Source organism: Melanotaenia boesemani, chromosome 4 (assembly GCF_017639745.1).
Source record: "Melanotaenia boesemani isolate fMelBoe1 chromosome 4, fMelBoe1.pri, whole genome shotgun sequence".
Lineage (NCBI taxonomy): Eukaryota > Metazoa > Chordata > Actinopteri > Atheriniformes > Melanotaeniidae > Melanotaenia > Melanotaenia boesemani.
The window spans coordinates 15,986,762-16,130,940 of NC_055685.1; the positions used below are offsets into that span (position 1 = coordinate 15,986,762).

At 38.5% G+C, this 144,179-nt stretch overlaps 6 protein-coding genes across 7 annotated transcripts; 4 read left to right on the forward strand and 2 right to left on the reverse strand.

The window, feature by feature from the left end:
- Positions 1-575: 575 nt before the first annotated feature.
- mxd4 (MAX dimerization protein 4) lies at positions 576-25,838 on the forward strand. The gene is made up of 6 exons (XM_041983416.1): positions 576-809; positions 1,417-1,516; positions 5,990-6,019; positions 17,568-17,682; positions 19,146-19,308; positions 20,331-25,838. The coding sequence occupies exons 1-6, from the start codon at positions 746-748 to the stop codon at positions 20,489-20,491; spliced, it is 633 nt and encodes a 210-aa protein (XP_041839350.1). The 5' UTR covers positions 576-745; the 3' UTR covers positions 20,492-25,838.
- LOC121638571 (PRELI domain-containing protein 1, mitochondrial-like) lies at positions 25,252-35,199 on the reverse strand. The gene is made up of 6 exons (XM_041983417.1): positions 35,050-35,199; positions 33,875-34,081; positions 32,997-33,222; positions 31,903-32,016; positions 30,884-30,962; positions 25,252-26,260 (listed from the first exon to the last, which is right to left on the reverse strand). Exons 2-6 carry the CDS (start codon positions 33,964-33,966, stop codon positions 26,139-26,141), a joined length of 633 nt encoding a protein of 210 aa, XP_041839351.1. The 5' UTR covers positions 33,967-34,081; positions 35,050-35,199; the 3' UTR covers positions 25,252-26,138.
- Positions 35,200-35,464: 265 nt separating this feature from the next.
- Positions 35,465-37,948, forward strand: ndufb6 (NADH:ubiquinone oxidoreductase subunit B). Its single transcript, XM_041983418.1, has 4 exons — positions 35,465-35,734; positions 36,502-36,594; positions 37,610-37,654; positions 37,807-37,948. Exons 1-4 carry the CDS (start codon positions 35,555-35,557, stop codon positions 37,870-37,872), a joined length of 384 nt encoding a protein of 127 aa, XP_041839352.1. The 5' UTR covers positions 35,465-35,554; the 3' UTR covers positions 37,873-37,948.
- Positions 37,949-38,041: 93 nt separating this feature from the next.
- On the forward strand, positions 38,042-42,931 carry toporsa (topoisomerase I binding, arginine/serine-rich a). The gene is made up of 2 exons (XM_041983414.1): positions 38,042-38,491; positions 40,213-42,931. The coding sequence occupies exon 2, from the start codon at positions 40,216-40,218 to the stop codon at positions 42,586-42,588; it is 2,373 nt and encodes a 790-aa protein (XP_041839348.1). The 5' UTR covers positions 38,042-38,491; positions 40,213-40,215; the 3' UTR covers positions 42,589-42,931.
- A 321-nt stretch (positions 42,932-43,252) lies between these two features.
- Positions 43,253-59,279, forward strand: LOC121638569 (methylthioadenosine phosphorylase). The gene is made up of 8 exons (XM_041983415.1): positions 43,253-43,380; positions 45,253-45,339; positions 45,424-45,482; positions 45,615-45,782; positions 51,112-51,214; positions 52,839-53,078; positions 57,477-57,599; positions 58,311-59,279. The coding sequence occupies exons 1-8, from the start codon at positions 43,357-43,359 to the stop codon at positions 58,347-58,349; spliced, it is 843 nt and encodes a 280-aa protein (XP_041839349.1). The 5' UTR covers positions 43,253-43,356; the 3' UTR covers positions 58,350-59,279.
- An 806-nt stretch (positions 59,280-60,085) lies between these two features.
- Positions 60,086-62,428, reverse strand: cdkn2a/b (cyclin-dependent kinase inhibitor 2A/B (p15, inhibits CDK4)). Of its 2 annotated transcripts, none has more exons than XM_041983420.1 (3): positions 62,285-62,428; positions 62,038-62,176; positions 60,086-60,945 (listed from the first exon to the last, which is right to left on the reverse strand). In XM_041983420.1, the coding sequence occupies exons 2-3, from the start codon at positions 62,158-62,160 to the stop codon at positions 60,691-60,693; spliced, it is 378 nt and encodes a 125-aa protein (XP_041839354.1). In that variant the 5' UTR covers positions 62,161-62,176; positions 62,285-62,428; the 3' UTR covers positions 60,086-60,690. The 2 variants fall into 2 exon arrangements, with proteins under 2 accessions (XP_041839354.1, XP_041839355.1); XM_041983421.1 differs by having other exon boundaries at positions 62,038-62,201; positions 62,285-62,423.
- Positions 62,429-144,179: the final 81,751 nt, after the last annotated feature.

The following is a 144,179-nucleotide window of genomic DNA, read 5'->3' on the forward strand; positions in this document are numbered from 1 at the left end:
TTACTGAGTTATAGCCAAAGCCACGTGTGCAGGTTTACCGTGATCTTCATCCATAATCAGTTTAAGAGTGTTCAACACAAAGATTTTGTGTCAAAAATTACAAAGGAAATCTACCAAAACAGTTACTATAGCTCTGCAGGATTTCTAGAGCCCAAACACAAGACTTTCATAATGACTTGGACAGGAAATGAACATTAAACATGAACATTGTGAGTAATTCTATCATGTCACATACTCATATTAAAATAAATGGCATATATAAAAGAGCCTTGTCGACTGAATGGAAATAATTTACTTCACGGTCCAAATGCAAAAGCATACTTTGGGAAGTTGTCTCATTTGGCAAGTAAAACACCCAAGTTCAACTAACAAAACACGCCCAGAGTCCTTCCCAGCCAATCAAATACTCGCTTTCTGAGTTGCAATCCAATCAGCTACGGGGAAGGTGGGCCGCTCTTGCTGTTGCTAGGGTATGCCCCTGATGACTTTTACAAGGTTCAGCCAATGAGATCATCCAAGAGCCAGAATATATGCTTTTCTTATTGGACTAAAGCATGATCACTCACTTCCCTGAGTTAGGTGTTGTTACTGTAGTTTGGAATCATCAAGATTGAGAAGTGAACGTAGCAACGGCATACATCGAAAACAGTTTTTGTTTTGTTTTTTATTTTCATTCAATTATTTTATTAATTGTACATTTGTGTAAATAGGTTATTTCTATTTTTTATAACCAGACATCGAAACGATGGAACTTAATTCTCTTTTAATTCTGCTGGAGGCTGCAGAATACTTGGAAAGAAGAGACAGAGGTATTTAAAGCTGAACTAAGAAGTCGACGTTATTATAGTTATATTGTGAATGGGTCATTTGGATGACAGTTAACTTGATGTTTTATTTAATGTTGTGTTTGAACGTGCTCTGCCATAGTGCAGGTATGATGTCACTCTCCATGGGATACAGAGCAGGCGATGGGTGCCAACTAGAACCAGTAGTTTATATGCTACGAAATGATAGCTGTCATCTAACGTCTTTATTCATTTATTTATTTTTAACGTATGTCATTGAACTGTGTTTGCATAGCACCTAACAGCAGTCATGTGCTGATAGTAAACAGGGCGATTGTTTTCATTTCATTTAATAAATTAATTCAATGTTTTTCATTCGATTTACGAAAATGAGTAAACAAGTGTTGCTTTGAAAAGCGATACCAAAAAAAAAAAAAAAAAAAAAAAAAAAGAAGCTGTTTAACATTATTTAGCATGTTTACAACATGTAACTAACCGACAGCAGATGCTGCTTTACGGTTATTATCCCGCTTTCTACATCTGGATTGACATGTCAGCCCACAAGTCTGCTTCAAAATTTCTCTTAATGGGTTTTAAATGAAAATGTTTGTTTTTCTTTGTGTGTAAACAGAGGCAGAACACGGCTATGCGTCTGTTTTACCATACAGCAGCGACTTTTCCCGAAAGAAAACGAAAGGCTCGCCAATATCCAGAAAAACTCAGAACAATAGGTAAATATATGTTTTGCTATTTTTACATGTTTGAGTCCAGCTCATGCAAACACACACACACACACGCGCACTCCCACACTTAAGAGTTGAGGATAGCCGTTTTCATGGCATTTCTCTGCTGCTTGCCTTGAGCTGGGTTGGGCTCTGTGTTTTGGTCTCTCCAATAAACAGTGCCACGCGTACACTGTCAACTCTGCTGCCTCTGCTCCGTTTCTTTCACTCTTACCAACAACCCTCCCCTATGCCGAGAAGACAAAATTATATGAGAAAAAAAACAACCTGACAAGCCTTTAACCTTTGGTTTCTGCAGCCTGTCTCGCACAGGCTCTTATGGTTTTGTCTGTTTCAAAACTTAAAAAAAGAAGCTATTTTCATGTGGTGAAAGTGTTCTTTTTGGTGTGTGAGGGTGTTAAATGAAAGTCCTGTAAAGGGGTCTCATGTGAGGAACCACAGTCCTACAAGCCATTCCACACAAACAGAGCACATGAAATTCCCATTGTTGCCTTCTGATTTATTCAACACGTCGGCTCCTGATCTAAGGATTTTCCTCTTTTCTTGGTGAAACCATCGCTCAGCAGCGCTCCTACTGAGTTTGACCCAGTTGCTCTCCTTCTAGACACTACTGTAAGAAAATCCATGGGTTACATTACATAAAGGCAGGTTTCAGTTTCGGTTCAGGCTTGCTTCGTGTTTGTGCTGGTTAAAGGTCATTTAAACATCAGCAGGTTAACATTTAATTTGCTCTTTAAAATTGAAAGACAGTAGAATAGCAGGCTGCTGCAGACAAGGAATGGCTTGTATTACTTATTGATCTGTTCACAGTTTTTCACATAAAGTTCTCCTTTTTTCTGTCGGATATTAAACTTGTTAGAATTGATTAAATTCTCAGTGTGTGTTTGAAAAATGATTTGATCTATTGACAGGCACACCCTTAACAGAAATATAATTTGAACAAATGCATATTTGTTGTGGGTTGATTGCATCCAGGTGCACAACAGCAGACCCTTTCATTTATTTTGATTCCAAAAAATGACTCGTTTGAGTCTCTGAGAACATGCATGATATATTTCTGTTCAGCACATTTAGTTCTGATCAAGAACTCGTAAATTAGTTGTTGCCTAGTGATGTGTCAAGGAAGCGCTGGTAGGGAAATCAATCCAGTAGTGAGTCTGAGTGTTATGTCACCGCAGGTAGTATTATTATATCTGTATAGTTTTGTGAAAACGAAAGACTTATTTTTAGTTTCAAATAGGATTGCAGGTTTATCCACATTCTTTTGATTCAGTTCCTGATGTTGAAACATATTTATTATATGTGTGTGGTGCGTGTGTGTGTGGGTGGGTGGGTGAGGAGTTTGTGGATTTGCCAGGTGGGTGTGGTGGCTGAAACACATACGTTTACCCTGCAACAAACACTGGCCCAACGGGCTTCAGGCCTGCTTTTCCCCTCTATGTTCTTGTGACTACCCTGTGGGCAAATTCCCCATCTCCCTTTATGGTCTCCTGCAGCCTCTTTAAGCATCAATAGGATGCTGGGGGCTAGGATGGGGAAAGAGAGGGGCCGGTAAAATATTTTTCATGTTTAAACTGTAGCTGAAGCCAAGTGTTACTTATTAGGCACAAAGCATGCTTTGTACGAACTATCAGCTGGTCTTATAGCATTTCATATTATGGTCAAATATGCTAATTAAAACAGATAATGTGTTTTGTAACAGTAATCATGGCCTATGAAAAATAAATAAACAATCCAATAGTGTATCTTTACCCAACTTTATTTATAAAGCACTTTAAAACAACCAGTGCTGCAAACAAGTAAAATCAAAGTACAAATGAAAACAAGTATAAAATAAAAACAAATGACAACATTAAACATCTTTGAAGAGTCAGTTCTGATGGGATTTCCTTTGTTGCTCATAGGTTGTCGTTAAATCAAAGTGCTTCTATAAAAAGACCTGGAATTTCATTGGCGAGAGTTTCCCTGCTCAGTGTCGCTCACATTAGATCTGATATTAAAATATAAATAGCTCAGATTACAAGAACTGTAATTAGCTTCTTTTGCCGCCTTGAATTCCTTTCTGTGAACAGGGGAATTGTCAGAGGATCAGCTCTAGTTACATCTTGTTTACATCCCATAAGGAAAAGATCGAAAGACATCTTATGAAGATTTGACCATCAAAGCTCTTTTGCATATTACACACATTGTTCTTTAACATAACCTGTAAAGGTGTGGTAATCTGCTGTCGTTACAGGTTTGTGAACATTCCCTTCCTCTGAATGGTTTCCTGGTCATGCCCTGTGCTTTGACTAGGACGTATCCCCAATTTGTGCATGTTTGAATAGCATTACTTCCTCTGCAAAGCAGTGAAGCTCTTTGTCTGCTTTTTAGATCAGCAGCGGTGTGACATCCTGTGCTGCTGGGATGATTTTGTGCAGATGCCACATTATCACAGGGTTAGCTGTAACCCTTTCGTTGCTGCAAACAGTGTTGTTGTCCAGATGCCTGGGCCTCCTCGGCACAGCTGTGGGAACCACTGCTCTGTGAGCACAAGGGCTCTCAAACAGTGGAAAGTCTGAAAAGGCTTGTTGTCAGTCTGGCTCTTTGTTGTAGCTGTTTTTGTTTTTATTGCCGTGGTATCCATGACGGTCTCATGAACGGAGGGCCTGTTTCAGACGGACCCCAGTGCCCTCCCGGCTGCGTGTCATAATAGGGGCTCTCCTCGGAATAGCCCACACGCTGAGGAATTCTGCAGCGTCTAGGCCGACAGACGTCTGAGAGTGTTTTTATTCCATGTCCACACTACTGTTCAGCCAGCGTGCATCAGCAACAGCAGTGTGTGCATGCTGTTTGTGTGGTTGTCAGGCAGACAGGGAGCTGGGTGTTGTGCAGTGTCACAGATACTGCTTTCTCTCAGGGCCATTTATGCCCTCCACTCTCTGCTCTCTCACTGATGTCACCCAGAAATGGGAAAATGTTAAAAGCCAAGCTTCATTTGCAGTGGTGCTTGACCAGATTTCTTTGAGATGTCCACACAATGCATGAAGGTCAATAAACAAAGAACGCTGTAAAACAAATGAGACGCTTCTTAGAGTAGCAGAAGTACGAAACTCTGCTTTCAGAATCTGGTACGATGTCTTTGTGCAGCAGTAATTGCAGCTGAACATTTCCAGTAACTGTTGCTCAGGTCTGCACATGAGCATGGAGCTATATCTCTCTTATTTTGTTTCCTCCCATTAACCTTTTGTTTCTTAGCTTTTAAGGTCAAGACTTTGACTCAGCTATTAAAAAAAAAAAAATCCCCATATTTTTCTCAAACTTTCTTTGGTAGAATGAATTTTGTGCTTAGGTTTATTAGTTAACTGCATGAACACATTTCTCTAAAGATTCAGTTCACACACAGAAGAATTTGCAGGTATAATTAAGATTTCATTGCTCCATCCAAGATGGCAAGCCGTCCTGGTCCAGATGCAGCAAATCAGGTCCAATCCATGACACTATCACCACCATGTTTCACAGATGGGGTGAAGATTTAATTTTTTTTTTCAAACATAATGCTTCTGATTTAAACCTAAAAGTTCTACGTGTAGTGTTATGTTCCCCTGGTGATGGACTTGTGAACATTAGCATTACCCAAATTAGCGGAGGCCTTTAGGCCCTAGAGGGTTACTTTGTGACCTCTGAAGACCACATCATTGGCCAGTCCTGCAAAGAATAACAGCGGTGTTGAATTTCCACATTATGTGCAGAATTTGTCTGACTGTGTTCAAACTTTTTTGTAACTTTTAGCCTTCTCCAGCCCGATCAGTATCAGAAATTCTTTCTGAGGTTCTTTAGAAATGTTCTTTGTTCCATGACACACGTCCACAAACATGTGTTGTGAATCTCAGACTTTGACAGATGCCTGTTCAGATAAATCCCACCCAGACTGTCATCCTGTCTAGCAGTTCACATACTTTCCCCACTCAGAGACACCCTTTCTAAAAAAAAAAAAAAAAAAAAAATCAGCAAATACAATATTGCTATTTTTTTTTACTTGGTTGAGAATCGGATTTAACATGAGGTCGTATTTATGCAGAAATGTAGCCTCTGCATATTTATGCCCATTACCCATCAAATCAGTGTCAGTGTGCATCACATTAGACCTTTTTTAGACTACTTTATTACTACATTTTATATGAGAATTCACTGTACAATAGCTTCAGCATTCAAAAACCTTACAGCCACATGAAGGCAGGTAGGAAAGACAAAAGAATCAAGGCTTTTCTCTTATCTCTTGACACATCTCTTTGGCACTTTATTTGATCTTTTTCTTGTTTTTATGTTTTCCTTTTACCAAACTTGCTTCCATCTGTTTTACAGTTCAATCAAAACATTTCCGTCTCATCATTACACAGACATTCTACTCGTATGTCATGTGATTTAACGTTTTTTAGTGTAAAGACTTTCTACCCTGACACTCGTCTTCTCTCGTTTCAGATCATCACACAACGAGCTGGAGAAACACAGGTATGCTGATATCTTTCCCATCTTTTATGTCAGACTGATTGCTGTGTGTTTGCGTGTGTGTTTGAACCGGTAACATACCAGCTGAAGCGGTCTCGACTGCAGGCAAATATCAAATATATTCCTCTTAAACAACCCGCATTGCGGATCAGATCAGAGGTCATCTTCAAAGAGCCAGAGTCAATTAATTCCTCATGTCTGAAAACGGATAATAAGGTGATTTCAAAGAGCTTTACATCGATTAGATCTTTCTCTATTTCTTGGATGAATCCGTTTTCCTCGTGTGAAAAGGGAATCCTGTCAGTAATGCGATAATCCTGCAGAGAATGACGCTGTGGTGAATGGAGGCTGAGTGAATCTGGACCTTGTCTGTCATTTCTCCAGACTCAGAAGCTCACAGATTGACTGTGTTCTACACCTCCCAGCATCATTCCAGCTCTTTTCTTTTTCTTTTAGTTTTTAGAAAGTACAGCTCTCACTTTCTGTGTTGATTCTTATAGGGAGGGACATGAATTTAGAGGGCTTCCTTGTCTTGAAACAAATTCCTTTGTGATAGAAAAAAAGAACAAAAACAGCATAAAATAATATCTTAATCGTTTCATTGCTTCTTGTTTTTTTCATCAGACACTGCCTTATACTGTGAGTTTAGGAAACAGCTGATGTGACTATCAGCATGTGAGCAGAGGCCGAAATGGGTGGGTTTTAGTCTGCTTGTGTGTGACACGCTGTCACTCACGTTGAGGGCTCAGGGTTTGCCAGTCACATGTTTGAGAATGAGTAAGACAGCCTGAGTGTGTGCAGCGTAGAGAGGAACAAGTAAGGACATATTCCTCCTTGACCTCACTAAGAGGCAGACGGAGGCCCTCGGCTGATTACACCGCAGGTTTTGAAACACAGCGTTTACCTCACGTCCAATAACGGGCGTGGTTGGTTACCAGCACAGTGATGTCCAGTTTAACTGACAAATGCAAGTGCCGGTAAAGTGTTACCAAAAAGAGTTTACTCACTTCCGTTGTCATAATTAATGACCACTTTTCTGTAAAAATACAGAGCAGTGTCATTACTGTAACAGTTGAACACGCTAGTTCTACTATTATTTCATGATGTAAGGCCTTTAATACATACAATTAAGCTCAAATGCTGTCTCATTGCACTGTTCTCTATTTAGGCAGGACTGTTTTTATGGAAACATTTACACCCACTTATTTATGAAGAAGTGTCCTTGTAATTATTTGTGTCACAATGCTTTTATGTCAATACTTTTTTCTTTCTTTTTTTAAATTTTCTTAAAAATCAGTCATCTAGAGCAGAAAACTGCGCGGCGTATTTTACCCACGATGGCTGTGAAACTAAAAAGTGATATCAGTAAGATTTTAATATTGAAACCTGGCATTATATGAATTTTGTTTACACTAACGTTAAGAAATGGGTTTTAACATTTATGATGGAATTAAAACAGTGGGTTTATAAAGGAGGCTGTGTCTTCTTTCGTTGTAGAAGCCTCCACCGAAACCAAGCGGGCGTCTCAAACTACTTATCATGACGTTAAAATGCAAACCAGTTCTTTAAGGTTCATGTGGCATGAGCATTAGCATCAGCCCAGCACTGGAAACCAGTTCATATTGGTAAAATAGGAGTATTTGTGTTCTCAGAAATTGCAGTGGGTCTTTTATAACTACTAAACATTTCATTGTTCTAAAGTCCTTGATGCCTGTAAACAGCCAGACACTAAAGAATAGAGAAATGTATGCCTCCTACTTATTAACATCATAAGAAAACCAAAAGTCAAGTTGTCCTGTTCAACCAGTTTGATAAATGTGTGACCAGTTTAAAGCATCCTTTTCAAGTCTCGCCCCTGTTTAATCTCCAACAATCCCAGAGTATCGCCTCTGAAATCTCTGCCTCCTTCACGCCCTCAGACGCCACTCCAGGGAGGTGCTGCTGTTTGAGTCCTGACTCACCGTCTTTGTTTGGTCATGTGTTGTGTTTTCTGTTTTGCCCTCATGCAGCACAGAGCCATCCTTGTACTGTAGTACGTTCACGAGGCAGACAAGGTGACTGATGAATGTCTGGCTTAGATGCTGGAAGGCATTGAATGCTATCGTGTAAAAAGGGCTGGGTGTAAGTGGAATTTAATTTTCTTTGTGAACGTGGAGTTGTCCTTTAGTTTGGTGCTTTTTTTCTTCTTTTGTTTGAACTGTTGTTTTGACACCACATGCCTCCTTTATTCTTTAAGAATTTCATATGAATGACAAACCTAGATCAGATAATTGATTCATCAGTTGTCTGCTATGGTTGCTTAAATATATTAAACTCATTTTCAAAAGAATTGACTATTTTCAACCTTTTTTTTTACCTGTGGACATCAGGTGTACTGGCTGCTGCTCTGCGATCTTACTCATGCTAGGTGTCTGTGACTGCTGGCTTGGCAGACATTCAGGAGGCATCCTGCATATATTTGTGTCCTGTTATCAGAGTGAGTCGTCTGCTGGGTGGGTGCAGAGACCCACAGGGTCATCTGTCCCAACACAGCCCTGTTATCTGCTGCTGCCTGAGTGTAGTTGAGACAGCTGTTTAGAACACTTCTAAGATAATCCTGCTTTTTCTCTCTTTTTTTTTTTTGCTTGTCATTGCAGTGGCATCGACCAGATCATCAAGCAGAGCGTCAGCTCAGTTTTTTTGTGAAACCAATTGCCCCAGTGTGGTTGGTCTCCATTGGCATTGCTTCCTTCCCATTTCTTAGTTCAACCCGCTCTCGGTCGCACCTATGACGGCTCATCTTGCCACAAGTTTCCTTTTCGAGGAATTGCAAAACATCATGCTTCCTGCTTTCCAACTCGCCACCTGTTTACAGGAAATCTGAATCAAGTCCAGTAAGGCCGAGCGTGTGGTTTGTCTGCGCTGCTTTACTCAATTGAAAGAGGGATTTACATTTCTATTTTTATCTCCTCTACCCGCTTCCGTCAGGTGCTCTGAGTTTTACTTTTCAGACCAGTTTATTTAGATGGATCCTCAAACTTTGCAGATTAAAAAAAATAAATTCCCTTACAAGATGGGATTCCTCTGCAGATAATGTTCAGCATCAACTATCGAAGTCTGCTTTAGATTTAAACACGCTTCATGGACGCAGGAGCAAGCGGACCATTTGTCATGGTCTAATCTTCTCGTTAATTAAATTTACTCTCCCAGTGTCCTCTACTCCCAGCTGTGATGAATGACTTATTTGTCTTTTGAGGGGCTCTTTTCCTTCGAGAGAAGCTCGTCTGTGTGTCTGCAGGCTGGGCAGCAACCCACCAAGCTGTTTTGAGTTATTCCTGTGCTTCGAAACCTGGGAAACCTGTCCACGGCACTGTTACTTTACCTCTTAGCCCTCTCCCTCGTCCTCAAGAGGCCACATCTGTTTTTTTTTGTTTTGTTTTTTTTCTTGCCCTGCTCTCTCTCCTCGTCCTAGCTCTCCTTTTTCGGCCACTAAAAGTGTCTGAGTCAGCAGAACCCTGGGGCAGTAATAAGGCAGAGGAAAGCTTGCTCTCACAGTGGACCTTTATCACTCTTTACTGCAGGATAAAGCTCCTATGTGCCATTTTCTCTGATTATGAGTCTTTTTACTATTTTTTTCAGGGTTTTACTGTGAGTTTATACACAAGTCAGTCCTTACATTGTGACCTGCAGAGCTTTTGTGAATCCAGCTCCAGTTAAGTTGAATCCAGATCAAGCTGTTTTGAGCTCTTTGTTTTTATTAGTTGGTTTTAATGTCACACATATATTTATCCACAGGCTGCTGGATAAATATTCTTTCCAGGTTTGGTTTTAGTGTGCCGTTCACATGCTTACATGACTGCGCACTTAACTTCCTCAACGGTCACACCATCAGTTTGATTCCCTGTTTGCCTGTCGACCTGGAGTCATAAGGCTTGGTTATGCAACTTATATAATGAGTGATGATGCTCATTGTCATGATCAGAGCTCAAGAATAAAGAGTAAGCCATGACCTTTCATGACAGAGGACAGGATGGTTATCATATAAATTAAATTATGACATTATGTTAAAGATGATAAGACAGTTACTTAGGTTATGTTACAGATTTTCTGTAATTTTCTGTTTATGCATGTGAATGAGGCATTTCATAATAGGATATACATCAATTTGAATAAAACTAAAAGCAAATTGAGTATTAGATTAAATGAAAACACAATTCACAAGACAGTTATGAGCCAAAATCTCATTACTGAAAAGACATGATGTTTACGTCTCACTAAAAATGGACATACTCATTGTTTTGATGCAACAACTTGCTTTTGTTGAACATGTGGCTTGAAGTGGGCCTGATTATGAGTTTGCATTAGCTTGATATAACCAGAAACATTTAAATTAGGCCAAACCAAGCAGTTCCTGCTATAGGAGATCATCAGCAGAGGTCACATGCCGTGTTGAGACAAGGTTATTCAGGTCAAATCTGGCTGCACTTGTTCCACATCTGCTTTCTGTGGACAACACTGTGTTTGTGCAATGCCTGTGGATGATCTGTCATAGCTTCTTTATGTATTCGCCCGCTCACCCAGACACTTATGCATGTGAATGTGGTTGCTGCAGACCTACATTTAGGTTAGAATGTTCCCTCTTTCCTCTGAGGTGCTACTGCTGCAGGGTATCCTTTAGTCGAAACAGCTGATCCTCATAAAATTACCAGTGTAGGATGCAAACAGGCCGTGTGGGTCTGTTATCTTTTCATTTTTCCTCCCGTATGCATGCAAGTCGCTTTTAGTAATCTCTATATGTTTAGATCCTGTATAAATAAAGTAGCTCTGGGAAAAGTTTCAAAAGTATTTTAAGAAAACATAAAGACCAGGAGAGTAGCGAGAAAAGCTTGCCGCCTGAACCATTCATGGTTTTCTCTGGGCCTTGTGCACTCGACAAGGAGGGGCTGAAGACATTCTTGAGAACTGCTACAGGGAGGAACGAGAGGCCGTGCAGGACGTGGCTGCAACATTATGTGTGTCAACCAGGGAGCCTGAAATTCAGGTCAGCGGAGCATGCACACATATGCTGGAATGCAGAGTTAGGTAACAGAGGCTTTTTAGGGGGAGATTGAGTGGATAGCTGGGGGTCAACAAAACCTCTCTGACCGAGTTTTACTAGAATGCTTTTGCAGGCACACATTTGCTTCTACTTTCTGGTAAGAGGGCATTCACAAGTTGTTGATTTTTGATTATGCATTGAGACAATGGAATAGAGCTGCATCCATTGTTTTATTCAACATTCTTACTCCACTTATTCTGGTGTAGTTGTTTCATTTTCTATCACAGCAGTCTAGGAATTTTAAAGCTCCAGTGTAAAACATTTAAGGCGATCCACTGGCAGAAATGCAATATATTCATATATCTTTTTTTATTAGTGTAGATTTGTCTCAAAAGTAGAATATTGTGTTTTAATTTCCTTAAAACAAGCAATTTATGTAAAAAATTATGTGGATCATCACATCTGTTTCTAGCTACTAAAGTTAGGTGGTTGATATAAGGCAGGGGTCCCTAACTGGTCCTCGAGGTTCTGCAGGTTTTAGATGTTTTTCTGCTGAAACACACCTGATTCAAATGAAATTGGCGAACCATTTCTGCACAAGCATCTTACAAACATCTAGAACCTTCAAGGGCTAGAGTGGGCAAGCCCTGAAATAAGGTATTCATTTGCTTGATATTAGAAGATTATGCCACCGGACATTAGTGAGCCTATGCATTAGGCATTTGGAATAGAAATTATTTTTCAAATTTTTTTTATCTGACTAAGTGTCCTTATATGACTGTAGATCAAAATGCTGAATATTCATAGAAATCTGAAAATAATTTAGAGCAGTAGAAATGTCTTCATTTTCTCCAACAGATCTTCACCGTTTTAAGGCTGTCCTACTGGAGTTAACAGCCTGACTTTTACAGTCAACAAAGAGCCTGAAATCCGCTCTCATTCCCCTAGATTTCTGTGTGTTAATCATTCACAAAGGTCGTTATTAAACCTGAGCTCTCAGTGGGGAGTTATGTGTTTATTGAGCTTGCTGTACTTGTTTCTGCTCATCCAACTAACTTTTACAGATGTGCTTGTCAGTGGACATGGCAGGGGGCAATTAATGTCCAGGTCTGTCATTTGACATTGGGTTGTAAAAACTCAGAAATGCACAGGGAAGCCATTATTTATTCTCGCTTCTCTGTTTGCTCACACGCTCACTGAGGAAGGGATTTTGTGATGATCCGGGCTCACACAGGGGATTGTTTCAGTATACGAAAACAATCAAATGAATCCAATTACTCGGCATTCCCAAGCACGGCCAATGGAAAATCCAGTTTGTTTTGTGGAAATGCAAGTGAGCAGCAAAGTAAAACTACTACTTCTTGTTTAATTACCAGTAAAAAATGCACAGACTTTTCTGTAGGGTTGTTCTGCTACAAGTGAGGCTGCACTGTTGTGGCCTGTTGAGGTTTCTGTTTTCCTACATGTGAGAGCAGAGTCATGTGGGAGCAAGAGGACTCCGTGTTTCTGCAGTCAGGAGAATGTGTTTACAGGGGATTTGTATCCGTCTGCCTCGCCTTTTAGTTGTCGCTGCACACAGTGGGTGTGGGTGTGGTGTCCTCGATGACAGAAAGCAAACACAACTCGTCCCAAATGACTGACATTTCATATCAGGGTGATAAAAAAGCCTCTTGTGTCTGTGTGTGTGTGTCTTTCGTGTCACTGGCACGGGCAACGTGGTGAACGATTCAGCCGGTTTAACATGAGCTGCTTCAGTAATGTCTTTTTATACCATCTTGTTACTCTTAGATGGCACATTAGCTCTGTGTTAAATGTAAACATGTTCAGGGCAGGCCTGGAGTGTGACAGGGAGACTAATGAAGGACTGCTGAAAGGTTACTTGTGTGTGTGTGTGTGTGTGTGTGTGTGTGTGTGTGTGTGTGTGTGTGTGTGTGTGTGTGTGGTGTATCTTGGCAGGCCTCTGGTCAGGGTCCCTCACCACCTCAAACCGCTCTCCCATCTGCCTAGTTTTCCCCAGGAACCTGCCAGCCAGATGTAGAGTCCCTCCACTGACAACCTCAAATTCCAGGGCCTCACTATGGTTATCCACACTCACGCAACGTGGCCCCCACTTTCACCTCCTTTGGAAGAGACGCTGTAAACAGGGTGCAGATGCAAAGAGTTCCTATGCAGAAGTCTCTTTTTATCCCTACAACTATAGTGTTGTAGTCCAGTTACGCAACAACATTTGAGAGAAAAATGTGTTCAAAAGTGCAACGTTATTGACCAAAACTACAAAAGCGAGTTAAACTGTAACGACCTGGAGATCAGTTTAGATCAGCTTTATTTTAGGAACAATTAAAGCAATTTTGATATTGGATTATTGTGCTTTTTATAGCTGAGCAGATAAGGCAGTGTGTCCTGTGTGCCTCTGTCTTGTGGACTCAAGTTGCAACAACGCCAGAGGTGAATGGTGTCGCATTTTCTTTTCTTTAAACAAAGCAAGGAAAAATACCAAGGCAGCTCTGGCAGTGAGAAGTGTTTCTGACCAACTCTGACCTTCGTTTAGCAGGTTTGGCTCTGTGCCAGATGTGCCACTCTGTTCTGTGTGCATGGGAAGAGGAATCCACTGCATTAAGTTCATTAAACAGCGCAGTGAGTGAGGGGTGAAGACCTGTTGTTTGTACAGGCTTGCCTGCAGCTCTTTGCAAGCAGATAGAGGAATCCTGAGGCAGACTGTGGCCACCAGGACAGAGTGTACGTATTTGGACACTACCACGTTTCCTGTATATGTCTCAGAAATACAGAGGTTGCTACAGATACAACTTAAGCAGCAAAACAAGATGTTTCACCGTGTTCTCTTTCTAAGGCACAAAGTGTGACCAGGTCATAGAGAAAATCCTGATCTGTACTCAGCTATGTTGGAGCGCAAGTCAGCAGTTTGAAAAGCTTGTTTCAGCTGCAGCAGCTTGTAGCTTTTTGAGAAAAAGTTCTCTTTTTTTTCTTTTTCTCTCTTGAGTCTTTGTTTTGGCACCGATCCCCTGATGGAGAGAGAGGAGGGGGAGGGACGGCCACAGGTCACACACAAATCATCCCGTGGTACTCAGCACGTGAGAACAGTCAGGTGGTGATTTCTCTGCAAGAGCCACAGCTTCTCTTTGTCCTGATGATGCCATTAATACTGAGAATTAATACACCTAACAATGAAAACAACATGAAGTCTGTGTATTGTGTCTATTGAACAATAAAACACAGACTTTTTCAGTCTTTGAACTCATAATCAGCCCTAACTATAAATCCCGTGACCCCACAACAAAAGTCTCACGCTGTGACACTGTGCATGGTTGAAATATCAAAGGCCAACCTGGTTTCAACACAGACAAGTTGGAAAATTTGTTGTGATTCAGGCGCATGCGGGCCAGGCGGTGCAAACTGTCTGCTCTCTTTCAGGGACACAACGCTCACGTTCATCTGGTGCCACTCTTTGCATGGCTGTTCTAGGCGATCTGATAAACATTGCGTGACCAGGGCTTGGCTTAGGAATAACAAACATGAGTGAGGGAGGGTCCTAACCCCCCCGCTCTAAATCGGCTGTGCACTCTTGAGGAAAAATGGCAAGAGTGTCCTGTGGCAGGAGAGAGAGCTGTCATGGACACTCGTTTGAGTTAAACTAGGTACTTTCTTATTGATTTGCATCAGAAACACACAGTTTCTCTTAAAACAAATACATTGACGTTCTATAGGACGGGGTGTTGGGCCAAAAGTTTTTATTTGCTATATGCAGATCTGTTGTCACTGTGAGGTTGCAAGCCGTGGGGACAGTGAGCACATTAAGTGTCGGTTTTCCTTACAGTTTTTAATGTTTGTGCTGAACTAAGCTAACCATCTGCTGATTTTTGCTTAATATTTACTGTACAGACAACAGAGGGGTATTGGTATTCTCATCTAACTTGGCCAAATGTCAAACTAATCCAGTTGGATTCTTGATTTGCAGATCAACCCATGCAAAACAGTGGTTTCCTTTACAGTATCAAGCCATTTTGCTCACTTTAGAGATAGGTCATGTTATGGTTATTTTGATTTCCTTCTCTCCTTCCATTTTTATGTATCTTTAACTGCATGCAAAAAGCCAGTTTACAAAGCACAATATCAAAGTTCTTTCTCATCTGAAATGCTTAGCAGCTGCCTCACTTTGTAGCATTTTTGACATATCAGCTGACCAAACTGGGCTTTTGTGGAGAACAGATTTTAAGCCAAAGGCAGCAAGAGTTACTGCAGCACTCCTATCCTCTGCCTGCCAGGTGAAATAGGTGGTGAACGTGCATGTGGGGGTAGAGATGAATAAGTCAGAGAACACTGTGAGTTTTTCTAAATGGGGTGGGGGGTGGAGTGAGGCAGAGAATTTGGGGGAACGCCTTGTTTTTGTTTTTTATTACAAGAGAGTGATGGGGGTGGGGGTGGTGGTGGGGGTGTTGGTGGTGGGGGAATGCAAGATGGTTGGCTCAAGTTACCCTTTGGATGATGTGTGCTGAGCGCTGCCTAGTGCAGCTGAGCACACTGCACTCAAAGAACCCTTTTTTCAACCCAAGAGAAAGTCAACCGTTCGGACCCCACTCCCATTCCAAAAAAAACACCCCTGTCCTCCCCCTCCTTCTGCTGCCGACCCCTTGCTCCTTCCTGCCTGCTTCCCCTGGCTGCAGACCAAGTGCTTCATGTGGCTGGACTGGGGCAGGTTGGGGGTGGCCCCCACCCTGGTCCTCAGAAGACACTTGTTTTCCACTGGGGATGAGGGAGTGTTGGTGTTGGCAGGGTGGAGCAGAGGGTTGAAGGGGTTCAGTCGGAGCTGTCCCCTGTGAGAGGAGGTTATAAAAGAGCGAGAGCACTTTCACACGCCCTTTTTCATGCAGCACCTCTGTGCACCTGTAGAGAAGCTGTTTTAAGACATTTTTCTTTAAAATTTTTCATTTAAGATTCTTGTTTATCTTTATAGCTACAATAAAATCCACCAGCATTAAAGACGTTATTTTTATTTAGAAGGTTAATTATATTTAGACGTTCTTGTTGCCCTCAGGCTATCCCTGACCGACCCTTACTTGAGGCAGACAGAGTTGGCGAGAGGGTCTTACTCTGTGTAGAAAATCTAGGTGACGCCCTTCCTGAAAAAGAAACAGGGACAACACTTTGTGCATGTGTGAGACTTGTGCACTAGCTGTTGTCTCTTGTGTGCTCATATCTGCAGCCAGCCCCAGAGAGCTTCATCTCACTGATTAGGTTTATTGTGGTTGTAGCGATGGCCAGAGGAGATCTTGCATTGTTGGAGTTTGTTTACCGTTCAGCTGGAGTTAGCCAAAGGAACGGGAGAAAAGGGTGAAGGCTAGCTCAGAACAAAGAAATGGTTCATGGACCAGCTTGACTAATGGAGGATTGAAAGGCCTTTATGAACAAATCTGAATGGACTTGGGACATAGAGGGGATATGCTGATTGAAAAAAAAATATATTGTCAACAAGAGCAGCCCTTTTAGATAATATACTGTATCCATAGAAAGTCTCCTCACATGCATCCAAAGATTAACTCTGCCTTATCCTTGCTATCACTTAAATAAACATCCTAATGGTGCATCTAGCGAGCTGTTTACTTGACGATCCAGGGTTGTTGGCCTGCAGGGCTTTTGCAAGGATTTTGCAGGGTTTTCTGGGGTCAAAATCTGTGTCTTGCATTTCAGTCAGCAGAGCCACTAGAACAGATGAGGAGCTTATCATGGCTGCTATTTTGGTCAAAAACGATTTTTGTACATTGCCACTGTGAGTTTGAGAACCCTCTCAGTAGCATCTAACATCTTTGACAGTTTGAGAAGCAATGCCTCACAGTACCGTCAGTAAAACGTGAAGGATATGATTAATATGACGATAAGTGTTTTGTTGGTTTCTACAAAAAACAAAAGAAAAATGCTAGTTTTCCATAATATGTTGTTTCAAATGTTTTCTGTCCACTGAAGCCACACAAACCTTTTCGTAAAGTGCAGTACCTTAGAAAAAGGTGAACTTGAGCAAATCAGCAGAGGGGTTTGTATTAAATATTATTTTAAAAAGATAGAACTGGAAATAATGGCTGCAGTTATTTGGGTAATTTTAGCAGAAACATAGCAGAAACTGTTTGTTTATTGTGTGTGTGGGTGTGTGTGTATGTGTGTGTGCACAAGGATCACTTTGCAAGCTTTTGACAACTGTAACCACTGAGGCTCCCTCTGAAAATGTCTCACGGTCAAACTCAAAGTCACAAGTGAAACCAAACCTGCAGAGCATCAGGCCTAATCATGCAGAACTCAGTCACTAGTCTCTCTCCTCATGTTTTCGAGCACAAGACCAGGACATAAAAATCAGAGTATACTAGAAACACCATTTGCCTCTGCTGTTTAACAAAGGAGCTCACATGGATGAGCTCCCCTCGACCGGTGCATGTGTGCACATGTGCACGTGTGTGTGTGCGTGGGTGCTCTCAAGGCTTTTTTGCTGATGGACAGGTGCTGACTCATTGTGTTCTTGTGTGGTTGCAGACGTGCCAAATTACGGCTTTACTTGGAGCAGTTGAAGAAGTTGGTGCCTTTGGGTCCAGACAGCACGAGACACACCACTCTGAGCTTGCTGAAAAGGGCCAAGATGCACATCAAGGTACAAAAAAAAAAACAAAACAAAACAAAACAGAAAATTGGCTGATTTTACATTTAAGGAGTTTTAACCCTTGAAAAGGGGAAAAATGTTAGTGTGGGCTCTGGTAAGTGACACAAAATATGTTGCACCATTTTTTTCATAATTTCCGACTAAAAATCAAAAGAAATACATTTTTTTCAGTCTGAGAACTAAACTATTCATTTCTTTTGTTTGTTGTCTTTTTAAGTGTTGTATTGTTTTCTAATCTTTCTATAAGAATGGTTGAGTTCCTGTCAGGAAAAAAAGCCAAAAAGGAAGAAAAACAACTCTTAACAAACAAGGATTATACAAATGATTTGATGGTTGACCTGACGAAAAGATAACATAAGTTTGTTTTCTCCACAATCTACCAAGTTTTCACAGACCCAAACACAAGTTAAAAGAAAACAGGTTTGCAGTAGGACTAGTGACACAGGAAAGCTTGAGAAATTTTAAGCCCATACATAAAATATCTGAATGTAAAGTTGCTGTAGGAGACAAGCTGCATGTGCAGTTTAGGTCATGCTGTACCGATATGGCTGTTTACATGCAGCAACAGTGTGGTTGGTGGAAAATCCAGATGTAGCGAGTTTTAACCCTTCATTTCCTGTTTATCATGCATGTCCTCTCTGCTCAGACAATATGCGTCGATTCTCGACAGGGTGTTGTGTCTTCTCGTATCAGAAGAGGCCTCGTGCTCTGCACAGCTTTGATTCACCACTGAAAACTTTCAGATGCAAATAAGTGCAAAATATAACCCCATACTGATTCAAATTTTGACAAGAGTTGGGTATTTTAATCTTTTGAACATTAAACCTCATGCAGTCATTTGAATTCTTCACTCACTAAATGTTGAAATTGTTGTTGTTAAACTTTGTTTTGCAACTTTGACAGACCTTTCCTTTCAAGCAGAAAAAAATGGTTTCAGAAGCTTTTTTTTTTAACTTGATAAGATCAGGAACAGCATCCGTGTGATGCAAACCGAATCTTAATTTCTTTAAAGATAACATTGTAATTTACAGCTTCAAGGCTTTCAAGAAAAATATGGTAGCAAAACCTTAAAATATGTTTATTTCACCAATGCATGCATAGAGTACTTATTCCTAGTCCTACTGCTACTTTCTTTGGTTTCCACCCATCCAGAGTCTGTGATGAGTGGCATATGTTTTTTGAATGTAAATGCCACATGCAGACAATATTCATATGCAGTAGAAACGTCTTTTCTGTGCAGCTAGCGGAAGGTTAAAGAGGATATTTGAGTTCCTCTACAATAACATCTGCTTTAATATTGAAATATATAATATACAAGGGAACAACAAAAGAGGAGAAAGCAACTGAAAGTATACCTGATTTCTGTTTTGTACAGGTGTGCATGTTAAAGATAATATGAACTCATTCTAAAGATAATATCAGCTCATTCTTGTCATTTGTCTGTGTGCGTGCAGAAGCTGGAAGAGCAGGACAGGAAGGCTTTAAACATGAAGGAGCAGCTTCAGAGAGAGCACCGCTACCTCAAACGCCGCCTGGAGCAGCTCTCTGTGTCGGGATCTGTGGAGCGCATCCGCACCGACAGCATGGGCTCCACCATTTCTACTGACTCAGAGCAAGGTATGGTGGCTTCCAAAAGTAAATCAGAGGTACTAACACTTTGCACGTGTGTAAAGCGCATGTGGACTTAAAAGTTGCACTTAAATCAACTAGAGATTGCTGCATTTGTTGAAACTTGTAGTGGATTTGCAATAAACAGCTCCTTTACATTATGTGGACAATTCTGGGCAGCTTTTCTCCATATATAATACAAATAAAACAAAAACCTAAGTTTGGTTTGGGTAGTCACTGTATGCTGTGACACTAGAAGACCCTGCTAGATCTGTATGGCTGTTTAGGGATCACCTTCCTTGTTTGCAAACTACACTCCCGGGTTAAAGGTTAACCCCTCAGATTACAGATAAAGAAGTCTGGCTCTCCTTTTTTATTAAGATTTCATGTCATGTGGTTCACTGTGTACTGGTGCAGGTTGTGACAGATCTACAACTTTGTCACATTTCAGCTGCAGAAATAACAGAAACAGTAATCTGAGGTCAAACCCCAGCAAATCTCACGAGACGTTTGTATATTTCATCAGAACTGCTCGTTGAGTTGCTGAACAGGTGCACAGAGATAAGACAGTTTTGTTTTTTGTTGTGGTTGCAGTGCATAATGTAGAAACTGAACCTCCAACTCATATGTTTTCAGAGTCGCTTGCTTGTCTGTCTGCAGGAGTACTTAGAGGAGAATTGGAGCACAAATTTAGTTGTTTGTATCTGGCTCACTTCAATTGAAAATTACATGTTAAAGGGCCAAGCTTAAAAAGAGTCTGTCAATCACCAGTGTCGTAGATTTCCCTGAAATCCTTAGCTTTGGGTGGTTGAAGTCTGTTTACAAATCCTGGAAGAGGTAAACACGTAAGCAGGTGTTTATCAATGGATGGGGATTACATGTGGGAGCACAAAGATCTGTCTGCCCTGAATTAAAGGCTGCCTAAATCCAGGTTTAATCTAATAAAAGTGCCATATGCCACAGTTGGAAATAAACATTGTCTTTCTATCTTCCTCCGTTTTCAACCTTGCTTATTTTCTTTGCCTCTGCAGAGGTGGACATTGAGGGGATGGAGTTCACCCCTGGCGAAGCAGACAGTGTGGACAGCATCAGCGATGGAGAGGAGGAGGACCACTACAGCCTCCAGAGCAGCTCCAGCGACACCAGCTACACAGCCACACATTCCCACAGACTGCAGCCGCACCATTGCTAGGCACTGCACAGCCCTCAATCTCTCAACCAGCTCACTCACCTTTGCTTTCCTTTCCTCACCCTGCCTTCCCCAATTTGCAGTTGCCAACACCGCCCACCACCTACATCAGACCAGCCCACAATGGTGGTACGCCCTGAACCTGTTCCTCCTTTTCCTGGCTATGACTGTCCAGGAAGCGCATATGGCCATCAAGCCGCTTGAGCCCTTCCTAACCTTCCCTCTCGCCTCTCACATCCAACCACTGACCCTACCTCACCCTACTGTATCCTGCCTGAACTCGCCCACCTCCCTCCCCTCCCACTGCCCTCACAACCTCCAACTAGTGTTGATGCGGGCTCAGAGAGCGCAGGGTAGAGTTAGTGGTTTTTATCTGATACATCTGTGGTGAGGTGAACAGCTTTGACTTGTTAATCGGTCTGTGTTTATACATGTGAAGGAGGAGTCTGAGAGGTCAAAAAACAAACTTCAGCCTTTTTCAAGTGGCAATAATACACAGAAAGTTTTGCACTAAGTTTAGGATGTAAAAGAAAAAAAGCACTTCTGTTTGTTTAGCAATATCTACAATATTAAGACCTCATCAGTCGTTTTTATCCTACAGTATCTGTTGGAAATAGCTTGTGAATGTCTTGAGACATTCGACTGCTGACAAATGCTTTTCTCATCTTAATGCCAAAAAGCTCTTTGCTGTAGCTTCACGCTACCTTTCCACACCCAAGAGTGCTGTCAATCATCTCAGCAGACTCTGAATAAGCTGACCAAAAAGTGTTGAACCACCCTTTTGATTTCTTCCTGTTTAGCATGCTAAGAATGCACAGCGGTGCTCCCACGAGTATGTGAAATGTACAGCGGTAAGACTCCTCATCAGTAGTCACTTCATCTTCACATGAGGGTAAAGACAACCTGGAAAGTGTCAGAGCTGTGAGAGCAGGCAGTTTGTAAATAAATGCACAGTTACTGTCTAAACTCCTATGTCTCCCTCTGGTTGGGTTGCCTAACCACTACTCCACACTACTGACCACTACATTATACCACCCTACGGTGCGGATGGACTACTATGTCAAAAAAAAAGAAAGAAAAAAAAGGAGTTGTTTCACAACTATAAAACTTGTGTATTTCTTCTCAGTAGCTAATTGATGTAGCAATAAGTACTAGAGGCTTCTTTTGAGTGTCAATTTGACTTGGTGGACCACGAGATGTTCATGGGAAACTTTTTTCTTTGTCCTTTTTCAGCCTGTAGATGGCAAACTGTTGCTCTCAGGAAGTGGACCTGCAGACCTTTTCACCGTATTCACTAATGGGTCCTCCTCTGTCTGTGCAGTGTCATCTACCAAACATTTACATTTATCTGCAGCTCTGTCAATTTTCATGTTGCGCTCATGTGTGAGTGGAGTTTTATTATGTAACATTCAGATTAACAAGTCAAAGCTGTAAATTTTGATGAAACAAAAAGGGAGGGCAAGCTGTGATGATTTGCTGTCTGTAGTGGCGATCGGTGTAGCTAACTTAGCAAACTAATCCCATTCAGTTCACTTTTCATTTCTCTAACAGGAGTAATAACCTTATTTCCTCTGTTATCTGTTACTTCTATCCATTTCAGCTTTGGGCCCTGCTGAAGACCAATGTAGATTAAAATTTCTTCTCCTGTAAGCCTGATATTGACGGACGAGGTGCTTCTGTTGCTCTCTGATCATTTAATAATCAGCTGCCCCAGTCTCTTGCAGTCTTGTAGAATATGGCACTTTAAAAACAAAAAGAGCCCGGCCCAATGTGGCAGGTCTGACCAAAAAAATGTAAAACTACAAAAAAAAAAAAAAAAACAAAAAAAAAAAAAAAAAAAAAAAAAAAAAAAAACTGCATACAAAAGAAGCTACTCGTCACTAAAAGTGATATTAGCTAGTGTAGTCTATATTTCTTGTATTAAATTTTGTATTATATTTTCCTAAATGTTCTCTCATAAAGAAAAGGCAAAAAAGAGTGAGTATATCAATTTATATCTAGATATATAAAGATACATATATATATATCTGTTATATATATGTATATGTATATATATATATATATATATATATATATATATATATATATATATATGTGCGAGTGTAAATATATATATGAGTACATGAAAGACAGACAGACAGACAGGAGGCCAGGCTTGTTGAAGGGAGAGTGGGGGTAGGGGAGCTGATACACTGGCCCCTCTCCCTGGGTGACTCTCCTGCTGTCATTCTGTGCCTTGGTGAGCCTTTGACCTCCTTCCTCCTCCTCCTTGTCCCTTGTCCTCACCCTCTGCCCCAACTCAGGTCACACTCCCCTCATCCCATCTTCTTAATCACATCTTCCCTTTCTTCTTCTTCTTCTTCTTCTCCTCCTCTTCTGGTGGTGATTTAAACCTTGTGAAACCCTCCCAGGAGAAAGGAGGCAAATGGAGAGAAGACATCATTACAAAAAAAAAAAAAAAAAAGAGGTCCACTTGGTTTCTACTGAAGGCGCTGTTCTACCACACCCTGTCCAGGCACTCCCCCCACCCTTGTGACACTTACCCATCTGCCAGTGCCACTTCTGTCATGGAAAAACAAAAACATACACACTGGTAAACTCCCATGGCAGCTTCCAGTCGCCCTTAACGGTCACCAACGGGGCTCTAAACGTCTGGGCTTGAAGCATTTTTAACCTTTTCTTTTTTTGTTTGTCATTTTGCTATTATTGTATGTTGACTATGTGTTTGATCAGTGGGAGGCACTGGGAGAGGAGCGATAAAAGAATAATCCAATCAATGGCAGCTTAAGGTGTTGTCCTCCAAGCTCCCAGTAGTCCATCCCCCCTCCACAAAAAAAAAAAAAAAACAAAACAAAAAAACAAAAGCAAAAAGAAGAAAAAAAAAAAAAGACAAATAGTGTTACCCATTGATCAAGGGACCTCTTAACAGCAATATGACCATCTTGTGCTTTCTGAGGGAGAGTGGGCAGCCATTTTTTTTTTTTTTTTTTTTTTTTTTTTTTAGACAAGCAAGTGATTTTGCGTTTTACTCTGTAATGCATTTTTAGTGACCAACGCTTTGTTTCATTTGGATGAATTTACCTCCTAAATGACCCTCTCCACACACTGCAGGAGGACAAATAAAATGAACCAGAAGTGTTTGTTTTTTTTTGTTATCAAGTTTACATTCATGTCAAAGAACTTGTACATGATTGTTTGTAGCAAAAACGTCATTCAAAATTTGTTGGTCAAAATGAACAACTGAGTAAATCATATTAATGGCATAAAATAATTCTCTTGCACAGAACCTCCCAGTGAGAAAGAAAAGTGGGCCAGATATGAGATTATAATTTTTCAATGCCGTCATTGGAAAATGTACATAGCACACATACACTCGGAATGAGTGGCCTATGAGCAGCTGACTGGACGTGTTAACATTTTGGTTTAATGTTTGGGGGGAACGTGTGTATGGAAATTCTTTTAATGATGTGCCTTGGAAAAAGTTATTTTCTTTAAAAAGCAGAGATTGTACCAGTTAATGACAACTGTTAATGCAGTCACAGTTACGCTTACTTTTAACCCCCAGAGAGGCAAAAGATGTCTTCTCAAGACCATTAACGCAGAGAAGTTAACAGGGTTCCTCGGTGAAGCCCTGCTGACATCAGAAGTCATTAGACTGAAACATCAGAACCAAGTACAGACGAGATTTGATGTTTGCTTTCATGTTGCTGTTGCACAGAGATTTGCTTCGGTGTGGTGGGCATTTTACAAGCATGGAAGTTTTAAATGTCGGCAGGCTGAGATGCAAGACAGAAAGCGATGAGCCTTGGACAAAGAGGCACTAAGAGATGAAACACGTCAGGCCTGCTGATTCATGGTGCTTCTAAAATCCACACAACTTCCATGAAATATTATTCCTGCCAAACAAATAGTCACTTTTAAATGAATAGCTTTAACTACCTGTAGGCTTTGGATCAGCTTCTCACTTTACAAACTTTAGCCTTCGCATCTTTTTTCTTTTTATTTTGCATCTTTGCGCGTTTGGGTGACACTCTAGAGTCAGCTGAGTAGACTCCACGATGGTGTCACATCCACAGTGGGCTGTAGAGGGGGACCTGGCTTGGATTTAGTCAAGAGGAGCACGATACAGATTTGGTCAGGGCTTGAGATGCTGTGCAGAGTAGGGAGAGTTCTGTGCCAGAGACCTGTGAATATGTCCTTTTTGGTGGATGTGTGTGTGAGTGTGTGTACACGACTACCTGGTGCTGGCTACATTTTAGCAAACACTTGAAGGTATTGTGTATTCTCTCATTGTAATATAATTAAAATGTTTTATACATAAAGCTGTTGCGACCTTGTGAGTTCTTTCTGCATGCAAAGAGAAAACTGTGACAATCTTCAGCTGAACAAAGCAGCAGGAAAATGCAGGAGATGTTCAAATGTTATGGGGCTTCCTGTTTGGTTTATGCAGGTGTGAGTGAAGCTGTAATTTGCTGTCTGGATTTTTCATTTTTAAAGGTCTGGGGTTCATCTTTTGTTACTGTAACAGTAGAGACCTTAGATAATGGCATCAATGAGACAAAATAAGCCGTCATTTATTTAGTTACAATGATTTATTAAAGCTTGTTTTGTCAAGGATTAAACCAAGTTAAAAAATGAAGAGCCTTTTTTAAGCATCTACAGCTCGTATATGGATTTTACTTTTTAAAATAGACCTGCATTAACTTAATGCAAATGTCTAATTCTATATGATCATGAAAAACACATTACGCTCAAATATGTTCCTGCTATAATTCAAGTGTCACAGAAAAAAAATCCAGTCAATTCCATGTTAAACGGAATGCAGTGGATAAAATGTTAGGACAATAGCATCTTCATCAACACATACGTTTCAACAAGCAGATTGAAATGATCAACTTTCACTATTGCACCTCACTTACAGTAATACAGTTAACGGCTAATCACGTTACATAGTCTGAGCAGACAAAAGTGAAATGTTTGCTCGTTCTGATATAAGTCACTTTGCTGTGATTGTCAGCGTGTCGGTACAGGCTTGCAGGCAGCAGTTTTTATGCTTTCTAATCATGTGTGAAACATTACAGGACGGTGTGTTTGCTGGGGGAGCTACAGCATTTCAGAAATGGAAGCTTATCAGTTTCAAAGCCAACAAATATGAAACTAAGGGGAAATCACAAGGAAACATTACAATTTTGCAGCTTAAAATTTCCCCTGTGAGAAATTTACACCACAAAATTTCAAATTAAAACTTAACATGATTTGATCTAATGTTCATTTCTGGCTGCGTACATGCCTGAAGCATGACAGCTGTCGTTGCAAAGCAGTGTAGCATCTGTATAAATCCCAAAATATGTAAGGAAAAAAAAAAAGCTTAGTCTTATTCATTTAATTTAAAATAATAAATAAATAGCCCAGATAGGGAATTTAGAGCTAATACATTTAAAGCAGAATGAGATGCTGCTGATATGAAAGGCAGAAGGTTTCATACAAAGGCTCGGGTACTGAGATTTAAATATAAGCTGATAGACAAACAGATGACGTCTGACAGGAAGAGGTAAAAGTCTCAACAGCAGAGATAATCCGACAGACCCCAGTAACCTTTTTTAAGATGATCAAAAGGCACTGTCACCGGGGCAGCGCATGTGCTTCTCTATCAGACGTACTGTTGGGATTTCTGTGGGGTGGCGGCAGCGGAGGCCAGGGTCTTTGCTGCCTCTTTGGCCTTTTCTGATGCATCCTTCATTGTGTCCCTGAGCAGCCGTTGGGGTGTCTCTCCTGATAGACCAAAAGGTGCAGCAAGAGAGAGAGAGGACAGAATAAGGATCACAACAAACTTTTTCCAGCTAACTTTTCAGACATAAATAAACACTGTCAGTGTCATCAAACTGTCAAAATGATGCCTCGTTGTGCATTCAGTAAATCTCCTGCTACAATTCTCACCAGTTTATTAGATATGTTTTAGGGTCAGACAACAAGAGCGCGAGCATGAAGGATTTATACAATAATGCTGCAGGGATGAATCCAAGATGAAAATCTGAGGGAGACAAAAACAAACTGTCTAAACCACTCTGAACTGATTGCACTGCTAGAAAACTGACTTGAACATCAGAGGCACATGTTGAATCATGTTGAATCCATGTGGATGAATGCCGAGTTCTGTTCTATGAATCTAATATCGTTCAGCTGCTTAGTACAGACTGCTGTCATGGAATATCTTCATGGCATGCCAAATGGAAAGGTGACATAAGTTAAAGTAGTGAGGAACTTGGAAAAATTAAAGTAGTTCAGTAAGTGAGCACGCCCTCATTTGTATGTTGCTACAAACTGCCTCACGCTGGATTCAGCGCCATGGGCTTCTGAGTCTGTTTGTGTCTGCCCTGACTGTGAACCCTCAACCTTAAGTGAGAACAACATGTGGAGTCGAGACAGAGCAGTGAGCAGGGCATTTTCCTGGGAGGGAGCAACCTATTCACATGTTTAAATGCTGACAATACCAGTGGGGAGTGAGTTTGGGGAATTTGTAAAATGTCCAAAACAAAAAGTGGATTTCTGAGTCATTAAGTTTTCTCAACAAGACAGGTGTTGTTTTTGGACAAATCCAAAGGTAAGCCCAACAGATCAGATGTGGTAAGGATTCTGTGGAGACCGGCTTGCGATCAAGGTCCAGTAAAGATGAGAACATTAAAGCATATGGTTGCCTGTCTTTGTGTAGTAAAAACCAAAGATATAAAGAAGAGTCTAAATTGTCTTTAAGTACACTCATCCTACCAGTTAAACTGCATCTCTTGTTCTCATTGTCTGTGTTCAGATGGGTTACCTGCATCACCTGTAGCCGAAGAATATATTGCAGTAAAACAAAAGTGAAGGGGAAACTAAGTTAGCCACTGAGACATTACTCAGTAAGTTGTGGACTGCCATCTTAAAGCCTGAATCTTTTGATCTTTGTTTTTTTTTTATATATTGCATAATCCACTGCTGCTAATCTGAATGCTTGTGTGCTCTTTTCTGAGTGAGCACTTTATACCCATGTCTGGAAGGGTGCTATATAGATAATGTGTTTATTGAAAGGAATGCTGCCCAATACTTTTTTATGTTTCATAATTTCATTTCCTCTTGTTGTTTCAATTCTCTGCAAATATGTTAAGTACTTTGTAACATAGTTGAGAAAGCTCTGTTTAATTAAAGCTTATTTTATTATCATATTTTGTGCGACATCCCTCAATCACTGACAACAATGTAAAAAAGCATCATGCCATAAATGATGAATAAATTCTATTTGGATAAGTTTTTATAACAAATTGTTTTAAATGTTTCCCAGTTTACCCACTTCCATTATTCAAATGTCACAGTAGCTTCGTGTATGAGCAGTGTTGGGCTAGTTACTGAAATAAGTACCTAGTTACAGTTACTAGTTACTTCATTTGAAAAGTACCTTACACCAAAAAGTAATGCATTACTGTTAAGTCACTTTTTAGTTACTTAAATAAAAGAACATTCTTTAAAATTCTCCCATTAATATCTTTATCATTTAATTACAGTTTTGTACGAAACATGATACAAACTCAAACACAAAGTAATTTTTAACACTAGTTTATTTAAGTCAGGCCAGCAGATTATAAGATATCTAAAAATAGAAATAAAATGTAGGCTAATATAACAGCTGCTAAAAAATTAAATCTGTGCTGCATTTTGAGCCCTCCAATGCACAATGCATATTTATCCTATTCTTTATTATATATTTATATTTATATATTTCCTTAGTTTGTGGGCATTGTCTCTGTCTCTCTGTCAAGTGGAGTTGTGCATGCATGTGTGGGTAAGAGTGTGCTGGTTCGAACGCCCACGGTAACCAAGGTAACGGGGTTGTAGACACTAGTTCCTGAAAAAAGGACTGTTGCGTTCAAGTTTCCCGTTCTGCATCTAGGAGTTATTGCTTTATAGACAGATGTGAGAAAAACAGGAGGGCTTCACAAAAGGGAGCAGAGGAAGCCCAAGTAAGCAACTACACTTAATAAAACAGGACCAAAAACCCTCAACCCACGACTGATGATATTTACAAGCGACTGCAGAGAAAAAAAACCTAACAAGCAGAATTTGCAACACTGCTCATGTGGAGCTGCATCCCCGCTGTAAACAGGAAGAAGCTCACAGCTGCTGGCCAAAATTTATTCATTTAGTAGTTACGGACGAACACACCATATGGTAATAGTAACTCAGTAATTTTATTTAAAGAGTAATGCATTAGAGTATTAGTAACTGACAAAAGTAACGTGGTTACAGTAACACGTTACTAATAATGCATTACTACCCAACACTGTGTAAGAGCATGATTATTGTCAAAACAGATGAACAAATAGGTAACAACAAACAAAAGCACAATAACAATCCCAGACTTTTTAAATTGAAGTAAATAGCAGTAAAGTTAAGTGACCCTTTGTGAAGTGTTAAAAAATGCACAACTTAAGAAAATATTCATGTTGACTATTGATAAAAGAAAAATTAACACGTTACAAGGACAGATTTAATCTATTCTCAAATATGCATTATGTTTGGGTCAGCTAAGCAATCAGTCATCTACTCCCAACAACACTACTGCTACTTATATGAAGCAAAAAAGGGGGAATTTCACAACCCCAGCTACAGCCTACTGTGTGAGGCTCATGAATGGTATCATGTGACACCCCTGGGCTAAGGCCAGGGGTGTCAGATAAATGCCCCCCTCCTAACATACTTACCACAACGCTCAGCCTGATGCCAATTCCTGCAGTGCCATCAACAAAGGGGCAATTGGACAGAACCACAAGAATAGGAGAACGCCCTTTTAGACAACAGTATGCTGCATCAGCACAACGTACAGTTTCTAATACAACACTACCAAACAGGGCTTCCCGTGATTCAAATTAACTTTTGAACAAAAAAGAAAACTTAAACAAAAACAAAGAAAAACATTCAGTTACGTAAAAAATAAAGTACACTGTCTTTGCAATTACACTTTGATCATATAAAGTTAATGACAATACAATCTGAAAACTACTGGATAGCATGTTTGCAAGAGTTGTTAGGAAGGAGAAAGTCACTTGATTTTTATTAGGCCAAAGTGAAGATCTTTGGCCATAATGAACAATGCTTATTAATAGTCATTTAGTCAACTATGAACTCCTCTGTATACCATACTATTCTAGAGTCAAATGTGAGACAATCTGTTCAAATATCCAACAAAATGGCTGAAAAGAGAAAGAATCCAGGTGTTGCAATGGTCCAGTCACAGTACAGGCTTCAAAGCTATTTTAAAGCTGTTGTAGGACCTCAAGAGAACTTTGAATAATTCAAACTCACAAACTTCAATGAACTGAACCAACATAATGAAGAGTACCGTAGGTCAAATTTTTGTCACAACAATGCGAGAGACTGATAACATCATCCAGAAAAGAGTAGCTTCAGGTTTCTGTTCTTAGATGTGGTTCTATGAGCTGTTAAAGACGCACTATGTGACTTTCCAACCTTAAAACTCTGCGTTCCTGACTCGTTTGATGGTACAGTGACATCTATAATTTGCATTTCTGAAGCCACCACTGCCCAGCAGCATCCCGAGGCTGAGAAACCATACTCTACAGCTTTTGTTTCAGGGATGCCAAATTTCACTTTGGCACCACGTCATAGGATATAAACACACCGGCTGTTTTGAACGTGCACCGCGGCTGATTCAGCAAAGAAACGCAAGAAGACATCATCGAAGGAAGAAAGGAAAAGAAAGAGAGAAAAGGGACAGAGCAAGAGATAAAGTCAAGATAAGACACTCTGTTACTGGCTGCAGGGAACTCACAGTACAGGTAGGATGCAAGATTGATGCCATATTAACCCTTGTCGCTGAGAAAAATCTGTAAAAGTTCTGTGGTGCATCTTTAATTCATTGAGTACGCTTAGTTTTTTAGACACAGACTCTGCATTCAGGTTTAGTGTTTGTTAAATAAATGCCAACCCTGTGTAATATATGGCATGTGTTGTTGTCCATCTAAAGCTGTATTTATTACATTATAAGACCTGGTAAAAACCAGAGGATTTTTTTTTTTATATTCTAATATCTAACACCTCAGAAATGAAAAAGGCTATACTTTCTTCATTACATGATTATATAACAAAAGCAACCTTCTTAGATTTGTGAAAGGTAAATAATTCATTATGGCTGGATTATAGTCATATTTCTACTCACTCCTCCCAGCTTCTGATGATTAGGTGAAACACTAAGTCTCAATATGTCCATTTTGATTTGTTTCTTTGTATTTCTTATTTTCTGACACTAAATGGCTGCTAGTAAACTTTTGTGTTCCCTCCTTGCACTACTGTCCTGTTTCTCTCGTCTCTAGAACACACTTGTAGTGACAGGTGACGTAAACATACCCTGTAGGTTGGACAGCGCATATTCCAGCCCCTTCATGGTCTTTGTCTGGTTGCTCTTAAAGCGGGCCAGTCCAAACTCCTGGGGAAAAAAACACCTTTCATGTAAAGGATATCTGGAAAACAACACAAGCTAACAATCATGCCTCCCCCTGTATGTGGAGATATAACATCAAGCCTGGCATATCCCATATCTAAAAATGGAAGTTTTAGGCTGACATATTTTTGGCACTAATTTCACTTCTCCACTCAAATTTCACACTTCCATATTCTCTGCATTTGCATACATCTCCAACCAACCGTCATAGAGGTCGACGATGACTGGGACACTCAAAAGTGCTCTCAGAGTGTCCCTCTTCGTACCAAAGACTGCATTTTCCTTTGGATAATAATCCCATAATTAAACAGAAATGGTCCACAAAGGGATGTTTGTCTGTTCAGTGTTGTATGTATCACCTTCTTGTCTATATATGGTAATGTTTGGCTCCAAAAATACCAAGATGACAATGGCAAGCACTGGAGCTTTAAAACAACACTTTTCAAACCAATATTAGGGGTATCGATGGTTGTAACTACTTCTCATTCTCTAACTGGACTGTACCAGATAAAATCTACAAACTACAACAACATCAATATGAAAACTTATCCAAGAAGGAATATTTTACTTGCAATACATTTTACAGTCAGGTAGCAGTTTGCTAGAGTCCAGTTTTTATACACTGATATTCTGCAGTATATTATGGCAATCAAACTGTCTTCACAGAGCTCACAAGTGAGCCCTGCTGGTCATTTTTAGAAGAGCATGTGGTTTTCTGACACAGAAGCAACTTTGACTGAATTGTGACTTTACTGTCTGAAAACAGCAACAACCGTTGGCTGATTCACTTACATTTCACTGTCAAGACTTAATATAAAAAAGAATATAATAATAAAAGTGTCAATCAAGCTGCCTTAATGTATATCCCACTCTTGACAGCTGATTAAAGTACATTTTCTTACTGCAATCAAGAGGACAAACGTACCTGAATAGGTTTGGAAAACCCGTATATGCTTGAGGATATCCAAGCCTCACGTTTCAGTTGTGTAGCTCCTGGCTGCCCCGCTGAATCTTGGAAAACACAACGCTCTTCTACAGACTGATTGCAGAGAGAAAAGAGACAGCAGGTTGCAATAGAGCACTTTAAAGTGAAACTGATTTATTATAGCATGAAAGCACAGGATTTAATTAGGATTTTGTCTCTCTTGATGGTTTTAGGACACAAAGCGAGACAATCCTTACCCAAGAAGGTATCCAAACTCACATATGGACAAAAAAGGGTTGTTAAAGTTTGGTGTCTATAACCAACCCTTGCACCAACTCCACTATTTAACTACTAGATTTAAAGGGTCATAATTCTATTAAAAGCAGAGCCTTTACTCTACGCAGAAATAAGAAATGTTTGATCTCAGGATTTAATTTCTAACCACTGCTCCATATAGCCACTCTTATGATTCTACCTTTTCCTTCACTCTCATTGGCTAGACTTGTTGGTTCGTCTGCATTGTACTTCAAACTACAGATTAAAAACACAGAATTATAATCTTTCCTAAAGTAATATGTAGCCTTCAGAAGCCAGAGTATGAATTTCACAACACCTAAAAGCTGCATAACGCATATGTTATGTCAAGGTCCTCCTTCCTTGGAGGATTATTACATTTGAACAGCCCTGAAGCACTCGCTGTCTTTGAAGATCAGGCCGACTTAATACTTCTATGAATTAATGCTTCAATGCTCCACCTGACAGCACTACGCAGGGAGCAAAGCTCGGTCTGTGAGCGCAGCATGGAATATCAAGCACAAATATAAATCATGACAAAAGCAGAAGCAAATATATTCTTTTCTTTCCTATACAACTACGGTGACATAAGAATTTCAATAGATGGCCTGAGGGAACTGTAAAAAATCACTTTCACTCTTAAAGAAACTAATGGAGAAGGATATTTCGGTTAAAATATTCCAAAAAGTCAAATAAATTAAACCTCCAAAGACAATTGATCATGCACAGACTTCATGTTAATTGTGATGCAGCTTAGACTAGATGAAAAGCAGCAAGGCAGAGAGAATAAAAGCCCTCACCATGAGAGTTGTGTGGTTCAGGTTCCAGGTATAGGTGATCAAGCTCCTGTTGACGGGATCCACGATGGAGTCTTCGATGATGTAAACAGAGCGCGACATGCCAGCAGGAAAGAACCGCTCTGCCCAGCGAGGTAACCGATTGGTCTTCATCAGGAGGCGTCTGGAGAGGAGCCGGTGGTCCGTAGTCACCTCTCGGTACACGACGTCCTCGGTGAGAACATGGGTGCTGGTTGACACACAAATGCATACATTAGCTAGATGGTTTGCTTTCAGATCTTTTTGACATAATATAATGTTTGTGTTTCAACAGTAATTCATAATGAAATTGTAAATTTAAATAAGAAAAAACGTAATAACTTAAATCACTTTACAGATCAGCTCAATGTTTGTGAAGCACTAACATTCTCAACTTCCTCATTTAGCTATAAAGAACGAAACAAATAATCACTTGACTATTTGGACAAGATTAACTTAGTTTTACTTCTCTGATGTTCTTTCTCAGTTCTGTCTTTACAACACACTATGAGTGCAGAAAGGTTGAGAGGGTCTGTAATCATGCCAGTACAAAAAACTACATTTAATAAATAGTGAAAGTAAATAAAATAAATGCATAAGCAAAGGGTCAGCAAGGCCTTACATCTTCAACCAATACATGTCACCTAAATCAGAATAAATTATCATAGGACTCAATATTTCAATTATTATTTAAAAAAAAGTTATTGTGAATATCAGTACAATACTACACCTTTACTGTAAACCACAACTGTCAGCCTCAATTGACAATTGAGCCAATGTGCTAATCTGCCTAAAAATGTTTAATATTACTTTCAGACTGTGCAGACTTTTGACAGCCACTAAAAGTATTAAAATAAGCGTACCTGAATGGGTTAGGGTATCTCTGCCAGAAAGCAGACAGAACATGGTCCCACGTACTCTTGATTTCTGTGTTACTACAAAAATACTTGACCATTTTTCTTGCACCAATGTGCACAATGACCTGAATCTCGAAACCTGAGGTTTCTTGGTGTGATTGTATAAAATGATGAAATCTTGGATGCTGACTCCATCCAAAATCTGGGAGAGTCCTGCAAAAGTGAGTGGAGGCATCATCAGCACAAGCAACAAATGCACAAAACAAAACATAATTGAATAATAAATTTACTTGCTTCTTATCCATATTTAAAGATATAAATCTGCTAAAAACTGTGCTGCAGCTGTGGGTAGTGTTGCATATCAGTTTGTAGGTCTGCCATATGGCAAGGTATTTTTTTCATAATTTGTGAGCCAGTTAATTTGATTGATTTCTAATTTACTGGGAATGTCACACAAACCGCTGATAATTTGGATCTTACACAAGACATGTGACCTTGAGATCTGATTTAGTGTTATTTGATCAGTGGTCTCTGTTTTATGGGGGGGGGGGGGGGGGTATGTCCGTTTTTAAATCCGTTGTGCTATACAAATATATAAATATATAAATTTTGATGTTTATAAAGATTATCATCAATACACGTGCTTAACAGTGAAGTTGGTTTTAATTTATGTTTGTGAAAGCTTTCAAAATAATACATTTACTGAAATATGTTGTGCTCTTGATGTGATCTGTGTGGATACTTTAGGACTTTTCAGAAATACCCCATTTTAAAAACGGCATCATTAAGTAAATTATGAAAATCTTTAGGATAATATCACGTCGTGTTTTTAAATTCTTCGCTAAATCTACAGTAGCTACCATTTCTTAATATAAGCTAGTTTCTTACATAGTAACTACACAAGTCAAACGATAACTTGTTCTGAACTCGGAATGCTATTAAAATGCGCTCCTTGTATAGCTAATATTGCTAGCTACTCTTGGTTGATTTGGCCAGATAATCAACAGGTTTGTATCTAACGTCGATAACGATAGTAAAAAGCCAGTTTAATACTCAGGTACAGTCCAGTCAGAACTGTGCTACCACAAACGTACTGTGAGCAAGGTTAATTAAATTTAGCTTAGCTAGCCTTAGCGGTAAGATGACTAACAAAAGATTGACACGGTCTTGAAAAGTCTTACCTGTAAATACGCTTAATAAAATGCTATGCTGCCAAATATCAGTTTGCTGACCACTGGTTGAGCATCAGGCCCACAAATTAACTAATGTTAGCTAACTGGAGACATAATGTTAACTGACAGAACACACAACAGCTGGTTCATCCGAGTGCTCGTCAGAACATACTACTTCCGGTTAGCATTTCAAAGCAAAGACCGTATTTACAATTGTCCATGTTGCACCACATCCTACTACCTTTAAATTAATAGACACACGAATGAATGAATGAATAAATAAATAAATAAATAAATAAATAAATAAATAAATAAATAAATAAATAAATAAATAAATAAATAAATAAAGTGTAAATTATTTTCCAGTAGATGGCGCGCTACAAATCGTCTAACCGTTTAAACGGATCACGTTTTCTCCTTTTCCTCTTCTTCGTTGGTGCACTTTTCTGCATAGGAAAGTGTCCTCCATGGTGTCATTGTAGGTCTGCTGAGGTTGAGTGTTCAGATATTAGCAATGTCTGGCTACACACCAGACGAGAAGCTCCGTTTCGAGCAAATAGTAAAACTCCGGAGGCAGTGGCTGAAGGACCAGGAGCTTAGTCCGAGGGAGCCCGTGATACAAGCTAAACCTCCAGGGCCCGTTGCTAAGTTTTGGGCTAGCTTTTTGGAGCCGAAGAGCCTGTGGAGGCTTTACGTGAGTCTCCATTCTTAGTTAGCCTTAGCTAGGCTAGGTAGCAAAACAAGTGGGTATGATAGAGCGAACTTTTGGTTTTCACATTGCAAGTTGTACAATTGCCCACTTGATGCGTCGATGTATTAACAGAAAACATGTTAAATGGGTTACTTACCCCTTCAGTGTCACAGATAAACTATCTTCGCGTCATTATCAAGTGTCAATATATTATGGCTGACTTCATACATATCAGAGAGGATTTATACCACGATACATCAGTATGAAAAACTTCAGACAAAAGGGATTGTAATGACCCCTTATAACTATAATGCAACCTGGATGAGATGCATCATTTTAATCCTCATATTTTCCTTAGATAAGAATTTCTTAATATTATGGATTAATCTCCTTGTGAAATTATTTTTTGGAAATTATCTGTTGTTTCACACTTTTTTTCATAGTAAGCGACACGATTTGAAGAGATTGAGGTATATTAATGGTTATATGACAATCATCATCATAAGGACCTTGATTTAAGTTATTTATTATCCAGCAATTTCAAATGTTACATATTGAAAAGAATTTTTTTTCATATCACTATAATCAAAAATTGTTTTGAACAATATTTGCATTAATGATTATCCTCTAGAAAGCAAGCTGAAAGTTGTATTATTATTATTATTATTATTTTTATTGTTATTATTAATGTTGCTATCTTTTTGAAGCTATCATTAAGAATACTTTGGTTCATTAATGGTTTCTCTTTTTTATTATCTATTTCCTGGCAGACCTACAAAGCATACAGAGGTGGAGTGTTCACATTAACTCGACTGCTGATACCTGCCTGGATTGTTCACTACTGTGTGAAATATCACGTTGCTGTAAGTTTCCAGACATGCTTAGCAGTATTTGTGACATGTTATTCAATTTAGAACTTGCTAACGTGCACCCACACAATCACATACAATTGTTTTCTTACTTCTCCTGCCATAGATCAGTTAATACCCTAGAAAGTATTCACCTAAATACTGTAGCTTAGGAGGAAGAGCAGTTGTCTGCCAGCCTGATAGTTGGTGGATCGATTGCAGGCTTCCCCTGATGACATACGGAACTGTCCTTGGACAAGACACTGAACCCCACTTAGCCTCCGGATGTGCCTATCAGGGTGTGAATGACTGTGAGAGAGCAAGCATTTAGCATATAACAATAGAAGTGCTGTATGAGTATGTGCGTGAATAGGAATAGGTGAAGTATAAAGCGCTTTGAGTGGTCACCATGACTAGATAAGCATTATATAAGTTCAGTCCATTAACCATTTAAATTCTGTTCAAACAACCTTAAGACTTTGATGTGACTGTTTTGTCAATGAGTGAATAATGTGTGGCAAATATCAAATGAATATTGTTTCTTATCATTCCAACTCACAAATATATGGTTTATAATGCATGAGGTAGCATTCAGATCAATGTCTGAATCCATTGTTTTGAGACTGTCACAACAGAACCTTAGTGGGGAATACTGTTCCAAGTGAAAATCCTCAACCATGACATTGACTACTCACTCCTAGCATATATAAACACCATATGTTAATGGTAAGAAAGTTGAATTTTTGTTGGATGGAGTCTTTTGCTGTGTAGTTTTGTTTGTTTTGGTTTGATTTTTCGGAAGTGTACAGTGAACAGCTAAGTAGGATAACCTGCAAAGATTCAGGGAGATGGAAAAGGATATACAGCATGGATTTTATTCAATGTTTTCTGATTATTCTCATGTATTTGACGGAAATGTACCATTTGTTTGTTAATTTATGCAGCTTCAGCTTAGAAATGGAAAGTCCATCATCTGAAAGTGTATTGGCCAGTAAAAAATACTAAATAACAATCTAATTTTGCCCCACAGCAAAGACCATATGGTGTTGTAGAACTGAAACCCAAGTTGTTCCCAGTAAGTATGATTAATTTATTAATGACAAATGTAACATTATACCATATTCCACATAATCACTATAGCAAGTGGTTTGGTTTAACAGTTGGATGCTCCTACACCAATCTTATAGAATTAATCTGAGATGTTCTCCCCCCTTTCATTGCGCTTAGGGTGACACCATTCTGGAGACGGGGGAGGTTGTTCCAGATCTCCCTGAGACCCATGGCCATCACTGAAGTTGAAATATTTCAGTCTTTTCTTTGAGTTTCTCTTGTAAAAACTATGTATATTCCATTAAAATATTACAAAGTCTGTTATGATTAAGAGGCTTTATATTGGTCAAGTTTTTTTTCCCCATGAAGTGCTGCCAACAAGTATTTTAGATTCAATACACAATCTTTTTTTTAGGTTTCCAAACAGATTGAACTACATAATAACAATAATAATATCTATATGCATACTAATTTATATGTTAACAAAGCCTTTGATTTTTTTTTTTTTTTTTTTGGTTAGAGGTACTTCAGAGGTACTCCAGTATGTAATACTAGAACTGTCATTTTGCATTAATGTAAACAGAAAACTTACGTGTTTTTAACCCCTACTTTAAATTTTACGGAATCCGTCGAAAAACTGTCAGGGCGGAAATGGTTTTTTTTTCCTCGCTCCATTAAGATCTGTCATGGCGAAGGGCGGAAGTTGTTCCTCAAAAGCTCCAACGTACGTTATGAAATGTAACGGAAGGTATTCAGGTTAACAGTTGTACGGAAATGACAATTCTATAAAAACGACTGACATTCTTAAAGAGGGCAAAATGAGATTATTTGTCAGCTACATTCGTGTTTGAGGAACTCACAGGTAAACACTTAACAACTTTTCTCTTGTGTCCAGACTAGCCACAAGCTTTCTGGCTAAACTTTAGCTACTACATGCTAGCCAACTCGGCTATCTTGCTAACTAACGCTAACCAAGTTCACCTGCTTTTAAACTACAATTTACGGTCATAAGTTAGCTAGCATCAATGTTCATAAGGCAAGATAGTAAAAATATTTAAGTTTTTAATACATATCTGACAAGCATTGAATTCCTGGTATTTTACACTATTAATGACTCATTGCTGTGAGAAGCTAGTGTATTAGCTTACACTATAAAGGCAACTAAACTGTCACAAAACGTGCGGGAACAACATCCATTGGTATCTGTTTAGAAACTAATTTCACTTCGATGTATTTTCTTTATTTTGACGTATCTGTTGAAATTAGAAAGATGGAAAAACACGTATTCAGTGTAATATTTAAAACTGGCGCTGATCGTCCCACTGGTTATATATGGTTGACAGCCATATTTGCACATACGGTATTAAACTGCCCTTCGTGATGACTAATTTCTATGCTATATCTGTTTTCTGCATCTTTATCATAACATTTTTATGCTGTTATTACAAAAAAGATTGCCATGTACACAGAGTATGGACACCTGTATTTTTCCACATTTGAGGAAATACGTGTAACAGTATTTTATCTTGTCTTTTAGATCTCTCTCTCAAACTTTGTTCTTAAACCGTTTCAGTTAAAGAGACAGGAACTAGAAGGAATAGTTTTAATTCTATGAAAAGAAGAGTGGCATCATCTGTTTGTGTTGTGTGATGCGCGCTTGGGTGTGTGTGTGTGTGTGTGTGTGTGTGTGAATGTGTGTGATTTCAAATGTAAAGTAGATAGCATTTGCATTATTCTACTCTTAGATTTTTAATATATGTTTTTACACTGTAAAGCACTTTGTATTGCATGACAATGTATGAAAAGGGCTATACAAATAAAGTTTGAATTGAATTGAATTGAAGACTAGCTTGAATGGCAAGCATAACCTCTTATAGTACCAACGTGTCCTCTGTGGGTGGGTTCAACAAGAAACTACATTCTTGAGTGGTCCAAGAACAAAGCTGAGTGTCCACATTCAAACTACATTATATTACATATTTCTATTTACCTACAGGCTGTGCCAAATATAACAAAATATCTTATTATAGTTCAGACTTGTGCAAATCTGCATCTGTGCAACTATTCATGTGTTATATTATGTGGCATATTTGCTGTATTTGGTTGCATTAGATTGTACTGGTTAGTGATAGCTCTGTTAAATGATAGTATTTTACATTTTGAGTTAATAGCTCCATCTGTTATTTGGTAGAATTGGAAAAACTTAATACAAAAACATCTGCAGTGCAAGCACCGATGTTAATGTGGCAAAGATGGAACACCTTTTATTAGTAGTAATATTACCTTTGGATATTTATGCCATTGAATTTTTTTAATTTTTTTTATGAGTCTACAGAAAACATAATGTGGCTGCGATGTTAAATGAATACAGGCAACATAGACATAAAAGTGGTAAACTGTTCAAAAAAAAAAAAAAAAAAAAGGAGAAAAATAAACAAAGAAATCTCTTTAAGAAGACCAGATGTTGATGATATTTCCCTTTTCTCCTTTTATCTCTTCCAGAAAATGTTTTGAGAATTTTTGGGGTAAGAGGGAAAAGTTGGTAAATGGCTCAATTTTACTTATTTCTTTTCTCCATGTCAGATCATGTCAGCAATCAAGATTGCCCTGCAGCAGAGCCAGACGAGTGGCAAAAGAAAAAACTGTGGAGCAATGTCTGCAGAGGTGTCCCCAGACTCCAAGTGTCCCATCTGTCTGGACATATTCCACGATATTTCTTATGTGAACCGCTGCCTGCACAAGTTCTGTTTCCGCTGTATTCTTGAGTGGTCCAAGAACAAAGCTGAGTGTCCACTATGCAAACAGCCATTTAATTCAATCTATCACAGTATAAAATCAGATGAAGACTTTCAGAAGTATGAACTGAAACAGCATGTGGACAATTCTTCTTTTGGGTATTTTGAGGGAGTGCGATTTAGATATCGCACAACTCTAACTGGAGTACATCGACAGGTGCGTGGAAGGACCTCTCCACCTCCAGACAATGGGGTAATGTTTGAAGCCTCAACAAATCCTACCCAGCAGCGGCAAGATCGCTATATTCGACGCATGATGATGAGGTTGGCTGCCAAGAGAAGAGCTGCAAGTGAAGGCAGAGCGGTGGCTAATGTTAGAGAGCAAGAGATGATCAACTTCAGGAGAGAGCTGTACCGTCGGGGAGTGCGAATTAGGAATGTTCAGGATGGTGGCCGTTCCCGTGACACCTCTGCTGAGTTCTATCGAAGGAATCCTGCTTGCCTGCATAGACTTGTCCCATGGCTGAAAAGAGAACTTGTTGTGCTATATGGGGCCCATGGCTCTTTGGTCAACATAGTTCAACACATCATCATGTCACGCATTACGTGCTATGATATGGAAGATGGAGCTATTCAGGAAGAGCTCAGGCCGTTCCTCCAAGGTCGAACAGAACACTTTCTGCATGAATTCATCAGTTTTGCAAAATCTCCCTTTAATATGGAGGCTTATGACCAGCATGCTGTTTATGACTGCCCAGCCCCTTCCTCAAATGAAGGCAGCAGTTCAAACTCGTCTGTAATTGCTATTTCAGAAGATGAGAACTCAGTTGAGATGGACCATCCCATAGAATCCTCTTCTGCTCTGAGCTACTCTGTTTGGGATGACGAGACGCCTGGGCCGTCATATTCTACTACAGCGGAGCAGGGCAGGACTGAGCATCTGTCAGTCCTGGACACAGACTCAGATAGCAGTTCAGAGGAAGAAAGGCGAGAGCTGGATTCTTCTCCACAGCAAATGAGTTCACATAACCAAACAGACATGACTCAGGTTGACAGTAAAAATGTAGATTGCACATCTTCTGACAATGACTGTGTTATTGTAGGATTTATTAAGCCGACAGTAGAGAGGACTCCCGAGCTGGTTCAGCTCTCCTCTGACTCTGATGAATCTTCCAGTGAAGACACTAAAGAATTTCCTCGTCAACCTCAACACATCCGTTTCACCAGTTGTAGCCCTGCAGCTTCACGGAGTAGCAATTCCAGTAGGGCTGGACAATCAGAAAATGTAGAAACAGATAACCATCATCAGTTAAATTTAAGAGAACAAAATAACTCTTCATTATCTAGCAGGCACAAGACATCCAACAAGACAGAAAACATAGATGGATTTCGGGAGAGGCACAAATCAAAGGACAGAGACCACCGGAGGAAGAAAAAGAAGTCAAAAAGTAGAGACCGCAGAAGCCCAGTGATCTCCCACAGCAGTGTGAGCTCTCGTTCCACTGAGAGAGGTTATTCTTTCTCCAGAGGCAGAGCATTCTCAAAACATGACAGGAATTATGAAAGAAGGGATAGTGATCATAGCTATCAGTCATATAGCCATTATAGGCGAGAGAGAAATGGCAGTGTTACACATTACACACAAAGGCAGTCCTACTATTACAGCAGCCACAAGTACTCTGATTTGCGCTTGCGCTCTCGCTCCAGGAGCCGCAGCAGGGACTCGCAAAGAAGAGACAGAAGGCGTTCTCGATCGAGAACTTATTCCAGCAGTTGCTCTCCATCAGCAAAAAGGGAATGTCATCAAGACAAGCCTGGAGGGAAAAGAAAATACAAAACAAGACATTTGGAGGAGCCATCCACAAAAATACACTCAAGCCCGTATAGAGAAGGTGACTCCATGTCATTAACAAAACATAAGAAAAGAAAGAAAGAAAAGCGCCATAAAAAATCCCGAGAGAGGTCAAAAAAGACCAGCATGGAACTTGTCGATGAGGAAAGAGCACATGAGCGAAGCAAACATCACCATAAAAAAAAGAAACACAAGAAGAAAAGCAAACGGCGCAGAAGTGTTGAACACAAGGAGAAAGGCTCACCCGCTGTCATTACCATTGATAGTGACAGTGATTGTTTAGCTAATGACAGCCAGTGCAATGGCACAAAAAGAGAAGACGTCATCAAGAATGCCACTGATGACCAAGTTGACCACCTCCATCCAGACTAATCGTCCTAACCATTTTGATGGATTAATCTTTTTCTGCAGTAAACCGGCCAAGAGTATTTTAGATGATGCCCAGACCTTGAAGGACATTGTCAATACACATTTGCGTTTAAATTTCACTTTTTTTTTTTTTGTTTGTTTTGTTTTTGTTTTAAAGAAATATTACATGGGTCACCAGTGTATGTTACAAGCATAGATGCCAATAATGATCTAGATGGAGGGTCACTAATTGTTAACGACCATGTAATGTAATGTTGATCATACAACATTTTGTCCTCAGGGATAATATTAATTGCATTCTTTTTTTTTTCCAATGCTTTTGTATTAAAATTTATTCAAGAAATAATGCAATGGGTGTGTGTGTCTAATTTTGCTCATGCCCTTTTTGAATTTTTTTTTTATCAAGTCAGAAAATTATTGATCATATGAAATCTGATTATAAGATGCCTTGCATAAGCAGATGTATTCATAAGGTTAATGTTGAGGGGGATGGGACATAATGTGTGCCAAACTGATCACTGAGCTTATGCAGTATATATGAAAATATTAATAATGGATTGTGAATTGTTAATTTAGTGTTTAATAGACAATCTTAAAAAACTGGTATATAGTGTTGTGTTAGCTTGTATCGTGCTGAATTACTTTTGTTTTGAAAATGACCGAACAGGAAGTAAAATATCTTGCGGTCGTTTTGCTGACGGACGTTGAGGGTACAGCATCTTCCTGTAACTTCGTCAAACCTACAGTTTTACTAGTAAAAACATAGACACCATGTCGTCCATTGTGCCCATTAAGGTAATAACGTATTGTCACGTTATGTGTTTTAATACACTGACAAATAGACACGAATCGTAATGCTAATTACATGAAATTATGCTGCCGTGGCAAACGGAAATGCAGGAAAAGGCTTCGCGGAGTTAGCATTGAATTAGCTTAGCTTTACTAGTCTTCACTGTTCAGCTTTAACGGTCAAGTTTAGAAACGTAATGTAACGTTTGATTGTTAACGTCGCGGGTATTTTTGCATAAACATGCCACCATTGTAATAATTACTTGAAGGCGAACCATCTGAAAACTACACGTGGCTTGGCCGTGCACGCTGCGCCTTAATGGCTACCAGCAAGCTGTCAAATTAAACTGAAAGAAGTGTCTTGAGTATCAATAAAAAGTAGCAAATGTACCCCAAAGATCGACATTGAAAGATAATTTAGAACATATATTTAAACAACTTAAGGTCACACAGACGTAATGTCTTTACATTGTAAGGCAAGTTTATTTATACATTGCATTTCGTACATCAACGCAATTCAATGTACTTTGCTTTAATTATCCCCAACCCTGGTTGTCAAGGCCCAGTGTCCTGCAACACATTAGAAAAAGTTTTTAATAATATATTACATTTTATTTTACATTAACGTTTAATTTTGTTACATGCTGCACCTTTAAAGCTGGGCAATTTTGTGTGTTAAAATACTGTAAATATAACTTTATTCAGATTTCAGATATATAATGATATAAAAGTATGTAATGCAAAAAGAAATGAGCAAATACAATAAGGTTTAAGAAAATGTACAAACAATTGTGTGCAAAGTGAGAGCATAAGTTGAAAATGTCTCCACCTCACCTAACTTTAGCAATAAAGTTCTACTCTGGCATCACCACATGGGGAAAAAATTGAAATAATGATAGAACACGTTTAAGTGGGAGAGTCAGGTCACTCATCTTGCTTAAGTAGTATGTTTACAGTCACTCATGCAAAAGGTATACCTTCATTTCAGTCTCAATTTTCTCATAGGTTGAAACAGATTTCCATCAATAATTTGCTTGTATTTAGTTTGAGCCATTATTTATTCAACACTTAATTATTTTTCTGGGCCCTCCCAACCAAAACCAGTCCCATAGAAGTATAGGAGCTTAGCTTAAAGAGATCCTGTGGACAGACTCTTCAGTCTATATTATGGAACTTTGAAGCTTCTTCACTGGCTCCTCATGAAAAGACAACAAACCTTTGAAGTCCTTTTCTCTATTCCCACAAATAAGAGCGTCGAAGTGATAAACTGGCCAACCTTCAGGTGGTAGAAGAGTCAAAACCACATCGTAATTCCTCCATCAATTATTGGCTGGAATAACATCTGGCTTCACTGTTAATCCATTTCTCTCTAAGAACTTTTGTTTACATGAGCAATATTTTACAAGTTTCACAGGTTGTTTTTGTGATTGTTGGTATTTGTGTTGCATTATTTTCAGTAATCTTACATTTGTGTTGTTTAGACCAGATTATCATGCAGCTACATCAAAAATGGATCTCATTTTGTTGGAGAAACCACTCCTACTCTGAAGTTGGAACTTTAAAATAATAAAGGGAGTTTTATGAATTAAGAATAGTCAAAATCGGCACAAAATGAGGGGAACTATCACTGATGTTAATAAGACTTATGAAAAGGTTCCTAGTGTCCAAATTTGCCTTTATAAAGTTTATCCCATAGCTATGTCATGGTGTTGTTTATGCTACCTAGCATTACAAAGTTAGATTCTTGTGTTTTTTCTTCTGTTGGTGAAGTGTGTTTTAATTGTTTTAATGTAGCTTGGTGAACCTTGCAGATATGCCTGTGACAGCCAGTCTGGTCAGATGTATTTGTCTAAACTTCTTTTTAAATCTTTCTTATAGATTGGAATAATTGGAGGTTCAGGTCTGGATGACCCAGATATCTTGGAGGGAAGAACAGAGCGTTATGTGGACACACCTTATGGAAAGGTGAGTTCCTATTTTGCCAATAGATTATTGCCTATCAAGAGTATTTTGATTATTCTAATGGATTATTTTTCTCTTGTTGAACAGCCATCTGATGCCCTGATACTGGGAAAGATAAAAAATGTGGAATGTGTTCTCCTTGCAAGGTAAGCGTTTGTAGTTAGACAAATATTACCCACTGGCACCATCTAGTGGAAAAACCATGGACCTGCCAAATACAATGGCGATGTGCATTGTTTAAATTGATTACATTTTAATCCGAGTTTTGTCCTTCATAGGCATGGGAGACAACACACAATAATGCCATCCAATGTAAACTACCAGGCCAACATCTGGGCTCTCAGAGAAGAAGGCTGTACACATGTGCTGGCCACCACAGCCTGTGGCTCTCTCAGAGAAGAGATTCAGCCAGGAGATATTGTCGTCATAGATCAGTTTATTGACAGGTTAGTTGGATACGACTCCATCTTAACTCTACAGTTTACAGTCAAAAGAATCTGCCATAGAAGCACTGAAGATTTATTGTCTCTATCCCCTGATGTCTATTAATATAATATATTTAACTTGTGTAGCTAGGAGGTTTCCAGAATAGCACAGGCACTGAGAGTTTCTCTGGTATGACAAGCTTTCATGTTTTCCTAAAACTAAGCTGGTAGCTTTTAATTCCTGACCCTGACCATATGGCTCAGGTGCTTAAACCAAATCAACGAGTGTGTGAATGCAGAAGTAAACAACTTTAAATATACAGTGAGTGAAGTTCATTGTGGAAAGTGTATCTGGATTAGAGAGAAACTCAGCTAACTTGGCTGATGGTCATGTATTTAACTTCACCATATAATCCCTCCAGCCTCCTAATGCAGACATCTCAGCCTTTTAAAGAGAACTTAACAATAACTAATTCGGCATCCATCCTGCATCCTACCTGTATGCTGAGCTCTTACTAGCCAGTAAAAGTCAGTCTTGTCTCATCTCTTGCTTATCCCTTCCCCTCTTTCTTTTCATCACTTCCACTGGTTATGTCCTCCTATGTTTCTTTGATGAATCAGCCACAGTGCGCATTCAAAATGGCCAGTGTGTTGATATCAAGTTGCTAGCTCTTTACGTGGTGCATAAAGCGAAGCTCAGCCAAAATGTGATACAGGGTTTGGGAAGCAACAGTATGCGTAGTTCAGTTTCTTACGCTCGGAATGCTGCCGGACAACAACAACTCCAGCAATGTACATAAAAAATTTAACTGTGCCATCAAAACAAGTCACAAAGTTACATAAGGCTACTTTAAAACCAGTAATTACTTATTTTTGTGGCTGTTTCACAAAATGCCGCGAGCCTGTATTTTGTGATACAAACAAAACAAACAGTTGTCACCCAGGATGTGAATCAACAGATTGCATTTTGTGAGTTTCATGAACTTCTGTATGAATGTTTCAGTTAATTATACCCCTGACTCACTACATCCTCTTAATTTCTTTGGACTGTGTGACATTATAAAAACTTAGAGCAATAATGTGATATGTGACAGTGCAGCACACAAAAAAAGTGTTATTTTTTAACGACTCGGGCGTTTGAGATTCAGTCTCAGAAAGTAAGCAGCCTTTGTACATAAAATAGATCAGAGCTTTCTTATGTTTTTAAAAGGAGACCTCAGGAATTAATGTGGAAAGTGTTCTTGTGGTCTCTTTCAAATGTCTACTTTATGTTAAAGTTTTGTGTTTGTCATTATTTTTTGTTTGGTGTACAGCAGATAATATATCTTCCATCTTATCTCACAAGTGGGATACATGTTACCTTCTGAGAAAAAGGAAGGACTTTGTTCACCGTGTTTGATCCGATCTGTAAGAAAAGCAGCGTTTTTCCATCACTTTCCTGTAGTTAAAACAGCTGTTATCCTCTGCTCGATATTTTCTGTGGCTCTGAGTTGGCACAGTTTTCCAAGGGTTTCAGCAAACGTTGCATATTTCATTAGTAGAAGCACCAGCTTGATGATGAATAATGTGGCGCATTAACCCTGCTACAGAGATATTTATATAGACAGTTGTGGCTCTTCCTGTTTGTCTAATGTTTCATTTAGTGAGACACGTTTTCCTAAATTGTGAGAATCTCTGACCTCAGCTGTCATTCATTTGATTTTCTGGTTTAACAACTACTACAGTGCTAAACTATTAAGTTGAGCATTTTGTGCATATCATGTATACTCAGTTGCAAAGTTACTGAATAGTCCTAGTTAAAGTCTTGTTAGTCTATCGCAGCCTTTCTTTTATAAGATGTACATAATAGTAACTAAAAGACTGTCGTGCTGGTTATAATGTTATTATACCCACACCATTTCTATTAATATAGGTAGGTCAAACAGCAGAATAATTCTTTGAATATTGGTGTGAACCTTAATGAGACTGGCCTGGAGCTAAGGATGAGAAAAGTCATAAAGCAGTTTAGTATCTTGTCTGCATATAAACATGACTGACAGGAATGGAAAGATTCAGCATTTAAGGTTGTAACAGAATAGTTTTGAAGGTATAAAATGCACTCTTGAGAACAGATAGTGTTACAGTGATAGTTTGTAATATATCACCATAGCACAACTGAGTGGGTTGACTGAAATATGAGATGTGTTGAAGCAGGAAGTAGTGGGCTGTTAGGGACAATCAGTGCTGTCATATGCAGATCAGAAGCAAACAACTTTAAGACTAGAAATAAGCAGCAGACACAGATCTGCAGGCCAAACAAACACATACAAAAAAAAGGGACCATGGTGTGTTTTTTGGATTATTGACAGTGGAACTCTCACTCACAGGACCTATCTTCTGCAGACCGGCTACTATCTTGTCATAGTTCCCAGATTTGCTTATACAGCGACGTTCTCTTAGCTAGAGTGTGTTTGTTAACCACTGTTATCAAAAGTGGACATTCCTGCACTGCAAAGAATTCCTTTGATTGCTGGGTAGAACTATACAGCTATTGGCATGGGCTGAGAGAAATTGATGAAAGGAAAAGTTAGAACAAACCAAGAGTGTCATGACACGATGGTCAGTGACCATAAAGAAGGACCCAAATGCAGGACCAGGATGCAAGTGGACATAAGAACTAAGATTTTTCAATAAAACTAAAACCACTTTAATGGCAGACCAACTAAGAACAAGAGTCAAAACTAAACAAGAAAAAAATTAACAAATGTAAAACGAAGAAGGCACAAGAACAACGTGAAGATTATGATGAGGATCTGCTATTGGCAAAAGAAACCAGTAAGAATTTATACCAAGGAAATTACAAGCTAAAAGCAGGCGAGACAATTAGTAAAAGAAGACCAGGGTAAGCAGAAAATGAAAGCTAACTAGAACATGGAAGAGACTGACGTAGAAAATAAGACAACAAATAAAACAAGAAGTAAACTAAAAACAGAACTAAAACCTGCAGATCATGATAAAGAGAAGACGCCAGATGGCGCGCAGCAGCGGCTTGCGGCCCCTTCCCAGGCCATAGAAGCAGATTGCTAGCAGCTAGCCGCTAGGGCAGGGTCCTGAGTCCTGTCACCAAGCAGGTGACTGCAGCAGGTCAGTTCCGTTCCAGCCTGTTCCCAGCAACTATTAACTACTCACACACTCAGCCTTGTCCCGGCAGATGATGGCTGCTCTCAGGGCTGAATGAGCAGCAGGTGCTAGCAGTTAGGTGACAGGAACAACACTAGCCCACAATTTATGCATTTTGTACAAGCCATTTGTGACTATGATAATATAGAGTTTGTAAGCATTATTAGGTTTCTAGTTCATGACTGCAGATGTTCTCAGCCTCAGCTGGCATTTTGACACACTTCAGTTATTTGAAACTTCCTACTAATCACAACTCTTAAACACACCAGGTATTTGGTCTCAACATCTCACATTGCTATGAGGGATTCTTCCATCAGTACACTCACTGGTAAACATAATGATATCTTTGTTTCATGGGAAAGAGTACTTTCTCAGCAGTTTTTGACCGCAAGGCAAATGTAAGATACTTCTTGTGTAGCATACATAGAGCGTGACCCTGTGGGAGTGTTGTGGTCTATGTAAGCTGAGCACACAAATAGCATTAAGTAGCAATATACTTATTGAGAGGTGCTGTTAGAATATGATAGCTTATTACCCATGTGTTGGCATACAGCTAGTTGAACTGGAATAATTAGTACCCTGTCTTTCCACATTTCATTTGCTTTGTTGCCTGTGCTGGTGAAGCAGATGAACTACTAGTATCATGACTTATTTATACAAAAGGAGGAAGTTGCTTGCTGGGACTTGCTCAGACTTGTCCCATGGCATGTGACAGCATGCTTGAGACAATATCATTTTTTTCTCCTTCACTTGTGTACAAACCAGTTAGCCTCAATGTTCATGTTTTTATTTTCACTTTTGTTTTTATTTCTGCTTGATAAAACTGCGGAATTTCCATTCAGTGCATAAATCTAATCAAGATATAAACTATAACTTTATTAAACAATTCAAGTATGTCATTATTTTTTTAAGAGCTTAATTTGCAAGTCAGAGTATCACTGAATTATTGTCACATATAACAAAATTGCTTATTTTTTCTAAAGAATTGTTCACATTTCTGTTTTTTTGCACTTATAAAATGAAGTTCTTGTTAGTTTTGGAAGTCTTTTGCAGTATAAACAATGCACAGCTGTCCGCAGCACATCCTTACGAGAGTTTAGGAATAATTAAAATGTCTGACAATTACTGGGTGACAGCAGTGATTTAGAAATGGCATTGCTAAAGAAATGCTAGGCCAAGATAATTCAATTTATATAGTATAATCAAGCATTGTACTCAGCTCAGAGTTTATCCCTCGAGTGGTATTGACTTTAAGCAGGGCAGAGATTGCTGAAAGTCAGCTTTAATGCCGGCTTTAATCTTCCAGTGCCAAGGTTATGAGTAAGAGATAGGGTTGGGCATCAAGGTATTCATATTTTGGATGTCTAAGATAATTATGTTGTGACTCAAAGACTGGTAAAACAAAATATAAAGTAAAGCAGTGCCATCAGTCAGGTCCACTAAAAGCCTTGATTTTGGACATACTGTTTACACTAGGGATATCACAGTTGAACATTTCCCATAAGCACATATCTTAAATCTGAAACTCATTTAATGCTCTTCATAGTTTAAAACAAAGGGAGAAAAAAAATCAGCTGTATCCAAACATTTTATTCATACTGTATCCATCTTCATGGAATCAAACTGTCGTAATAGAAAAGTGGCTGAGAGGTCACAGGAAACAGAAACTTTCATGTCTTCATTGAACAAGTAAGACAGTCTTTTGTGTAAGGCTGACTTGTCTGCATGATGAGTTAGGTGGAGACAAGCTGGCGCTCTGCCTGTTGCTATGGCGCCGTGCGTGTTGCTTTACCACTGACTCAGCATAGCTGAACACCAGAGGCCAGTTGTCAGGGTGAAACCGAAAAGGCTGCTGATATTCTCATCATGTTTTTATTGTCCTAGAGAGATGTGAAAGAATTGTGTTAATAAATTTGATACTGAAATTTATGTACGATCACTTAGATTTCTATCCGACATTTCTAACAGTTATCTAACAAATGATTACTATGATCATCATTTTGTTAACGTCATTACTGTTTGTGTTGACAGTGTTTTCTACTTTTTCCCTCCAATTTGCCATTTTCAGAATTTTCTTTTTGATCTTTGGCTGTTGTTAAATTTATAAAAATTCCTTACAGACTTAGTTTTTTATTCAAAGCTGGGTAGCTTTGGTGATAACATTTAGCTAACTCTTTCTGCTTCTCGTTAGGACTACAAAGAGAGCTCAAACACTGTTTGATGGTCAGTCCACCAGTCCCTCAGGTGTGTGTCACATCCCCATGGCCGAGCCTTTCTGCAACAGAACTAGAGAGGTCAGTTTCAAAATATTTATAATACATGTATGTAATGTGATTTTTTATTATTTTTTTTTTTACCAAAGCTATAAAGCTATACCACTTTTACATGTTAGACGTTTTCTGCCAAGAATGTATTGAGATTTCTAAATCACCCAAAACTCCTGCATAGAAAAACAATGAAAAAGTACTTAAATGTAAAATTACATTGGACCTCATTCACAAATATTGTCTTATCAATCTTTTTAAAAGTTTATTTTTATGAAAACCCTTCATCAGATTCACAGACATGTTTTTAGATTCATAATTGTTCTTATCTTTCCTCTTAGATTAGTGAATACCAATTTTTCTCTAAGTTATGTGCCAGCCAGTCCTACTTTGCATAGGTAGACGGCCAAAAATGCCCATAAAAGACCAGGACTGAAAGTCCGTGTGCACAGAGACCCAGACGACTGTGAGACAGAGACAAGGAAAAATAATCATAAATAATGTTGGTTTAACCTCTGGTTCTCACTGATGCTACTATGTTACTACTTATTCACAGGACAGTTGTCTTCAGATTTTAGTGTTTCTGAGCTAAAACTACTGTAATCATTCACCCACGGTGCAACACAGACCAGGACCGCCCCTGAGTTGTGGTGTGCCAACTGCTTGTATTAGAAACGTGGTCAGTGGTGTTATTAAACAGGCAGCCACGGCATAACCTCAAGCGTCTTTTAAATATAATTGTTATAATAAAATTCTCCCATTGTAGCAAATTTTAGTAATTAAAGACCACATTCAGCAGGTGGATTTAGGAGTCTCAGGTGACTTGGACTTGCAATAGAATTAAATCCCATCTGGGACATGTTCTTGAATGAATGAAATTAATTAAAAATCATTAAATTTTCCCCTAAGGGGAATGAACTATGATGTTAGGACACAGTCTGCAGTATGATGCTATATAAAAGGTTTTGTAAATTAAGTTATTTTTTAAATCCTGACAAATAAAATCCTGTTATTTTATTATTGTATTTTAATGAATTGAACAGCAGAAAACAGCACAGACTGATTTTGTTCAGACATTTCAGCACTGAAATGTTTGTAAGAGAACTCTTAAGATTAGTTCTTGGCTCAGAACAAAAGAAATATTTGTTCCTATGTCAGAACAAATCCAAGACAAAAAGACTTTCATGAATGCAACAATCTTTGTAATAAGTTTGCAAGTAGGACTTAAGACCAAACTTGTTGGCAAGATTGGTTGGTGAATGAGGCCCATTGTTTCTATGTTTTTCAGCAAGTGTTATGCCCCAATTTATATTTAGATGTATATTTTTTCCATGTATTTCCCTGTAGACCTGAATTTGCTTGACTCAGACATTGAAGGATTGTATAGAGATATATGCAACAATTTTCATGGAAATGGCAAATATGCCAGGCTAACATAAACATGAAATGTTTTCCACTCGGTTTAAATTAAAAACAATATCTACAATTGCCCATATTGTGAAAACATCTTTTTTTTTTTTTAACCCATTATGATTTGATAAAACATAACTCTAATTTGTTTCAGGCTGAATAGCCATTTAAAACACATAAAAATCTCTTAGTTCCTCTATTTTTATCTTAATAAAAAACTGTTTCTAACACTATTCTTTGACAGGTGTTGGTGGAGGTAGCACGAACTCTGGGTGTCAAGTGCCATACGCGAGGGACAATGTTGACTATCGAGGGACCTCGCTTTTCCTCGCGGGCGGAGAGCCTGATGTTCCGCCAGTGGGGTGCTGACGTCATCAATATGACCACCGTGCCTGAGGTGGTCCTTGCCAAAGAGGCGGGTTTGTGCTATGCCAGCATCGCCATGGCAACAGACTATGACTGTTGGAAGGAGCATGAAGAAGTGGTGAGTGGAAAGCTCGAGGTCTTAACAGTTGTTTTCATTAATTTGATGTCCCTGCATTCCTTTTGTATGTTGTGAGTCAGCATGAAAGGATGGTACCGATAAATCCAGCTGATCTTTGCCCCACTGCACAGCAGACACTAAAAAGGCTTAATATCACTGGAGAATCCTCTGGGTACACGTCAGGTTTTCTTAGGAAGTTGATGATTCACACTTATGGTTGTTTACTTTCTTCGTACCACTAAGGCTGGAAGTCACCAAACAAAGGCTGACATTTCAGCGCAGATTACCACCTTAAACCTAACGATTGAGGTGACGGGAGCACGCTGCGACTCCAGTAAGACTGCTAAGATTTCCTAAAGACTTCCGTTTTTAGTCTGCAACCGTGAAAATCATTTGGTGTAAGCCGATCATAACTGGATGGATTACTGTAGCTTGATAAAAGACCACTGTGTCTGGGGCAGAGTTGAACTAAAACAAGTTGTAAATAGTTTACTTTTTGCAGAATGTTCTCTTATTATTCAGTCTAACTTATTACCACCTGATAGACAATCAAGAAACTAAACTATTGATAATAAAATAATAGAAATAAAATTAAGGACACTAATACCCAAAACCAGATAATCAAGACAGAAAATATTTTGGGTTCTGTGCTAGAAAGAGTTAAATCAAAAACAGTATTAGATGCCTTGATGACAGCAACTGCCTTACTCCACATAAACAGATTAATTAATAATTAATTAATTAATAAATTTGTCAGCCCAGGTGCTATCTAAATCTTGGTCTTGATTATGTCACTTAACACAGTGATAACAAGGATGTTGCAAGGACCTGTCAGGGTCTGACACATCTGTTTGCTGTGCAGAATGATTCATTCCGATAACGTTGTGCAACGTTTTTCCAATGCAAAGGTTAAAGCCTCTGATGCCAGGCTGTGCAGTAAAACATTTATATGGCCATTTTATCCGGTCCTCGTGTAATGGCTCTAAGACAGTAAAAATGCTGATATGATTTTGCACTTAATAGGATTAAAAACTGATTTGACTGTTGCATGTACAGATTTGTACACGTCAGCTTTGGTGACAATAGAAAGTTTACATAGTTTGTGGTCAAACTTAGAAATTTCTGTCTTGGTAAAGTGTAACACATCATCATTAAGAAAAATATGTTCAAGGAAGATTTCCTCTTTTTATTAAAATGTCTTCTGAGGTTTTAATCCACAGAGCTTTATGATTAGACAAAGAGTATCTGTTGCGTCTTCATGGCTTCTGAGTGACCCATCCTCTGTCAGGTTCTCTGGATGATTCAGTGACACTGTGTGTGTGTGTGTGTGTGTGTGTGTGTGTGTGTGTGTGTGTGTGTGTGTGTGTGTGTGTGTGCGTGTGTGTATGTGTGTGGGCGATTTGTTTTTGGGTTTTTGTCACTGATCCAGTCCAACTCACAACTCCACTTCCGAGTTCCTGCAGCTGACCTCTTCCCCCTCCTGTTGCAGAATGCTTGCCACATCCGTCCGCCCCCTCTCTCCTTATTCACTCCCTCCCAGCCTCACATTACCTCCCAGCCTTACACTACCTCCCGGCCTCTCCCTGCTCATTCCTCCCCACCACCACCACACACCCCCAGTCAGCTTGCCTGCCAGCCTCCGGTGGAAGCCCTCTCAGAGGAGGTTGAGTCACACTGAGTCATCAGCACTGCTGTCTTCATCCTGAAAATATCACACAAACATTAAGCCTGACATGAAAACAAAGGACTCACTGGTAGAGTTAATGAAGGTTACAGGAGGTAAACACGAAGACAGGATTGGATATGTAATTGTCGGAAGTGACCACACGATTTATAGATGAAGATATATGAAAATATTTTATTTATTTTCTCAGGCTGACTGAGGCAAAATGCAAAACATGGGCCAAAACAAAACGAGAAAACCATTAGGGAATTGGCCTATTATTATAGCCAATTTATGAACAGAACATACTGGAAGTGTGTTGTGCAATATTTTAGCTCATCAATGAGAGTATTTGGGTATTCAGAAACCTGTATTTGTCAAATATTACACAGGTTAAATTGGCTGTGACTGTTCTGTGCTAACAGAGTGTTAATTTAGTCAAAAACATTTCTATGAAGCTATAGAAACATTTTTATGCTTTTTGAAAAATCTATTCTATAAAAAAAAAAATCAATGTGGCAATTTGGTTCTTTCTTTAGAATATTAACATTATGACAGAAGTCAACCAGATGAAGAGGCCTCTTTGACCTGATTTAAAGGCAGTTAGAAAATATGTTGGTAAAACTTATGCTAGTTAATTTAAGCCCGTTTACACGACAATGTTTCTTCACAAAGCGTTTCTGAAAAAAGGAATGCATTTACACAACAGCAGAATAAAAACTATGTCCATGAAGGAGAAACTGCAACGGGGATCAGAAACGATGTAATGGGCATGCCAGGCCTTTAGTGGGCAGTGAAACTTTGCAGTGACACACGCATGTCTGCACCGTCCTCATGAGACCGCAAACACAAAAGCATTGTGTGCCAACCGCTAGTTATCTGGTGCATGTAACCTCTGTGTCTTTCCTGACGGCATGAATACCCTACCACAAACAAATTTTGCTTCAACAGACCAAATAAATTAAAAAGATGTAGTGGCACAAACATGACACGGAGGTCCGCCATTGTTGTTGTGCTTCGTGGGTTACGCAGTCTGAGTGCGCTAGTGCAAGATGATGTGAAAGACCACTTCCAGTTTTCACAAATGGGACTCGCCTTACGTTGTCAGAAAATTTCACCCTGGATGTCGTCGTCAAATCGGTTTTATCCACCCAAAACTCTGATACTGCGCAAACATAAGGCTAGAACACAAAACTTTTGCGTTTTACTGTCGCAGCATAAACAAGGCCTCGTAAACAAGGCCTAAATTATGAAGAAAACGTTTTAGTAAACCTACACTGAAGCTGTCAGCCCTGATTAATATGTTTCATAACATTAATTTGCCTGGAAGACACATCAGTTCTTCCCTGTTGCCTTAAAATATTAAATTTCTGAAAATTATTCATGAATGTTGGCTTTTTTAGTTAAAATGTTAGCGTTTTGGGTCAGAGCCTGTTTGGGTTTAAAAGACTATCTCAGTCAAGCATTTTATACAATTTCTCTCCACCAGCATGTAAACTTAATCATTATTGAACTGGTATATACCCCAAATACGTTTAGCTGAATTCTATTCGAACCTACACATCTACTTTTTTTTTTTTTTTTAATCAGCTCTTGATAAGTAAAAACAATGTTGTTCTCCTGTAGCTGACCCAGGGATTTTTTTATTAATTTCTTTTCCACGGTCTTGATGTTTTAAATCCAAATTCAGCTGGTTTTTCATGCTGTGTGTTTGAGACTAAATGGGGTAAGAAAGTGGGGTTAGAATGGTCTGATGAGTCATGAATCCAGTCTACAAACTACGCACAAGGAAGGATGGATGGCTAATGGATGGCTAACAAAAACAAAGCTATTTTTAATGTATGTATATAAATTGTTTTCATTGCACAACTGGACAACAGCATTAGATTTTCCATTTGTCCTGAGACAGAAGCAGGCAGCCAGTAATGTGAAGTCACGCCATGTTACTCATTTCATGTGAACCATGTTGCACCGGATTTTTAAAAGAATTCCCCTCTACCTGTGATAAAGTTAGTCATGTGGATAATTTGTTTTCTGGTATAATAGACGTGGCGGTTGAAATTGCTCAAGACTCAGAGCTCCATCAAAACTGAGTCAAATATGTAGGTGGTGTCAGAATATTGCTGACGAAGGATTGTTGCTAAAATAGATGCTTTGTGTGGCTTACTCAAAGGTATTGTTGTGACAGATTAAACTCAAAATGAAACTTTCAGTTCAGTTAATTGAACATCCATTAGATGTGTTGAAAAAGGTAAGTAACAAATAGGATTTGTGTGTTCTTGGTTTTGGTTCAGATGTTTTTTGATTTCTTCTAAAATAAGAAATATGCACAATCACCAGTTATTCAATGTAATTGAAAACACGGCTGTGTTAAAAATTAGTTTGTAAGGTAATATCAGACAAAAATTAGAAGCACTCCTCCGCAAAGCCATTGTAATTCTTTTGCCAATGATTGTGGGCATTATTTTTGAGTTAGAAGCCCTAATGGCTAAATGATCCCTATCTCCCCATAGTAAAAATCCCTGGATCCAAGCGGTGAGCCAGATCAACCCCATAATCTAATTACTTGTTCCTTATTGCATTATGAAAATACGTCCACAACCTTTTTATGTTGCAAAATGTCAGCTGGGGGGTGGTGGTGGTTGTGGTTGTGGGATCTACTGTGTGATTTTGACAATAAAAGAGAAGTGAAATTTACATTACTGTCAATTTTGCTGTTTTCCTCCTCATTTCAGGTCTGTGTTGACAACGTGTTGAAGACGATGAAAGAGAATGCTAACAAAGCAAGCAGCATCCTGCTAACGGCAATACCCCAGATTAGTCAGATGGACTGGGCTCAGACAATCAAGGCCTTGAAAGTAAGCTGTTAGCAACACCGAAGATGTTGTGACAGGGGGTTTGTTTACCTTGTAGCTGCCAGTCTTACACTTAGATCTAATTATTTTAATTGCTCTAACTCGGAGAGATGCCTCAGAAGAATGAAAACACATTGGTGCTTGACCATTTTAAATGCAACTTGTTAACTTAAACAATGACTATTTCCATGAAGCACTTCCATCTCTGAAGCAGTGTGACGTATTGAGCTGTGTTACCCCCTGACACACCATATGATGATGCAGAATATTATGATAAATCAATGTGTTTCTTAAGAAATAACAACATGCACAGTTATAAACATACATTTGATATGTTGCACATGAAAATGCTAAAAAAGTATGTAACCACATGTGTTTCTTAGACTAGCTACATTTACATCCATTAGAGAGAAGTTTGAGTCTGCCTCAAGTAATCGGAAGCAGCATCATTATTTGTAAATTTTAGATAAATATTTTAGATAAATGAGGAAGTCCCTCGTATTTATTTACTTATTTAATTTAAATTGATGTTTGGTAACATGAACAAAAGCACATATTCATTACTTCCGCTGTTTTTCTCTCCTACTTGCTTAAGAAAATTAACTTCCTGAGGAACATAAAACAGTTACTTGGCAACTTTCACATCACTTAAATGTACTTTAATTTCTATAACATTTAAGGAAATTTTGTTTGTTCTTTTTCTCTCTGTTTCAGTCAATGGCACAATCTTCAGTGATGTTACCAAAATACTGATGGTAAAAAAAAAGCCAATGAAGCAGAAAAGGATAAGAATAGCTGATACCATCTGCACCGGTTCACAGACAACGGACTCAATTCTGCCCAACTCATCATCACTGACTCACAAGAAAGTGCCTCACAAAAATAATGCACATGCTGTGTATTCAGTTGGAGTGTCAGTATTTTGTCTTGACTTCAAATACATACACACACACCCCAGTTTTTACTGAGTTATGTGTCACTGCTTTTTTTCTGGAATGTGTTCTTACAGTCACATTATTACAAATTAGAGATTATTGTCACTATCTTGTAGGTTTGATTATAAACATTTTAAATAAAATCTGTCAGTGATTTCATTTTTTTTATGCAGGCCATAATAGCGCTTAATAAATGCTTTATTACTGCCTTCGTTACAACTTATATTTAGTACATTGGGAGAACTATTATTGCATAAAATGATTTTGCATACACTTTAAAAAGAGAAAAATGTTAATAGTGGGAATGTTTCTCTGCTTTAGGGGTTCTTTTATTATCTGTTTTTTTTCTGATCAGCATTTCTTTTTTATTGACTCTCCTCAACAGTTACTTGTTTCATGAATCAAATCAGAATTTAATGTGAGATGGAGCTGCCGCAGTGCATTTTTCTAGTTTTCAACATATTGATAGCGTTTGGTGTATTTTTGAGAAACATATGTCCATATTTACTGAGTTTACCAACGATAAATGTTTCATATACTATAGCAGTTTGTCATCGTGTATTAAAATATGCATTTTTTTGTAAGCACACTGCACCTTTTACTCATGTTACATCAATGTTAAGTAATTATGTTCTATGCATTCTCTGGACCAGAACTTCATTGCACTGCATGTTCCACAATATATTTCAGCTTCTTGTACTTCCTCTTTGTCACCTGTTTTCCCACAATAAAAATATCATGCATGGATCATAGATTGTTTAAATAAAACTGCAAGAATTTATTGTTCAAAGTGTTCACGCCATCTAGAAGTCAATGCTTAAATATTAAACACCTGAGAACTTAATCTTTTTTTAATGCAGAAATGCTACCACTGATTTAAAATCAAAATATCTAAAGGTCTCCACTTGATGGAGAAATATTTAAACCTTAGTTAAAAGTTAAAAAGTTAAATCTTTTTTGACTAAATAAAGCCATAAAACCCGTGTGGTATTTAAAACAGTTCTGACAAACGTTTATTTAGGCCATGATGCGACGCCTATTGTTCACATATATAAAATGTTCAGGATGCTTACATTAAACAGTTTGGGTCATTTTCAAGTTTAATGACAAATAGGTGTCCTGGTATAATTTGTGTTTGAAACAAGAGCAGTGACCGATCAGCCTTCATCTTGCTGTGGCGTTAAAGCCTTAAGCCGCTTGTAGCAGAACAGCTCCTGTACCAACATGAACGTGAGCGTCGCGAGCGTATCATCTGTTTTGCATGTTACAAAGGTCGAAGAATAGCTGTATCTGACCTGCATCTCTTGAAAATTCATTTAAAAAAATCCGCTAAATAAGAAAACAAGAGAGGTCATCCTCACTAAAGTTTTAATTCTTGCCCCGAGGTTGCATGTCCCTTACAGGCGCTGCCACAATTTAATCCTTCAAACAACAGCATTAAAAAGTTAAATCGTCTTTGCTTGTTTTCTTTTTTTTTAATTTTCTGAACAGTAATTTGATTTATGTTTCCATTAGGTATGCTTTAACCCTGTTCAAAACACACAAACCCCCAAGAAAAAGAAAAAAGGCACTTTATTAAAGTGCATAGAATATCCGGAATCTGGATGTCATCTAAACAAACAGGAAACTAGATTGTAAAATAATTAGGCTTCATAATTGTGCATCAGTTAAACGTAAATATGTGCAAAACATTTTGCATGGCTTATCAAGTATTTTTGGTTAAATGTTTAACAAAGACTGAAGTAAAAAACAAACAAACAACAACAAAAAAAAAAAAACTAATCTCAGAACATTAAACAAAATCTAATGCTATCGTTAAAATAGTATACAAATATTACACAAACCATGTACAGCAAAGGGCTTATGATCACTCATACAATGGAAAACAGACAGCAACTAAATGTGTTGAAGTAGACCTTTACAATAAGAATATCCGGTTGCATGATTTTCTCATTAGCCATAAGCAAGACTGTCGACAGCCCTGATTATTAAATAAAATATAATGCATAGAGCATTAAATAACAAATAAATATCAAAGACATACAGAGCAAAACAGTCAAGAAATCATTTAGGCTACAGGCCTCTTCAGGCCTGTTTGCAGTCCTCACACAGAACCATGAAATAAAAAAATGTCACATCGCCCACGAGCAGGCCAAGTTTTACAGCAGAGTCTCCAGCAAAGCAACAACACCTGTGTGTCCGTTCTGTCTGGCCAAATCAACGGGTAGATACGTTGCTTTGTCCCTGGCCTGCGGATTCGCTTGGGCTTGCAACAGCAACCGCACCGTGTCCAGAAAACCCAAGCTGGCCGCGTCGTGCAGCGGGGTGGTCCCGGTGCTAATGTCCGCCACATTTGGATCTGCTCCGTGCTCCAATAACACCCGAGCCACAGGCGCGCTCCCCATCATCATCACCTTTATGAGAACATAAACGACATCTTAAAAAACAATCATGTGATTTCATTTAATTGCAAGGCCGTAACACAGAAATGTCACTATTTCTCTCTCTCTCTAACACACACGGACACACACACATGTTTTACCTTGTAGACTACAGCGCTATTGAATTTATTTATATGGAATTAACCACAATAAGCTCTGGAAGCAAGACCTTCACACACCTTTATTGGACTAATCCAGCAGGCATATATGATTAATTTCGCTGCAAATTCATAAAAGAACATTTTCAGTTAAATCAAAATCATTTTTAAATGATAATAATAAAAAACATTATGCCCATTTATCATCACTGCCATTTATAAACTTGATCATTTGAAGAAAATAAACCAAAGGCACAGGGACTGGGTCGGATCTAGTCTTTCACAAACACAATAACAGCTAATGATAAACACTTGTTAAAAAAAACGTTCTTATAACTAGCTATAGGTTAATAAGCTCAATTTCTGTTGGAATCTGAAAATCTATTTTTAAAAATAAAGAATGGGATAAGTCTCACGTGAATCAGATATTTGTGTAGGAATTAGGGAGTGTAATAGCCGGCAAACACTGCTATTATCACACGATTATGCTGCAGCACTAATTTTTTTTTTTTTTAACATATTTAAAATTGAACCTGACGCAGTTTGGCTTAGTTAATAATAATAATAATAATAATAATAATAATAATAATAATAATAATAATAACATAGTGTGTATGTTGTGTCCAATTCAAAACATTCAATATAAGACCTATTGTGTGCTTTGCAGCCGTTCAAATGCTACGTATAAACTTAGTTTCATTTTATTTTAAGGCAACTGCTGTTATGGCATTGATATGAAAGGAATCTAAACGTTGAAGAAAACAGCAGTTGTTTCATCAGGTCACTAAACTCACGAACAGTGCGTCGTTTCCAGACGCGTTTTCAAAACAGCCCGGTCATAATTCCCTGCTCTGTGGGGAGCTATGGAGCAGATTTCTTTGCTACTTGTTGACTCCGTCCAAAAGGCAGATGTAAGTTTGATCGCTATTTTTTTGTTGGGTAATGTAGCGCTGCTCGTGATACTGACCTGAAGTGCGGTCCGTCCAAAACGATTCACCCCGTTAACCTCAGCTCCTGCCTGCAAAAGTTCCCGTACATGTGCCGTATTTCCCTGTGCCGCAGCTGTTGTCAGATCATCCTCGAGAGTCATTGTCACGTCCACAAATCTGCGTCGATAACATCCGTGACAGACTGTTTTGACAGGTAGCCTGGTGATGCTTATTTGAGGAACGGCAATAGCTGAATAAAAAAAAAAGTGTATATTAAATACTCACAGTTTGTTGTTGGTGTGTACCGCAGTTTTTGGTCTTCAATTAGTTTCTTTGTCCCCGGGACACCGGTTGCCTGAGCAGGCTTAGTTTACTGCGTTTGTCCAGTCGGTGTGTGTCTGGGCTTGTCTGTATTAATGAATGGGTGGCGTCATCGTCTGGTGCTGCAGTGTCAGCGTCATGCGCATGCGCAAGAGCAGCTACATTTGACAGTGCTGAACTTAACCTCTCGCTGCTTTTACTTCTGCTGCCGGCCAACGAAAGCCACCTATTTTACGGAAAAACACAACAAAAACCGGCGGAATGAAGCTGTTTAATCGTTTGTTCGTGTCCTTATTTAAAATAAACACTGATGTCACCGTATTAAAGTAGCTTAAATAGCTTATTTCTTCAGGCAGCCCACTGTAGTTTTCTTGAAGAAGACAAATATGTACTTAAATATATTGTAGTGGCAACTAGCAACATTTTATTTCAACGAATATCTTAATACTTATTAATTCTTCCAATTAATTAATACTAATTTATTAATTAATTACTTAGCAGAATCAGAAGACGACAGAAAAATGAAAGCACAAACCAGGTCCATGGTGAATTATTATAGGCTAGGGGACATTTTAAGAAAAGACAGATGTAATCCGCTTCTTGCTGGAAGAGAGATAGGCTCCAACCTTCCAGCGACCCCAAATTAAACAAAGTATAGAAAATGTATGGATGGACGGATGGATGTATAGGATGGATATAGAAAATAAATTATTGACATTTTAAGACAAGATTTTATTGAATTTGGGGCAAATATACAGTAATAGCTGTTTAAAGTTTAAAGAATAACGTGGTGAACATGTACTACAATAGGTCTAATATTTGTACTAAGGACATGCATTATTTGGGAACTGGTTACTTCGCAAAATCACAATTGAATTTGGTAGGATAATCATTTATTTACTCATTTTTACTTATTTATTTTTTTAGACTTGTGCCTGGGCATTTTTACTCTGTATTTATACACTGGTACTGCTAGAAATAAAACAATCTTATTGTTTGTAAAAGTTTAGACTACACAACAAGTGTTCTAACAAATTGGAGCCTCACAGTTCATTCATATAGATGATGACCAAGATTCATAAAAGTTTATATGTTTAATAGCAGCATCAGAGGAGCAGACATAACCTTTAACTGTTTAACAAAAGTTAAAAATGACCACTGGCTATAGGGAAGCTAAAGTGATATAGTTAAAAGCCCCTGATCAGATGTTTTATGGCCATTAGGTGCCTTACTAATTACTTATTTATTAAAATAATTTTTATTACCAAATGTAAAGGCAAACTAAATAGCATGCTGCTAAATAACATTATGGACAGTAGTGAAATTTAGCAGATCTGTGTGTGAGAACAGATAACAACAACTTTGTATCAAAGTATAATAATATTGTTTAAATTCATTTCTGGCACAAACATGTTTATTCAGACCTGTACTGGCTTGCATGTTGCTAGCTTAGCATGGACACACAGCGTGGGAAGTGTGTGGCTTCTTTTTATGTTAGCTCATAGTTCCCTTCTCTGTTTCATTCTCTGTCAAAACAAGCCACACACATTAAATATCTTAATGTAGGTGTGTGATTATGAACAGTTTTAGGGTTTGTGATTATTCAGCATGGTTGTGAGCAACATACACAGTTTCTGATATGGTTCTTTGAATGACTGCTGCTGGTGTGTCTTGGACTTAAATGATTGCTAATGTGTAAGGCTACACTCAGACTGACACTTGACTGCACAATATAATTTGAAGATATTTTTAAGTTCTAGGTGTCACCGTGCAGGTAATCAGACATCTTTCACATGTCATTGTCTGTAAAGGTACTCAGTGTAAAGGCAAAAATGTGTGTGTGACGTTTTAAAAGGAACACAGAGAACACATTTTGTTTGGACAGCACATGTAACACCTAATCTATTCATCACAAGGCCTGCTTTTTTCTGCTTCCTGTCAAAAATGACTGACACAAAATCTTATTTTCACAACCACAAGGGCTGTACATATTATCTTGGTTTTAATAGAAAGCTAAGAAATGTGATATTACTACATAAGTGTCAGAGTCAAGATAAGTGTTATTGTGTGTCAAAATAAAAATACCTGGATCACAGAAGAAATTTTAAATTCTGTGTCTGTCATAAACCCAGAGTGAAAACCACCTTTGAATCACAGGACGGCAGCGTAATTTCATCTTGGCACGAGTACAGTATTTTCTGATGAGTAGGCCTATCTTTGGGAACTACAAAAAAACATAAATAAATAAATAAATAAAATAAAAGAACCTGCAGTTTTAAAAATGTTTTCACACAGGCATGTCCAGGCAGAACTGCATAATGTGCCATGAGCATATGGCACCGTTTGTGCTGTTTGACCTCTCTCAGGTACCAGATTGATAAACCAGTTATATTTCACTGATGCATCACTATATACTTATGCAGCCCCCTTTATAAAGCCCCCTTTATAAAAGGCACTTGCGAAGAAGAGGATAACTACTCTACACTCAGTTATACTAAAAACAGTTCCTTTTTAAAGGGAATCATGCAATTTGTGTGGGAAGGGTTGGGCAACGCTGCAGAAAACAGGTCTACACATCAGACAAAAAAGAAAAATCGTTGTTTAAATGTGAAACATGTTTTGACTTTACTTTTTTCCCCTGCTATCTATTACCTTTTAATGGCATTTTGGACAATGGAATTTGCAGGCTGAAATGCCCCAATGGCTTTTTATAGCCTGTTTTGCAAGCATTGCTAAACTTTCACATCCTTACCCATTTGAAGAAGTTTGAATTGTGGAGCACAGAGTAATTATAAACAGTGGCTTGTCTTGAACTGACAAATCATAAACAGAAAGTTTTGCCAGCTGTGCAGGCCCTGTAAGGTCAATTATGCCCAATTCTCTTTTATCCTAAGCAGTAGGAGGACCCATCTAAGTTACATAACAGCAACATTCGAATGAAATCTCAGTTTAAATGTTTATTGACAAACGGGATTTACTTAATCCTTCTTATGTCAAAAACCAACAAATGCATTTGTTCACATGGATTACTGCCTCAGATAAAAAATGTGTTAAATTCCCATTAAAAGTTGAAATTTAGAAAAAAATGCAAAAAGTGATGTGAGTGTGAAAACAGTGACATGATGAAGAAAAGCTCATTGTCAGCTTATTGATTTGTGTACCATTATACGAAGTCATACGAGGTCTTTGCCTGTCGCTGCCACAGAAGTCTGAATGGTCGAGGTAGTGTGTGTCTGCGTGTGTCAGTTATCTTAATTCTTTGTGTATCTGTGTAAATGTGAGCAGATCTGTAAGGAATGTGTGTTTGTCTGGAGGTTCAGCCTTTAGCAATAGAGGTTGAGTGTGGGTGGAGGTGTGTAGGCCTGGAAGTCCCCTCTGGTGTGTGTGTGTGTTTGTCTGCGGGTGTTTGCCTGTATGTGAGCAAAAGGGGACTGTAAATGACTGCAGACATTATTGCTTGTGTCGTTCATGCTCAATTTTAGGTCTGGAAAGATTGTGTTTATTTTTCTCATTCAATAAAGGGGACAAAAACAACTTGTTTTTAATAGCACCCAAGAATTTTTTTAAGGACTTATTTTATTTCATTAGTGTTTGAAACATCTTTTGATCAGAATAAATAATTCTAAAAAAAAAAAAAGAACCATCAGTCCATTGCTAAATGTCACACACTGCTCAGTTTAACAATGTGAGGAATTTGAGACATGGGAATAATTATGTTAGTTATATGCTCCTCTTGATACCATGCCTCATGTACTCTCACTGATGTAACAGTACCTGATTCGGTTGCTCTACTTTTTCCCTTTGTTTCATATAATTTATACCACCAAACACTGCTTTGTACAATGAAACGCTGCAGCTGTGCGCTCTAAACCACGGTCCTCGGCCGCAGAGAAGGGGAATACCTGCCCTTGTATTTCTTTTGAATGAAATCACCTCCTGCTGACTGTTTGAAATCCTCTGTTTATTTTTAATCTTAAATGTAGCCTCTTTTTATTGCTAAAGCCGCCTGCTAAGGAATTGTTTAAGATTTGTATTAATTTACATTGTTCATATTGCTGGATTTCTAGTGACAGAACACCTTCAAAACTCTGCAACACGCAGTGTTTTTGTCTACCTCTGTTCAAAGTCTTCTACAAACATTTGCTGTTGCAGTAAAATACTTCATGTTCATGTTAAAACACTTAACCAGAAATTTAAATAACATGTAAATTATATGAATGAATTTTTCAAACAATGTCACCGCATTTTTTTTTTTTTTTTTTTTATCCACATGCTATGGGAATGGTTTTGCACATTAGAACCTTACATCTATAGCTTCTCATAGAAATTCTACACACTATGTGGTATTTCACCACAGTGTGAGGAGTAAATGCACTACTTCCATACTAGCTCATTGCTTTGTTGCATTTTGACAGGATCTTCCACATACTTGTCAAATAGTCTTAATTATTTCTTCAAGCTGAGTTTAGATCTTGAATTAAGCTCTTTGTTATGCTTCAGTTTGACTCATCGTATATATCCTGAGAAGAAGACGCTCTTCCTCCACTATTTGCAGACTGCTCATTGCATCAAAGACACATTATAAACCGTGACTTAGGTTAAGTACACATAATTCACAGTGTACTGTGTTGCAGATAAAGTCTTTGATAGGCCGATGTATTTGCTTTGAAATTCACTTGTCTGGACACCTTCCTTGAGCAGAGAAACAACAGCCAGACAGAGAGAGGCTATTATTAAATACTTGGGGTTACTTAATGGGCGTTTTTATTGCATAAAGCCCTTTGTGTAATATTATGTATGAGAAGTTCTCTCCACTCACCTCCACTGTTCCTATTAGTGGAGAATTGCTGCTTGTAAAATATTTTCCTGTTCTGCTACATCCTATATCAACCTTTTCACTTTCACAGTGCTCATGGGGCTCTCACAGAATGATTTTTCTTATTAATTTATAGTAGGCCTATTTGTTGTGGAAAAACAGATGCCTAGTACTGCATATAACCCTACTCATCATGGTGGATGTCCTTGCTCCTGAAAATAGAGAGGAAACAAAAACTTGTTGATTCAAAACAGAGAAGAAAATATTTTTCAATTAAAAAGATTGGTCATTCAAAGAAAACAAAGAAGAAAATTACAACTTTGTTCCAAGGTGATACAGTATTTAGCAGTGCCTCCACACAGTCATGAATCACCCTGAGGTTTCTCTGCATGCTGCTTGTAGATATTTACACTATATTATACACTAAATATTTGTTGTGTAATTTCATTTTAAAACTCAAATTCAACATTTTATCTTTTATTTACAACTTTGTCTGTGTAATGACTACAAACCATACAGCCAAACAAGCAACAAAATGATAAAAAAGGAAAACAATCATACTGTCGTATAAAATAGCTTAAAAAGAGAAAGCACGCACACACACACCTACACACACACAGACACACATACCAAGATTACAGACACATAAATAAATACGTGTCCTTGGAAAGACAATGGTAAATACATAAAAGTCCCTGACTGGCTCAAGGTTTAATGAGCTAAACAGATGCACAAAGATGTGCTGTTTATGAGGGCGTGAAGCTAAATAACTGTAGTGGTTGTGCAGTGTGCTAGTAAAACTGATTGGTGGACCTTGTATTTATATAATTTTCAGAGAATATTGAGTTGTTGCTTATATTTAGAAAAGTTAATGACACTATTTGAAACGGAGTTTGTGATCAGCTGTGAGGTATTTGTATGCCTGCACTCTCTCTCTACATATGAATGTAGGTCTATTGATGTGTTTTTCTCGGAGCCAAATGTCAAGCACAAAGAAATGCTTTGTAATGCTGAATCGTGCTCTCATAGTAACTGAACAGGTTTCATATTTCTGCAAACATCTCAGTTTTGGTTTGATCACTATGACTTCAAACGATCAAAAGACTTATTTATATTATGACTTCTCACAGTGGGCTCATAATAAATTAAAAATCAGCCTGAAACTACCCCTGATGATGTTCTCTAAAATTCACATTACTTCATAGTCTTGACTCTTACAGCCAGATGTACAACACAGCCGGTAGCAATTGGTGAGTGTATGTGGAAGTGTGTGTATGTGTGTGTGTCACCCTTAGTCTCATTTCATCATACACATGCTATTAAAACATTTTTGTGAGCGGGCTGGGGTGTGTAAAGCCGCAGATTTTCATGGACTGGGCTGCAGATGAAGAACAGCGTGGTGGGACAGATAGGAAATAACTGAGAGCACTCTGGATTTGCTTCTGCTGACATAATCTCGTTGTCAGTCACATGTGCATGGAGCAGCCACCACCCACATACAAATGACTCGTCTTCAATACTAACATTGAAATGGACAATGGAATGAATGAGTATAGACTAAAGAAATTAACAGCCTAAATACTAACGTACAGGTTGTATGTTAGCTGCCTCCTCTAACAAAGAATCTGTTGTATTCTGACATGATGTGTCTGCCTGGGGTCAGAGTTGGGCCACATTCTAACAATAAGCACATTTTAGCTTTTGTATTCTTCCTGGAGCTATTGAAATTTACTGTGATAGAGCTTGTAGTCGTGTGTTTTTCCAGGACGTCCTTAACAGACTGGATAATAAAGGTAACATTTGGGTACTTCCATGCTTGGGCAATGATTAACAGGGAGGTGGCATCAGTCCTTTATATTATGGCTGTGATTACTGGCAGCACCTTTAGTATATGCTTACACAAACAAAACCACTGACTTTCTGAAATCTTTATAGAGGAATAGCTTCTTGTGTGTATAACAGCAAAAAAGAAAAAAAAGGGCATTCTCTAATTTGTATTTTTTAATTAAATTCCCTTTCTTGTACTAAGATAATTACTGTGGACTGGCTCATTTTATATTCCATGTAATTCAAGCAGCCTTGTGTTTAAAGGCTTGGATATTCTCTGGGTGTTAAGTAGGCAGGCACAAGGGAAAAGAAGGTAAAAGAGAAAAGGGGGATTAACTGCCTTTTTCTGTAATTTCTAGCTCATTGTTGTGTAGCTAAACCTATTCATGAACTATAGATATAAATTTAGATGTATTTGAACTAGGAGCTAATATGGCAAAGCTGACATGGCAAAGTTAAAAACATAGCTTTCTTTTGATGGCAGCTATCTTATCAGTATTTTCCATTTTATTAGAATTTGTTCCCCATAGTTTAGCAGTGGTCCATGAGGTTTTTCTAAACATATGTGATCAGCTCTTCCCCTTGATGAGTTCCTGCCACACAGAGTAAGATCCGCTCTGTGGGTGAATAAAATACCTTCATGCTAAGCAAAAATACAGTCTCACTGAAGGGTGTCATTTGAACACAAAACCAAAATCCAGAAAGCTGCAAGTGCACATATACAGACTAAAAGGTAGAATATTACAGGATAATGTCTTTTACTGGTAATATTCACTCTCCTTTCTTTTATGAGCACTATAAAAGAAGATCATATATTTTATATATATATAGATGGAAGGATACAAATCAGACTTGATCAACGGTAAGCTTCAGCAGAGGTGTTTTTTCCTGTACTGTGTTGTCTGTGCCCTTTCGTAGTCCAGCTTCCGTCAGAATTTTGAATAGTGAAGTTTAGGAAGTCAATGGTGACGTTTCAATCATTTTGTGAATTATGTCCAAACAAAATAATCTGCCCACGAAGGGCCCCATTGGGCATTAATTGCCATAGCTCACTTCCTCTGTGCTAGTCATTGGCTGAAGGGGTGTTTAGTCAGTGGAGATACTGTGTGGTCTGATCATGACACCACTACATCCTAAAAACAGTATCAGACACAGAGGAAATGGGCGTGACTGAGTTATAAAGTGTGTAACAAACCTCATTGTTGAATGACTTCCATTAAAATAAACATTTAAACCTAAAACCATTTCAAGTGTATTAAAAAACTACACCAAACATAAAGAAAATTGCTTTTTAAACTTAAAAGTGTGCATTTGTTAAACTAGTAGCTTTAATATGAAGGTCAAATTGTTGGAATTAATGGTTTTGGCCCTTTTCTTTGTAATTTCCTGACTTGAAATGAACAGAAAGGGAAACCTATCGCAACAAAATAACATCACATGATAAGCTGGCGATTGGTTATGAAGATTTCATGACTCATTACTTTCATGCCAATAAAGCAACGACTTCTGTTCTAAATGAGCGACCTTTGCTCTTTGATAAGAGTTAATTGTTTAGATTAGTATGTAATGTCCCAACAACTGTCATTATAGTTCAAATTACACTTATCTTCATGATCATTATTTTACCATCAGCAAACCTTGGACTACCATGTATAAAACGCTCTGCCACAAAAGGACTTTGTGGGATTTTATCATGTGGCCACTAGGGGGCAGAAGTGACTCTAATTTAAAACTAGTGTTCACTGGAATTGCAGCACTATTATTTCCCACCTGCCCGGACATAGTCATAGACATAGACCTGTAAAGATAAATATGAAACAGAGTAATTAGAAAGGAAGAGGATTCATTTTTCATAATCAAATATTCTGCTGTAAACTTTTTGTATAAGATAAGTCAAATAATTTCATTTTTTTACAAACAGCTCAGTGTTCGTCCCTCTTTACTTAAAAAGACAAACAAACAAACAGACAAACAAAAAAACAACAGCAAAAAAACAAAAAACAAAAAACAAATAAAACTATAAAAGTTCATGAACTGTAATCTAACATGATGCTTCTCACTTATTTTTTACCACAGGGAATAATGCAGTTATCGGTTCTTAAGAGCAATGTGACGATATTGGAACCAAATGTTAGATGTTGAAGTCAGCAGAGGGGAGATTAGGGTTGCAGCCATGCGGACTGAGCTTCTCTCAGAGATAATGTGTGTAGTCACCCGCCCTCTTCCCTCCTCTGCCTCCCACATCAACACCATCCCTCTGGGCTATATGAGACGTCTGGGAGAGCAGAGGGGTGAAACTGGAGAGATGGCGCAGTCACTGGCCCATGTAATAGAACGAAGGAAGGGTGTGCCAGCGCGTATACACACACATGCATTTGTATGTTAAAAGGTGAATATCCCAAGCACTGTGATATTTAGGCAGCGGGATAACCAGCAATCCCGTTTTTGATTTAGCAATAACCATGCTTTTTCCTAATGTCTAAAGTAGTCATGTGTCATGTGTTTGGCATTTCTGATAGATTAGTTAATTTAATTTTTTTAAGATATAAAAAAGCACATCATAGAGTATATAGTAGAGAAAAACTGAGAAATAAACATGGCTGTATTTCAAGAGCTCTTGCAGCATGCTAGCATCCATATTACTGCATGGATGAATGGATTACATCTGATAGTATCTGACAGATCTGAAAAAACATGATGATTTGCTATAAAAAAAAAAAGTGTACAAACATGTATTGGGACAGACTTATAACACAGGGTGAGAACATCGTTAGACATCAATGTGGTAATTTCTCTGTGTTAAAAACTGGCCTGACAGCTTTAACAGCTTCCCGTTATGTGATCTGCTTTCAGGGGGTCTCCACTAAACACTGACGTCAAGAAGTGTTGTCATGGAGGTCTGGATTTCTTATTTGGGATGCAACATTATCAAATGAAATATGTAAACATGAGCATTGAAACAATGACATTGTATTGTATTGTAATTCACATGTCATTTAATTGTACACTAGGCTAAGTTTAAAGTGAAATAATTTCCAAAACAAAACAGTATACCAGATTTAAATTAGCTGGCAGGCAGCACAGACACCACATGATGAAAACAAACGTCCCATTCTCTGTGAAAGCATGTGACAGCAGCACTGCACAGTTTGAGAAATAAACAATCACAGATATACCATTTGCAGATGGTGAGAAATATGTCATCAATCATTGTTAAATTCTAATTGGATCGTATTCAGTCCACAAACTGTCCACCTGAGGATAAGGCCTACCGTTTACCACTTCACCACTAGATGGCACTGTTCCAACAGCAATTACCCTCAATCTGAGCACACTGACCTTATTCCCTATCTATCTAATTACACATTAGACCTGTAATATGCCATTCCACATCCATGGGTCTCAGATGAATGACTTCCCCCTCCCTTCCTCTTTTCATCTCTCTCTCTCCTCCCATCCTTTCCTCCTCCACCCCCATCTTCACACTGTTCCGGCCAGCTTCCCTCAATTACTGTCACAGGCAGGCCACAACATCGGGGGAGGCTCTGTGGGTGGGGAGGAAGGAGGAGATGTGTATATGGATGTGATGAGAGGAGGAGACAGTTGCTGACATACCAGCACATGGTATATGTTTACAGGTGTGTATATATGTGTGTGGGCATGTATGCTGGCTTTGTGCTGTGCATTTGTGTGCTTGCGTGACATGCCCATGGGGCAATTGGTTGCCACATGCCATAGCTGCTGGAGCAACAATACTGTGACAACAAAGATTTGACATCTGTGTAAATATATTTCAGTTAGAGAGAAGACATTTTTACTCACTAGTTGAGTGTAAGACTTTTTTAAAAGCTGACAAATATAATGACCACAGCTGCAATGATTACTCGAACATATTCCATTTGCAGTATTGTAAAAAACAAACAAAAAAACAAACAAACAAACAAAAAAAGGAGACCTTAATTTGTCTGGAATTTCTTCTTTAGGCCTAATTTTATCACTTGGTTTATCAGTTATTAAAATAATAATAATTGCAAACTTCTAAAGCTCAATTTAAAATATCATCTGCAATATTTTTTCCCGTTTTTTCATAATTTTTTCTAGGGGGATAGAAAAAGAAAAAGAAAGAGAAAGAAGCAATTAGCATGCCGTGTTGGATTCAGATAACAGTATGCATCCTAAACCACAATGATCAACAAATATCTTCTTGTCCAATATCAGGTACTACCAGGTACTATCAGGTACTACCAGAGGGAGAAATGTAGTACTGGTGGATCCTGTATGTGTAGCAATGTTACTGGTTTTTGGAGAAGTAATTTATAGTCTGCCTGCTGATAGGTTGAAGTTTTTTGTTGATGTTTAAACAACAGACGTTCCCTGCAATCTTAAGACTAAGATTGTTTAGTTCCAATGTGCAGAAATAAATATCAGCCACTCCAACATTGCTGACAGCTGAGTTTATTTGGGATCTATCTGTTGAGCGTGAAAAAAGATTTAGGCTAGACAGGGACCCAGGCTCCTCAGATTATATTTTTTATTATAAAGACCTGCTACGTTTATGAAATGAACAGGGTTATGGTCCATCTGCTTTTCTTTGCTAACCTGACTGTTAATGCTGCTTCCAATCCACTGCTACTGAAACTGAAACAGTAAATAATATAAATAATAACAATATGGTTGTAACAGAATTTGTGACAAAAAAAAACCCTTTTTTATTTAGTGAGTTGTCTAACAGAAGTGAAACATACAAAGAGAGAATTTATAATCCAGTCAAATGTATAAATTCATATGGATTTAAGTTAGAAAATACTTCCAACTGAACATCAGATTAATTTGGTAAATGCTGTCAGGTGATGTCATTTTGATCTCTTATATGAATTTGGAGATTTGCTGGAAACTGCCTGACTGGGAAGTGTCTGACTGGGAAATGTCTGACTGGGAAATGTCTGACTGGGAACAGTCTGACTGGGAACTGCCTGACTGGGAAATGTCTGGCTGGGAACTGCCTGATTTGGAACCGTCTGACTGGAAACTACCTGACTGGGAAATGTCTGACTGGGAAATGTCTGACTGGGAACAGTCTGACTGGGAACTGCCTGACTGGGAAATGTCTGACTGGGAACTGCCCGACTGAGAACAGTCTGACTGGGAACTGTCGGACTGGGAACTGTCTGACTGGGAACTGCCTGACTGGGAAATGTCTGACTGGGCACTGCTTGACTGGGAAATGTCTGACTGGGAACTGCCTGACTGAGAAATGTCTGACTGGGAACTGTCTGACTGGGAAATGTCTGACTGGGAACTGCCTGACTGAGAACAGTCTGACTGGGAACTGTCTGACTGGGAACTGTCTGACTGGGCACTGCCTGACTGGGAAAGGGATACAATAGACACAAAGCTGAACTGTTTTTATGGTGACGTCTCAGTGTCAGATCATCAGCTGTACCAACTTTGATGGATTTCTGATTGTAATTAATCGGTGTCATTTACCCAGGGCCTACTGCAGGGTGGGGGGCCCTGAAAATCCTGGATTGAAAAGTTTTTTTTTGTGTTCCATATTAAAACGTGTAATTATGGTAATAAAAGTCAGCTTGCCTGAATGAAGGTGCAGACTAAATTTTGCAATATAATAATGATGGATGTTCTTAGAGACCATAACACCCCTCTAAAATTGTGCCAAATGGTTCAGTCCACACCAGCAATGGTAGGTCGGTTTAACCGAGTTACACAAAGACTGCAGCTAGATAGAAAGTCAGGTATTTACCAAAGAAAGTGAAGTGTGGATGCCAGAAAAAGGAGAGAGAAAAAACATAGATAAGAAAATGAAGTGAGGGGCAGCTTCTTATTAATTTCTTAGAGAAGAGAGGTGAGCAGCATCTGAACTAAAACAGAGTTTGAGCTGATATCAGCAGCAGTTGTCTAGGCAACATGTTAGGATTCATTTGGGGACAAGAGATTGATTACTATTAGAAATTCATCGAAGCTGTTTTCACCTTGCGATAAAAAAACAGTTCCACATTGTATCGATATTTTAGTCCTTTCCCACTTATCAATCATGACATATTTGGTATCAATGGATTCCTTGTGACTTCAGGATTGTGAAGATTCTCCTGACATCATGTTATCTGATAAACTGAATGCACCAGACCCCAAAGTATGTAATGCTGAGAACAGGTGAAAGGGCTGTTTTATAAATTTTACTGAATTACTTCACTGAGTGCATTAAAAGTAAGGGAGCGATATGAATCAGAAAGTGTCCCTGTGATGGAATGGTGACCTGTCCAGGGTGTACCCAGCTGTGTCAATAACACTGACATAACATTTTGTTCTATAGTATGTTCTGCTATAAACAGGTTAAGATAATCCTGTATCTATCTAGCTTATATGGGATCTGTCCTCCTTGTAGCAGATAGTAAAGCTTATTACATACTCAAGAACTTTGTTCATGTTCTGGGCCACAAAAACAAGATAAGTTTATATTGGTGTCTATGTTTTTATGTGCAATGGACAACTGACCTGTTGATTTCATATTTAACGAGAAACTTTGTCCATGGCAGGGTGGGTCTGAACAGGCAGCAATTTCCCTGTCTTTATTTTCCAAGTGCTGTACTCATTTTCTTACTTTCTCACCACCTTGATCAGCTGATAATTAAGCCCCCCCAAAAAGGCCAAAAGCCAGTCCAATAAGGCACACAGATCTAGAGAAATTAATGATGTTGTGAAATTCCCTCTGTTTCGTCTTATTATCCCTTCTTTTTTGTAGTTGAGTTGGTTCCTGTTTTATTTTGAAGTTTCTGTTGGTACATTGAAGACCCTTTTTTACATTTTGTTACTCCTGAGTGCTGTATTTTATGAATAAACCTGCACAAATTGAGACTAAGTGGTTCATATGTCTTGCTACTGTGTATGTCACAAATTTTTTTTTTTGGCTAATCAGTTGGATGTTTTTAGCCTGGTTTTTATGTTTGCAGTGCTGGTCGCTAACTTTTTGTTCATCATTACATGTGTGCTACCCGCTGGTAGCGATCAGGTAAAGGGAAGATGAGCAATAACTATCCATGTATGCATACAACTGAGCCAGAAATCTGGGAGCAGTCATGGACTCTGGATTACATTAAGACATTAGGACAGATATTAAGATGGTCTTCTATCTGACTCCTCATACTTAGGTACAGGGTTTCTCTTTGTAAAAACAACTTGTATAAAAATGTATTCATCCCTCTGTCAGCGAATCTCATTAATAAATGTATGTGTCGGGATGATCAGGAAGCCAGGAAGTTCAGGCAGGCTCCATAGTGGTCCAGTTTTTAATCAGTAATGCTGTGTTTGCACTTTTTTTAACGGCTATTTTATTGACGCTGATTTTATTGTGGTTTATTTATTGATTTTTATTGTTTGTGTATGGTAATTATTTATGGATAGTTATTTATTAATAAGGGTGTGTATGTGTTTTTGTGCCACGGGTCCCTCTGTCCAAGACAAATTTCTCCCAAGGCACCAATCAAGATACTTATGATCGTTGTAAAGTCAGCCTATTATCACTAAAAGAACATACTGAGGATTAAAGGACTGATGTCTCAGCAGGATTTAGACAAACTTCCATGCACTTATCTTTAGAAGACTGGACTACTGTAGTACTGTCCTTACAGCTGAAGTTGGCTGTACATGAAATGTGTTAAACAAATAAAACTGCCTTTCCTTGCCATCCATCCATCCATCCATCCATCTTCTGTTAAATAGTCTACAGTGTCTACAATAATATTTAGAAATTTATACAGAGAAATTTGCACACATCTGCTAGTTATGTGAATATGTTTATGTGTTTGTAATTACTAACTGAGGGTCTTTGGGTCAAGTCACAGTAATTTCTCCATTTTTCAGATCTCTTCATTATGAGCTCAGACTTGCTTCATTAAGAAGCCTGGTCATGCCTTCTACTCTTGCAAAATACTTAATATATAAAACCCATAATTTCCTGTCTGGGTACGTGTAAGTAATTGAATCATTTCACACTGAGGAAAGATAAAGATCACACTGTTGGAGGTGTTCTCATAGACTCTGGGACAACATGGCCACAAAATGTTAGTGAATATCAGCTACATGGTGTGAGACTGTGCAGTAAGTCACTAAATCATCCTCACATTAAAAAAAAATAAACAGTCAATCCATAAAAAATTAAAATCATAGAACATACCATGTTTTTTGGAATTGTTTTATCCACATCTTAGTACCAGAGGTCTAATAGATGGAACGTAACATATAAATTAGCTTTTTACTTAGTCTCCATTGGAAAACTAAGACTCTTGAAAAGTGATTGATATAAACCATTCCAGGCTACAATCACAACCATACATTCAGTAAACACACATTTCAGACCAGTTGCATATGCAATGTATTTTTTAAAACCATACTGTGCTCTACTAGCAGAAGGTACTGCAACAAAAATGCTCCCATTACACCAGCAAGGGTCCAATGCATCAACATGATAAAAATGAATGCACAGCGTAATGATATCACTTTGGTCCAGATGTATGCTAAGCTAAATGTGATTTGTTTTTAGCCTAATTTAGATTATGTTTGAATTTAGCACTGTTGAATCTAAACACAGCAACATAAGGTTGCTGGCAGTACAGTTAGTAAATAAACATAATGGAGTTTTAATATACACAAACTTGGAGTGAAATTATGGACTACAGATTGTATATCCCTTTAAGAAAAAAACTGACCTGACCTAAGAGTTCATTTTTTTTTTTTATATGTTCAGTATACGAAGGAAAGAGAGGAGGTTAAATTAGTCTTGGGACTTGTTTCACCTTAGTGTTAAGATAGGTGTTATCTTTCAAATCATTATTATATCAATTTTAAACAGCGACCAAACCTTCTTGAATTGGGGCTGGATATTTTCCCCCAAAACTCATAACACACAGAATGAAAAATGCTATTTTTAATGTCTCTTTTTTAGACAACTTAACTTTAGTTTGGCCAGATGAATTTACTAAACATTATGGGTGTACTTAATCCTATTTCCTCTCCTAACCTTTTCCCCTCAGTTCCTCTGCTACTGCTGCACAAGGGGTTGAAAAGGGTTTTTAGGGCTTGAGTGAGGAGGTGAAAGGGTGAAGTATGGGGTGGATCTGTGGTGCATTGTGGCTGCACATTAATTGAATGGGCTTGGGTCCTGAATCCCTAATTAGGGACAATGGTTGTGACATAGGCAGTGTAGAAGCAGAGAGCTCTTCTGAGAGGTAAGTGGGACGTTGAAGGATAGCCATGGGAAAGCACCTCACACTCTTACACAGCATCCTCCAAAAGCCTTAAGAGACTATTGTGTGAGTGTACAAGTGCACCCATACACACACGCACACACACAAACACACACACCCACCCACAAATGAATGAGAAGTATAGTGGAGCTGAGGATGGAAAGGAGATGGCGCTTCAGCTGCTTTTTCTTGTCTTTTCCGTTTTCAAGCTCATTGACTGATGTCACAGTGAAAGAAAAGAGTAAAAGTGCATCATTTTGGGGGGAAAAACTAAGCAAAACAAATGTGAGAATGCAACTCACGTCTAAGGAAGAAAATAAACACCTTGCTAAGAGGCCTCAAGCTGTGATAATGCATTTCCACATATATGTGTGGACTACTAGCATTGAGAAATGAGTCTGCTCATGTAAGCATTGCACATAACTGTCAAATATTCGGTTTTCTGACCATATGTCTTCACTAAGACATATTTGTTCAAAGGAATATAAAAACACTTTGCTAACAGAATGCTGAACGAATGTCAATACTGAAATTCTCAAACCAGCAATTTGAAATAATCAGACTTAGGTGAATATTTTCTGTTGATATAAATTAGAAATATAAAGCTGCTGATCAATTTAGGTTTGCATCTGTGCCATAAATATTGTGGCAGGTTTTGACTTATATTCAAGGATCAGATTCCACACAGTGTTTTAAATAATTTAAATGATCTGATTTATACCTCTGTTTCATCAGTGAATGGCCTTGCACCAGTTTAGATATGCAGAGCTTCTCGTAAGGACAACCAAAAAGGTGGTCATACAAGCAAGGAGGCTTATGTGGGGAAACTGGTACCTCCCAGAATGATGATGATGTCAAGACTCTGTAGAATAAGAGAAGCTGACCTGGGGTAGAAACAGCTGGCGTATTCACAAAATGCTAAAGGTGGGGTTACATGAGCTTTTCAGCCTCTACAAGCTTCTCTAAAACCTATCATTGAAACATTTTTTTGCCAGTAGCTTGAAATGTAATTTAGTGAAGACTATAGTGAGGTTAACGTTCCTTGTAACATCAAAGTTGAAAAAGTCTGTTCAATTACCATTGGTTGATGCAAGGTTTAAGCCTGTGAGCTCTTGCACGACGTAAGTAGCTTTTGATTACAAGTATTTTTGATTACAAGATTACAAGAATATATGTATGTATGGATATATGTATATATATTTATATGTGTGTGTGTGTGTGTGTCTGTACATTACCGTACTGTCCTGCACATTACGAGCTCGAGCAACCATGCATTTCCTAAAGTGACACTTTGGGAATACCCAGTGCATATAAACCTGATTCAGAGGGCTGCTGAATAAGTGTCTGTATGAGACATGTCAGGAATTTCATCAACATGGAAGGGTTATGTGCAGCACATTGTTTAAGCTGTGCTTTAAAAGTGCTTTAAATACAGTAGGGCTGGGCACGTTAAGGCATTATTATCGCGTTCATGCATTAATAAATTAACGCAGTTAATTTTTTTTTATCGTGCATTAATGCAGTTTTTTTTTCTTTTTTTCAAAGTTCTTGTTCACTGGCTCTAAACACAGAGAATCCACATGCAGAGGCTTGAAGTCCTAGTGCTTCTATGTCTCGTCCTGCTGTACATCTGATGTAAGGTTTATCAAAATGAAGAGACGTTTTCTGTCTGGAACTTAAGAAAGATTAAAAAGAACCAACATTTCTCTTTGTCCATCAAAACCCATGGGCAGAAATGATTGATTTTTGGATGAAAAGCTGCTTCCATAAGAAACACATTATTTATATATGCTTAAAAAAATGCAGTTTTATCCTGGTGGATATAAGTTTTAGGTTATGTTTTACAAACATGAAGCATAAATCGGGCCTTCTTTTGCATTTGGTTTGGATGAAACTTACACTTTTGGAATCTTTAAGTTGTGTGCTTTCAGTAGAGGTGTCGTTTGTCCGTGTTCATGCCATCGGGTGGACAGAGGGAGCAATAATATGTGTTTACATATATTTTTGGACTTTGTACCTGGTCTTTTAACTGTTTGTTGTCTTAACTGTATTTGGTGGTCATATAAATGGTTTTACTGAGCTGTTAGCTGAGAATCTGGACTTTATGTGGATACCACACATACTTATAGTTACATTTACAGACCTGACATTACACCTGTAAAACTGGATGTTCACCCCTTAACTCCTGGTGCCGGAGGGTGCAGGAGCAAGAGGTTAAGCTAAACAGCCAAGCTAAGAATGCAAAGTTAGAGAATTTATAGGCAAGAAATTTGGATAACGAAGCACTAAAGGTGCATGTTGTGCATGTTCACCTGATGCTGATATTCATCAGATATTGTTCCTTCTGTGTTTAGAAGGAAGCAGCTTCACAGCTTTAAATTCATCCTGCTGACTTTTTAACTTTTAGTTTGTAAATCCTGAAAATTTCATCCTTCTTTGTCATAAATATTTGATTTTATATATTAAGAGATATTTAACTGTTGCTGTTTAAAGAGAAAACTGCTGCTAAACCTGTTTATGTGTTTAGTGCAGGGGTCTGCAGCCTTTCCAATCCAAAGAGACATTTTCCCCTCAGCCAGCTAAATAAAACTTGTTTAGCGACACAAATGTCATGAGACCTTTTAAAAAAGAGAACTTATAATTTTTTTGTAAATATCTATTTAAGGAAATTTGTTGTCATTTTTGAAGAACCACATTTTTATTTCTATTTATAGGTTTTAAAATGAAGAAAAACAAAACTTTTGCAAAAAGAGGACAGACAGACTTTCTTCTATGAGATGTAGATATTTGTGGACAATTATGCATGTAAAAAAAGCCCATAGTTTCCAACCTAATGACAAGAAAAATAGATTAAAAAAATTATATATTACTGGTGCTTTTAGTGTCATTTTATTGTGGAAATTCAGTGCAGTTATTCCACGAAAAACCTAAAAAAATTGCTAAAAAAAATAAATAAAAAAAAAAGAGATCTGTATTTAAAAACATTAGTTAGTTCTTTAGCATGTTAGCCATAAATTAAGAGCCATTGTGGAAGATCCTGAGAGCTACTTGCGGCTCTGGAGCAACATGTTGCAGACCCCTGATTGTGTGTTTACAAACCAAAATTTACTGCATTTTCTTCATAAAGCAGTAGGCCTTCTTTTAAAGGAAAAGGACACTTTGTGTGTAACAATGTGATAAATCATGATTTCATGTGATTAATCGATTAAAAAAATATATTACTAACCTAACCTTAAAGATTCAAATCCAAAATAGCTAACATTTGGTGCAAACAAGACTACAACACAGACACTGACATAAAAAACAGATACCAAACTGGAAAATTCAAGTTCTTTCTGTGACAGTAAAAGTTGAGTTTAGTGGAAAGTTTTTAGACAGCAACACCCACTGAGTGTTAAATGAATGAATGTGATGCAAATCAATTCAGGACTTCAAGCTGCTAGTTTATGTGTGTTTAGCTTAGTTGATCAATAATCTCTTCAACACTGTCTGCTGTCCTCTAGGTGTGTAGCAAAGTTGTAAAACAACAGTCACAATGAGGATCTAGGTGTGCGTGAGCATGTTTGTGTCCTACCGAGACACAGCTGGATTCTCAAGGCCAAGGGTGTCAGCCAGCCAGCCAGTCAGCCAGACGGCTCACTCCCCCCACCTTTCCCTGTTCTCTCCTGCTGCCCCCCTTCTCTTCCCTCCTATGGGTCTCATTATGAGCAGGAGAAAGCCAGCAGATACCCTCTCCTCCCCCAACTCCCTCTTCATCATGGCCGTGGAGATGGAGAGGTGGAAAAAAAGAGGGAAAAAAAGAGTCAGGTGCTAAATGTGAATGTGGATTAGTTTCTATGCCAACGGCAGGAGGACGCACTTACATAGGCAGCCAGCCAGGGTCTCTGCAAGACACTTGTTTTTGTCCCTCTTGTTTTCTCTCCTTGTCTGCCCTCCCCTCCCTTCTGTGCTCTCTCTATCAGTAGGGGAGATAAGGCTGGGCCCTGTGCCTGGTATTAAACCTTATCTCCCCAGCTGGGGCTAAGGCCTGCTAGATTTGGCTACACAAGTCCACCAGTTCAACTCAAACAAGCCCTGTTTTAATGGCCACCCATTAGCATCACTTGTCAGAAGGAGAAATAGCCAAAAAATGAGCTTTGTAGTTTTTGATTTCCACTGTCCGCATGCCATGTTTTGCTTGTAATTTATACCATTTCTTTTTTAACTTTCATAGAACTGAAATATTTCAATTATTTAGTTTTTTTTACTTTTTGCTATTTTGTTCTTTAGCCTTTCCATTGGAGCTGCATACATGCCTCCTTTGTGTGATATTTCCTCTTGATGCTGCTGTTCCTCTCTCTCTTTAAGGGTTGAGGGTGGGTGGATGGGAGGAAGGGAGGAGGATGAGCAATAGACAGGGAAGAGGAAGACAGACAGTGAGATAGACAGGGGCAGAGAGAGCTGAAGGAGAAAGCAGAAGAAGGAGACAGGAGAAGGTGCACACACATACGCTTGGGTAGCGAAACAGGCAGGAGGGGGTTAAGGTGAAAACAATAACAAGGGGAGCGGGGATCGTGCGTCAGTGTGCGGTTCCCTGGAAGTGTCAGGCTCTCTGTTCATTGACAGTGTCGTGCACCCGCCGCCCCAAGAGCGCCGGCAGCCTCACAAAGACAGACAGCTCGAATTAATCCCACGGGGGGAGTGCGTGACAGTTTGGCAGAGCGGAGAATTGAAAGGGAGGAGGATGCAGAGAATGGGGAAGGCGCAAGCATTTGTCAAATCATAATTAAATGATGAATCACTATTCCGTTATTAACGATATGCCCACCCGAACCTCCCCTGTGACAAAAAAAGGAAAAAAAAATAAAAAATAAAAAAAAAAGGAAAAGAAATGGAGAAATAAACGACCACCAGCACTGTGGCCACTGAGAGAGGATTTGTTGCCTATACTCTGCTTATTGGGAAGAATTCAGGTGGACTACTTTTACTGCACTAACATTATTGTAATTGGAATAAATATGATCAAATGGATTTTACATAGGATGCTTTAAACTCATGCAGAAATTATTAATTGAGTCTCAATCCAACATTTGCGTATTCCTTACAGGTGCTAATTACACACAATAAGTAATATTAAAGTATTGAATAAACACCACAAGTAGACCTATGCTTGACAGCAGTGGTTCCCATCCTTTCCCCGAGGACTCCCTTCATGCAACTACCAAAAAGCTGTGGACCTCCTGCCCACCCCGTACTGAAACCATACTTGGTTTTATGTTTTCATTAACTGCTTCTCACCCATAAATGATGCATTCTGGATGATGATGAACTTGATAAAAGCAAAGTTAAGGTAATTACCAAGATGTAGCCTTACTTTTTCTTTTTTTAAAGGATGAATTATCTGCCTTTTGGCATTTATGAGACATACCTCTTTAATGAAATGGTGCAAAACTAGGGTTTTTGGACACCCAAAACTCTGGTTCCATATAAATGATAAAAAAAAAAAAACTTAAGCAAATACAACTAACTCGTCTCTGCGTAAGTAAGTAAGTAAGTAAATGTTTATTTATATAGCACCTTTCAAGATAAAATCACAAAGTGCTTAACAATAAGATAAAACACTGAATAACAGTAATACAGAGAGAATAAAAACAAATAAAACTAAGTAAAAGCAAGTTTAACAGACAAAGCCTTGAGGACCCCAGGCTGGAGACCACTGCTACAGTACAATAAGAAAAACAACCTTTATTTATCCTTTAATCATTATTACATTACTGTGATATTTCAAAAGTAAAAGTAGGACATTTAAAATAAAGAATCGAAGATCATTTCTCAAAGCAAGCAAACAATCCATTGCTGGTCTTGCCCCGCCCTACCCCTCTCAGCTGTAAATAACCGGGGAGCTATCTACTCCCCTTTCTGGTTCAGGTCGGCTGACCAGCTGCTCCTAGATGTGGTGAGGATACTGTGGAAGCCCTGGGGGGACCAGAGCTTTTGCGGTGGCAGCTCCTCGGTTGTGGGACTTGCTACCACTGTGTGTTAAACAAGTATCCTCATTGTCCAATTGGAAATCTCTCCTGAAACCCCCTTTATATGTTTGATTTTATTTTGTTTTCAATATTATCTATTTTTTTTTACATTTATTTATTGTGTTTTTACTGTTATATTTATTATTATGTCTTTTAATTGTTTTATGTATCTCAAGCGTTAAAGATGCACTACGTAACTTTCCGACCTTAAAACTGCACAATCCTGACTTATCTGATAACATCCATTATGTGCATTTCTGGAGCCGTCACTCCTCAGCAGAAGCTGAGAAACCGTACTATACAACTTCTTTTTTCAGGGCACCACATGATGTCGCAGCCAAGTTACGCTGTAAGCACCACATCACACGCTAGCAATTGGTTATAAACACAGCCGCCATTTTGAATGCGCATTGGGGCTGATTCAACAAAGATATGCAAGAAGACATTAACAGAGGAAGGAAAGAAAAGAAAGAAACAAAGGTAAAGAGTGACAGATAACATAAGAGTCAAGATAAGACCCTAACCCTGTTTTTTATTGTCTGGAGAGAGTTCACTGTACAGGATGCAAGGTGAATGCAGAATTAGCTGTCGCTAAGCAGGTTGAAGGCAGTGGTGGCCTACAGAGGTGGTCTTGGGTCTGGAGGACCTGGGTTCCAGTCCCTGGGCTGGCAGCTGACAGCTCCTGGGCATGGCCCAAATGCTAACCCAGGTGCGAGAATCTGGTCTGTCAGCCCATTGCTCCTTGTTTAACTAGGATGGGTTAAAATGTAGAGAGGGAATTCCCCAGCTGGAATTAATAAAGTAGAATAAAATAAAATAAAATGAAATAAATTAAAAGGGGGTGTACTGAGAATATCTGCAAAGTTCTTTAGTGTGTCTTTCAAGCACTTTGGTCAATATATGCTGTTTTTAAACTACTTTATGAATGGACTCAGACTTTATTTTTACTTAAAGTAAGTAAAGTAGATTCTGATATTTTATTTGACAATAGTTTCATGAAACACATTAAAAGACAGAACAAAGCTGTAATTCCTGAGCTGTTTCATGAAAACTTTATTTAGTTTTTCATGAAACAGCTCAGGATTTTTACTGTTGAAATTGGGGTTTCATAACACAGCAGAACAATGTTTATTACAAGTAAAAGCCAAACTTTTCTCAAATGCCTTTATGCTATTATTATTAGATCATATAAATGAGTAAACATGGCTGTTTCATGCTGGTGTCAGAGGCCTGAAAACTCTTCTGGATGGTTCCACAGGCTGAACCTCCTGGCACCACAAGATGGGGAATGAGTCTGTGAGTAGGTCCCAAAAATGCTCCCATTTTGTTTTACAGACTATTTTTCTGTATTATAAACTAATCTTGTAGTCAAGCATGATGACTATGTGACAAACCTTTTAAAGCCTTTATAATAATGTGATTTTCAGATACAAAACTTCTCAGATTTATTGCTGCTCTGACACCAAAGCCTTTACCTGTAAAATTGAACTCAATATACATCATTAGGGTCCGAGCCATACAAAGTATGGCGGGGCCCTATTGTTTCTGCTATGTTTATTATTCTCGTTCTCCTAAGCGCTTTGACCCCAAATTTGACCCCCTAAACAACCATGAAAAGTTGTGAAACTTGGCACAGACGTCACGTCCGGCGTAACTCGGATATTATAAGGTCCGCATACACTTCAATGCAAAATTGGCTCAACAGCGCCACCTAGAGTCACCAAAAATCACCACATGAATGGGGCCCCGGAAGTCTACTTCAACGTAGGAAGACGAAACTCGGCACACACGTGCACCACCCCGAGTTGACCAAAAAACTCAAAGTAACACCTGTCGCCATGGCAACAGGGTGCCCGCCATCTTGGCGTGTGCGGCCATTTTTTTGCCATTTTTTGCACTTTACACACATCGTATTTGAACGAACTAGTCTGAGGGGATTCGTGCGATTGACTCCAAACTTGGTGGGAAGCTTCCTGACAAGTTGGGGACCAAAAATTGTTCAAATCTTTCTAATAGCAGGAAACGTGTTACCGTGGCAACCGACGGAAAATGACCTTCTCGCCATGAAACACGGTTTGCTCATATCTCCATAGAAATACGTGGGATCTGCACCAAACTTGATAGGATTCATACTTGTGACACCCCAAGTCCAGCAAAGAAGTCAATAGAACACCTGTTGCCATGGCAACGGGGTGCCCGCCATCTTGGACTTCACTGCCATTTTAACGAACTTGTCTGAGGGGATTCGTGCGACTGACTTCAAACTTGGTGGGAAGCTTCCTGACAAGTTGGGGACCAAACGCTCCTCAAATCTTTCTAATAGGAAAAAGCGTGTAACCGTGGCAACCGATGGAAAAATGCCCTCGCCATGAAACACGGTTTGCTCATATCTCCATAGAAATACGTGGGATCTGCACCAAACTTGATAGGATTCATACTTGTGACACCCCAAGTCCAGCAAAGAAGTCAATAGAACACCTGTTGCCATGGCAACGGGGTGCCCGCCATCTTGGATTTCACTGCCATTTTAACGAACTAGTCTGAGGGGATTCGTGCGATTGACTCCAAACTTGGTGGGAAGCTTCCTGACAAGTTGGGGACCAAAAATTGTTCAAATCTTTCTAATAGGAGAATGCGTGTAACCGTGGCAACCGACGGAAAACGCCTTCTCGCTATGAAACACGGTTTGCTCATATCTCCAGAGGAATACATGGGAACTGCACCAAACTTGACAGGATTCATACTTGTTGGGTCCCTGACGCATTACACCACCTGTTGTCATGGCGACATCGGGTGGCGGGGTCCAGGCAGCTCGGACCCGATGGATGCCGCTTGCGGCTTTAATTGGTTTTGTCCTTGCCCAGACATTTCTATCCTCTTTTTTTCTAATTATTTTAAGAAAATTTACTGTATTACTTTTGTTTCCAAACACTGTCAGTTCTTTTAAGCAAAACAAATGATAATTTTCAAGGACAATGAAGACAATCCGGTTACCAAAATGTTTGGAAGACCAGTGTGTTTCCCTCTTGGGGAAGTCTAATGGTTCTTTAAATTGGCACTATTTCATTTATTTCTTTGGATATGCAAATTCTGACGTAAGGGTTTGTTGGGTAAAACTTCTAATGGTTGAATGTTTTACATGAAGTAACTTGTTTAGCAACTGGAGCCCCCCTCCCATCCTATTTTCCTTTAGTCTTTTTTTGGGAATAAATGAAAGTCAAAGCAAAAAAATGTCTCATTTTCACATGCTTGTTTCCAGCAGCTGAGGGGTAATTGTGATGCTCTACATAAAACTGATTACAGTTTAGTCAGACAGTTGTTGTAGAAATAGGAACTGCACCCAAATCAAAAATCTAAGCAAAATCAGTTTACTCCAAAATGCTTCAAATAGTTAAAATAATTCTTGAGTAACTGAAACTTAAGAAAAAGTCAGACAAAACACATTCATTCTGTTAGTGTTACTTCAGAAGTGAAGACCAAATAAGTCTCGAGCAGGCATTGGAAAGGCAAAAACCTTGAAAACTGGGCAAGCTGCCCAATGAGCAATGCAAATACATGTTGTAAGAAAAAGTAAGAATGAAGTTGCCTATCTTTCAGAGCTGCAGCTGTGTCTAGAACTGGCAATGCCGAGCCACACTACATAAACAGGAAGAAGTCAAACGGTCTGAGAATACAGTTTATCTTGTTAATTCACTTCTTTGTTCTATTCCAGTTCCTGTAACTTTCTCATATGTACAACACCCTTCCTGTTACTACTAGATGCTGCTGTGACTGTATGTGAATATTAGCTTTAAGATGTCTTTACACTTAGTGAATTAAATCTGCAAAGTCTGTGTAAGACTGGACATTATATTTTGGAGTTACTACAGTTTCCTTCCTCATAGTGAAATATGTTTGGCCCCCTGAGATAAAATATTTCAGATACACAGAATATCATGTTGATCTAGTCAACAACTGTAGGTGGTGTTGAAGAATTAACTTAGAATGAACTTTTGTTGGGTTTAGGGTGTGTGTCCAACAGAGGTTTTTAATTCATGGCATCTACTGTACACGTTTGAACCAAATTTCATAACTGTCTATAAGAGATGTGAGCATGGTTACATCTCTGAAATTTTCTTGGAGTTGCCATGGGGGCATTCATAAACATCCCAGCCTGAATCCAACACAGCATGTTGATATCCATCGTTCTTGGCATGTGTTTTAAGTTTCACGAACTTCTAAGCATGTTTACTCCCTCAACAAGTTCCTCTTTTATAGAAAAAAAAATCACAGTTAGACCTGACAAAGCAACAACAACAAAGAAAAAAAAAACAACACAATTTTAAGCCCCATCAAGATTTAAAATGTCCAATCACCAAGGTTTAATTGGAATAATAAAATCATAGATACAGGAAAGGATTTCCTGCATCTTAGCACAACATACAGTGAGGATCCAGTTAACATGTGCTTATGAAAAAATCGACCATGCTTCCTGATGCAGCCTGATGGGAGGGGGTCTCATAATGTTTCCTTGCAGCTTGAACTTAGAACAGCACAGTAGTCTTCAAAGGTTTTGTGCCCAGGGCATGCTAAAATGTCAGTGAACAGCTTCAGGACATTTAAATCTGTGTTATAATGTGTCAAATGTCTATTTATATTTTACAGTCACACTATACATTCAAATGTTTATATTTTACAACCCTTCATTCAAAAAATGCTAGGAAATGTAAGTAAAAACAGAAAACATTATTAAATCTTACTATATAATGAAAAATAAAAGTGCAACATTAATTTGATGGCAGCAACATGTTTCAAACAGCTGAGACATGGAACCAAAAGGCTGGAAAAGAATGTGGTACTAAACAAAAACAGCTGGAGGAGAATGCTGCAATTTATTAGTTAAATTAGCAACAGCTAAGCAACGTCCCACACAAGTCTAGGCCAGACCTTGTATCAAGCTGGCACTGCTGGCTGACCATAGGCATGGCAACTAGTATATCATCCGGATGTGGGCCAGATTTGGCAGTCATGGCACTGTTTATATGACGCTATGCCACATATGGCCAAATTGTAATTTGGTTTATGTGGCCCAGATAGTGGTTGAGCTTATGTAGGCCATACCTGTCTCATATGATGAGACAGGCAGGTGTTCCCTTAAGTGTGAACCATAAATAATAAACTCTTACCTTCAAAATGCTTTTCTACCTTTACTGGTATCTCACACGCCACCACCTCGTTTAATTCAATTAAGTCCTTTAGAATTTACAGCAAATTAGCGCATTCAAATTCATCCACATCATCACTGAAAGAAAATCTTTTTTTCTCAAAACTGACTGAGTAATAATTTAAATAGATGGCCCTAGCTTCACCTATTATGAAGTTACAGGACAACTTTACTTTGTGTTTTAAAAAAATTCAATCTCTCATCATTCCGTAGTCTGTCTGCTGATGCCTCTTTGACAACCAACCAACAAACCAGTCTTTTCTTTCCCTTGCATTAGCCGAACTTGCTGCATACTCTCCTCTAAACGCAGGCAGAGATACAGGACTCCTACTGGCTAGTCACAAAATCAGTTTGGTGGTGTGTCAGTGTGTGCTTGAAAACTTGTTCTTGTGCATTTTCTTTGTTATTGAGTCCTGCTGGGTGAAAACATACACATGAATTTGTGAGCCTTCCTTTGACAACTCTAACATGCATGCATCTCCTCTGAATTTCAAAAGCTTTACAAGATAGCCTTCACATGAAAGCCTCCATATAAGAAACAAATCTCTTTATGATCACCTGAAGCTTTGCACCGCAGTGCATGCTGAAGAACAGTTACTCTACTCTGTTTGTAAGCCTCTTCACTTGGTGAAAATGTTATGCTCAAACATAAGAGCATAACTGGCAGAGGGGGGCAAAAATCCTTTCCTTCCATGCCATGTAAACTGTCTATTACCTGTAGTGTAAAGAACAGAAGAAGAAGAAATCCTGGAAGCTTGAAATGGAAGTCAAGCAATTAAAGATCCATTAGCAGCACCTCTCTGAAAAAGCCATTAATCAAGAAGAAGCAGTGCTTCTTACAATACCAATTCGTATGCACACTAATGAGAATGAGTGACTTATGATTAAATGAAAGATATCTTTGTTTGTAAAGTGTGTCTGAGCTGGATGTGCAGCATGTGCAGCACTATAAAGACAAGTTTGATTTACACAGATAAATGCATTTAAAAAGAGAATTACTTCTTAACATTTAAATATAATTATTAATAAGAAAAGATGAGATAGGAGGGACAAGCATTGGATTTTTTTTTTACAATATGATACCACTACTGGGAGCTGCAATGCTGGTTTTGTTTCAGAATATCATTATCTTTTAAACTGACCCCACCTATAATGTGCATTGTTCATTACTCAGGCATATAATACGAATACAGTAAAAAATATGGCAGCTGCACATTAATTAGGCGTATTGATAAAACATCAGGCATTCTGCTGGATCAGCAGGCAACATGTTATAAGTGAAAGGTTAACTGCTGACTGACACCTGATTTCCTTCCACACCTCCCTTCCCTTCCCCTCTTCACCTTCACTATAAACAGCTGAATCATAATTTCTTATGAGGGGATAAACTGCAGAGAAAAGTTTGCTTCTCATTGTTCCCCACAGTTATTTCATAGATGTGGGTACACACACAAAGAGCCTCCACTGTCATTTAACAGCAAACTCTTCAGCATCACACTTGCAAGATAGATGCCCTCTCACATGCATTTATTCACCGGTGCTGTGGTGCTTTATTATCTAATTTTGACAGCCCGCTAACGCCCTTTGTGCTGCAGTTCTACTGCCAACAGTTCCCCCTAGAGACAGACTGGGTGATGCCTCTGCTGAATGCAATCACAAAGCACTAAACATGGTGCAGATTTCCAATCCTAATTTAGTGTAACCAACATGCTAAATACCTCCTGTCACTGCAGCTACCTGTCCACCCATGTCCTGGCTGTTCTCTTCACTGCACCCTCTAAAAAACAAGACACACTCATTCCAGTGCTCTGCTTTGTATTTTTCTCTGGTCCATAAAAATCTGCATCTTCTGTGCTGCTCAGGGTCCAAGGTTTACTGGGGCTGATAAAAATGGAGATTCTGTGGATGGCTGTCAGAGCCCAAGGGAGAGATGACAAGATTGAAATGTGTGGGGGTGCTCTTCCTGTAAGCTGTGATGAGGGATGGCTGTCCATTCTCGCTGAGGTCTGAGTGGATGAAACATTAAGCCACCTTAGGATAACTGATAGTGAGTTGATTAATGATATAGTTAGCATCATTGTCATTCATCACAGCATGGAGAGTTATTGTGATTCATCAAATTGACTGGTTAGCAATGGGATTGTGCTTGTTTTTTTTCTGTCATTTAAACTGCAAGGCCTATCATGAAGGTGTGTTGGCCTCATCATGCTGTCACAATTTGCGTTTCCAGATAATGACAAGACAGAGAAATGTGTTGAGAACTTGCTGGGTGCTTTAAGAAATCTAGAGAGGTACAAGAGCTCTGTTTTAGGCAAATCACCCTAGGGATTAAAATCTTCAGGAGTTAATATCTCAAAATAATTTCTTATGTGTGATTGAAGCATTCTTCATTTCTTTACACTCTACCAAAGGGAGGTTTGGGATTGACTGTCATCCCAAAGACTGCCATTCAACCATGATAGAGTGGGAAATCAGCTATTTCCTTGGAGCAGGCAGAGCTTGTTGTGTATCGTTGCTACTATAGAAGATGTTTCCTCAAGGCGTTTATGACCCATGGTATTGTATATGACATTTCACTGTGTGGAATTGAATTGTGTTTTTAACACAGTAAAATCAGTATTTATCTTAGAATTCAGATACAGTTTCCCTAACTTCATTTTTTCTCATATTCAATGATATTGCATTGTTGGTAGGGGTAATAGAGAGTGGATGACATCATCTATGTCTTTGTTTTGAGTTTCCTCTTGAAATGAGCAAATGTCATCATCCAGAAATGTTTTTTTTTTTTTCATTTTACTTTCTCACTTTCCCACAACAGTTCAACAACAATTATTATTCACTCTTTGTGATTAGAAGATTAATAAGATGCTTAAAGAGTCTTGTTCTCAGTCATGTCTATGTTCTATAGCTGAGTTCAAACAACTGTTTAAGTAGGCTTGGGGGCGTTAGCTCTTCTGGGCTTGAGACTCTTTTTTAGCCCTTTTTGCCCACTCTGAAAATTAGATAATCCTTGGTTTGTGTCTGTGGTTTGCTAGTGTTGTGCAGTGCTTCAGCCCCTGAATTGGTAATTTCATTCCAGTTCTTCCCACAAGGCTGACCCTGCAGTTCTTACCCCCTCCTCCTATTTCCAATCCTAACATGCAGGCCCCGCAGTTGGTCAAATTGCCTAAACCCTGAGTGATTGTAATTTCTGAAGAGGCAGCTGAGTGGTGTTTTGAAGGAGGAAGGAGGGAAGGGCAGGACAGAAAAAAAAAGATGCAGTAATGCAATGGCACTAAGCTAGAAGCAGAAGCTAGTACCTAAGAGAGAGCAGGGAGGAGTGTGAAGCAAAATTGTAAGTGTGTGTGTGTGTGTGTATGTGTGAGTATGTGTGTGCTCTAACAGACCTGGTTGCAGCCTTGCTTTTGCCTTCCTGATCTCCTGGACAAGCTCATCAGAGAATCACTCCAACCGCACCACCACTTCAACACTATAGTTGGGGGCACTTTCACTCGGGCACTTAGCAACCCTACCAAGGCCCCTAGCAGGGCTGCAAAGTTCCCTAGTGAAGAGTAGATTGAAGATAATAGCAGTTTTCACACATGATCTCCAGACAATGTCTGGTGAATCAGATCCAGACATTGTGGCAAGGTGCTTTTTAAATCAAAGCTCGCACAAAGAGACCATGTTGAATGACTTCTCATTATTAAATAGATGTCACTTTTTACTTCCAATCCAATTATGTTGCTGTTACACCTGTGACATAACAGGAACCTCATTAGAGATCACATTTTGATTGCTATGAGTTAACTAGTCCACTACTTGCTTTATTCACACAACTGGATTTCATGCTAGCTTGGAAGATAAAGTCAGTTCAGTATACAGGCCATCTCATCCACAAAGTTGTGTTTTCATAGACCGGCGCCTAACATACATTCATCATAACCCCAATTATGTATTTTTCTTCATAGTCTTACAATAACTATGAGTGGGTGGGTGAAAGATATTGGTTAGGCCTTCTTTTTGTTTCTGTTTGGTGGGTGGAGTCAGTTCGGAGCACCTGGCCAGTCCTCCCAACAGTCTTTAAATACCATCTGATGGAGTCTACTGGCAACCATCCCCTTTTCTCTTCCTTCCTTCCATTTGTTGCTGGCACCATGTCTTGTTTGCTAGGCCTTGGGCTTTAGTAGTTTGAGTTGTACACTTTCATCGCTGCATGACACTATTTGGACACTCATCCATCTGCTGACACACTGATACTACTGACTGTCACACCTTATATCTTTATGTTTTGTTGGACACTTCTTTGTTTGTCAATAAATTCTGTTATTATATTTGGTTAAAACTCTGCTTTGTTTCTGTTTTTCTCATGGCTTCCGGGTCATTATACCATGAATACATTTAGTTAGGAGTTAAAAATACACACTTAGGTTTAGAAATAAACAACATGGATAGGTTTAAATTTGAAAGAATATATTATTTAGGTTAGAAAAAAAAATATAAAATTTCATGGACACTAGTTTTGGATGGGGTTACTGTTACATGACATACTGCTACCTGCCACAAAACAATAGCTTAAAAAAGTTAATCTTACAACTTGAAGCTTATTTTGTAAAAAATAGTACATTTTGTACGGCCAAGCATTCATATTTTACAATCTTGGATAAGATGGGCCTGCTATTTGAGCTCTTTTAGCCAGCCTACATTTGCCACCAACTCTGCAAACTGCATTGCAATCCTCCTCCACCCCAGTGGAAGAGGGGTGCTCAGAACTGGGACTTAATTTTCTATTTATCACTGGGGTTGTAACTAAACTCCAGTTTACATTGTGGTTTGATTGTTATAGAAGCTGTGGAAAAACAGTTCACAAATTGCTTTCTTGAAATAAATAAATAAATAAAAGCCATTCACATCATCAATCATCAAAAATTCTTGTCATTGACTATCCAGTGTGTTTAAATGTAATCTTTAAAGGCTGCATCACGACATCATGTGAAAACACTACTTTTGCTGATTTTCAGGGGTAACCCACTAGCAAACCTAGTACACCCTTCATTAAAGGTTAAATAAATAATGCTTTCAGTCTTTAGCCTCATCTGCTGAATGCAACAGTCATAGTGATGACTCAGTAGCTTTACTTTATTTTAAATTACCATTGTGGAAAATTTGTTTGTGCAACCTCTATTTCATAGTTCTGACCTTTCAGATATACTAAACTGCTAATTCAACAAAGTAATTGTGGAGATGATGTAGCACAGAAACAATAGATGAATAAAACCCGGTCAAAATATTACAAAAAGGCTTTGAAAAATCTGAAAGGAGTATGTATTTAAATGAGCACTAATTGATAATGCAGATTTCCATACTTGGGTGCCTGCTAAAGAAAACTAGTTCAACTCTTCTCTGAGCTCTCTCCAGACAGTAAAAGTCAGTCTGCTGTTGACTCTTGTCTTATCTCTTACTTGGTCGCTTTATTTCTTTCTTTTTGTCGCTTCCTCTGAAAAGGCATCTTGCATTTCTTTGCATTTCTCAGCCATAGTGAGCATTCAAAACAGTCAGTGTGTTGATATCCAGTTACTGTTGTGTAACAGAGAGGTATAAAGGAAAATGCAACTGTCATGTGATGTTTCAGGCTGGAAAAAAAAAGTTGTAAAGTGAGGTTTCTTAGCCCAGGAATGTACAATAAATGTCAGTGCACCATCACATGAGTCAGAAGCACAGAGTTTTAAGGTTGGAATGGATTAAAGATAATTAGTAACCTAGTAAATGCTTTTTCTTTTGGTCACAAAATATTAAAACATCAATTTTCTTGGCTCATTTAAACCACTATGATAGCCTGACTACACTGCTGTTTTAGATATCTCAGTTATCTATTTTCTTGACTGTTTGTCCTTTGTTAAGATATGGCGGTGCAGACAAAAAAACATGCGGATTAAGCTGGAAAATGGTATTTATTAAAGATCTGCCTCATGTTATGAAATGAGGACTGAAGAACATTTGTGCCTAGTATATGTTTTATGTGCTTTAATCATTGGATTCAGCCAGTGTATTATGCTTTAGTGATTAAGCATAGGGTGTAGCATTATCGAGAGTTGTGGAGTTTTTATTTTTTATTTTAAGTGACCAGTTGCGCAAAATCATCCCTTTGTTATAAATAGTGGCATATAAGGCTAATCTGCTGCATGATGTTAAAAAAAAAAAAAAAAAAGAGCAAGGATATTGTCAAATAATTTTTTCAACCACTCACGGTGATGGGCAGAGGACATTACGTGTTTGCCTACCTAAGAGGAGAAACAGACTTCTAGCACACTACTGAATGGGATAATCAGAGATTGTGAATTGGGTTCACTCTATGAAGACTTAAACATTCGGTATTCTCCATATTCCTGCGTGTACCCTCTACAACACCACCACATCTAAGAGATAAAACTGTTGGGTACTGACATAAAAGTAAAAATTTGCATTATAAAAGCCATAGTTTTTCCTCAAAAAGCATCACTATTTAGTCTATTTCTGGTATGATGTAACAATTAATTCTGCAGGTGTTTCTGTTTTGGTGTCCACCTCTTGTATGTACTCTACCCTTGCCTAACCCCACTGCATGCATTTTAGCAGCCCCACAAGTAAACAAGCTTTCATGGAAACTCTTGTTGTTCATAACAAGCATAAAAACTGAACACAGTGCTGGAAATTGGATAAATCAATTAAACAGTGTTCTTTGTCACAAAGTCAGAAGGGGGCATTTTAAGAAAAAGAAAAAAATGTTCATTGCAATTGAAATTTAACAGTAAGCATTTGCTTTTCTTGTTTTGTTTTCACCCTGTGAGGGATGACAACTGTAAAAGCAGAATGGTCTCTTTTTCTTCCATTGCTCCCAAATCATGGAGATGCACAACAGCTTTCTATGAAGAATGGTTATACAATATGTGTATGCATATGCCTATGCATGTGTGTTGTGTGTCTCGGCGTGTGCTGTCTACAATTTGGGCACGCACATCGTCCTGTCAGGGGTCTGTGCAGCTAATCTTTATGCACTCTGTGACCTCCTCACTGCAAACCCTGCTAAATATATTATTCCCCTGGGCCTTTCATTGCTGCTTGGTGTCAGAAATCAATATGTATGAGGCGCGTAGATGGGAATTTCTAATAGATCTCTGCGGCCCTGCGCTGCTCTTCAATATCTGCCTTGGACTATTAGTGCCGGCTCAGTGGCGGTGAAATAACCGAGATAATCTTTTAAGGTACCTTTCTTAAGGTGGAACGGCAACTCCTGCTCTGCATCTTCTCCTGGGTGCTAAAGATGGATTTATTGTTTAGTGGATGTCTCTGGTAAAGCAGCACACATGCTGTTTGAGATTTGAACGTCCTCATTTATGGAGTTTGCTTTAATCTATTTTAATTTAAACATAAGTGGTGGCTAAAAATCCACTGATTTTATTTGAGCTTTTACATTGTTTGTGTCATACAAGTACAAAACAACATAACAGAGATAATCTACACAAGTTATCTCATGAATTAATTTATATATGTTTTTTTTTTTTTTCCATCTAAATGCATTTTTGTTTGGACACATGTGGTTGCATGCATGGGTTTGTAGGCACATCATTGTGTCAGGAAAGATGTGCCTCACTGCTAATTGCCCATATTCCTAATGCGGGGATGATTTGCTGCAGCACTTTGCAGCAGCACAGGAACCTGACTCTAGTTTCTGTCTCTCTTCCCTCCACCACCTACACCACCCCCCCCTCTCCTAACACCACCACCAAATCACCACCACCCTCCCACCTCTTTCCCCACTACACTGAGGAGGAGAAGAAGAGACATCCGGCATATCGGCAGGCAGTTAGAGGATTGGCGGGAGAGGTGGAGGGAATGGAAGGGGTGGTGGTTGGCTCAGACAGCGTGTGGTCTCAAGGGAGGAAAAGAGGCTGAAATTATTCTACGGTCACAGGCTTTATCCCCCCCACACCCCCTCCCCACCACCTCTCCATCTCCTGCTGAGGACCTCAGTGTATAATCCTTGGCGCTCGCCTGGCTCGTATATCTGCCGTCCCTGAGACAAAGGTTATATCTCTCTCCTCCAGGACCACAGACTGCTAACTGAAGACCTCATACCTGCTTTTTTATCACCACATTATCAGGTTCTGAAATGAAGAATTAATTACACCACTGACATTATTTTTTCCCAAAGTATTTATCATGTATATTTGTTCAGTCTAGAGATAAATAGTGATGTGATGATGGATGATTATAAGACAAGGGTACCTGAATTTTACCAATGTGCTAGCTCACATTTATCTGCCTTTTTGGGTCCTTTTTTGTTAACATGGTGATGCATGTAATTCTAGTCTTTCCAAAATCGTTTTCATCTCTTCCCTCTATGAACGTACAGCATCACAAGCCCACAAGCTGACTGTGAGTGCCACTAAAATGAGAATAATTACAAGACTCTTATTCCCTGTCTGCTGCTCCAGTCTCTTCTTGGCTCAGTCATTGCCTAATCCCGGTGCAACCACCTGATACCAATTGTATAGCTGGAATTATTAAGAGATACTTGGGTGTAATGCAATTTTGTCTACTGTGTAAGTTAGAGGTGTTTGGATGTGTTTCAGTAAACTTTGTTAACAGTCTGGTATTAACACCTGAATGCCCTGGAGTTTTGAAAGCTCAGTAAATGTCTCAAATTAGGAGAAAAAATAAAATAAAGTAATGGAAGATGTGAAGAGTGAGAGTCAAACCAGTTGGAGAGGATGAGGCAGAGCAGGGTTACAAATAAAAATAAAAAAGGGCAAAAGAAAAGGGACAGCAAAGTGAAGACTGTCATAAGGAATATTTTGATGTAAAGCTCCAGTTTAAGGGATCCAGAGATGCAACATGTCGAAATTTGGGAACCCAAATAAGCAATATGGTCATGATTCCTTTCCTTTGCATGTACATGTACTCTTAAATACTCATCCCGTATGCCACTTACCTCACTAATGATCTCACTCTGGTACTGGTACAGAGAGATGCACTATTTATGTACTTCCACTGGGGGCACTGCACCAGAGAGATGGCAGCCTTTTTCAGAGCAGTGAGGGGAAAAAAAGAGGACTGATTATGGAAGTTTATGATGATGAGTGTGTGTGTATTGTCAACATTGTGTTTACAGAGCTGATGTAGTGACATATAATCCTAAATTGTAAACCAGTGTGGACGGATGCCATAATGTGGTTTTTATTTATTAATTTACTATAAGCAACACGGACCACATCCTGTGGCTGTTAGCACTCTGCCCATCAGATAGCAGCCCCTTGTTTATGACAATGAGAGGACAACAGAAAAGCTATATAGTACAAAATGCTTTTTTAACTCTCACACGCACCTCTGAAATCATGCATAAACTACTATAATCACTTGCACATTCACATAAAATCAACTCCTATATACACACATGAGCCACATATTGCATACTTACTAGTGAAAATTCATCAAGAAACTGAGGACGAGTTACAGGTGCCAGAGTCTACGTCAGGCAACCTTAGCATTTCCATTAGTTGTGATGGAATAATATTGTTAAAAGCCAAACAAAGTCTAAGAAGAGTACTCTGGAATTGGTGTCCGTCTTTTCCAGGTGAGACAGGATGAGGTGGAGCGTGGTGTAGATGACGTTATAGGTGGAGTGGTTAGTTCTGTATGCAAACTGGAGAGGGTCTAAGTTGGCAGGAAGATATTTTAAAGTCTTTTAAGTGCTGCATGGCGAGCCACTTAAGGCAATTCATCAACAGAGATGTAAGGGCCACAGGGCAGAAGTCAGTTTAGATTACTTGAGTTGGACTTCTTTGGCATCGGGACTATGGTGGCACTCTTGAGACACTTAAGCACCACTGAGAGAAATGTTGAAGATGTCTGTCATAGCAGCCATTTATTTCTCTGCAGTTTCTCAGAACCCAGCCAGGGATGTTGTCAGGCCCTGTAGACTGTAGGACAATGCTGGCCAGAGCATTTTCACTTTAGCTGTTAAACGCTGGATGAACTGGTCGCTGGGTTTGGGTGTGGCTTTGAGTGCCAGATGGGGCTTGCTGTCCTAAAAGTGCATAAAGAAGATGTTGAGCTGGTCCTGCATGGAGGGGTTGTTGAGGCACATTGGTGAGGGGGGAAGGTCTATAATCCATTCGAGTGCGGAAGCTCCGCCACAGCTGACAGGAGTCTTTTGTGTCAGTGAAGTGGCCGGGGAGTCTCTGTCCATACTGCCCTCTTGATGCCACTTGCCAGGTTTTTTTCTGGCCAACTTATGATCTGTAGCATTACCCGACCTGAAAGCAGCATTTCTGACTCTCAGCAGGACATGTAGTTCACCAGTTATCCAGGGTTTCTGTTTGGCATGGCATTTGATAGTCTTTACCACAGTCAAATCACCTCCTCCATGCTTGGCCTCTTTCTCCACCTCTTATAACGCCTCTTGCCACCATTGTGTGCTGCTGTGTCTCCACGTTGTTGATTGCAAATGGCCTATTGGCAAACTGGGTCAAAACAATCAATGCCAGTGGCTGATATTTTTATGGTGGGTCCTGGTTGTGCTGCAATGACTTCATCCTGAAAATAATAAAACTGAATTAAATTTAATTTAGTTGTGGGAAAAAAATGTTGGACTGATTAAGCATGGAAAATTCATTGAGTTGCCTGTGGCTTGGCAGGCTAAAAAGTATGTTGAAACAGTTATTCTTTTTCCACATAACTAATCTTTTTAAGTGAAAGCCTAAAACAAAGGATTTTGTTCCAAGTCAAAGATAGTGTGATATAGGGCTAAAAAGGCTGTCTTTTACTGTTTTCTTCATGCATGTTTTATTATTTCACTGGGATTAAAAATGACAAAAACAACTGTTGTCAGCAATCATCCAAATAATTTTATTTAACATTGGTAGTGATATAAGCTAATACTAAATATATCAGTTTGTGCATCCGCACTGATCAAATGGGTGCTGCTCTGTATCTGCAGCCAATTAAAAAGAAGACCACCCATCATTTGATCTAACATTCATACACCGACCCTTCTCACCACAGTTAAATGACTCAATAAAGTGTATGTGACCTCCTGATTATCAGTTTTTGTATTTCTGTCAGATGCAGAAAAACCCAAGCACTAAAACATGTCTCAATAAGGTATGATAATCACAATCTGATCAACAGTCTATCTTGAGGTTCACATAAAATTTGCTTATTAATCCACCATATTCCTAACTGGTTAAATCATACTGTTGGCAGACATCAAGCCCTGCATCAGTCTGAATCAGGTGTGTTGCAGCAGGGAAATTTCTAAAGGCCCATTTATGCTTTTATGCATTAATTATCAAAGTTATGCAGATGATACACAACTTTATGAGTCTCTGTCACCAGATGACTGCAGGCCAACAGATTTACTGCGTCAGTGTCTAGAGCAAATAAACACCTGGTTGAGGGAGAATTTTCTACAATTAAATAAAAACAAAACTGAAATTATTCTGTTTGGTAGCAAAGAGAAGAGGGTTACCATTGGTAAACACCTGGAGACTCGAGCTCTTAAAATCACCGACCAAGTTCGTAACCTTGGAGTGTTGATAGACTCAGACCTGACTTTCAGCAGCCACATCAAAGCTGTCACTAAGAAGCTTTTTACCAGCTCAGAAACATCAACAGAATTAAAAGTTTAGTCTCCCAGAAAGACTAAGAGAAACTCATCCATGCTTTCATCTCCAGTAGGATGGATTATTGAAATGGTCTTTTTATAGGATTTCCTAAAAAGAGCATTGAACATCTGCAGCTCATCCAAAACACAGATGCAGTTTTAAAATCTTTACACTGGCTTCCAGTCAGTCACAGAATAGATTTTAAAATCCTTCTGGTCGTTGACAAATCCCAGAACTGTTTAGACCCAGAATACATCTGTGATATGTTCAGAGAACATAAACCTAGCAGAGCTCTTAGATCCAAAGACTCTGGTCAACTAGTCAAGACCAGAGTACAGACTAAACATGGAGAAGCAGCATTTAGCTGTTATGCTGCAAATAATTGGACGAAACGGTCAGTGGAGATTAAACTTTCACCAAATATAGATACATTTAAATCCGGGTCAAACATTTTTCTCATGCACCTATGCATGAAATCTGCACCGTAACTTTTTAACTTATCTTGCTTTAATTCATTTTAATGTAATTTATGATTTTATTGTAATTTTTTGCTATTTGTTGCTGCCTTGTGCTACTTTTTAATGCTTTCTTTGCACCATCTGTAATGCTTTCAATGTTTTATGTAAAGCACTTTGAATTGCCTTGTACATGAAATGTGGTATACAGATAAATTTGCCTTGCCTTGCTATAAAGTTACTTATAACCGCCCAACATGCCCTAAACACACGCATACAGACTTTATTGAAAAGCTTGCACAATTTCTACAGTTGTTGTCATCTTTTTCATTCTTCTTCTGCTGTTCTGTTACCTTACTGATCCTCTTTCTCTTCTCTGGTTTGTTTCTTTTGTTGGTCGCAAGACAGTAATTCCACTCAGCACTGCCCCTTTGATTTCCAGTGGTATTGCTTTGTCTTCTGCTTCAAGCGAGGAATAGCTAAGGTCCCTAAAAATGGACCAAATTACATGCATAACCAATGCAGAAGATGGACGAAACTGTCCATCTGTCTGCATATCTATTTTCTACATCGAGTGTAACTGGGTGTCAAAACCTGCAGGACACCATTCCTCAAGGACCAAGATTGAGGATCCCTGGTCTATAGCTTGGCATAATTTTTACTGGTCCTGAGCAACTGCTTGGTGGCAATCTGTAAGTCATCATTTAATCAGTTCAGAAGTTACAACTCTGCTGCCCTGTAACTCAGAACTTGAACTATCCAGCTCTACCCTCAATTGTTTGTTTTTATATAAAAATTAAACTGTAAACACATGTCTTGTGTCCTGTTTTTGAATTCAGCAAATCCTTGGTTGAAGTTTGTGTCAGATGGACAGTACCAAATTAGCAGTCAAACACTTGGACACAATTACCCATTATATTTAAAGGGAAAATGTGTCCAAACGTTTGATAAAGTGTAAATCCCTCAGGTCCTGATTTAGAGCAACCCATGCTACAGTCAACCATCCAGGTACTTTTTAAAAGTTTCCAGTTGTGACAACTAAGCCCGCTGTCAAAACATGTGGACCTAAAAGCAGATGAGTGATTGATCCCAAAAAAGAGCAGGTCATCTTTCATTTAGTTTGCTAATGAATTTTGATTAACATTTTCAGAACAAACATTTCCACTGAATTTCAAACATTTAGCACATCTCATCCCATATTTAGCTTTTTGGATGCACAATTTTGTCCTTAGTGCCCGGGGAGTATATATGTGGTTTGTGCGTGTGGGCTGTGTGGTTGGTGGTTTTCAGTAGGAAGTGGTATAGGAAAATATTAGAGGGAATTGTCATCTATAAGGCAGGCATCACAGCAGGCATACATTCCTCTAATTACGCGAGGCCTCCCACAACCATTAGGAGCTGTCAGTAACATGAAGGAACCAACCAGCTGGTAAAGAACAGAAATCCATTGCAGTCCACCAGTGACTGCATATATGCAAGCTGTGCAAGCCTCTGCATGTGGCTTCCGATTTTCATGTAAACCTTTTTTTTTCTCAGTTGTTTGTTTAATGCAATATGCTGAGCAGTGGGAGAATTCCAGCCAATCAAAACATATTTGTCTTGAGCAATGCTGCCAGATAGTGACTATGAAATATAGAACCTGTCATGAATAAATACAACTCAGTTTCTCAGGTCTGTATATTCAGTCCTGCTAAAAGATAGATTTTTCATCCAGATGATTAAATTCAAATCATCCAGTGCATTGTGTTATTAAGCTATGATACTAACGTAATTGCAGATAGGTCCAGATTATCTTTTTGTTAATTGTGGTAAACATGGAGTTAATCAACTAGGTTTCGCAAAGGCACATGTTGATTTATAAAAATAATATTGGTGGCTCTCTATTCATCTCAAATAATAATGAACTCAAGTAATAAAACAACTGCAGCATTTCATGAAAAAAGCTAAAAAGAACAAATCTACCGGTCAGGAAGGAGATCACATCCACCCACGATTTAGTATCATATGTTATATTGGGTGTGAAAGTAAATATAGTTTCATGGCATTCCTAAATGAATAAGTTGTAAAAGTAGTCTTATTCTTAAAATAATCTTGTTTCTGTTTGTTTCAAAATTTTTCTATAGCCTAATATGTGCTCAAAATAAGCTGTAATGTCTCGTTAAGAAACTTAGATTTTCTAAAAAATAAGATGAATCTTCTGATGCTTCACATGATTTATTTTTTCAACAAAACAATTTATTTTGATGCTTTTTTTTTAACTGTTTTAAAATCATTTTCTATTAAGGTCAATGATTATTCCTGCATTCCTTTATATCATCCATTTCTTTATTATCTAACCATAGATTACCGCTGTTAGATCTTATGGCAGAAACAAGCAACCATACCTATCTAAAGAAATGCAGAAAAAGTGCTTGAGAGACCCCCTTCCAAATTCATGACCCAATTTTAAGGTTCAGTCTTGACCCAAGTGATATACCCATTTTTTAAATAGATACAGCAAACTAAATACAACCTCGCCTTGTCATTCTTTAACGAACGAGAACTAAGCTCAAATGCAGAACCAATTTGTGAACAACTAAATAATACTCATGAGTCACTATCTTATCAAACCATCTTTAGCAGCAATAACTTGAAGTAATTATTTTCTGTATATCATCATGAGTCTCTCACATCATTGTGGGGGTATATTAAACCAACTTGCAACATTGTTTCAGCTTAATGAGGTTTAAGGGGAATTCCTTCATGCACAATATCTAATTAATTACTTTAGCAAAGTAGCCATTAGGTTCTTCTTATCCTTGAAATATCAAATTGTTCCAAACAGCAGACAAGAGAAGCATTGTGGTAAACTAAAATATTCTAAATGTCTTTGTTCTATCCATGACTTGAAATGTTTGCATCTTGCACAATAGGTCACATAACATTTGTTCAAAACAACTAATAAGTATTAAACCATGTCCTTTTGACACCTCTGAATCTGATTATACATTTGGAAGTCTGCTCATATTATTCTTTTCAACCTCTGACCTTTTCTCACTCAGTAGGGGAGACCGGGGACTGTTATAACACTTGCAATCGGTCTTTGTCAGGTGACGTAATGCTCAGGATAGCTGCAGTGTATCATGGGTCGAATTGCCGTTTTGGTTGGTTACTTGTTGTAAACTCAATATTGTGAATCATCTTTGTCTGCGGCATTATCTTTGAAAAAATGGAACACTTGTGTGAAAGGCTGCCATACTAAGTTTCACAACTTTAATGGTAGAAAAGTTGGCCACAACGTTAGATTTTTTTGGTTTCCCACTTGAAAAAGAGGCTATAGTCAGCAGGTTGATGAAGTAACAAAGAGGCATTGGATGACCTAGGGTGAGATGGAAGGACATCACTTTCAACACCGTATCTCCTTTCATGCGTGTATGCTCTCGGCATTTTCATGAAGGCAAGTAGAAGACTTTTGTTGTTGCTGTTGCTTGTGTTTATTTAAGTAATGTTAATGAATATACGGTGGCCGACAAGTGCAAACTACATCAAGGTACTTATTTTATCTATTTATTTATTGCATTTGGCCTCAATCTTGCACAAAATTAGAAAAAGATCAGCTGTTTTAAGTTATTGACGTAAGCATAGTAAATTTTTGTAATGTAGTTTCTCTCCCTGTGCTCTGCTCAAACTTCCCACCAGTTCTGTTCTTCTCACCGTTGTCTGTCTCTTGGGTGAAAACGCACCGCGGGCCCTAGAAACAGAGCACTTCTGTTGTGTCAGTGAATTTGCAGCGTTTTCTTCTTGCAGTTGTTTTCGTTTATGCAGCGCTTTTCTTTATTTTACAGCGCTTTTGCACCTGTCGGCCACTCCATGAATATGCTTTTTTTTTGCTTTCTAAAGCCTCATATTCACATTGGCTAACCTCACTTGTAAACTACAGGCAAAGAGGGAGGGAAATAGAAATGAGTTAATCTGTTTGTGTTAGATCAGTATTATTATCATTATTATTTTTTTATTATTCATCTTATATCAAGACGTCACAGGGTGAATGATTTTAAATATACAGGTAACCAACAAGAATGCATAATAACACAAATGTGTATCAGTGCATGAGATTTTTTGTTTCTGTGCTCTGAGAGATCTGATGGGATTGTTAACTGGTCTGATAAAATGGTTAAGATTGTGAAAGCATCCAATGCTAACCCGCTTTTTAAATAAAAACAACAATGTGATTGCAGGTCAACCAACTTATGAAATGATGGAGGCTGTATCTTGGACACACATCTGTTACACCCATAAATGCTGCACACGCTGCAAGACGAAGTAGATGGGATCAGCTGAGAAAAGACACACTGCAAGCAGCAGAGATGAGGGTCCATCAGGATGCAGACAGTGGAGAGCTACAGACCAGAGAGGGGACACACAAAGCTGGAGAAGAAGGTGCTCAGCTAATCACAAAGGATGAGACACATGATGACGATGATGTATGTGTATAGTTAGACAGCTTTTCCATACTATTTGTGCAAACAAAAATGTGCACGTTTTTAATGTTTTTTTTTTTTTTTTCACATAACTTAAACCTGAATAATAAAGTACATCAATGGAATTTATGAAGTCTTCTTGACTCTTCGTTGCCAAACTCTTGAGCATATAAATAACTTGTTTCAGTTTGGATAATAAAAATTACTCTACATCACTAATTATATATATATATGTAAAAAAATAAATAAATAAATCTTGTGGAGATAAACGCTGAATAGAAAATTAGATTTTTAACCAAATGAGAATCTTGACAGTTTTACCTTTTCATTAAAGTAGTTTTGAAATTCTCAGTCAGAATAAACAGTAGCAGCACAACGGTAAACAGATAAAATTTCAATAAAAGAAAAGACAGAATATGCACATGCCACGTGATATAATAAAACCACTGAAGTTGTGGCATAATATCTTCAAGTAATGTAGTGAGAGAATTTCACATCTTTGCATGGCAGTTTCAGCACTGAAACAATATAACGTGCAATTGTGCTAAAAATAGATCCAAAAGTCTTCTTTAGGTGTTGCATGCTGTAGACCTCAGTGATGACCCAGGGCTTCAGTGGAGAGTCAGTCAGGTGCTGGGAGAGCAGGACCTGTAGACAACACACTGGCATAACAGGATTTAATTTTCAGTGGACAGACTTCTAAAACAGCAGAAATTAGGAGTATACCCGCACCACCAAATCAATCTGGACACCTATGTATTTGTGCTTCCTGAAAGGGAATCAGCTTTGTGTCTGAAAATCTGGACAATCAGTTTGCATTCTTTTGCTTTTTAAACTGCTAAGAACAAAAAGTGCATAAGAAACGAAGCTGAACACAAACAGTTCTCTGTGGATTTCCAGCACGGTGCAACAGCAAGTATCAGACATGCACCCTACGTCACACTGTGTTGTCTACCAGCCCATCGCAGCTGTTGTGGTGAAAGCCTATACACACACACGTACATGCACACACACACGCGCGCACGCACACACACACGCACACACACACACACAATACACGATACACACATGCACTCTTCTCTTTCTTTGCTTGTCCCTTGTGCCTTCCCCTTTAAAGAGACGCACGGGTGGCTGCGCTCCACTTGACATGTGGGCCTGTATTCTCACCTTAGAGACGGAGGATGGGCATGGTTGCACGCTTTGATGGCTTAATTATCGCTGTGGAAACAGGAGTGGTTAGAAGGAGAGGGAGAGAGGGAGAGCGAGAGAGGGTTATGTGCAAGTGTTAGCAACACTGATAAGCTAGTGAGGATCGTTAGTGTAAGGCTGGAATGGTACTGAGGTCCCATAAGGCATCTTTAATCTATGCTTCTGCGAGAGGAATTTTAATGCTTATTTTTCCTCACTGAATAATAACAGCTGAGATATTTAATTGATTTTTGACACTTCTTGGTGCTGTACCAAACATATAAAGATGTCTGCACTGTTGCTCTTAAATGCAGATTTATTTTACTAACCGGCTGCATTTATGTCAACTTATATATTCCCTAATAATCAAAATAATGCAGGATCTAAATAAAAAGACCTCATACAACCACTCATTCAGAACAGACTAGCCTATTATGACCCAGTCAGGCTGAAATTTTATATTAACAGGGGTGATTCAAATCTTAAACAAATATAACCCGTTCTTTCTCTCTAACTGGAACATGTGTGATTTTGTGCTGTTTTGCTAACAGAGAGTAACAACAACAAAAAATGGAATGAAAAACTTCTACCACCACTCCATTGTTGTGCATTACTTCATTAATGCCTGTCATGTCATTGAAAAATATTACTTCAATTTATTGTTCTCACTAGTCCTTGTGTCTGCGCTGACTCCTGGTGTTTAGATGAGGAGTGGTCACCAAAGATTTCAATATTGCAAATAATGATCTAAAAGCTCAGAGTGGATCCTGCCTGGTCGTGTTCATCAACTATATATATACATATATATGTATATATATATGTATATATATATAATTTGATTATTTACATATTAAATCAATGCTCTAGCAAAGATATACTTATAAATTCCAGCATTAAGGCACAGACCAAAACAGCAGAAATTGGCACACGTTATGTTTAATCTCGTCTGGGGCTTTTAAATCATTGCAGACCTCTTTAATTAGCATCACATGGTTTGTTTTCAGTCAGGGTCAAGCCCCAAGACGCCTTCTCTGATATGACTTTTTTATACAGCCTACATTTAATATATAGAGAAGGCTTAAGAAATAAACACAGATATTATGAATGCATCATTAAATATTGATCATGACCACTTCGGTAAAGATTTTCTAATGTTTTGTCATATGCATGGTTTTAAATGAGCAGTAAAGACTTGATTCAAAAGGTTATATGTATATAGTGGATACACAATTAGAAAGCAAGGCAGATTTAGTACATTATTATTCACTCTCATGTCCAGAATAGTTTTGTTTGGCACTTTTTCACCCACAGGGTGAGCTATTTTTTGCTGTATAGAATACTATTGCTAAGGGTTTCTATGACATCTTATTTTGTTCTCACACAAATTAGGGTATCTAAAAAATATTTTCAGGAGTTTACCAGTATGACCATACATGCCCAGCTTTGAAAGTAAATACTGACATGGTACTTGACATTCAATGTGGAATAAATTAGATTTTATTGTGATTAAATAGTGTCCCTGCAGTCATTTATTTTAGTAATTAATTTTCTCTCATTTAGTTCTCGTTATTTAAAAATGCCATTACACTTTATTATAAACTTAGATTTGCAGACTTTAAAATGTTAGCAAACACACATTTAGGTGAAAAAAATCTTATTCTCACCCAACTTTTTACACAAGAAAGGCCTACAGTGTGTAACTGTGTAGCCTCTAGAGTCCAGTGGTAAACCATGATCATGATAAAATCTCAGGTGTCTTAAATCATTGGCAGCACCCTAATTTCAGCCAAGGATATGGACCATTTATCGTGGGGAAAAAAAGAACTGCATGCTTTAAGCACAGCTGTCTCAGGTTGGGGGTTGGTGGGGTTGTGAGGTTGAGCTCAGTTTAATTGAAGATTATCTGCTTAATTACTCAAGCACAGCCGGCGTTAAACAGCCATGGATTAAGGAAACGTCAGTGAGGCAGACCTTGGGGTCCGGTGCTGTGCTCAATTAGCAGGAGGCCCCAGATATGGCTCTTTCCTCCTCACCCATCACTGCACTGGAACTGAAGCTGCATGCAAAGAGACCGACCATGAAGATAATAGCGCAAACGGAAAGACTATGAGCATAGAAAGTCAAAGTGTGGGTGCCACTTCCTGGAAACCCACTCTTCATTCCTTATAAACTCATCTGTTACTTTGCCAAAATATATAAAGTGATTGTGACTTCTTCAACATTGTGTAGTTAGTGAGGTGATGAGATGGTGGCATCATTTAAATATTTTCAAAAAGGTCATAGATTGATTCTTAATGGCCCATTTATGCTCCCTTATGTCTGTAAATAGTGACGTTTGTTTCAAACGTTGACATACATCGCTGTCCTCATACTTCCATGCGTCTTTTGAGTTGCCATGGTTGTTAAGTCAATTAATCCACTAGTGGGTAGTGCTGAGTTCAGAGTTCACTCCTGTGAGCTGATGTCAGTTTCAGAGACCGTTTAGCAGTGGTAATGCACTGGTATAAAGCTGTTTTGAACTGCCCAACACGCTCTAAATACTTGCATATCCTTTCTTCAAAATTCCTTTCTTCGTGCAATTTCTACAGTTGTTGCCCTTGTCTTCATTTTTTCTTCTACTTTTTTATTTCCTTCTTGATCCCTTTCTTCTTCTCTGGTTTGTTTCTTTTCCTGGTCATGTCAGCTGTTCTGCTCAGCACTGCCCCCGTGATTACTGGTGGTAATGCTCCGTCTGCTGCGTCACGTGACGGGTAGCTAAGCTCGCTGAAAACCTGATCAGCTCCCTGATCAGATTATGCACGTAACTATCGTAGAAGATAGATGAAACTGTCTGTCCATCTGCATATCCGTCTTCTGCATCAAGCATAAATGCTTCTTAAGTTAGAATGTTTTTCTTCTTCCTTTGTTTTCAGTGTTTCGTTAATGAAGTTTACACTTACCATTTAGTTTTGAATAAGCAAGGAGTTTCCCTTCTTAGTTTCAGCCTTTGTTTGGTTAGGTTTTGACACTAAAACTACCTGGTTAAGTTTGGCAATTTTGGTAAGTTTATATTATTAAATAATACTGAAGTGCATGCTGTATCTTTACTGTACAACATTTTTTTTTCCAGTTAGATGAGACAGGTGAGCCCCAAATGAAGTGATACCAGTAAGCAAGTTTAAGTACGCAACTCGAGCAGCTGTTCTTCGTCCCATGCGATCGGCTTCAAATGTTTCATGCTACACATATCAAATATACCCACTCAGTTTGGGTGGTCTATTTAAGCTGCACCCTTCCTCCCTTGCTCTTTGCCTCATGCTTGCTACTACTAATGCTGCTGCTACAGCACTGCATGCTTAACACTACACACTGATTACTTTTGTTTTGAGCCCCTTCGCCACCACAGCATCCACCTGTAGGCTCCAGGCAAAAGAGAAAATATTGTTCAAAACACACACACACACACACACACACACACACACACACACACACACACACACACACACACACACACACACATATATATATATGTATATATATATATATATATACATATATATATGCAAGGATTGATGGATTATGAGCCTAGCTGCCAAACTACAATTACTCTTAATATCTTAATACAGCTTTGATTCATCAACTGACAGAAATATTTGTGCCAGACCATCTAAGGGTGAATGATTCTACATGTGATGAGTTTAACATGTGAACCAAACCAGGGAGGTGACCGTGTGGTGCATGACACCTTTCAGGAGTTAGAAATTCAAACAAATTTTCCTTCTGAAAACTTGCACCAGCATTACTGTAAAGGGTAAAGTAGATGGATTAAAAAATGTTGAAAACATTAAAATTCTTAATGTCAAACATTGATACCCGAAAAACAATTTTTCAACTTTATTGCCTAATTTAAAACACTGTATAGAAAAGTAATCAAAAAGTAACCAAATGTAATAATAGTCTTTTGATTGGAACATTTTCCCAGGTAATAATAAATAAGATGACTATAAAAATAACAAAAAAATAAACATTCTTTTGCAGGATAAATCGTGGTTTTCATATTTGCAGAGAACACAAGAGATCTGGCTTAACCTTAGCTACAGTATGTGTTTTATTGACATTGTTCATTCTTTCTCAGCTTCTGACCCAGATCAAATTTAAAGACAGGTGTCAAAAACGGACTGTCGTCTTCTCTGCTGGCCAAGCATATGTCTTTGCTTCTGGGTTGCTTATACAGTGGACCTTGATGTTTGAAGGTTGGGCTTAAAATAAAATAAAAAAATCTTTCCCATCATGTATGCCTTCTGCCTATTAGGTTTATTAAAGCTACAGTGCTATGTTAATGTGTGTGTGCATGTCTTTCATGTGAAGGTTCTTTTGTCTGCCTGACCCCCTGCGTTGCATTTAAGTAGCAGGTCATAGTCCTTCTATACTCCCCCCCTCGCACTTGGCCTTTCTCTTCATGTCTTTCACCTCTCCATCATACTTAAACAATTCCTTTTATTCCCATCATCATTCTCTGTTTTTCACTTTGTGCCCCTCTGATTTTGGAGATGTTTGAGGAACCTTCAGCAACAGGTACTGCTCAGGGAAGAGTTGCAGATATACAACCCATGGCTGCTCAGCAAGGCAAACAAATGATAATTAAGCATGTTAGAAAGTTAGCTTCTTGCAATATTAGAGTGCATAGTGACTAGCCAAAAGCCAGGACTGAAACAGTAACATTTAAGGCCAATTCATGGTTAAAGCAGAAGACGGATATGCAGACGGACAGGTTCGTCCGTCTCGTTTGTCGGTTACGTGCAAAATTTGATCTGTTTTTAGCTTAGTTATCTGTTGCTTGACGCGGAAGATGGGGCAACACCACTGGATATCGCGGGGACAATTCCTTCAACCTCAATCAGCCTCAAGTTGAAGGTGGTAACACAGACCTCCTGTGTGGATTCTACACTATCTCACAAAATTGCCCCATTTTGTAAGAGCCCAGGACTGTGTGTCTGACCTGCTGACCTTCAGTATAGGTGTCCCCCAGGGGACGGTCTTGATGTTTCTCTTCACCCTCTACACTGCAGACTTGAAACACAACACAGACAGCTGAGTTTTGCAGATGTTCTCGATGACTCTGCAATTGTTGGACTGATAACTGAGGATGACGATGTGGAGTACAGAGGACTGATGCAGAACTTTCTGGACTGGTGTCAGCAAAACCACCTCCTGATCAATGCAGGGAAAACCAAGGAGATGGTGGTGGATTGTCGTGGACATTGGTCTGCTGTCCCCTCACCGGTGAACATCCAGGGATGTTGAGAGAGTGGACTCTTATACAACTTTTTTAAGTACCTGGGTGTTCACCTAAATGATAAATTGGACTGGACTCAAAACAGGAAGGGTACAGGAAGGGTCAGAGCAGGCTTTATCTTCTGAGGAGATGGCGGTCTTTTAGAGTGAAGGGGGCATTACTGAGGACCTTCTATGACTCTGTGGTGGCATCAGCCATCCTGTACAGTATGGTCTGCTGGAGCAGCAGCATTACAGAGAGAGAGAGGAAGATGCTTGGCAAAGTCATCAGGATATGCTGCTCTGTCCTGGGCTGTTCTCTGGACTTATTACTCTTATTGTTGATTTACTGCTTATTTGAATGAAACTTTATTATCACTGCATGGTGTACAATGAAAATTAGTTTGAGCAATGTGTTTACAGCTTATAGACACACAAACACGTGATACAGTTTAACAATGTTTTACTAAAATATTTATAAGAATTAAAATTAGATAAAAAAAAACATGACAATATGGCAAGATTCAATGAAATCAAGACATGACACAGCAGTTATGCAGATTGTTATTGCAATGTCGTGGACTTTTGCTATCTCCAGTAGTATGTCCACCGCTCTAGGGAAGAAGCTGTTATGCAATCTTTTTGTACAAGTTTTGGGAGTTCTGAGTCTGCCCGAGGGAAGTGTGGCAAAGAGAAAATTTCCAGGGTGTGTGGTGTCTCGCAGGATGCTTGTGGCTCTTGTGAGGAGCAGGAGATTCTCATCATGTATGTGCAGCTTGCAAATCTACAGCAAGTGTGATGCTATCATATCAGCATGAACCAAAATCTCAGAGAAATGTTTCTAACACCTTGTTGAATCTTTGCCATGAAGACATTATGAGACAGTTCTCAAGGTAAAAAGGTGGTCCAACCTGGTACAAGCATGGTGTACTTATTAAATGTATTCATATAAAATTGTTTTTTTTTTTTTTTACAGAATTTACATTGAAATTGTAAGCATTTATTGACATTTTCTTTTACAGGTGATCAGTTACAGAAAATCTGTGTCTCTTCCTAAATGATGGTTTACATATTTCTCTGGAGAGAAGAGAAAAACAGAAGTGAAAGTGGAAGAAGCTTACTCTATTCATTAATACTCCCACACCTCTTTTTAATACAGTGACACCTCAGCCCAGAGGACAGATTAAGCTGCCACGCCTTTCCTGCTTCTTACGCACAATATTTGGATTTGGTGAGATTTATTAAATCCGATCCCCATGAAAGTTTTCTATTTCACCTTCTCTTGCTCTTTTAGTTATTTACCTCCAAACACTTTTGCACTGACAGTCAGTTAAAGCCTGCAAAATCTATATTAATTAGGAATAAATATAAAATAACCTTCTATATCTCTTGAAATATCCATGCCCATCATTGATAAAAACAAACTTGCTATTATCTTAATTAAAACTGTTCCCCATGTATTGTCTCATTTAGACAAATTTGAAGGAATGCTAACAAACATTAACACTAACATTAGCACGAACAAAATTGTTTGTTTTCCCTCCAAGATAAAAACAAGGTAATAACTTCCACTATGAAGAAGAAGTTCTTAAAAACAGCCACTAATCTTATTTTCCTGGAATTTGTCTTAGAAGTTGGGATTTGTTGATTTATTAAATTTATTAGCACTTTTAAATGTGTTACAGAAGACAGCCAGAAGATGTATTACCCTTTTTGCTGGTCATCACTGTTCATCAAATTCACTTGGAAACAAAATCAATATGTGATGTTTAATTTTGATACTAAGGTGACATTTCCAGATCATAACTGATTTGGCTATGTATATATGTAGAATGTGGGGTCAAGGGCCAGATTTTGGTGTCTACTTTCATCATCCTGTGTGTAGCAAAATAGGTTATAATTAGCCAACAACTGGACTTAACTTTAATCTTTCAATGTTGACTATTATTTGACAATAATTTAACTTTATTTATTTATTTATTTAATTTATTTATTTTTAGCTTTTCTTCCTTTTTTTGTATTTGCGTTTCTCCCTGCATATTTGCTCTGTCTGATATATTGTGGATACTGCTGAAAAAACAGCTGTGCAGTTTTTTCTGGTATATAAACACCGGAAGGGAACATGCTAAATCTGAGGTGGCTGAGAACATGCTGTAATTAACATCTCTCTTCACAATGCAAACATTAAACTTTATGATGCAAATCTGTGCACACCTGTAATTTTTTCTTTTTTCTTTTTGGGTACTGCATCCACTTGTATGGGCTGCAGTCATCATTTAGCTCTTAAAAAAAGTCAGCTATGTCAACCTTCCGTCAGATTATCTTGATTCCTAATCTAATGGTAAGTATTTCAATCAGTCTTTGTGCTGTCTTTGAGTCCCCATCTCTGGCCTTCACATACACTTAAATTACTTAAGTCAAGAGCAAACATCAGGCTACTATTCATATTGGAAATATAGTCACTCATTCATTAATATACTATATATAAATCGAATGGTTTCTAATTATTAATCTAATTCATGTATTTGTTTTATGTTACATTTTAATAATATAATGGAACATGCAGATTTATATTGGTAGCTTTGAAATAAAACCATTGGTGTAAAATGCACATTTGCCTTGAAACACATTTGCCATAAATATAGAGAGAACAGCATAACATGATAATACAATATCAAAGTTTCTACTTTAAATTCAACAACTTTGTCTCATTTTAATTTGAGAAAATGAGACAAATGTCTGCAAAAGTCATTGACAACAGTGCCGTGTTTTGTTTTGTGTTTACGAGTGCTGTATGTTGATCTCCATGCATGTTTGCTACACTTATATCATCTGCACACAATCCTTAACATGTCTCAATTTGAGATTGAATCTATTGCCTTTCTACCAGTTTTGTTTTTGTTGGCATGTTTTCCACTAAGTCTCTGACATTGTTAGCAAAGTAGTCATAAAAACTCCATCAATCATGCTATTTTGATTTGTCTCACTCACTGACTGTCACCCATGTTTATGAGGAAAGAAGAGAAATGGGGGAAATAGGGTTGTTATGGATCATGCTACAGGAGGACAAAATATGCAATTTACTTGAAAAATCATATTGAAGAGTGACAATAGACATTTGAAGATCAAGCTTGAACAAGCAACCACGTGTTAGAAACAATACAATAAACACAAAAACACAACTTATACCTGTTAATAGTTTGACTATTAACTATTTCTGTCGAGAAAAAAAAAAACCTGCTAAGTCTTGAAATTTGCATACACACAGCATGTAAAACTGAACTTACAAACTGAATGCATTGACTTGCATAACTAACTTCTGGTAAAAAAAAAAAAATATGCAGTGAAAATTATGTTAGATAAGCCTAGAGGTAAAGTCATCCACCCCTTATATCTTTGCACCCATACTTGTTGCCAGACTAGAAATAGAGATGTACATGGAACAGGTGATACGCACCAGTTTTCTTTAAAGAAGATATTTTTTCCTTGTCACAGTAATATTTTAGTACATCAGATATAATTGCCAATCAAAGCAAATTAATTAAAATTAAATGAATATATTTATGATTTATAATGGTAATTTTCCAAAGAATAAAAACACATAGATAAATAATATTAGCCTGAATTGATAAGCTGTGTTTTGTCTTTTTTCAAATACAGTGGGGTAAACTGAAACAGGTTGGAGGTACTGAAGGAGGAAGCAATAATTTCTATTTTACTGCAGCCAAGATGAGTGAAATGTTGACTCATCTTCAAACTGTAAAAAAAAAAAGTCTAGTTTGACATTTGACACACATCATGCAAATCTCCATTTGGAAAAGCAGTTTTTGATTAGTCCAACAAATTGTTTTGACATGCAAACATTTAAATATATTGAAATATAAACGTCATTTGGTTATTTTATGGTGTTCGAGTTAGGTTTAGGGAAAAAAATACGACAAATATGACATTTGACCAACAGCAAAAATTTGTCTAAGACATATTTTTAGTCTTTTGTCATATATGCATTAAGACTTTAAATTGATAGGAAACTTTGTAAAATTTGGTGTTATTTTTCATTTTACTTCAATTTGAACATTATTGTACTGAATTCTTCTTTAATTTTTCTCTTCTTTTTGTCTGTTTCTTTACAGTTTTTCATGCTTCTTCCTCTTTGTGATGAAAAACTGTTTGTTATAGATGTCCCTTAAAGTTTAGAGTTTCAAGCTAATGTTTAACTTAACAGGATTTGACCAAAACAAAGTTACTTTTTCTTTAAAGCTCAGTAATCGGTTGAATATACAGAGAACCTTGAAGTGCTTATAAACTCTGCTGATGCATTCTTTAGGCCATAAGAAATCATGTTCATTGTGAATATGGGCAGATAGTATTCTAGTTTCAGCTTGAACTAATAGATGCCTAGGTAATCTTGAAGTAATAAAAACAAATGTAGCATATATACCATATGTACTGGTCACATATGCAACAGATGCCCATGTGACAGTCACAGCTTACTGAATTTTAGACTAATGGGATCTTTAAAACGGATGTCCTTTGCACTTAGCATCCAAGGAAAATCCAGGCAGCTTTCCATATTGCAGAAAACACTGAATAAATTTAACATCTACCAGGAAGTGGTTGTAGCTGTTGCCACCAAATATGTTTTAGGTTAGAGAGCTGGGGTTGATTTTTGGAAAATGTAACAGCCATCCAGCAAAGCATCATCACCAAAGGCAATGCACTTGGCAGAAGCAAGCCTGTCTACATTGGCTGAATGTACATAATCATTCACCCAGCATGGGATAAGAGGAGAGGGATACCATGAATCCTGCTAAATACTGTATCCACATGTTATGGTGTGAAAACTTCTTAACAGTGCTGACAGGTTTGTAAGTTTCTGAACATGAAGGAAACATAAGTTTCAGCCAACCCATCTTTCTCTGATGTTGTTTCCAGCCGTGAGCAGCCGAGGCCTTAAATTCGTCAACAAATCAACACATTAAGGTTCCCAGTACATGATATGGGGATTATTCTGTTATCCATGGCTGCTGCTGAGAGAGCATGAAAGATAGCTAGAAAAACTGAGTGGAAGGAAAGGTACTTGGGTGGAAGTGCAGAGGGAGGCAAACGGGTGAAGATCTGGTTCAGCCTGAGTGCCTCACTCATGCAGCGGAAATGCTGAGGAGGTCAGTCACTAACCACCCCACCCCCCATCTCCACTCCCTCCATCTCTCTCTGTCATTCAAAGCACCTCTCCTGTTTCCTTCTTTCCTCTCCTCTTATCTGTGCCAGTATTTCCTTTCCAGCCAAGTGCCATTTTGACAAACAGATTTATTGGTTACGTCATATTTCTTCCCTGTTTTAATCAAATGCCGTAGTGGCGGGGCTGACTTGTGCTCAGATTAATATCGCCATTGATCAGATTGGATTGAGGTGTCCTCGCACCCCCTCCGCACACATTTCCTCGCTATTTCATTGCTGGGAAAAGGGCTTTGCACCCTCAGAATTCCAGTAATATGGCTCTCCCCTAAGGCAGCTGTGATTTAACTCACCCATGCGACGTTAAACATTTCTTTGTGTGCCTAATTTAAATTTTAAGCAGTGCTTAGATGCTGGCCGGTATGTTTCACATGTTTAAATACTTATTTTGTTATGAGTTTTGATGTTTTTTTTTAAATACACTCCTTAGGGTCCTTCAAATGTGCTGCTGTGGTGGTGTCTCAACTTGGCAGATTTATTGTCATTTGTGAAGTAAAGCCCTGTGATGTTGTGGCTGTGACATGCACACATTACAGTGAGAGTAGGAGGGAAAGGAGAGCAGGTGCAGCAGTGACAACGCTGCAAGAGGAAGTCATTTTAACAAACACACCATGGCGGCCAGGGCCGATGGCAGCTATCAGCTCTGCTCCTTCCCCTGCCAGTCGCCCCCCTTTTGCCGTACACACACACACAACCAAACACCTACACACACAAAACCATCACGCCACCACCAATGATTTCACTCACCCCCTACCCCCCCCCCACAGTTATCTCCCAGCCTGCCAGTCACGCAGCTGCAGTTCTCCACTCTCGCCTGCGTCGATCATGCATGACATGGAGGTCAGTAGCAAGCAGTGGTGACGCAAAGAGGCTCTGCGGAGCCCTCCTTCCATCACCCCCCTGGGGTGTGACCGGCCAGCAGCCTGCCGCACGCGTTGGGAAATTACCACCCATCTTTTGTTGCTAAGTGCATGGGTGAGTGATGAACAGAAGCGGCCTTTGGCAGATGCTAACTGCAGGGGTGTAGAAAGAGGAAGAGGGGTGTGGGTGGGGGGTAGTTGGAAGGAAAAATGTAAAGAGAGAGAAACAGAGTGCTGGGAGTGTAGCTGTAGCTGGTGGTGGAAGGATAGAGGGGTGGGATGGGGGGCGGCAGCGGTGGCGGCAGAGAAGCGTGGGGAGCCGCAGCCTTCTGATTAAGGGCGAAAGACTGCTGGCTGAGGTATTGGGGGCGGAGAAGGAGGAGGGAGAACAGAGAACAGAGTGAGGGACCGAGGGAGAGACAGGGAGAGGAGATAGAGGGAAAGAAAAAAAGGAGACAGAAGAAGAGGTGGGGGAGGGGCAGGAGGGACAATTTAACGAAGCTCAAAGGCTCTGCCATCTCTGAAAAAGAGAGAAAAAAGACAGACATTGAGGAGATCGGGACGAGCTCCGGCTGGTGTTAACAGCCTGTTAGTTCTTCCCTCGCTTTTCTTCCTCTCCTGCTCCATTGTGTTTGTGATTTGGTGTTTAAAAATGTGAGCTGAGATTACTGCAGGCCTTAAAAGGAAACTTTAAAGAAATGCTGCTGGGAGTCTGTGAATAAGCATTGCTGTAGAGGTTAAACTTTTTTTTACAATCACAATGCAGCCTAAAATATAGTTTTTTGTTAATTTATTTTAAAATTAAGTCTTAAAAAGTCTTTTTTTCTTGCAATAAAAAAAAAACAAAAAAAAAAAAACTAACAAACAAACAAAAAAAACCTGTATTCTTAGATTGTACTGCAATTTGTTTTAGATTTAGAAAATGGCTTAATGACATTTGTATAGCTGTAATATCTTTTCAGTATTTTCCACTGCAAAACAATTAAGAGTAAAATCCACAAGGCCAAAGCTAAATGTGAAATGTTGACCCTAAGACCAGGTTGAGATGTTGTAATAATCTAGGCTCAACCCCTTCTTTTCTTCCATTTTAACAAATTCATGCTGAACTTAGAACAAGAGCCATTTAACATTATTGAAGTGAGGATACGAAACCCATGAACACAGAATGAGAGAGAGAGAGAAAGTCAGAGAGCACCTGTGTCATTGTTATGCCTGTTGCCTGGTAACAACATTCTTCATGGTGCTGCAAATGGCAGCCATGGATGGAGCAAACATACTTTGTAGAAATTAAATAAAATTTCATAAAATATGCATTTTATTCATTCATACAAAAAACTTTTTAAAGACAAATTCAATTTTTCATGGAGGTTTTTGAAGGTTAGATTATTTGATTGGTTAAAATTTGTTTTGATTTTTGTTTATCTATCATCTCTGTGGATTTCACTGTAAACAGGTGTTAATAACTAGCTTAGGCTTACTTACAAAGTTTGCATCATGGTCACAGTATATTAGTTTGCTCTGGCATTTCAAGTGTTGGGTTCCACCTGTTTGTGAACACACATAGTTTTTATGTCTGTTATTGGCACTTATGTTAAGCAAAAAACAAATACACCTTATGGAAAGTGTTGACTTTAAATTAATTTTTTTTATATAAAGGAAGAAAGAAACATATGATCCTTGCAGAAACATACTTCAAACAATAAAAAAAAAAAAAAAAAATTAACACACCCTATAATTATCACACCACCATATGCTTCCAGTTTCAATCCTATCACCAGATTTAAACATTTTGATTTTTTTTTTAATAAACCCATCAGACATTTGAACTCAATAACTCAGAGTCAAATCAGAATAGTGTGAAGCATTTTGTGAAGCAGTGTTTTCAGAACCTGCATTTCACCTTAACCTCATAGTTTTGCCCAAGAATGATCAGTAATCAGAAACTGGAGCCTCTGTCTTATTTAAAACTCCGAAATCCAGGATCTGCTGTGAATTTTGAGACTGAAAGGTCTGTAGAAGTCTCCAAGGACTAAAGGTTGTGGGTTCTTGTGAATTAAACAACAAACAAAGGAAACTATCACCAAATTATTTAAAATAAATGATTCAGCTTACAATAAAATCATCTACAAGTAAAGTGGTGTAGACTTTAAGACTTTTAGTTTATGCAGAATTAATCTACATTGCATGTTCTTATTTATGAAACTTATGTATTTTCTGTTCCAACAGAACGTACATAAGTTTCATGGTCAGAGCTGAGGATACTTCTAATTTTATATTTATCTCAAATACCGGTTGAACTGTTAGTAAATATCTTTTCTGCTACACTTTATTAATCTATTTATTTTCTGTTATCTGTGTCCTATTAAGTACTTACACCATATTGTTGGCCAGTGTGGTATCTAACCTGCTCCGATATGTATATTTTTACCTTTAAGAACAGGCAAACTCAATGTAAGATACACTGAAGGCCTGAGATACACCCACAACATTGCTGGATTGTTTGTCCACTAAAATGATACCTGTTTATAGCATAGGGATTGAGCCTGCTGCTTTGAGTGAGAGGGGCATTGATAGTGCGGCTGTGCTCTGCAAATCATCTTAAAAAGACAAAACAAATCACCAACTGAACCTCTGTGTATGCTGTCTGCATCTGTTAAACCCAGTGCAGTTCAACAGATTGTTGTGTACCATGGCATGGTCTCATTAAAAATAAACAAACAAACAAAAAAAATTTAATGTCTGATGCTGCCTACTGCTTAAAGTACTTGTCCCACTTATCGAGGTGGAACTACTCAGCAGCTCTGCACAACATGTTACCCTTCTTCATCAGGATATCTGACCTTATATTTGTTAAAGTTTCCACTCTCGGCAGATAAAATGAAATAAACATAAATGACTAATTCAGCGTATGTAACACTTAGATTTGACCATTTGATATGGTACTTTTCTCTAATTCATTAAAGAATTTGATATTTTAGAAAAAAAGTTTCAAACTGGTTTAAAAAGTTCAACAATAACTTATTTACCTGAAGTATATCAATCTCAAATGAACTTTAATTAAGTACTTCAGCCACTCTCTCCCATCATTCTGCACAAATTAGGACTTAGTTAGGAACAAGCACAAGCCCAAAGATAAAAGAACACTAACTAAAAGAGATCCCAGCACTGATGAAAGACATTAAAGCTAGACAACACCAAATAATTTTCAACCCACTGATTAGTATATGGACTAGATAATGAGTGGACAAATAAAGCCAAACCTGCAACTCTGGCATTTCAGTGAGACAGAAAGATAAAACTGTGGAATAGTTTGAGTTTGACTTATAAATGAAAAACACACACACAACAGTTCCTGCAGTAATCTAAAGCATGAGACAAATATTGTTTTACATCATTTAAACCCATTCTGAAATGTAGTTGAACCAGATTTTTTCTTTTTAAGAGAAAGGGATGAGTCGCCTTTTCTTTCACAACTTGTTTCCACTGTTCTAATTAACCTCTTCAACCAAATTTAAATGAGGTAACAACCTAATTTTTTGGCTTGCAAACAAAAACACTGTTCACTGGTTGCGAATTAGCATTGCACATCAGAGACTGAATGCCTGGAGGCCTTAAAATTTGTTATGTCATGTCTCCAATTAAAGCAGTTTAAAATATACATTGCACTCATTTCCAGGAGCATTTCTTCTTATTTGGCCACACTGAAGAACACCACAGGCTGTATGTACATTCTTATCTAGATTTTGAGTATAACTCATCCAAAGTAACGCTTAAAGAATTCTTTAAAATTATCTAAAAGGAAAAGTGGTTCAGATTGTAAGATTTAGGCTACATCCATATGTTAATGTGATAATAATAGAAGCAATTATGCATATCTGTACTTTAAAATCTAGTTTGTTGTACTTAATGGAAGCCAGAATTTAAAATTTTAATTTTTTTTATGTTCACACAGTTGACAAACACACTATGACTGTGTTCACTGCCTACTGAGAATCTTTATGATGTAATGTTTGGCTTTAGAAGGGCTTATGTTTTATCTTTACCTTGGTTATGTTTTATGTTCATAATAAGTATGTAGTCTGATAATTGTTTGGCTTAACATAAATTAAATGCATGCATATATTTTTAAACAATCACAGCTGAATCTGTCTTTTTCTCTCACATTTCTTTTCACCATTGAGCAGTCAATCAAGGATGCTAATCTAAATGCTAATTAAAAACATGAACTGCAGATTTTTTCAAACAGAGTTGGTGCATAATCATGTTTTTATCTTTTTGGGACAAAGCTTTAAACTGAGCCCTTAATATTGACAAGCAGTGAAGCACTTTCCTACTCTTTGCACTGTCATGTTCCCAGAAGTTACAAACCAATACTAGTTCTAGTTTGGGTTTTTTGTGTCTTCCTCATATAGAGGATGATACAGATAATATAAATTTCCTTGCAATATGCAACTTTGTCACTTGATGTCGCTAAATTCTGCACACATTTCCTTTAAATGTTTAGAATTTTATCTTTGTACAATTCAGTTTATGTGGAAAGACTTAACTACATTTCAATGAGGTGGTCTATTAATACTCCTACAGAAGCTTTTTGATTTGCCTTCATGCGTCTGTCTTTGCAGTTTAAGTCCTGATCAAGAACTATGAAAGCTGCCCTTTCTTTAGATTCTATGTAACACCTTGCGTTTTTGATGGGTGTTTGTAAAAGAAAATCCTTCCTTATCTCTGCGCTACAAGCCCCTATCTACAGCACTATAAAAATCTTATTCCTCAGTCAGTCAATAGTGGAAATTTTGATTTCCACTTTGATTTCCATTCTGACTTTTTCTGGGATATATGGGTTAAGGCTATTTACAGAAAATATACACTGTGGCCAAATAAATAAATAAATAAAACAATTTCCACCAAAAAAACAACAATGTCACACACTTTTTTCGTTGGACCACCTTGTGCTTTGGTTATGGTACAGATTCGCTGTGAGATTGTTTCAATAAGCTTCTGCAATGTCACAAGATTTATTTCCATCCAGTGTTGCATTAATTTTTCATCAAGATCATGTACAGATGATACAGTATCTCACATAAGTGAGTACACCCCTTGCATTTTTGCAAATATTTCATCATATCTTTTCATGGGACTATAGAAATTAAACTTTGATATACAGGACACTAAACTATAAAAACTAAACATTGATATTCTGTATGTCAAAGTTTAATTTCTATAGTGTTGTCAATTAAAAGATATAATGAAATATTAGCAAGGAGAGTACGACCGCTGTGCAAAGCCTCCTCCAGAAAATCCCAAAGATTCTAAATGGGGTTCAGGTCTGGACTCTGTGGTGGCCAATTCATGTGTGAAAATGTTCTCTCATGCTCCCTCAACCCCTCTTTCACAATTTGAGCCCAATAAATCCTGACATTGTCATCTTGGAATATGCCCATGCCATCAGGGAAGATGAAATAACCAGCTTGTTCAGTATATTCAGATATCTGCTAACTTCATTCTTTGGACACATAAAGTTGTTGAACCTAGACCTGACCAACTGCGGCAACCCCAGATCATAGCACTGCCCCCACAGGCTTGTACAGTAGGCACTCGGCATGATGGCTGCATCATGTCATCTGCCACTTTTCTTAACCTGATGAACCCATCAATCTGGAACAGGGTAAATCTGGACTCATCAGACCACATGACCTTTTCCATTGTTCCAGAGTCCAATCTTTATGCTTCCTAGCAAATTGCAGCCTTTTTTCTGGTTAACCTCACTGATTGGTGGATTTTTTAAGGCTACAAAGCTGTTCAGTCCCAATGCCTTGAGTTCCCTTTGCATTGTGTGTGTGGAAATGCTCTTCCTTTCACCATTAAACATAGCCCTGAGTTCTACTGTTGTTTTTCTTTGTTTGATTATACCAAATGTTTAAGTGATTGCTGATTACAATCATTCTGGATTTTCTTCTGACCACAATTCTTCCTCAGAGACGATGGTTCTCCACTATCCTTTATGTTTTTAATAATGCATTAGATGGTTCTTAACCAAATTTTAGTTTATTAGTTAGGGATAAATATCTTGTTGCCAGCTGAAACACAATCGCCCATGCAGCAACTATCCAGGAGGAGGTTCATACCTATTTGCTTAGTACACTCAGGTGGTGACTTTGTTTTGTTTTGGCCAGGCAGGCAGTGTACAATCTTACTTTGTTGTCTAAATTATTATCATTTTAAATTATTACTAAAATTAATGTTTTCCCTACAAATACAATGCTGGTACAAACATGTGACTTTTTCCATAGTTTCTTTACCCATATCCTCCTTTATGTAGCTTGGTGTTGCTACTGATATGAAATTGCACTAACCTGCCCAAAAGAGGCAGCTACAGATTTACACTGACAACATTTGCCATGAATTTCCTTTAAAGATGATGGCATTGTTGGAAAAGAGCCTAATAATGGTTGCTATGTTGCACAGGTGCTGCTCAGTATCACATGTCAGCCAGTGCTTTGAAAACAAGGACAGATGAAATATCTTAATCAATTTCTCTACATCAGTTTAAAAAAAAAAAGTACAAAAAGGTAGCAATGACATTAAAAATAAACAGGAAAGTATGCTACAAGACAATCTGTATGGATAACAAATAAAGTCCACACTTCCTGTCACACCACCTGCTGAATGACACTGAATGAAATACTACACAGCGGGGGTGATGGGTGGCGCACACAATCCTCGGTGTGAGAGTGCTGTCTGTGTGGACCAGGGTTCACCTTACATTAGCTGGGATCAGATTTCACATGTTCTTCACCTGCTGCTTAATACTACAGTTTGGCTCGACCATCTTATGGGGCATGGTGAAGAAAAGTATCAGGTTGCATGTGATGGAAATTCTGCCTAAACAACCAATTTAAACTTTTTCTAAACAATTCAAATAGCAACTAAAAACTAAAGCATTATGTAACCATACATTCATAAGTATTTGGCTCCTGAATAGCTGGTCGTCTGACAGAAGTATCTGTGGACTGTTACTACTGGCTGGCAAATGGTGACTTAATCAAGCAATGCCGCTGGAAACAAAATGATTTTCAACTAATCTTGTGGCCAATGATGAGCAAAGGTAACGGCTTGGATGCTGGCAAATGAGCCAGCGCCTTGAAATCTCAAAAGCTAATGACATGATTATTTGCTCATCAGGTCGCTGTTAGTGTGTATGTGTGAAACTGCACCCATGTGTGGATGTGTACTGTATGTGTGAATTTCTAAATTGCTTGCAGTTGATGGCGGTGGTGGTGGTAGTGGTGGGTGGCACCGGTCACATCTTAGCATGATAATATAAGCCGATGCTGTTGTCACAAAACTCAGCCCCCACGCCCTGCTTTTAAGTGCTGCCACTATTCTCAGAGAGCTGAAGACACATTACAGAGCGTGGGGAGAGGAAAGGAGAAAGAAAGGCTCAGTGAAAGAAACGAGGGGAGTTTGGAGGCCTGTGGCGGAAGGATTGATTTTAAATGTTCTGCAAAGGCAGTGTTTACTATCCTCTCTGGCTAGCCCCCTGACAGCGCCAGTATCAAAACAAGAATTATACCCCCTTCCCCCACCCAGCATAAAGGGGAAGAAAGCAGGAAATGGAATGGCTCTTTTAAAAAGGACGACTCGTCTCCCTTCCCAAAAGCTTAACTTTACCCCCCAAAAAAGTACAAATAACATCACAGAAAGCCTTTTGTTCTTTCTGCTTCGATTTACTTAAAATATGATTGGATTTAAGCCCACAACTTATTAAACAATATCAGTACTCATGTCGTTGTTTTAATATACACTTGACTGTTTCATTAAGACCCGTTTGACAATTTGCATTATTCTTATATTTTGAAAACAAAATGTAAAATGTTTGCAAAGGAATAAACAATTTGAGGCAAATTTGAAATTGCTAAAAACAAGAATGAGTTTCAGGATGTATTTGGACTTCAAGAAGTTTTGCTGAAACTAGTGAGTGATTCCACTCAAATAATATATATACTCAAATATATATATATATATATATATATTATAAAACAAATAAAAAAAGGCATTAAATGTCTCTATATATGTTGTTAGTTCAAAGTAAGGTTGGAAATGACAATGACAGCAATGTGTAGATCTAGGTTTTAGCATCTATATATCAAAATATGTTATTCCCAACTCACAGTTGTAGACCGCTGGGTTGAAAATCGAACTGAGGTGAACATCTGCTCTTGAGCTGGGAGCTGGGACTGATGCAATGTGAGGACCGAGGCAGGTCAGTCCTTTTGGATGGGGGAGGGGCCTGACTCATTGACAAGAGTAAACGTGTGCTTTCACGTCTGTCTCCAAAAGTCTCTATAATCACCTAAAAAAGTCTCTAGATTTGTTGCTAGTTGCTTTTTAAAAAGAGAATCGCTTGGGGGGGACTTGCTAAATAAAGCACCCAAGCTTTGACGTGTGCATCACTGTAATCGTAATGGAAATGGTGTGCTTGGTGACTGTTCATCTCAAGCTCTGGTCCAGGGAGCTTTAGGGTCCTACGCAGTTATCTTAGGCCTAGTACACACATAACGAATTTTTTAATCTTATGAGATTTTTTATCTGGTCGAGACCTCACACGTGAAGATAAACAAATCAGTTTTGATTGTATTATGTGTGGTGTGCTCCGAAAATGTAATCACAGAACAACACACATCTCTCTTACATTCTTCTTGCTTACATTTTCTTCTTGTGAAACCAAAACAAACAAAGGGAAATCTTTAATGCACAATTATCTACAACATTATCTCACTTGCTTATTCAGATTTTATATGTGAAAGCAGAAAGCCATTATAAATCCTAACACATACCAAATAGGGACAAAATATACATCATTATCTATTCCCAACTTGAAGCATGGCAGATATACTCACAAACAAAGCTTCTCTGAGGCTCAACACAGGCAGATTGCACATGATTTAGCAGAGGCCCAACTGAAGCCTCCTGTCATGCCAGACCTTGGTTCGAAATGGCAGGTCTCACATAAGATTAACCATGTGACCCACGCTGAGCATAGGGAAACAGCAAAACTGAAATGAGCTGTCTGCTTTCCACACAGTCACTGGGTGGTGCTAAAACATTTTAAAATACATGAAACATGTAACATCACATCGGCTCTGAAATATTAAACATGTTCAATGTTCCCAATTGTCGGCTACGACCTGTTTCGGACCGGATTATCGGAACAAATCGGCTCGTAACACACCACAGACCAAATGATGATTGGACAGGAAAATCTTATGGTGATCGGGTGTTTGCCGTCCAAGGTCGGGAAGAGGCAAAATCGGGACAAAAACAGCCCAAAAATTGTTATGTGTGTACTAGGCTTTAGCTGTTCCTAGGACTGCCCTCTTCTGGATGGAGATATCTGATGTCTCTCCAGGTATCTGTTGGAGCCACTTCTTCAGTGTGACGGACACAGCCCACTGTGCTCCGATGGCCACTGATACTAATTTTTGACTTGACATTCCAAGCTTTCTCCAGATCTTCCTTGAGTACTTGTATTTCTCCAGTTTCTCGTGTTCCTTTTTCCTGACATTTCCATCGTTGGGGATGGATTACTATGGCTTTCCTTCGCTGCTTATCTATGATCACTATGTCCGGTTGGTTGACCACCACCATTTTGTCAGTCTGTATCTGGAAGTCCCACAGTATCTTAGCCCTCTCATTCTCCACCATCTTGGGAGGTGTTTCCCATTGTGACCTAGGCATCTCCAGTCCACACTCTGCACTGTTTCTGTACACTATGCTGGCTACTTGGTTATGGTGTCCCACGTATTCTTTGCCTGCCAGTATCTTGCACCCTGCTGTAAGGTGCTGGATTGTTTCAGGGGCTTCTTTGCACAGCCTGCACCTGGAATCCTGCTTAATGTGGTAGATCCTCCATTGCCCTGGTACTCAAAGCTTCTGTGCTGTGCTGTCCTTCAGTCCAGCTCTCTCTAGCCATTAGTAGGACTTGTTCATATCTACCACTTCAGCTATCTGTCGGTGGTACATCCCATGCAGGGGCTTGTCCTCTCATAATGGTTCCTCGATTTAATTCTCCTCCAGGTTCCATTGCCTGAGGCAGTAACTTAGTGCTTCATACCTTGGGGCCATCTTCCTGATATATTCATGAAGTTTGGATGTTTCAACTTGGACAGTGGCTCTGATGCTCACTAGTTCTCAGCCTCCCTCTTTGCGCTTAGTGTATAGTCTCTGGACACTAGATTTGGGGTGGAACCCTCCATGCATGGTGAACAGCTTTCGTGTTTTACCATCTGTAGTCTGAACTTCCTCCTTCCAGCTTTTTATCCCAGGCGGGTATCTGATCACTGGAAGGGCATTGCTGTTAATTGCCCAGATCTTCTTCTTGCCATTGAGCTGACTTCTCAGGACTTGCCTTACTTGTTGCAGATATTTGGCTGTGGCAGCTTTCCTTGTGGCTTCTTCACGGTTGCCTTTTGCTTGTAGTATGTTAAGGTACTTGTAACTCTCCTCAACATCTATTATTCTGCCCTCATGGAATGTAATGCCCATTGTATGGACTACCTTTTTTTTGTTTGTTTGTTTTTTGTACCTCTACCTTTGTTACCATTCAGCCACATTTCTTCAGTCCTAATGCTATTCTGATGTCCCCGCTGTAGATCCTGATGGTGTGGTCACTGAGTCAATGTCTTCCTCACTTTTAGTCTGCAGCTTGATGTCATCCATGTAGCGGAGGTGACTGATATTGACCCCATTCCTGAGTCAATAGCCAAAGCCAGACTTGTTGATTAATTGGCTGAGGGGGTTCAGGCCTATGCAGAACAGCAGAGCATCTTCTTGGTATATGCCACATTTACTTATGCAATTGGCTTAAAGTTGGCCTCAAGGGTGGTCTGCCACAGCTTCACTGAGTTTGCAATGGAGGCTCTTAGAGTTTTGTTGATCTTGTACAGCTTTAGGCATTCCAGGATCCATTTATGTGACACTGAGTCATAGGCTTTCTGGTAATCAATTCAGGCAGTGTACAGGTTTGTCTGTCTGGTTTTACACACACACACACACACACACACACACAAACACACACACACACACACACACACACACACACACACACACACACACACACACACATATACATATACATATATATATATATATATATGTATATATATACATATATACACATATATGTGTGTGTGTGTGTGTGTGTGTTTATATCTGCAGTAAATGCATCATCATAGAAAATAGCTACATTTTTAATTTTCTTTTAAATATTCCATTTCACTTACCAACATCTTTACTTAAATTGAACATTCTTCAGCAAGGAACATAAATGGTTTGAATGTATTAACTTTATGGCTTTAAAACCTTCAGCAGTGGCAGTTTTGTTGTCAAATATCCATAGGATTTAAGTACAAATTTCCACCTAATTCAAAGAAATTTTGATTGGTAAGACTCAGAAATGATAATGATTAACCAGACTTCGGAGATTATTGCTTTTTTTTTTCTTTTAAGGACATCTATAACATCTCAAACAGTATTTTTAGTAAAGATTTAAGATTTTGGAAGGGTTAGGTAAGTTGGTATGGAATTGCCCAGTAGGTGTTGACAATATTGTAAATGTAACCCATGAAAATCTGAATGCAAAAATAAAATCCAATTGACTTTATTCAAGCTCCATTATCATGATCTAGAATACTGCAAATCCACATTTTAGACCATAAGCCATACTGGTCCATACTACAGATACAAAAAAAAAAAAAAAAAAAAAGAACCCAACCCAACAGTACAACATGAATATTTAGTCTAACTCTAACAAGTGTGCCCATGAAACAAAGTAGACTTTGAAAAACTCAGATGCAAGGAACACAAAAATTAGATCTGTGCATAAAAAGCATCATATTTTAATGAAAAAGATCCAAAACATTATGAGTGATTTGTCTTCCTTCTGCTATCTGATATGTGTAAATTTTCAGCCAATCAATCAATAAAATAAAAAGTGAGTAAGTAAAATTTATATAGTCTATTTTTTATTAACAAAATGCATCCTGATTATCAGAAAAGTTTTGTAAAAAAATATAAAGGACCACTAATGTCCATTTTCTTTTTAAGGATGTCTCCATTTAAAAAAAAAAAAAAATCCAGCATGGTCTATTACATTGACTGTTGTAATTACTGAGAAGAAATTAAGCAGCATACTTCACTGGATTTGAAGGAGAAAATTCCCTTTCAATCCACGTGGCCACATTCATAATTATCTGATTGCTGCAGACCATTAGGGATTTGATTTATTGTTCTTTGGCAGTCAGGATGGAGGTTTCTCACCCTCGCCTTGGACGTGTGTGAAATGCACAAGACTGGAAGGCTGAGGCAAATATAAAAGAGCGAAAGCCATATGTCTGCGCTGTCAGGGAGCCACTTGTTAGAGGAAGTTTAGCCTCCCTGTGCCTCCAGCCCCAGCCTTAATTATTAACAACATGTCTCCCTCTGAAGAGCTGTGTTAGGGTGGCTCACTGGAAAAGGTGCTTTGGAGTGTGAACTGGATGCTGAGTATCCTCTGGTTACAAAGATTTTCAGTTAAGATACTGAAGGAATTGTAGATACTTTTGTGCTCTTTCCCCTGATGTGAAACCTACCAAACACAAATCACGTGCAAACAAATAAGCAAATCATAGTGATTGAATTTCATTTACATTTGAATCAATCACTGTCAAATCTGCCCATAAAAACAATGATTTTTACAGGTCTTCATAATCTTTCTTAATTTTTGTATTTCTTGTTGAAACCCAAGAAAATAACTACTGCACACTGATTAGTTTGTGGCTAATCAGCGACAGTAAGTCCAGACTATGGGGGCCCTTTGGATATTCAGCACACACAATCTGATTCTTACCTAAATAATTACATTTCTCCTGTTTATAATCACATATCTTTGATAAATTCAAAATGAATAAGGACCATTGTCAACTGTACTAAAAAAATAAAAATAAAAAAAAAATCTGATGCTTTAATACAATCTCACTTTCTTGTCCTAAAAAATGCAAGTGACTGTATAGTAAGAATTGTGATCCACTGTACAAATCAATGAGAGAAAATTTCCCAGCACTGAATTTAGTTTTTATCAATGTACATTCAGAGAATGATTTTACAAGTAAACCAAGCACAAAAACAACAGTAAGATTGTAGCAGCAGGCTCAAACAGCAACAACTGCCCTGGCAAGGCTGGGATGGGAAGTGCCACTGCTAGTACCTCGCTAGCCGTCACAGCCTAAGCTAGTTCCCATCGTACAGTGCCACACAGCTGGCTCTGCATGATGAAAACAATGCATCAATCTGTGGAAAAATCAACAGTAGCATGATCACCTGATGTAACATTTCCAGAAACCAGACCTTCACACCATTGTGTGTCTTAACTGTAGATAATAATCAAGAAGCTAATAACTTGTTACCAACTCAGAAGTGAGAAGGAGCAGAGAAACAAGGTTTTAACTTTGCCTCAACAACAACTACTTAATTAAATGTGAATATTTATCAACTAGTCTACAACTGCATAATATCAAAGGAATATTTATAAAAGGTAAATGGGAAGTAAATCATACATACATACATGGATAGGGAAAATATAAGTGTGATGTTTAAACCAGACTCCTATGGCAAGGCAATGTAAAATGTGGAGCAAAATAAAAACAGAACATATAATTAAGTTGCGATGTTAATGAATTACTATAGAGAAATAGGAGATATGAATGCTGAGAGGATTTCTGAATCCTATTGGAGCTAAAGGTATAGTCTGTTTAAGACGGAAACCTAACTCAACTCCTGAAAAAGGCTAATTATTTTACTATCACCGATTCTGTAAGACAACCAACCATACTTCTTAGCAGCTAGCTAGAGAGAAGAATGGCAGTGTGGTTCCGTTTGGACCAAGTCAACCCACATACGACCGTCTCTGGTGAACAACTCCTGCACACAGAGGAAGCCTTGCTGGCAGCTGAATTCCGACAAAAGCTCCCATGGAGTGATGGCAAAAGATCAAAAAGTCCAGCTTTGAGAGCCAAGAAAAGAAAAACTCTTAGTAAAATGGTGTCGTAGCTTAAGAAGTTAGCAGGCTTGATTTAACTAGTTACAAAAATATAAAAAAGGGAAACATGAAACTAAACAGTTTGTTGGAGTGTGAATGGTTGTTTGTCCCCTATGTGTTGGCTCTGCGATGGACTGGTGACCTGTCCAGGGTGTACCCTGCCTCTCACCTGTTGCTGGGATAGGCTCCAGCTTACCCGCGACCCTCAATGGACTAAGAGGTTCTGAGAATCAATGAATGAATATATATATATATTATATATATATATCAACAACATACATGTTGTGCAAATTATTTAATGGCAAGACAAAACCTTTGTTGTTTCTTATATCTCAGATAAAGAAAGTGTTTTAACGTTCTCATCAGGGCACTTTTGATAGTGCAGAAAACCCTTTTCAGAGTTTTAGCGCCAACGGGTGCGTGTCGTGTCAGAATGGTTAGGGTGCAGATATGGATTTGTAAACTGTAATCTCGTTGTGTTTCCACAGCCAACCATAACCTTACCTGAAAGGCAGAATATCAGTTGGATAGCGATATAATAGTGTGATGCCATTGCAGTGCCACACCTTCCTTAAAGTATAACCAAAACACAACTCAGAAACAAAGAAGGAAAATGGTGGTCAGCCAACAATTTGTGATCTTTGTTCTTGGCAGTGTTTCATGAAAGCATTTTAAATGGAGATTTAATCAAGCAAAAGAAAATATATTGCTCAAAACAAGGATCCATTTCTGCTTTGTTTTTATGCCAGGTTGCACGGGAAATAAAATTTTTTTAAATCAATCAATGAATTGCAATGTGTCAAGTTCAACCCTTTCCGGTTGGAACGGTTAGATTGGAACCCCAATGGAAGGGTAATAAAGAGTAGGATGGGTCATGCTGGATTTTAGGGTACCTGTCCCAGTTTTTTGCTTATGAAAATGCAAAAAAATGCGTCCTGACCCGCCCCAGCCCGACCTGCACCTGTCGGTGGAAACGGGGCTTTTGCTTATCATTTGAGAAACACAAATTGGGTGAAAGTAGGGTGGGCCCAGGTCTTCAGTTTTGGGCCTTAATCTGGAACAGATAAACGTCAGTGTGGTTTGCATGATAGTTTATCATCCCAATGACAGATTTGTGGGTTTGCAGTTTGTTTGTTCACAACTCCCCAAATACCAAATCATAGTTTAAGCAAGGTTGAACTCTTACTTCTTTCTGAGAAGAGTTGACCTGTTTTGACTTGTTGAACATCAACTCAAGCCGTAAATTCTTGAGTGTGGTTTCAGTATGCATCTCCCCCTCTTTGGGAATAAGTTTGATATCAGCCTGTAGCTGCTCATGAGTGACTCGTCTAGACAGGAGACTGGACAGAGAGAAGAAATTGACCGTTTTCTGAACCAATTTTGCCGGAAAGCTTAAATGCTTCTTGAAGCATCATTTCACCATCAAAGACGAGATCTGATTTCCAAAGAGAATATCCAGAGATCTCAAGGAGGTGCAGAGAAGTGGGTTCTTCAAAGAAGTAAACAGAGTTAAACAATGAATAGGATAGAACAGAATAAAACTTTATTGTCATTGCAACAAGAGCAATGAAATTACAAATGACTAAGGAAGGAACAAAGAATATTCATTCAGCTTGGCCGATATACCACATAGGTCTCTCAAAAATCTGGCGGTGACTGGAGGTGCATCCAGGGCATAAATGCAGCAAGGCAATGAGCCTAAATGGAAGACAGCTGTGCCAAGTAACTCTGCAAACCCCAAAGCAACACCTCTACACATAGGGACTCAACAATGCAGCAGGGGAAGACACACACATCTGAACATGAAACTATGACAAGAACTGCAGTCCAACTAGTCTTAGGTTTAATATATTTGCGAGCCATTTCTCATGTCTGGTTAGGTTTATTCACCAAAACTACTGGTTAGAGCTAGGAAAAGGTCATTGGTTGGGTTAAACAACAGAAAGCTCAGGTTTCCAGCATTCCAGTGTAAAGAGTTCAGCACAGGCTGTAACGACAGCTTGCACCATCCCATCTGTAGAATGAGTCTTTTACTAATGATTTTGCTTCAAGTGTCTGTCTTTTTTCAGGTATTATTTTTCAGGTTTAATCATGTTGTTTGAGGAAACTATCCCTCAACACGAATCTGTTCATTAAAGATGAGATGGTGAAGTCAAAGCAGTGGACAATGGCTGCATGTGTCTAGTGGAAGCTAAAGAGATCAAGACATTTCTTTAAAGTTATAACCAACAGTGCTCCTTCATCTCGCTTTTCCATAAACAAATATAATGAAATTTACAAGGAAAGAAAATTGTTTTAGCACAAAAATGCCCTTCGCATCCTGGCTGCTGTGTTTTTATTACATGTTAGGAAGTTTGATTAGTTATGTCACTTTTCAACTTAGTGAAAAAAGTTATTCAGAAATTTAAGTACTTTGGCAAAAATAAATAAATAAATAAATGAATAAATAAATGATTTTATGTTACCAAATCTTAATGCCTCCTTGCAATTACTTGTGCACTTTGGCTGTAATGTAAGTGTATACTTACTTTTGAATGGGCTGATTCTATCTCATTACATAGTGTATACTATGGTTTAAATCTGAAACTGTTAAATAATAAAAGAAATACATAGACACTTATTGATGTTAATGCTTATAATTAAACATTTACTTAACTGAGTCAGGCTTGTTTCAAATCATCTAAAAATGTTTTGGGATTTTTTTCTGTTGACAGACACTTATCATCCATGTACAATCTGCATTTCTCCATAAGACGTTGCTCTTGCCATTGTTGTCAAATACACACTAATGCAAGAATTTCCACAAAACAAAATGCCCTTTCTGCCTTCTCATTAGCTGAGTGAGGAGCACATGTGCACTGATGTACAGGACACACTACCTTTTAGTATTTTTTTCTTTCTTTTTTCTGGTTTTGCAGCAACAAAATGCACAGGTGGATACAATAACCAGTATCTTCCTCTTCTGCTGCAGGGGGATACTACCAACACTCACATTCCCATTCTAAACAAAGTTTTGGCTATTACCTATAAAATATACATTTCTTCAGTGGAAGATGTGCATTTGTTAAATAATCTGTTATTTTTAAAATTATGCTTTGAGAAACCTAATTTTTCCAATTTGTTCAATTTATATAAACTGCAAAACATTCAGTAAAAATTACATTTTTTAAACAGTTTTTGTCATATCTAATGTTTGCTTCTTAATCTATAATTTATGAGAAACCATGTCTTGTGCATTAGACCGTGCAACTATTTCCTTACATGTTGGTTTCCCCCAAAAAGTGCACCAATAAACTCTGACTTTTCTCATCTCTTTTACTCCTCTTCAAAAACTCCCACACATGCAGACTGATTGCATATGCAAAAACATTCACACACACACACACACACACACACACACACACACACACACACACACACACACACACACACACACACACACACACACACACACACACACACATAATCAAGCTCAGTGCTGTGGAACAGCCATCAGTCAAAGTGTGTTGATGCTGCAGGTCTGGGGGCATTTACATAGATAGATGATGGAGAGATTATGGGGCACAGAGGTTATTAATCACACTGCTGAAAAGGAGAAGAGGGACTGCTTGGTGTCACTCTTCCCTCCGGGGATGGATCTTTAGCCTGGATATGTCTTTTGTGCCATTTCCTGTTTTTATATGCTTCCTAGCTAAACCACAGTGGTATTAGCACTTTGTATTGCTGCAGGGGTAAAAGCACAGTGCAGCTAAGCCCACCTTCACCCACAAAAGCATCAGGACTCAAGTTCAAGTTCAGTAAGTTCAGTTTTTAGTATTCCACATAGTTCTAATTCAGATAGAGGTTAACATCATGTAGATATGTGTCTATATTTCTTTGAGGATTTCATAATTTACACATTAAAAAGATATTGTGACATTTAGATTAAAAGCTTGTTAATATCACTAAGCAGTCTCTCTCTCTCTGACTAACCAGTGCCTGAAACCCTCCAAAAAGACAAGGCTGACAGACCTTCATCGATGCGCTCCTAACAGGCAGCTGTCAGCTCAAGTTTAAAAATAAAATCCTTAGAAAAGTCTTTAATCCAGTTTACTATCAAAGCACAGAAAGACCTGTGATGCACTTATATGTTTAAATGAATAATTTAATTATAATTCTGGTAAAAGTAATAAATAACAATAATTTCTTTTGATTTTTTTAAGTGATACTGTTTTGGAAAAATATGAACATTTTATTTAAAGGATTGGTGAGTCCTTTATTTTAACTTTATATTTATGTTTATTTAATTAAATAAAATTTTGTTTTATATTTTTTAATTTAAAACATTTATTCAATCTAATCTTGACTAACTAAGGGACCGTGCTCCTCTACAAAACATGTCTGTGATGTTTGATCTTGCGAGCAGATATGGACAAAAATTACATTCAGAAACTATATGACCTCTAGTTGCTGTTAAAACAAGTGCATTTGAAGCGTAAAAAATTGTCTTTGTTGATGAAAAGAATGTATTTTTAGCCCTAATCATGATCCATTCCTAACCATCACAAAGTCATATTGATCTCTAACAATAACCAAGTGAATGACAAAATTTCATTGTAACATGTTGTGTTGTGTAACATGTTGGCACATTGGGAGACAACGTGGGGTTAAGTGTCTTGCCTAAGGATACTTCGACATGTAATCAGGGAAAGCCTGGAATCAACTCACCAACCTTCCGGTTGGAAGATGACTGCTCTTCCTCCTGAGCTACAGCCTGAGCTACAATAACATAGTCTAATATAAGAAATATTTATTTCCATCTAGTTCATATTAAAATCATGTCTGAGTCTACAAAATATTTTACATAAGGAACAGCTATGGCAAATGATGTGTAGCTTTGCATGTCATAATAATGTAACATATGACGAAGTAAAAATTCTCCTCCTTTTAAACCAGTCTCGTACAAAACAGCTCAGTAATCCAGTTACACTATAACTATTTTAAATAGTTCAATTCTTAGTTAAAAATTTGAACCTTTCTGCAATTTAACATGTTATAGCACTCACCATTCTCCATGTTGTATGAATTTTGAATAGTGAGTGGTTGGAATGTGCTACTGTGACACTAAAGGATGTGATAATGGGGTAATCCACAGCGACAGGTGAAGTACTCTGCTCCTCTTGGCTGTTTGCTTTGGTAAATGTAGCCACCATCCTCTGACCCCAATGGGACATGACATTTAGATCCTCCCTGTCCTTTCTTCTCACTGCTCTTCTCCTTTTCCCGACACTCAGCTCTTTCACCAACATGTTTATGGTGTTTGCAGAATCTGAAGCTGCAGTCAGAAGATTTTGGTGTGTTTTGTTTCCTCAAGAGCGTCCAGTTGAGCTCTCGATTTGACTTGGTGGGAGGATGTTTGGGTGAAGTGGTGCTACAGTTGATTGATGGGTGAATAGATGATAAACAGAGGGGCTGATTCGTAGATGACAGGTTAGGGAGATATATTCAGAGATGAATGATTCCTCCAAGATAAGCAAATAAAACCGTTTTGGATATAAAGTGCTTTAATTTCCTTGACGTCTTTTTTGATTTGTTGGCATATCTTTTCATGGATACCATACTATACCATACTAATACTATATTTATTTCCATAGCATTTTAAACATACCACACATGGTTGACCAAAGTGCTGCTCAACAAGTAGAACACAAGACAGAAATAATTAATATAAACACTTAAAACAAAGAGGAAACAATACAATATGAAGACAGTAAAAGCTATGTCAAACTCTTACTGGGTGTGTTTTCAAAGAAGGTTAAAAAAAACATTAACTAAGGGAGCTCCTCTTATGTGTAAAGGAAGCTCATTGTAGAGCCTTTGGGCTACAACGGAAAAAGTTCGATCACCTCTCATTTTATTTTGAGATTTAGGAATGACCAGCAACATCTGGTCAGCTGACTGAAGGGACTGAGAAGGTACGTAGAGGTGCAGCAAGTCGGATAAATATGCTGGCACAAGACCATTAAGAGACCTAAAAACAAATAACTGAATCTTAAAATGAAACGTAAAATTAATAGGATGCCAATGCAATGAAGCCAGAGTGATCTACTCTCGTTTCCTTGCACCTGTTAAAAAAAAACTGCCACATTTAGCATCAGCTGAAGGTGTGATAGAGTGACCTGGTTAATTCCTATTAAAGGAGAGTTATAGTAATCCAGCCAAATTACTGTAAGGTAGATAATCCGAAGAGCACAGCTCTACTATGAAAGTGTGGTTTCATTGAAGGATAAATAAACAGGGGTTGCAATATACGTTTTAAATAAACGTTAAATAAACGTTTTGCTAAATTGTCACTGTATGTCACTGAGTATGAAAAGAAAAAGATAAGAATATATAAAGCTATGCGTTTTTTTTTTTAATTTTTTTAATAAACTATGCAACACCTGTAGATGAAATATGCAACTATTATGTGAGACTGATGTGAATCACTGTGTTTACACATCTTGATATCTGATTGATGTGTCTTTGTTAAACCTTGTGGTTGCAGCCTTTTATTTACAATGGCTACAATGCAGTGTAGCCACTGTTGTTTAAAAAAGGGTCTAAAATTGTGGAAGTAACTGAGTGCGCAAAAGGGTCAAGTATCATACATACCCGCTTTATATTTTTTCACAAGTAAACTAAAGTTCTGTGTAAAATGTGTGCATGACATGTCAATACATAACAATTTGCACACAGTAACTAATTGCCACTTGTGTTGTACCTCTAAAGCTTTTCTTTGCAGTTCAAGAATAATCTAATATAATATAATGGCTACTATACGTATGTAGTCGTAGCCAGGGTGTGTAATTTCTCGACTAAATACTTGAAGCTTGGTGGTTCATGAATAAATGAATGAATGAATGAATGAATGAAACTTTATTGTCATTGCAACAGGTGCAACAAAATTTTTTCCAGTACAAACCCATCCAAAAGTAGACAACAACAACATATAAACAAACAGGATCAGGCAGATTGAGGCAGCGGCCGCCGTGTTGCGCGCCATTTTCACAGATGGAAAAGAAAAGATAACATGAGGGAGAGTAACAGGATGAGGCTAGAAAAAAAGGTATCTCTACACTGGGCCCATCAAGGCCCAGTGTAGAGATACAAACACACCTTGGAAAATGAGAGCACATAATTCAGACGTTCACAACATAAGAAACACATGGCAGGGTGGGAGAGGGGTCTCCCAACGCAGATTCGTGTGGACGCAGCTGAACTCAAGCGCATCCTATCAACCTGCCGCCCAGGAGTGGAGGGGGTGTCCAAACCAAGGCAATCAAGGGGGAGGTCTGTCTGTAATAGTGTACATGAGTGTGCTTGCTTGTGTGCGTGCATGTTTGCGTAGGAAGTTTAAGTAAGTAAGTGAGCCTGTGAACTTTCTCCCAGTTCCTTTCTCCAGTCTGTACCCCAGATGATAGTGTGGAGACCTTGGGAGCTGATCCAGGGAAGGTCCACAGCCCGAGAAGATGGGAGGGGGGGACGAGGGGGGTATAGCATTCATCTGCAAAACATTTCCAGGAGAACTTGATAACCAGCCATCCAAGGCCAGTCCAGGGAGCCAGATTAAGGTAACAGGATTTGTTTTGGTTCAGGCTAGAACATGTTTCGTCTCCTATGAGTCTCTCAGTGGTCTCACTGGCTACTTCAATTCATCCGAATTTTTGGGTCAGTTTCCACCAAGCCGAGCCGACAACTTCTCCTAGTTGGTGTCCACCCTGCGTATGAGCTCTGGAACAGCAGCCAGCTTGCCATTCTGAGCTAGGGTAGCATCTAGTTTACGATTAAGCTCCTGCAACGCTATAGTCTGATTGTTCATAGCTCTGCACACACCGGCACAGAAATCCGGCAGCTTGCCAGCGGCCGCCGACAGTATCCAAATTTTGCGATACACCAGGAAACTGCCCGTTCCAAACAGCAGAAACCCAAGCAATGTCCAAGCAAACCTAGAGTTTCCATTTCTTTCCTAGTATAAAATGTCAACATTTCTTTAATTTCCCTCCACTAATGCCCTGCCTTTTCTTATAGTGCGACACAATAAAATAAGTCATAGGTACTATACAGATTTTACACAGCATCTCTGTTGAATGTTCAGCTGTTTCAGTATGTCTCGGGTAAGATGACTACCTTTCTTTAGCATTATTTCATCATTTTCTTGAGCTGCAAGTGCCATTGCTCAAGCTTGTTGTTGACAGGTAAAGGTCAAGGTAAAGGTAAATGCAGACAAGAAAAGTCAATAGATTACATTATAATCGTAACTGCAAAGAGCTGCTGCAGGTGATATTTGAGACAGCGGAAGAAACACTAATCTCAACTTGGCAATGCCATGGCAAGTCTCGCATAATTCAACAATATAAACCTGTGCTAATCTTATCATTCCCTATTAAAAACTATCACCAAGAAACTAGACTACGAATGCTGGACAAGTCTGAAGAGCTTAGATTAGTTTGCTTTTATTTTTAATCTTGTAAAAGGCTCAAAAATAATTTTGTGGCTTGAATTTTTTCATATCTAAGAACAAAATCTACAAATACAGGAGTATTCTCATAAAAAATATTTTAGTGTGGGGAAGAAAAATAAACACATGGCGCATTCACAAACAGCCCTTTTCTCAGATCAATTTACTAATAGTGCTCTGTCTGTAATTACCTTGAGTTGATTTGTTTAACTGTGTCTGTAAGTCTGTAATGGACAGATGAAAATTTCAGGAAATGTCAGAAATGGAACATGTGAGTAGATTTTGGAGGTGATCCGGATCACAGCCCATATCCAGGAATTTTTTTAAAGGATTTTATATTATGTGAAGATACGGATAATTTTGCCATTAGAGCTTCTAACTCCTAAATAATGCCCACAATCATTAGCAAAGGAAAAAAAGAAAAAAAAAAGCGCTCTGAGTGCTTCTTGTTTTACAATGTTTTACAATCCTGACACCCTCGCCGGTCACCACTTAATTTGTTGATTGCAGAAAATTCTTACGTTTAATGCCACAAACTTTTCTTTCTTTGTCTCTCTCCCAATGTTTTCTTAGTGTTTTGCTAGTGTCTAATTTCCTTCCATGGACCTGAGTTAAATAAAGAGTAGTCAGACAACTCACAAGTTAATAGATAAAAGCTTTATCGAGCGTTTGTTGGTTAGGTTCTGATTCCATCACTCATTTTGTTGCATTTTGTTTATTCAATTAAACAATATTTTCTCTTTTAACCGGAATCTACTGGTGGATACTGGAGTGGCAGAAGGACTCAAAACTAAAGCAGGCAATATGCAGTGATCATGGCGGCGGTAGCAGTAGCAGCAGTTAATGATAGCATGCAAGGAGCAAGCATGATACAAACAGCAAAGGAAAAAGTGTACAGCTTAAATAAACCCCCGTGATTGGATGGGTGTGTTTAACATGTAGCATGGATGTTTTAGGCAAATCACATAGGATGCAGCACAGCAGCTCGAGTTGTCTGCCTGAACTAGCTTGCAGGTGTTGCTTCAGTTTTAAAACAAATGGGGGAAAAAAGAAAGACATTTATGTTTTTGTTGCATTTTAGAAAACTCCTTAATTTATATCAAACTAGATTTGTGGATACAACAACTGACTACATGCAAATTTCTACGCATTCAATATAAAGAAATTATCAATGTTAGTCCAGTTATCCAGTTATTTTAAGAAGCCCTTTTTGGTAAATTAAAAGACTTCAGGCCGTAACTGTGAGCTCATTCATTTACTGCCTTGAGCAGGAGATATTTTCTATTACTTTCTATATGTTTAGAGTCTAGATTGGCGACCACCCTGAATTCCAACCCTTCTAACTTTGATTACCTAATTCCTTAGAGATTACTCTGAGATTCTGGCTGCCACAGGCATTGACATGATGTGGAGAAATGTCGCCAGCCGTCATGAAACCGACCGCCCCAATCAATCAATCAATCAATCAGACTTTTCGCTTGTCTCTGTATGTGTTTGAATGTGTTTTTGAGTGTGTGTGTGTGTCTGTGTGTGTCTCCCAGGTCCGCATGTGAGGAGGACAGGCAGTGAGACCCTAAAAGCATCGTCTTCCACATTCATCAATTACTGCACCTAGGAAGGTTTTGTCTGTCAGGAGCAGCAGATGGCATGTGTGTGTGTGTGTGTGTGTGTGTGTGTGTGTCTGTATGTGTGAGTAAGACAGGGTGAAGGCGTTTGTCAGAAACACAGAAAGGTGATGACAGAGACAAAGATAGAAATGTATAAGATAGAGATGTACAGATGTGTGAGGAAGATATGTACAGGTGTGCTACACAGGGAGAAGCTGAGGAAGGAGCTCGGCCGTCTCACTGCACTTCGTGATGGCTGCAGGATAACTAATCAATCTATACCTGCCTTGGAGAAAGCGAGAGAGGAACAGTCAGACAAGATTAGTGGAGAGAGGGATCATGTCAGCTTGGCGCACTGCTATTTTTCAGCAGATCCTGTTAGTCTGCATTCTTTTCATGTTGTCTATACTCAGACAAAATTATGAAAATCTTTGAAATCTGGATATTCTGAACTGTAAAACCCAACAAGTTACCTAAATATTGTGTAACAATAAAGGTAAACAAAAATGAAAACACTTTACTGCTTATAAAAATGGGCATCTTACTAAGCCAGCTGAATGATCTTATTGTAAATTTTAAAAATGGAAGCTACAGACACTCTTAGTGCAAAGCGATTTTTCATCATTTTCAAAAATGAGCTCTGAACTTTTAGAACTTTGCAAATCTACTTCCCGCTCAAATGTTTCTGGTGCAAATCTTGCTGCTTTCTTCAGTGGCGGAGATTTCTTTTTTTCTTCTCCCTCCTGCTCTTAACTGTGTGCCAGCGGTTCGAGAGGCTGTCATATTGCATCAGCGCTCTGCTGATTACTTCCACCTTGTCTCCCTCGTCAGGAAATGATTCTGACACGCACTCACACCCAGCTTTCTCTGCATCAATATGCGTGCAATGGAAAAACTGCAGACAGTAAATAAATAATGAAAGACGAGGTAGGGAGGAAGAGGACGAGAGGTGGAGTGGTATTTTCTCTCTCTCTTTGTCCTCTGTATGCATGAGAGACTCATTGTGGGAAAGTGTTATGTTTAACAGTATGCCTGTATCTGCGTCCTCACAGTTGAAATAAAAACTTCTTAAATGTCTTGAATTGATGGGTTGATAAAAATGACAAGATTCTTTTAAATGTGGAATTAAGCATGAAATTGGAATGTAATGTACAAAAACCTTGCTTTCATTGCAATGAATAGTCAATTAACACTCTGGTATTCAAAATATCTTAATACTCCTTTGATTTCTTGTTAAAAAATATTTTATTGGTTATTGGTTGGTCTTTAGAGTATAGGGTGTGTGGATTCTTCCTCTGCTTAGTGGTAACAAGTTCACTAACAGTGGGAGCATTTTTGGTTAAAATCCCATATGGGATTATTATGGAAACTCAGCATTTTTGTGCAAGACATAGAGGGTAAGCCCATCTGATTGCCCTTCCAACCCCAGGAAATAAGAGGCAAGACTGCCATTAGTAGAACCTATTATAGAAACTATATAGTATATAGTTATTTAGCAGCGACTTTA

What these genes read in the sequence shown, in the direction of transcription:
- mxd4 (XM_041983416.1), top strand. Translation starts at nt 746, where the DNA reads ATGGAACTTAATTCTCTTTTAATTCTGCTGGAGGCTGCAGAATACTTG. An exon ending in CTTGGAAAGAAGAGACAGAG is followed by an intron (nt 810 to 1,416) that starts GTATTTAAAGCT and finishes GTGTGTAAACAG; the next exon opens with AGGCAGAACACGGCTATGCG. An exon ending in TTCTACTGACTCAGAGCAAG is followed by an intron (nt 19,309 to 20,330) that starts GTATGGTGGCTT and finishes TTGCCTCTGCAG; the next exon opens with AGGTGGACATTGAGGGGATG.
- LOC121638571 (XM_041983417.1), bottom strand. Translation starts at nt 33,966, where the DNA reads ATGGTCAAGTATTTTTGTAGTAACACAGAAATCAAGAGTACGTGGGAC. An exon ending in TGAACCACACAACTCTCATG is followed by an intron (nt 32,017 to 32,996) that starts GTGAGGGCTTTT and finishes CTCTGCAATCAG; the next exon opens with TCTGTAGAAGAGCGTTGTGT. An exon ending in GGTTTTCCAAACCTATTCAG is followed by an intron (nt 30,963 to 31,902) that starts GTACGTTTGTCC and finishes TTTTTTCCCCAG; the next exon opens with GAGTTTGGACTGGCCCGCTT.
- ndufb6 (XM_041983418.1), top strand. Translation starts at nt 35,555, where the DNA reads ATGTCTGGCTACACACCAGACGAGAAGCTCCGTTTCGAGCAAATAGTA. An exon ending in AGAGCCTGTGGAGGCTTTAC is followed by an intron (nt 35,735 to 36,501) that starts GTGAGTCTCCAT and finishes ATTTCCTGGCAG; the next exon opens with ACCTACAAAGCATACAGAGG. An exon ending in TGAAACCCAAGTTGTTCCCA is followed by an intron (nt 37,655 to 37,806) that starts GTAAGTATGATT and finishes CATTGCGCTTAG; the next exon opens with GGTGACACCATTCTGGAGAC.
- toporsa (XM_041983414.1), top strand. Translation starts at nt 40,216, where the DNA reads ATGTCAGCAATCAAGATTGCCCTGCAGCAGAGCCAGACGAGTGGCAAA.
- LOC121638569 (XM_041983415.1), top strand. Translation starts at nt 43,357, where the DNA reads ATGTCGTCCATTGTGCCCATTAAG. An exon ending in CGTCCATTGTGCCCATTAAG is followed by an intron (nt 43,381 to 45,252) that starts GTAATAACGTAT and finishes TCTTTCTTATAG; the next exon opens with ATTGGAATAATTGGAGGTTC. An exon ending in GAATGTGTTCTCCTTGCAAG is followed by an intron (nt 45,483 to 45,614) that starts GTAAGCGTTTGT and finishes TGTCCTTCATAG; the next exon opens with GCATGGGAGACAACACACAA.
- cdkn2a/b (XM_041983420.1), bottom strand. Translation starts at nt 62,160, where the DNA reads ATGACTCTCGAGGATGATCTGACAACAGCTGCGGCACAGGGAAATACG. An exon ending in TTGGACGGACCGCACTTCAG is followed by an intron (nt 60,946 to 62,037) that starts GTCAGTATCACG and finishes GTTCTCATAAAG; the next exon opens with GTGATGATGATGGGGAGCGC.